The 143,143-nt window shown below is 43.3% G+C and overlaps 3 protein-coding genes across 6 annotated transcripts in view; 2 read left to right on the top strand and 1 right to left on the bottom strand.

The window, feature by feature from the left end:
* The window catches only part of SLC25A17 (solute carrier family 25 member 17), a 16,491-nt gene extending 13,118 nt beyond the window's left edge, over positions 1–3,373 (top strand). For both annotated transcript variants that reach the window (XM_042050941.1, XM_042050942.1), the window contains exons 8-9: positions 2,243–2,325; positions 2,774–3,373. In XM_042050941.1, coding sequence (XP_041906875.1) covers positions 2,243–2,325; positions 2,774–2,921 — 231 coding nt within the window. In that variant the 3' untranslated portion in view covers positions 2,922–3,373. The remainder of the gene's footprint in view (positions 1–2,242; positions 2,326–2,773) is intronic.
* A 21,664-nt stretch (positions 3,374–25,037) lies between these two features.
* On the top strand, positions 25,038–132,183 carry MRTFA (myocardin related transcription factor A). The gene is made up of 19 exons (XM_042051147.1): positions 25,038–25,236; positions 26,435–26,524; positions 34,900–34,992; positions 35,806–36,082; positions 44,567–44,630; positions 54,393–54,654; positions 101,856–101,921; positions 116,788–116,843; positions 118,423–118,498; positions 119,152–119,313; positions 120,751–120,926; positions 121,387–121,542; positions 122,049–122,299; positions 122,635–122,806; positions 123,083–124,198; positions 125,355–125,468; positions 127,255–127,431; positions 127,824–127,884; positions 128,325–132,183. Exons 1-19 carry the CDS (start codon positions 25,038–25,040, stop codon positions 128,822–128,824), a joined length of 4,068 nt encoding a protein of 1,355 aa, XP_041907081.1. The 3' UTR covers positions 128,825–132,183.
* Positions 132,184–133,006: 823 nt separating this feature from the next.
* Positions 133,007–143,143, bottom strand: part of SGSM3 (small G protein signaling modulator 3) — a 29,080-nt gene continuing 18,943 nt past the window's right edge. For all 3 annotated transcript variants that reach the window (XM_042050938.1, XM_042050939.1, XM_042050940.1), the window contains 11 exons: positions 140,281–140,408; positions 139,821–139,976; positions 139,230–139,284; positions 138,759–138,808; positions 137,354–137,506; positions 137,185–137,255; positions 136,818–136,866; positions 136,522–136,607; positions 136,039–136,161; positions 134,600–134,660; positions 133,007–134,181 (listed from right to left, as the gene is read on the bottom strand). In XM_042050938.1, the coding sequence (XP_041906872.1) occupies positions 134,098–134,181; positions 134,600–134,660; positions 136,039–136,161; positions 136,522–136,607; positions 136,818–136,866; positions 137,185–137,255; positions 137,354–137,506; positions 138,759–138,808; positions 139,230–139,284; positions 139,821–139,976; positions 140,281–140,408 (1,016 nt within the window). In that variant the 3' untranslated portion in view covers positions 133,007–134,097. The remainder of the gene's footprint in view (positions 134,182–134,599; positions 134,661–136,038; positions 136,162–136,521; positions 136,608–136,817; positions 136,867–137,184; positions 137,256–137,353; positions 137,507–138,758; positions 138,809–139,229; positions 139,285–139,820; positions 139,977–140,280; positions 140,409–143,143) is intronic.

Below are 143,143 nucleotides of genomic sequence, written 5' to 3'. Positions count from 1 at the left end.
TTTAGCTTTTTGAACAAAATTCTTCTGACTCTGGATGACAGTGTAAAAAAAAGAAAAAAAAAAAAAAATTGCCAGTCCATCCTCTCCCTGTGATGATGGGGAGCACAAGAACCTTGTGTCTAGTTCTGCAGTCACTAGGGGTGACTTCTGTCCCTTTGCTCTATGAAAGAACAGCGAACAGCCAGGACCCCTGATCACATCTGTCGAGGATAGCAGAAATGTGTGTCTGTGACATCTGTGCTGTCCAGTTCAGACTTGCTTTACTTTGTGATGTGTTTTCTAATCTAAAGTTGACATTGTTCTAGTTGATGTTTTTGTCACTCACACTAAGTGATGTTAAAAAAAAGGGTTATGAGTAAAGGCTCAGTATTTTCAGAACTGATATTCTGCATTAAAAAAAAATATATATATATATAGTTGCAGGGGTTTTTTGGAAACAATTTTAGCAGATTTACACAGAGACTAATATAAGCTCAAAATAATTCATATAAACTTACACATCATAACTAAGTTCTGTCATCAAAGTAGTACAGGACTTTTTTTTTTTTGACCTTAAACCTTTAGAAACTTACTCTTTTTTGAAAGTTACTAGGGTTCTTTGTAATAAAGTCTCTACACCTTCACCTCCAACTCTGGCACAGCTCTCTTCTTGCTGTCATATAATGAACAGTTATCCTGTGTAATTGACAGTCTTGTCATTTGGTATGTCTCTCCTTTTCAGTCATTAAAACTGTGTAACACTGGTGTTACTCATTATACAGTGAAACTGTTCTTTAGCCTATGTGTCAGTAAAGTGCAGAAAAATTAAATTTGCCTCTGGAGGTACAGCAATACAATTAATGTTCTCAGTGATCCCAGATGAAAAAGTTCTGTTTAAAACTAAGGTCTCTTTTCTCTGTCACAGTCCCTTTGGGAAATCTTCAGTAAACACTGAAGTGTTAACATCCTAGTGAAAAATTAATGGTTTTTTTCTCTCTTAATGAACCTATGTTTGTAGTACAAATATTGTCAGTGGTGGAGAAGAGAGGAGAATGAAGCACCTAATTGTGGTGTAGTGTGGAAGCCTATGAGTAATCTGGGCAGTGACTGACACTGTAACTTGGAACCTAGTTAGCAATTTTTTGGGGAGTGTGTCTGAGTCTGACAATAATTCTTAACATTGATTTATCAATATCAAATGGTTAGTTGTTGATGAGAAGATTGTGGATTTTGAGTGCATATTTACCTAATGATGGGAGATTTCCACTAGCATTCTGCTGCTGCTGTTTCCATCCAAATTATTAAGATACATAGTAAAGAAACCTGTATCATCCTAGCATTTTCTTAAAATTTTTGAACTGCCTAGATCAGCTGGTATACTTTACCTACTGTCAATGGTAATTTCTTACCCCTAAGAAGTAGCAGTTGCCTGAGCATGTTCTGGGAAAAAACTCACCCAACACGCAGTTGCTCAAGTTCACCTTTCTTAGCACAGAAGCTTAATACAGGCTTCAAAAGCTATTAGGCTGTGCTGTTACAGATAAAAGTGTGCCAACTCTTGTATATTAATAATTCATAGTTACAGCTTGCTGACAGTACTATTGACCTGTATCAGATAAAAGTATCAATGAATGCTAGAAAAGGAGTTGCTGAAATTGCTAGTTTAACTCTTGAGGCATAAAACTACAGCAGCAGCTATCATGCCTACTGAGAACCAGCTTGGGGATAAGCAAGTGCAGTGAGTAAAAGAAATATCATTCAGGCCAGGTAGGTGGATCAAACGATTTTTAGTTCTTCCACAGCAGTTCACACATAAGTGTTTGCTCCAAGACCAAGCAGATAAATTTTGTGTTCAACTATGCAATCTCAATGCAGTAATGATTTGCAGATGTGTGAGGGTCTGAATCTTTGCGAAGTGAAAGCTGAGAAAGCTAGAAAGAACTTGTTTTGAGTGTCATATCCCTATTAAGACTGCAAATTATGCTTTTGAGATCTTGAAAACTGCTTCTTCCAGAGCAAATGAAAGAGAGGTAATGTGGCCTTTGTTAGAATCCATCTTAAAACCAAAACAAATTACAGTAGTATGTACAGTTTTAATGCTTGCAAGCGTGAGCTTTGGCCTCAGTTCTCTGCTGATGGCAATATAACGTGGAAAATGTTTAAAGAGGTTTAGGGTAGGGTCTCCAGATTTCATGCATGTATGGTGTTCTCTGCCAAGCACAGTGGGGAAATAGTACAGCAAAATACTCTTCCTTTTTTTCAGTTTGGACGCCACAGATTGAACCCAGAGAACCGAACACTGGGTAGTCTTAGAAATGTTCTTTACCTTCTTCAACAGAGAGTGAGGTGAGCTTTCTCATTTTATTTCTGCTCCCATGATATAGAAGACTTGAGTATTACTAATATTTGGAAAATGTTGCTGGATCTGGATTTTGTTTCCTTTTGCCTCCCTTAATTTGAGTCAACCTGGTTTTTGTAATATATTGTAGAGTAAGCTCACAAACCCAAATTCCCCTGAATGCCTGTACAGTAAGTGGCATCACGGATACAGATGGATAATAAATAATTCGATTCACCTCTCAACTTGAAAAGTAGCAGGTTTCTTGCACAAAAGACCTTAAATTTCTGCAGAATTTTTTCTTTAAAACATGATTAAACATAGCTGGCTTGAGATCAAGAGTGGGTTTAAGATTCCTACAGTTGTCATTAAATTGTGATATTGATTCTTCTTTGTAGTGATTTACTTACAGAAAGCTATTCATACTTGTTTTCTTGTTTGTTTTTTTCTCCTTAGGCGTTTTGGATTAGTGGGACTTTACAAAGGCCTTGAAGCAAAGCTCTTGCAGACAGTCCTTACTGCTGCTCTTATGTTTCTGGTGTATGAGAAACTGACTGCTGCAACCTTCACAGTCATGGGATTAAAGCACTCACGCAGACATTGAAAAGGAACCTATGCCAAAGAGTCCGGAAAACACATTCCGTTTGTGAGACCTGGCTGCGTAACAAAGGGTCCTCACTTTCTCTGCTTCTCTTTTTAGCCACCTTTATCTCCAGTATTTGGAGAAATCTGGAATATGCTCTATAGGACCTGTTGCCACAAATTCAGGGATAGCCCATTCCCTATTGTTCTGTGGACTCACTGTGTTAAGAAACAAACTAGAGACCTTTTTAAGCACTTGACATGAAATTTAAACTATTACGTGACTTGGTTATTTGGTTGATATTCTTGGCAAGAATGATTATTTCTCACTATGCTTTCTTGTTTGCCCTCAAATTGTCCTCAACTATTCTTGTCTTTACCTTCTGTCAGCAGCTGGTGGGGCTGGTTTTGTGTTATTTTCCTTGACCTGTGTTTGTCACTTTGTATTTGGTTCATTAAAATAATTCATAAAGAATAACATTTTTGGCATGGTTTTTCTTTACCTTCAGGTATGTTTGTGGCACAGGATCTGAACTGCTGGAATGGATATTACAAGTGAGTGGGCAATCTTGTCTTCTTGAATCCAGCTATTTTGAATCTTGAAAATTTTGAATGCAGATACTGACTAGATAGGGGGAACATAACCTCTTGCTTTTTCAAGCTGAGTCCCTCAAGCTGACTCAAGAGAACGGGCTTGTTACACAGAAATACGTGAAGTATTCTGTGTATCACGTATCACATATTCTTCCTTGTGAGAATATGTGAATTCACACCATGTTCTTATGCAGACAGGGAGCACTGCCCCATGCTTCAGAAGTGCTGTGCCCACTCAAAAATGTGATTTGTTTATTTTTCCACTGATATTCCCAGACCGTAAAGCCTAAAAGTCATAACTGTTGTCCCAGTTAATGTACATGTGTGTTCATTCTGCATAGTTCTGGTCAGTATTCCTAGACCCTAAAATCCCAGTTAAATCCTGCTCTGTCCATTGTTAAGTTGGCAGTAGGATTTGTTCTGAAGAACCATCTTCTGTTGGAAGTATTGAAAGATTTCGTGGCAGTTTAACACCAAGAATGTCTGGGAGAAGACTTAAGTGCTGCAGGAAATTCATTACTAAGTTGCAGAATGGCATCTGTTTCTGGAGTCTCAGTTGAGTCAATTTTAAGTATGAAATTGTAAAACAATTCTGCAGATAATGTCTTTTGAGCAAGAATAAAAGCCTTTACACCAATTGCTTCTTTTAAGAGTATTGAGAGTATCTATACAAGAAGAATGCCCTTAATCCAGTGCTGGTTGACTTTCAGTCCAAGTAGGATTTCTATAGACAAGTAAGAATGAAAAAATGCAATGAGCTGTAGTTATACTTTGATAAAGAATGAAAATGTAAGACTGGAGACCTCACCACTGGAAAAGAATGAATCACAATTCTGAAAATTTCAGTGAAAATACTTTTTTTACTGAAATGAGGTGCCCTGTGGAAAGCTATTTTGCTGTCTTTTGGGTGTTTTTAATAAGAAATTTGGAATCGGTAGTATGGCTCTTGATAAACTATCTCACCTGAAAATTCCTGCTGTCAGAATCATTGTGGGTAACTAAAGTGGTTCTCGTGCCAGCCTGGCTGAAATCTGCGTGGCTGCCAGGAGCTGGAGTTCAGCGCCTCGGACTTTTCTGGTCTGTGGTATGAGGGAGCAATTCCTACAGAAATATTTTTCTGGTTGCTCTACCTATAAGAAGAAAGGAAATGCTTGCTAGCATTTACTAGCCAGAAAATGTCTATCTGCCAGTGTGGATTCAAAGGGATAAAGTATTTCCTTTTTGCAAAAAAAGCTGAATACAGAAGCCCCGTGTAAAGGAATGCTGGCCTTGGCTGTGTCTGCGTTACCATTAAACCTGGAACAGATGTTTTTGCCCTAAACTCTCTACTTGGCTCTGCTGACCAATTATAATAAAACAGTTTCATAAAGGAATGAAAGCAAAAGCTACTGAAGCTGGGAGCATCTCCAGTCTCCTTTTAATGGTAGACCTGTGGCATTTAAAATGTTTTTTGCTTCTGCATTCTCCAGTATTGATTTAGACATTAAACTGAAATAACTGAAAAACTACTTAACCTTGTGTGACTGAGCCAAAATGCAGATGGTTGAGGAATTATTTAGTCATTTGTTCGATTGGCAGGCAAATGTTCGTGTTGTAGCTGGTACCCCTACCTGAGTTTTCTCAGATGTAGTTTGAACAGATGATGACATTTCTGTTAAAATTATTTAGGCATTGGTGAGTATTTTTGGGATTAAAAAGTCCATAACTTATCAAAGCAAACTAAGAAAGACTATTTTTAATCTTGGTACTGGAGTTGTAATTCATCCTTGGTGGAAAATACTGTCCAGAAATAAAACCTAAATACAATAATTTTACTCTGTTTTAAAATATATCTACATAAATTGTTATTTCCTGCTGTCCTCGTCACAAGCAAATGGCAGCTTCAGGGGATGGTGTAAAGACATGATCCAGCTAATCAGGCTCTGTAGATTGGTCATTTCACTGGAGAAAAATAGTTGTAGGAGAACTAATGACACAGTTCCTGTCAAACAGCACAAAACATACAAGTGTTCTTTTAGACACAAGTGGCTCCTAATGGACATGGTTATGGCAGTTGAAGCTGGAAATGGAACATGGAGGCAGAGTATGAGGTGGTGTGGCAGAAGCAGCTCTAGGCACAAGTACCTGCAGTGACAGCCTGGGTTGCCAGTGCACTGCACTTCTGCTGTGCAGTCAGTAGTAACTGTGTGTGCCATCCAAAAATTGTGTAAATTCACTTCTAGAGAACTTAACAGAAAATATTTTCATTCTCATGTGAAAAACAGATCTTCTCCCTGTATTTTTAATACTATTTTCAAGAGAAGAGAGAAAGGAAAGATGATTACAAAAGACAGCAACAGAGAGGATCGTCTGTCTTAGCCGAGTTCCATCATGGATAATTCTGTCCTTGGCTCAATTTAGGAGATTTAAATTTAATCCTGTGCTGTTCTTTCTCTTTCCACCCCACACTTTGACTGAAAGTAGGAAGCCCCTGTGGCATCTTAGAGATTGCAAAGCAAGTGGCTTTTCAGGAATCTGTGATGTTTGGGATGAATTCTGCTCCAATTTGTATTCCAAACGATGTTTCTTGCGATTATGGGTTGCTTGCCTGTATAGTAGGGCAGTATTTAACACATTTTAGCTCATTGGTTAATGTTATTCATGTATATATATACATCTCATATATATATATATATCTATATATCTATATATATATATGTATATATCTTGTGGATATATATATCTTACAACAGAAATGCTGTTCAGTAAGCCTCAGTTAGGAGGATGACAAGTGATAGGGTATAACATGTTCTTTTTGTCTTATGTAATGTTGAATTGCTGAGTGCTGCTAAATAACAGTATTTGCTGCCAGAGCTGGCTGTACTTTGCTGGAAGAGTCTCTCCATGAAACGATTTTCTGGCTGCACTGAAAACAGGATTTACCTCCGGTCTGACCAAGAGGAATAGAGTCTGCTGCACTGCAAAGCTTCTTGTCCAGATTAATCCTTCCTTACACGTCTTACTGCTCACCTGCTGAGGAAGGAAAAGGGGGAGTACTGACCCTGCTTCTTGCTGGACTTTTGTAGTAAAGGCAGGTAAACACAGTCCATTTAGAGGAAAAAACAGGTGAGCTTTCACAACTGGGATATTCCTTGCACAGTCATCTGTTGAAAAAGGTATTCACTGCCATCGATGGAATTATTTTTACACCACATATCAAAAACATTTCTCAGCTGATGAGCACGGGGTAGGGAGAGCACAGGGCTGTGGGAGAGAGGGAGCTATATGGGAGGCCCATAGTGTTTATGCCCATTGTTGGAGTTTATGTCTTCTTTTTTTTTTTTTTAATCAATATGATTTAAATTAAAGAAGAATGAGGATGGATGTGATGAGGAAGATGGGTATTAAACCAGTTGTTTTTATGTAATTGTTTAATCACCTAATCTAAAAAGCTGAACTCTGTGTCTGCAAAGGGTATTTTGTGAGCATTATAAACCTCCCTCTGCCTTTTGCAGTCTTTCACAGCAGAAACAGAGAGGTTTTAGGGCATGGTCTGATGGTCCATGTGGGCTAAAGATCCCTCTTCAAAGCAAGTTTTCCTGGTACAGAGAGGGACCGGGTTCATCTCTTGCACAAATAAAGCTGTGTATGACTGCATGGTCTGTACAGGGCTGTTGATGCTGACCTAGTGTAAAACTTCACTAGTGTGTAACATCATATATAATTTACATAATATTCATAGCTCACAGGTTTTGATAGCACTAGATAAAAAAGGATAGCTTTAGGATTCAATGAACAACAGCAAAAGAGCTTTTCTGAGCTAGCGCTGCACCATGCAATACACTGCCTGCTACAGAGTTATGTTAACTTCTTTATTTTTCCTTTGCTTTGTGTTTAAGAGAAATGAACTCCAGAACTTTCTGGAAAATAATAACTAAAAAGAGATCTCTCCACCTTTGTATTTGGCTGACAACAGTTTTCTCTGCTGTTTGTAGCAATGTAGTGAATCTGTCAGAGCAGCCTGGAGCACAGCACAGCCACTTTAAGGTAAGGGGCAGAAGCTTCTGCAAAGATGGATTTGTTTCTGTCCTCTGCAGTCAGAGAAGTGCCAGTGCAGTTACTGCAGCTGGAGGACAGGGAAGAGCAGGAATTTGGTGGTGGTCCAAATTAGAAAGCCCAGCAAGACAAGACTCCCCATAGCTTGCAGCAATGGAAATGTGAAGTTATAACAAGGCCAGAATCTATCTGTGGGAGATTCTCCAGCACATGGACAGATCCTGGCGTAGCACTTGCACAGTGGAGCCCGGCTCACGGGGGTGCTATCGCAGCAGCAATCAACTACACGGTTCACATCTCCATCTCAGCTGTACCAGTGGTGAGAGGCTTCATTTCTACAATCCCTGGCTGAAAACTTGGGTGTATATTCTTTTGGAGATAGAATGGTCTGGATAGTTGGGGGTGGTTCTTGCAGAATACCCCATTACTCAGCACTTTTCATTTGCTGTGTCACTTCCTATGACTTTTCAAACCAGCTGAAGAAAATAATGTGTGTCTAGGTCGCTGGTGTTTTCATTGGGATTTGCTGCCAAAATTTCTTAAGCCATTTAGAAAGTCTCCCAACTGTGGCAATATGCTAGATTGTGAGACAGTCACTGATGACACTGGGAATAGCACCTCAGAGAAGCAGATTTTAACCACAGGAAAATACTCTTCACAATGTTGTATTTGTAGCTTTATCTCTAATTCCAAACACCAGATTGATTCACACGTGCTGGGCTCAGGGATATGTATGCAGAAGGGGCCTGGGATCAGCCCGGGTTTATCCATACATTTTTCTGACTTCAGCCACTGCTCAGTTCACACTGGGGGAGTTGCAATTGTTAGTGCCTGTTATCCAGCTGTCGTCACAGTGCACGTTGGTCTTATTCTTAGTAACAGCTAATCTCTTCTGTACGCTTACATCCACATATGGAGGATGAGGTTGGGGGTTTTTCCCGATAGGATTTATTTCGAATTAGAGACAAATGCTGGCCAGGCTTTGGCTGGCTTCGCTGTGGATTCCTTGCTGAAAATTGTCAGTTTACAATTCTTGGCTTGGCCTTTCTGGCCTTCATCTGTGATGGAGAGAAGATTTCAGCATGTCTGGCTGAATTCAATGATAGGGCCTCCCCTAATTGTTTCATTGTCTCAGCTGAGTGATGTCACATCAAGGCCCAGAGTTGCTGTTTTGAGCAGAAAAAATTTCCTTTGTCCTGTTGTTTTGGGAAGTTCATTGTTCTTTTAATGTCCTTGAGGAGTCATGGTGACTTGTTGATGCAAAGGTTTTATGAAGCGCTGTCTTTCAGGAATGCTTGATGTGAGAAAACTAATTTGATGGATTTTTCTCATTATCTTTCCTCGTGCACATGTCCATGGAGTCCCAAGCCTCAGAGTCACCTGCTGCATACAAAACAAATGTCTTCATTTCTTTTGAATTATTTTTCCTAGGCTTGCTTTGTGGCCATGAATCAAGAATACTTTGGCACCACAGTTTTCTAGTTTTGAAATTCCCAGGATTATAGAAGGCAATGTATGAGGGTTTTGTATTTTTTTCACATGACAAATTTTTATCTTACTCTTTCCATAATATTTTGAAGGATACAAGTTGGAGATTTCATATGATGCTTTCAAAACTCTCAAAGTATTTATCAGGAATAAAGCAGAGTGTTCCAAGAAAGCTGAAATACTGTGTTTAGTGAATACATTTAGTGTTTTGAAGATGAAATAGGAAAAATTTCTCTTTTCCTCATAAGCAGGGAAGAGGACAAAGAAATGGAGAAAGAACTAATAAGATTTATTTCTTTGTTGCTTTTCTCTGGAACAAATACATATAAGTTTTTTCTAAACTTTACTTTAGTTTTTTCTAAAGCTGAAGGAGAAACATTCATGGAAGCCCTTTTGTAACAGAGGGGCAGACTGACCTCACCTTTGAGGAGGTGTGTTTTATTTGACTGGCCTTTTAGAAACGCAGTTTGACTCTGGAAGCCTTGTAGGTCCTGTGTGCAAGATATTAACTGCTCCTGTAGTGTGTCACAAGCTTTCATATTATTTAAACCTATAAACATATGCATATCTGTATACATAAAAGCTGTAATAATTTGTGAAACTCAGCACCCTGAAAGTCAGCAACCTATCTCATTCCCCTTCTCCATGATAAGTCTGTTTGATTCCTGCGGAGTTAGAAGGGGCTCAACCCGAGGAGCCGGAGTGCAGTGCCGGTTATTATTTGTATTTTTGGTGTGTTCTGTTTTCGGTGGGCTTTGGTGTGTGTCCAGCGAAGAAGGCGGCCAGACGCCAGGAGGTGGCAGCCAAGCCCTGCTGCCCTGCCTCGCTCTCCCTCGCCGCCAGGAGCCCAAGCAGGGACTTTCTGTGAGCCAAAAGAAATCAAATTACAATCGGGAGATTTGGAACTTTAGCCTAGAGGGAGGGCACACGAGAAGCTGGGAAGGAGGAGAGGGTCAGTGCCATTCTGTGTAGAAAAGTTGTATTTCCTTGCTGGGTGGTTGTGGGTGCTTGCCTTTGGCCTATGCTGGGTGCATCCAATGCTGCTTGTACACACTGGCAAGGTTAATTTTTTTCCTTGGTGTCATTGTTGCATTACAGTAAATTAAAACCTTAGGTGAACCTCAAGCCTTTGTTTCAATACAGGCAAAATTTTTGTTTGTTGCCATGTTAGAACATTAATGATTTGAATGTGCTGCTTATTGCCTTGAATGCTGCTGGGGAAAAAACCCCTCTAGTTTGAAAAACATGTCGAATCAAAGTGAGGGCCTGTTTGGTGGGAAGAAAAAGAAATAGCCAAGTGGTGTGCTCCAGTGCAAGACATTTCAGAGGGGAGAGTGAAACCCATGGAGTTACATGAAATGGAAAAATTAAGTTGCAAGAAGGAAGAATTTGTAATGTAATTGTGGCAAAAGATTGTCTGAATTCAGGCCGCTCCAGGGATGTGGTGGGATGGTATTCCCATATTGCTGCCACCAACACCAAAACCTGCCATCATCATATTTATTTCATAGATTTGACATGATTCTGTGAGACAAAGTGAATTACTTAGGCTTGCGGAAGTAGATGTTGCTCTGTGTGATTGTTTGCATCTTGCCCGTGTTTCTTACTAGCACTTGGCTTAAATAATTTCACGGTGCCACCAAATTCCATTATTTCAGTCTCTGCTTTCTGGTTTGTGCAACTGAGTCCCTGCCAATGACCTGAGCCTTGAGCATTCCTTCCTCTGCCCAGCTACGACTTCACCACAGGTCTCCTCCTGCCTATATATACTCCTCTTTTTTTCCTGAGGAGTTACTTTCCAGTTGCATTAGAAGGTCAAAGGTGAATGACAGAATGGGGCCCCATCCCTGTGGAAAACATACTTTTTCAGTTGTGAAAGCCTGTGTGATTTGTAGAGGGGCTGGAGTCACTGACTTCCTCAGTTTGATGTGACAAAGACGTCAAAGCACTGTGTTAAGAGAACTGTCTCTTTGCAACAAGAGCTGCCCCAGGCAGCTACCTCTCCAGTTGCTTTCAGAGAGGAATTCAGGTTAGTTTCCACAGGGCAGTGATAAAATATTCTATACTGTTCCGGTTCGGCCAAATTTGGCTCAGTTCAGAGGCATAGAAAGGCCAATAATTAATTTCTGGGCATAGGCAGCGATATGGGATACGCATCATAAGGTCACCCCAAGACATATACACAGGAAAAAATGGGGAGGAAAAGTCAAAAGTCGTCTGTTAAGTGAACAACACAATGACCTTGAACTGCTTTATTCTGTCCTGACAGATTGTAATGCTCTGTCATTTTCTCTTAATGGAAAGAAGTGTGTGGTTCTGGAAGGCAAAGGAAGGGAAAAATGATGTAGCCGATGAAGGACACACTTGTCAAAAGGCTCCTTTGCAGCACTGCTCTACAAACATAATTAATGTTAAAACAGCATTAATGAATCTTGACTGTCCCTTCCTAGCTGCTGGAGCAGCTAATGTGATGTATGATATGACACCTGAGCATGAAGCTCGGCTTTCCAATGCCACACAAAATGACATCCAGCCGCCCTTGGCAGGGGATGGCAGCAGCGATGCCGTGGCAGAGCCTCCCCAGACTCTGCTCAGCCAGCTGTCCTCAAGAGCAGAGGCACTGGCTCCAGAGGGACAGCTGTGGCACACCAGAGAAAGTTCTCCTATGGGGGGGACCTCTTCCTGGTTACCTCTCCTTCCCGACCATCTCTCAGCACAGGTGGGATGAATTGCTCTCTACAGTTTCCTGGCTGCAGCCCTCTGCCGAGGGACCCTGGAGCCCCTTGGCCACTCTCTAAGCAGAAGTGAAGCTGTGGCCTGCGGCCTGAGGATGATGGGTTCCGTTAACTGGGACCATTGACTGGTGGCTGTGTGCAAGCTGGGCCGTGTGATTTAGTGGGTGCAGGCATTGTCCAGCCTCCACCTGTCTCTACAAAAGGTAGCATAGGGCATACAGTGCAGTTTGCTCCATGTGAAGAGACCCTGAGTAGCTCCTCTAGAAGGTCTGGGGGCCACCAACCTCAACAGTGTGGGCTCTGTGATCTTCCAGATGTCTTAGTGTGGTTCAGATCACCTTTCCCAGGTGTCTCATGCTGACTAGAAAAGGCAACATGTGCTCAATTTTACAGCAAATTGTGTTTTTCTGTCTCATGATCTGTAAAATGGGGATAACATCTGACCCCCTTCTCGTGAGGAGAGACCTTTATGAAAGTAATTTCCTTGTTCAATGCTTTAGGGTTAATGCAAATGCCATGTGAATGTGACGTGTTTTTAAGCTGGAAAAGTAAGCGGGCTCAATGCTGACTTCTGAAGTGGTCACTGCTTGACACAGCACCATCATCTTGCAGAGATGTGGCCAAATCAAGTTCAGAGCAGGTTATAAGCCAAGCAAGGTCTGTCTCGGAGAGCTTACAGATCAGGTTTGCTTTCAGCACCCTGTCTACCCTGGTAGTCCCTACTGATAATACAATTACCTGAAAGGAGGTTGTATACAGGTGGGCATCAGTCTCTTCTCCCAGGTAGCAACTGACAAGAGGAAATGGCCTCAAGTTGCACCAGGGCATGTTTAGATTTGATACTGGAAAATTTTCTTCACTGAAAGAGTGTTCAGGTATTGGAACAGACTTCCCAGGGAAATGTTGAAATCACTAACCCTGGAAGAGTTCAAAAACTATGTACATGTGGTGCTTAGGGGCATTGTTTATTGGTGGCCTTGGCAGTGCTGGGTTAATGGTTGGACTTTTCCAACCTAAACAATTCTATGATTCCATAAGATCAAGGAGGGATTACGGCTTGATGCTTACATACAATGCATTGCTCCAATCTAGACACAGCTGCAGAGTATCCCCTCATTCACTAAGCACACCGTGAGAGATGTGAACCCAACACACCTCCTATTTCTTCTAACCACAGGCGAAGGTGCTTAGAAAATCACCAGGAGAGGCTTTGAATAACCCAGGACAGAAGTTTAACATCTTTCTTCTCATGGCTGCAATGCAACTTGTGGCTGGGGAAGTGTGCTGAGACCTCTCAGCTGGTGGGGGATGTTTTTGGAGACCTCCTCAACATCAACACTCTGCCGAGAGATGTCATAAGCACGGGAATTCCCCCTCTGACTTCTGCCTTGATTAGCCAGGCTGAGTTGTTTGATGCAATCAGCTGTTCCTGGATAGGAAGCTACACTGTACCAGCACTGTTGCCACTGATGATTTATTCCTGCCCTGTCTTGCAAAGAGTCTGGTAAGAGAAGCCAAAAAACGTGGGAATATGAAAGCTGCCTTCCTCCTGGTCTCCTTCTGATTGTCCTTTGTGTGGTGCTGCATCTTATGGCGTGTTTGTATTTTCTGTCTGTCATTGCAGTGATCACTACTATGAAATATAGGTAAAACATGTAAGAAATGCAAGTATGGTTTAAACTCACAATTGTTTTCAGTAGAGGAATCCTGGAATGGTGAGTTTGGCACATTAGTCATGCAGAAGATATTAGAGATCTTCCTCCTAGCTCTTCTACTGAGAAAGGATCTGGCAGGAATGAGGACTGTCTCTATCAAGCCATTATGTTATAGTTCTCTCTGATGTTGATCATTTAAAGAGATGCAAGCAGAAAAGGAAAGAAGGGCTTCCTTTCCTTTTTCTATCTTCACTGTACAAGTGCCTTCTTGTCATGGTAATAGGTGGGAACCTTACACTTTAAATACTTTGCAAGGGAAAGCAGTTGTGAAGTTCCTCGTTTACTTTCCCATGTGTCACTTTGCTGGGATTGATACTAGGCAGAAAAAGGGAGAAAACACAGATAGTAGGAAAGCAGGTTCATTCTCAATGGCTGGAGTTACGTGTGCGAAATAGGGGTGTAATTTTTCTCTCTGCTTTGGATGTGAGGTTGGGATGAAGGGGAGTCAACTGGATGAACTAATTCTCTTCAGGAGAGAATTAGTAGTTTGACAGAAAATGAGTAGTCTTTTCCTTTGTCCTTTTTCATAGTAGATTCATAAAAAAACCCCCAAAAACTTGGGAGCTAAAATATTTGGGCATTTTGCCTGTGGTTGTCCTTATCGGGACTGTCACAGCACTCAAGGGAGCTGCATCATTTAGATGGATCTTTTATAAGTCAAGTGGGATGGAACAAGGGGCGGCTTTGGCCCAGGAGAGCTCAGCAACAGCAGTGCTCCCTACTGCTTTTCCCAAGGCGAGAGCATATTCCCAAGGATAGCAAAGGGAAGACCCCACTGTGTGCAGCCAGGGAACAAGTTCAGGCTTCTGAGCACTCACACAAGCAGCTAATGGACAGTTTTCATTTGCCACCACCCTGCACTCGCTATTGATGTTTCATGTCTGATATTGAATGCATTTCCCTTCCTCCCAGGCTAAGCTGGGGCAGGTGACCTGGGCAGTCTGTGGTACAAGGGAGCAAGTTGCCTGCAGGTGGGAGTTGAGTGGCTCCCTGACCTGAAGGGAGTGGGATCATTATCTGTCCTGCCTCCTTCCACTGCTGTCAGGCAAGCCTTGCCCCTAAGGTGGGCCACAGCCAGAAACATCTGAAAACTCTTAGCATGGGTCAGTGGTTGAATTCTAAAACTTCACATGTGCATCAGAAAACAAAAGAAAAATAAATCTGTGGCTTCTTCTGTAAGAACACAAAAGAGCTTGGGGTTCTTGTCTGGAGTGAGAGCTAGTCTTGTGAAATTTGGGCTGTTTGGTGAAATGTACTGGATTGGCTCCAATTTGTGATGCTGATTGAGAAAAGTTGTGGGATCAGGCTTGATTTTTCAAGGCAAGTACCTCTTGTTCTGATTTAATTCTCAGGCAGGTCTCTGAGTTGAAATCAGACAGCAGCTACACATCTCGTATCAGACAGCATATGTAGGTCAGTGATACAAAAAATCCTCGTATTAAAGAGTGGGTGTCCATCACTGATACAAAATCCCTGCTGTGTTGTTTAAGCAGTTTTGAAACACAGAATTACTGTGGTGAGTCACACACATACAATTTCCACGTTCCTTCACAATCCAGACCACTTCACCAAGGCAGAGTGGGAGAAGCTGCCACTGCATCCCTGTGAGCCAAAGCATGTCCAGACAGACCAGTTTCTGGTGTTCCTGGCTGGGATGGGCACGGATCCACTTCTTCCTTATGTGAAGGTTCCTGCACCTCATGGTGGTTTCATAATACACTTTCAGGGCCTCTCAGTATTCCCTTTGAGATTCCCTAGTGATAGAAGAGGAAAGAAATTCAGCCAGGTTTTGTTTGCACAGGAAGGTATTCAGGAGCAGTTATCAAAATTAATTTCCTGAGTGTGTAATTGCAGGAACAGGCGAGCCCACGTGTGCTGTTCAGGTTAAGTCATGTTATTCTTTAATTCTTGTCAGCTCTCTCACAGGCAGATGTGTCCAGGAGGGGCTGAAAACCTCACAGCAGGGAGAGCCAGAGGCTCTTCTGCTGCCGATACATCTGCTTTTTTTAGGGCCTTTCTTTTCACAGCTCATACTTTCTTTACCCAAGTTTAAAAAGAAAGAAGACCAAACAGCCCCCAAAATGAAAAAAAAAAACCCCAAACCAAGCCAGCCTAAATCTTCCTGGAAACATTCAAACATGCAGAAAACTAAAAGAAGTGGAAGGCAACCAAAGCAGCCTTTCTGGAGACCAACATCTAATGCCACCATCAAAAAATTAGCAGTGACACCCTCTCCTGCAGAGGCAGGGATGAGTGTCAGGCTGAGCCACAGCCTTGCATTTCGTTCCAGCTGGGAACCTCCCAGAAGAGAAGGGCTGGGTAGAAGTGGCACACTGTGCTGCCTTGAAGGTGAGCAGGCAGATAATCTGTGGTGAAACTTGCTGCCATTTCTGTCCCCTGCTTGTACCACAGCCTGTCTGCTGCTGCCATGACCTGCCAGGTCCTGCCTCTCACCCCAGAGGCCCTGCAGAGGTCACCATCATCATCATCATTTCCTTCCTGTGCACTGGTCCAGTAGCATCCCAGCCTTCCAGAGCAGCTTTGTGAACAGACCCCAAAAACACTGCACTGGAATCTTGAGTGAGTATCCTTCCCTTCCTTTCCCTTCCTGACCTTGCTCCTGGCGGACTTTCTGTCCACCTCATGCCTGTGTAGCTGTCATCAATTCCCAGTTCCTCTGTGCTCCACAGCCTCGTGCCCCTCGCCTATGGTGTTTCTCACTGGCTGGCTGCTCCCTCAGCTGAGCCCAGCGGCACCGGTTATTTTCAGGTTTGGAATGTGACGCCATGGACATGCACGTCCACCGGTGGCCCAGAGAAGTGCGGATGGGTTACAGGTGCAAATGGATGGGCTCCTTGTTCCGGGCTCTGGTGTTCAGGGAGAGGTGCCCCCCTCTTTTTCAGTTGTGCTTCATAACAAAAGCCCTCTTCACCCATCCTCACCGTCACTCACCGCCTCCAGCATTTCACACCCATATGGCTTTGCTTCCTCCTGCCTCCATCCCAACCCACCTTCCTACTAATTCTGCTTTGTGCTGAAATTTTGATCTCTTGGGCAATTGGCAGCTGCACCCCCTCAGTGTGCCAGCAGCCCTGCAGCCAGCGAGAGGGATGTGCTTAAAGAACAGTCCAGCTCTGTTTCAGCAGGTGTCAGACATCCTTAGAGCACAAAAGCTGTTGGTGAGGAAGGCACCGGGCCGAGAGAGGGTGACAGGAGAGAAGGAAACGAAGTCACGTTTTTGTAGAACGTATCACTTTCCATTGTGAGTACACACCTGAGTACGGGTGGGCGAGAGCCTACAGAGCCCTTCAGAGGAGGTGCTGCAGGGACCTGTGGCAGGGATTGATTCTCTCCTGCTCTTCTCATTCATCTCTCCTTTGTTTTCTACTCCCTCATTTTCTCTCCCTCAGCTAATTTTGTGCTGATTCAGCTGTTTTGCCAGGAACTCAGGCTGCAGTGCCAGCTGTGTCTGCCTCTGTGTTGGGACCTGTTCCTGCTTAGGGGTCCTGCAGGAAGTGAGTACCGCACTGTGATTTCTCTGTGAGTTCCCAAAATCTCTGGGATGCTCAAATCATAGAATCATGGATGGTTTAGGTTGGAAGGGACCTTTAAAAACCATCTAGTTCAACCTGCCTGCAATGAGCAGAGATGTCTTCAACTGCACCAGTTTGCTCAGTCCCATCCAGCCTGACCTTGAAAGCTTCCAGGGATGGGGCTTCTACCACCTCTCTGGGCAACCTGTTCCAGTGTTTCACCACCCTCATTGTAAAAAACTTCTTCCTTATACCTAATCTAAGTTGGTTGTCCTTCAGTTATCCCTTGTTCAATTGCAACAGGCCCTGATAAAGAGTTTGTCCTCATCTTATTCAAGGCTCACTTCAAGTGCTGAAAGGCTGCAATAAGGTTTCCTCAGAACCTTCTTTTCTCCAGGACTGGGGTGGTCGAGGTGCTCCAGGGGCCAAGCTGCTGCTCCTTTGCCTCCTCTCTGCTCCCTCAGCTCCTCTGGGAGCAGCTATGGGCCAGGGTGCTGGAGGGGACCTGCTGGCCAAAACCAGTTTATTTTTTCTGCTGTACTGGGGCAGCTGCCACAGGACCACAAAACCTCCTTGGAGCAGCTAGACAATAGCAGAGAGAGTTTGTCAGGGTGCTTTATTTTATTTATTGGTAATTTTAGCCATTACTTCACTGATGAAGTTGAATATATTTGTTTAAATCATCTTTTTAACAATAAAATTGAAGGTTGTTTCACAGAGAATTTTCCTTTTGTTCTTTGCTCAAATACTCCTGCCCTTTGGCTGTTACTAGTTGCATCCACAGATTTCTAAACAACTTAATCTGTGGAAATTAGAGTTTATGGGGAGGGTCAAGATCTAGTACATCTGAGAGCAATATTCCTGTCCCTTTTAAACATCATTAATTTGTATTGAATACAGGAGTGTGTAAACAAAATGCCAGCTGTACAGCAGAGGATAAAAATTACAGGGCAGTGAAGCCAATTAAATCAATTGCTGCAGGCTTTGCCTTTCCCTTGTCTCGTGGGAAGGGCTGGGTGGGAAGGCTGGCAAACAGAGGTGTGGGCAGAAGGACACAATAATTGTCCTCTGTATTTTAAAGGCACATTGTCACCACTGCATCAGATACTGTCACCAGCCTTCAGAAAGGGGCTAAGTTGCTATTTCAGCTCTCAAGCCACTCTGCTTGACATATTTGCTTTCAATGCATCAGAGAGTTCTTCACATCCAATTTTGAGCAGTCAAATGGTCTGACTAGCTTCCAAAATAGTGACAAACTCATAATTTTATTAAGAAAATCTATTTAAAACTGAAGGGAAAGGTGATTGTTCACCTGTCTGAAAAGACTGCTTTTCTAAAACGTAAGCAAGCACGTAAGCCTCCCCTCAGACAGTGTGTGAGGTCCCTGCAAGAGTGGTACTATTTAAGGTTACTTTTGCAACAGAACTTGCAGTTTTGGCTTCTTCAGAGGTTCTTTGGGATACAGAAATCAGCACTTTGTCCTGCAGAGCTGCCCTTCACTGCAACAGGGGAGTCACCATCTACCTATTCTCTGGGCTACAAAGATAGAACAGTATCATGGAATCATAGAATCATTTATGCTGGAAAACACCTTTAGATTATTGAGTCCAATTTTTAACCCAGCACTGCCAAGTCCACCACTAAACCATGTCCTCAAGTACCATACCTTCACATCTTTTAAGTACATCCAGGGATGGTGACTTCACTACTTCCCTGGACTGCCTGTCCAACTGCTAGACAACCATTTTGGTGAAGAAATTTTTATGAATATCCAGTCAAAACCTCCTCTGGCACAACTTGAAGCCACTGTTGCTTGTCCTGTCTCTTGTTACCTGGGAGAAGAGGCTGACTCTCACCTTGCTGCAACCTCCTGTCAGGTAGTTTAGAGAGCGATAAGGTTTCCCCTGAGCTTCCTTTTCTCCAGGCTAAACAAACCCAGGTCCTTCATCTGGTCCCCATAAGATTTGTGTTCCAGAGCCTTCACCATTGCCCTTCTATGGACATGCTCCAGCCCCTCAGTGCCTTTACTGTAGTGAGGAGTCCAAAACTGAACACAGGATTTGAGGTGCAGCCTCACCAGGGCTGAATATGGGGGGATGATCACTGCACCGGTCCTGCTGGCCACACTATTTCTGGTACAAAATGTCACAGCCAATGTGTTTATGATATCTGTTTTTGAGCAAAGCTGCCCACTGGGATTTTCAGCCCTCTGTCACCGGCAGAGGTGAACGAGGCAGTGCTTCCACCAGGCACGTAGCTGGCTCAGATGTGGTTCAGGGGGTCCATGTGGTTTCTCAGTGGCTTTTCTTCATTTGCGTCAGGTGACAGGAAACTCCCAGTGGGCGCAAGAGCACGCCAAGGGTTTTTGGGACACTCACCTCTTTCAGCTCATTTGCTTTCTTTTTTTTTTTACTCCCTCACTGTATCTCAGACTGAGCTGAACAGGACGTTGGTTTTGCATTGCGTGAAAGGAAGAGGTCACCCTTGAAAGGAAAAGGTTTCCCTTGAAATCTCTTGCTGTCCTCAAGGGCAAACCATGTGGGTGGGTTCGGAGTGCTGGTGGCTCACAGCATCCACCCCACAGCAAACTTGGGTCACTGATAGCTGAGGTTCTCCAAAGCCACCCACATTTGGGTATGGACAAACGGTTCCTCAAGCTTTCATCTCTTCCCATAAAGATTTGTCTGGTGCAGGCCAGCTGGCTTCTACACCAAGCCCAATTCCATTTATCATGCCATGTGGGACTGCCAACAGCAGCTGGTTGACATAACAATTGCATTTCCCAGCAGTGGAAATAGTGTTTCCTGTTGCCCATCTTTCATTCCTGTAATCCCGAGTGGAGGCTTTTGCTCTCATTTTGTTTTATTTTCCTCTTGAGGAAGACATAAACACATTTCTTACTTTCCTGTTTGGAGCAAAGTGGCTGAGTCAGCACCAAAACCAGCTCTGGGCGCCTGCTCATGGTGAAGATGGGAAGTGTATGACTTGGGGTAGCTGCCGAGGGTCACCTAAATTCCTTCTGCTCCTAAACTCACCTTCCTATGAGCTTCAGACTGGGCTTTGAATAGTCACTGCCCATCCCTGCTCTTAGGCTCCCTGACAATTTTCCCTTGACCTCTTAAGCCTGAAATGCTCTGTGTAGCTTCAGCCACTGCTGGCAGCTGGCCAGTCCTGTGAGCACCACTTCCAGCCAGCCCTCCAGAGTCCCTTTCTCCCTCTGAGCCCTTCTGCACCTCAATTTTTCCAGTAAAGTCTCCTTGTCTCCCCAACAGACAATGAGTTTTCCCCAGTCTTGGAGACCCTCCAGCCTCTTGCTGGCTCTAGGGAAGGTACTGCCTGCTGTGGCCAGAGCCTCAGCCAGTGAGGAAATTTGCTGGCTTCACAGGCAATCAAATTTCAGCCTGCTCCTTTCAGAGACACCTTAACCCGGTCAACTCTTCCCCATCCTGGCCATGTGGATCACAGGGCACACCAAGTGCTGGTGTGGGCAATGCCACGAGGGAGCGGCACCGTCTGCGGGACCCCTCCTCCCTGGCAGCCCTTCAGCTGTATGGGGGGACATGGATGGCTACAGGAGGCAGGGCATGGCAGCCAATCCATTGGCATCACATTTGTGTCCTCTCTGGGAAAACCTTCAGGCTGAGATGAACAACTTCAGCCCAAAGAGGAACACAGCAGGCAAGGTGGCTGGAGGGAAGTTGTGGTTTTATACTAATTAACAGTGCTTCAGGAAAAAGGGCAAATGGGCTTTCAGGTCCCTGACCCCAGGGATGGCAGGCAGCACTGTTTGTCCTGCAGTCTGTGAGATATCCCCTAAACATCCCAGGAAATCTATTTGCCAGGTCCTGGGGAGCTGAGCTCAGCATCACCCCCCTTTTCTCAGTTGTTCATTCCCCACTTTGAGCTGTTGCAATCATTTGCATGGTCAAACTGCTGACAGGCATCCTGCCTCCCAGATCTCACCGGGTTTATTTTGCATGTGGCATCCCCTGCCTGAGTGCTTTGTGCCACCTGGCCAGCAGCCAGGCAGAGTCGGAGTAGGGGCAATGCAAGGATGGGAATAAATTGGACCCTCACCCTGGCTTAATCCTCATTGAGGCATTTAATGACGCAGTGCAGGGAGCAGATCTGATGAAAAAGCTTTCCTGTTTTTTTTTAAAGCTCTGCTTAATTTTATATTTTTCTAAACGCTACCTACTCAGATTGGTTCTCCCTGGGAGCAGACAGCAGTGTTGCTACAGGTGGCACAATGAGGGTGGCTTCTCTCATGGCAGAGCCCTCCTGCCAGGAAGGAGAGGCCAGGGGCCCATAATACTGGGTGGAAAATCAGTTTATGAAGGAAACATTTTCAAAATCACCAACCAAACTTCCTACATGCAGGAAGAGACTGATGAACAGCAACATCATCAAGCCTTTGCAGCTTTGTTTTCCACTGCCCCCATCCAAGAGAAACAGAGTACCAAATGCAATCCCTCAAGTATTGCTAATATAGCAAAACGGCAAGGACAGGGGACACAGGACTGGGAGGAGAGGCAAAAATAGCCTGGAGGTGTTTTTCTGTCCACGAGGAAGCAAGCTTAGGCCTGAAGTAGTGCTTCTTCTCTTCCCAAACAAGGAGTAACAAGGACCAGCTCTTCCTCGGCTTTGCTTGATGCAGTCATTCCTAGAGAAGTAAGAAATTGCTGGGTCTAAGGGGAGAGAACTTTACTAGGATCTCTTGAACAGGTTCCCACTCAAACAAGGCGTGTAGGAAAAGGCCAGCTGAGTCACCGCTGTGGGAGAGGCTGCAGCCAGCAGATAAAAGGTCTGCATCACCAGGTGCTGTCAGATGAGTGTTAAATTAAGTGTAAGAGAGATACGTTGTGCCTAAGGCTTAATTAACTGTTCCCTTTCACCATGAAAGCTTGCACTCATGCCTTTACTATGTCTCCTGCTTTTTAACTGAGTTCTGACTATCACCAGCTATTTAGAAACAATATCTGCCTGGGGTTTAGCCACGTCCACATGTAAGCAGCTCTTTCAGGGCTGTGGTTGAAGCGAGTGGTGAACTTCAAAAGGACAACCTCATTTCACCAAGTGAGTAAGCAGAGCTTGGGCCACAGGAGGCTCTGAAGGGTGGGGTAGCTCTCAGCTATGGCAGCACTGGGAAGCCCAGAAGCCAAGAGGAAGCTGAACTGCAAATAGAATTGGGGTCTGTGGCTGTGATATGCTGGAGAGGTTTAATTAGGGTGTAGCACTGTGGATAACACTCACTTCTGGGAGTTTTTGTATTTGTAAAGTGAATTTACCAGAGAAATCCTGTGCAATGACTGTTTCCATGTTTATCTTGAAAACTTGACCTTTCATTGCTGCTTTCTGCCCCACTGGTCCTCTTTGGTGGCACACAGAGGTCCAGGTGGTCTCGATGAATTAATTTCCCCTCCCTCAGATTTTCCCTGACTGTTGCTGCAGCTGGTGGCTCACACAACTGTTTCTGCTTTATCACCAGAAGCTTTCAAGGAAGCCAGCTTGCTGAGACCTGGATTTCTGACAGAGAAGAAAAAATCTGAAGGTAGGAACCGTTTTTTAAAGAAGTCTTTGAGTAGTGAAGTAAGTAGGGTCAGAAAGGCACCCACCTTCTTTTTTTTCCATGTGAAGATTATCTCTGAACACAGGAGCAGATACAATCAGTGGATCCAAGTGGGGCAAAAACACAGACAGGTTTCTCCATGCTCACACATCCATGCCCAGGGAGGGCTGGTCATGCTCATGGTTGCCATCTGAACCCAGGGGCTGCATTTTCCTGAAGGGCTTTTTGTGGCAACACCCATTTAAAGAGATCTAGCTGTCTTTTCCTCCTAACACCTTGGGGTTTTAGCCTGGATCAGTCCTCTGTTGGGGTTCAAAACTCGGGTCTATAACCCATCATGCTCGTGTTGCAGAGGAGGTGGTGGTTGTGCTGAGGTGCAGCTGAAGGAAGGAATGGCTGGAGACGTAAGGGGGAAGCAATGGCTCCATGAGCACAAGCATTACTAGTGAGGAACCTGAATCACGAGATGGTGGCCTCAGACTTCTGTCCAGAGTTAAATTGCACAGGCTGTAGAAATAAAGCCACGGTGCTGGGTCTTTTCCCCCCATGACCCCCAGTGCCATGCCCTTCCTCAACAGGGGGGCTCTGAGGCCAGGGACAACCCCCTGTTTACATGACTGAGTTATGGAGCTCTGCTCACAGCAATCCAAAACACAAATAAGCAGGGCCTGAGATGGTCTGACCTCATTAACACCTGTGTTTTCCCTCTTGATAGCACTAATAAAACAGCTCTTGAGCTGGCAAATATAAGAACACTCCCATTATTTTGGGCAGTGCAGGGTTTTCTTAGGATATGGATGTCTGAATAGCAAGAAAAGGCACACAGTCACATTTGTTCCTGCTGATTCTGGACTAGGCTATGTCCATCTACTTCCATGGTCATATTTTCAGTGACAAGCACGATTACCACCATTGATTCATTGGTGTATCACTAGCAGCAATAAAAGAGGTGGGTGCTCAGAGAGGATGCCAGGTGCTCTTTCTCCACACAAGTCATCATGCTGGATATCCCTTGTCTTTTCACATTGCTTCATCTGCCATAAAACAAAAACAACAGCTAAATTTTGCAGCTTTCTGAAGGTACATGGATATGGCTCCTCCAGTGCCTCACCTAGCTATAAAACTGCTGACCCAGCAAGAGGAGCAAGGCCACATCTGATTATGAGCGGCACAGGGAGGAAAATGCTAATGGCTGAGTTTGCCTAACCCTTCCTCTTAGCAAGTCTGATTTCAAGTTGCTGATAGCATTGACAAGTGGTGTGGGCAGAAATTATCTATGTTGGGTGTCTGTGTGTGACCTGTACTGTCTCAGGAAAACTTCAGCTAAAACAAGACAGTCATTTCCCCGTATCTGAGGGAAACAAGCTTTATTAGCGTAAAAAGAAAACCACATCCTCTTTCATTAAGATTTTCTAACACAGCTGTGCCCTGACTTCAGACATAAAGTTAGTCTTTCTATTACCCTCTGCTCCATGCCTGTTGTGATTACAAGCCATTAAATAAAAAGAGTGATGCTGTCTTGGTTCCTACATTTCCCTCAGCACAGGCAGGCTATGTCCCCAAAGCATGTGCCATCCTTGAATGGAATAGAACATTCCTGGGAATTGTTCCTCCCAGCTGTAGGATACTAGTATGTCACTGGCATTATTTTACCTGTTTTAGATATTATTGTAATTATTACATGCTGTTATATTAGTAATGATAATAATGTTAGGGAGACATTGTCCCTGATATGTTCAGGGGTTCCAGTATTTCTGTTCAAGTGTGGGATTTGGGTGTATGTTAGCAGAGCAGGTTAAAAAAAAGGGTTAAAACAAAAATCAGGACCTATAGGAAAGGAATCAGTGATAGATATCTGGCACAAGAGGTTAACAAACAGGATCTGAAAAGAGAGAAGGATGCAGCTTGGGAGGAACAGCATGGCAGGATTAGGTGGCAAAACAAGAGAGGAGATTTAACCTGCCTCTGTGTGCTTTACCATCTGAGGGGTCAGTGCAGTTCATTCCCCCACCCTACAGCAGTGAGGCAGTCCAGACCCTGTCCAGCACCGCAGCTGTGCTGTCAGCCCGGGGCTGCCGTGCCGAGCAGAGACAGAGCAGAGCGCTGCGGGCACGTCTCCCTCACCGCCCGGGGCCGGATGGGCTGCGGGCCCTGGCCCGGGGCCAGCCGGAGCCTCTCCCGCAAACAACACCCGGGCGCCACTGCGAGCTCTGATTCCTGCTCTCTCGGGGGCCATGGCAAAAATCCGGCCCGCAGGCCTTGTCTGAAGAAAGACTGCAGACGTTTGTACGTGCTGGTAGTTCCTGGGCCTCGTATGTCCATCTCGTAAAACAGACCAAGGATTTTCCCAGATAAAAAAAGACACATCTCTTGGCAGAGAGTCACATCTGCAAGTACCCGAGAATGAAAACATCTGGAGAGTGCTGCCTTTGAAACAAAATGCCCAAAAGCTCAAAAACATGGAGGGGAATGGAGAGTGCCATCATGGCAGCACATTCCTGTCTCCTGCCTCCTTCCTACCAGCAATCATTAACCATCCCGGGCCAGAAGCCAGCAGAGAGGCGACTCCTGAGCTGGATGCCTTCATCCCAGGAACGAGGGCAGCAGGAAGGAGAAGAGCGGTGCCTCTGCACGGCCTGGCCCTGCCGGGGCCAGGCACAGTGGCATGGTGCAGGCACTTGCTGCCCGGCACTGTGCCCATGTCCTTTTAAACTTGTCATCCCACTTTCCAGCGGGAACCCAATGCCGCCTTCTTCACCAAAGCATAAACACAGAACAAGGGAACAACGAGTGCTCATTCACTGCACGTTTGTTTGTTTCAAGACCCAAAGTTTATATAGTTTAAAGCTTCCACATGCCACTTTCACTGGTGCCCCTGCAGCCTGGTAACTGGGATGTGACGGAGAGAAATGGATGTGGAGCACTTTAGCGTGATCTAACAGCAGAGCTATTTGATCTGGGGTTTGGCATGCACTGAAAATGCCAGTGGTTAATGGACTGTGAACATGGTGCAGCAGCTCTTTGCCTCCCTGCTGGTGCAGGAGTCAGTGCTTCGTAAAGCTGAAGAGGATGCTCTCGTTTGCAGCATCTGTCCCACTGATCTAGTGACCAGCCTTGCTTTACTACTCATCTATCAATGCACAGCCAGCAATACACAGATATTTCTAGCCTTCATTTTAAAAAAAACCTTCATTGAAAAATAGAAAAGTCTGTCTGGGAAGATCAACTTTGATCTCTGGTTTTGACCATTTGCCTGACTTTAAATTTCCACGTCTTCAAACGTCTTCAAATTTGGTTTAGCTCCTGCTACAGTCTTCTAACACAGTGCCTAAATGTCTATTTTTGTCTGAAGTTTTAACATTTCCTCTACTTAGACTGAACATGTTTTATTGCATCCTCTAAACCCCAGGGACACTCCAGTGAAGAGAGAGCACTGTCAATGTGAAAAGCAGTGGTATTTTCCCAGTTTCAGACCACTCATCTGTGCCAGACTCTTACCCAGATCAGACACCATTTTTTTCTCTGCACTTAAAGCTCACCAGGGACAGGAGGACACACACAAAAAAAGAAATAAAAAAAAGCATCAATTCTGTAATAAGAAGACAAATCACTCTTGTCAAATGTATTTGTCTCCATAACGGGAAGAAGTACTTTTTATAGGCTTTTTATTTTAGACACGGAAAATTATGATGTATCTGTCCTCTATGTGCAGTGCCCAACAGAAGATTGTACCATTCACTGTATGCGTCATTTACTCTACGTGCCAGGTTTCTGCTGTTTTAATTTACTGCTGAGGGATTTCATCCTCTTCCTTTTGGGGATTGTTCAAATCAAACAGTGATTATTGTTGGCTCCTTCCATTTTAGGCTGCCACCATCACCATAACTTTTTGAGTGGCTTCGATACAAAAACCCACAACAAGAGTGAAGCTCGCAAAGAACTCAATGTAGTATCTGGTACTTTTCCTCTTCCAAAATAACTACTTGGAAGAAAGGGTTTGTTTGGTTTCTTAGGCTTTGTACAGTTACTTATTTTAGGTCGCTTTATTTAGTTTATATTTTTGTTCCTTGTACTGAGCCAAAACTTTCCTTTTCTCAAATTCACTTGGGTCCTCATGGCTATCACACTAGGACCACTGTAACCACTCCTCCTTCTTTGACACTTAGATCCTCCAAAGCTTTGTGAGTTATTATCATCATTCTCTTGTATACATATTCTTGTCATTTGACCAAATTATACATGGGATTTGTTTAAACATTTTAAAGCATGGAATCACCAGGGAAAATCAAACATCCCTTTTGAAAGTCCTTTCTGGACTTCAGGCACCTGTTTAGGTCCCTTTATGCCCCCTTTAGATCAGCCACTTCTACTTTTTGGCTTGCTATCTGCCTCTTGGCAAATGGGAGGTCAATCCCTGCCAGTCTTGGGCTGCTGACCTGACAGAGAGACCCAGTGACAGCTCTCATGACCCACTGAGTACAGAGAGGGATGAACCAGCTCAGTGCACAGCCCAGGATGAAGTGCACATTTCAGGTGCAAGAGCAGATGAGGATCAGAGGGTGTGTGTGCCCATGGCAGCAAGTGACACCGTGCCCAGAGGAGACCAGACTTAGAGCAATTGTGTGGCTCACTTCACCCTCAGATGGGCACTTTGCTGGGGCAGAAGAGATTTAATCTTTCAGAATATCTGCATGCAGGTAGTACCATGTAAAGGTCACTACAGGACACAGCCAGAGCAGGGAGATTGTATGTCACAACCTCTGGCACCATCAGGATAAGCCTGCCATGGAGCCAGACCAGGGTAATGTGCCCATGGAAGGCAAATGATCAAGTCAGCAAGAAGGGACTTGCAACATCTTTGGGAGAAAATTGGTAAACAGTGGCTAAACATCAGCCTATGTATGCAGCAGTGAGAACAGGGGTGCTGGAGAACTGCTGACATCCATAGCAGGGGGAGCAAACCTAGGGTCCCTCAACATGCCAGACCCCACTGCCCACACACTGACAGATTTCAAAGATTAAGATGTCTGGAACATGCTGGCAGCAGAGAAGGTTGGATTTCTTCACTACAGCAGAAACAGCAATAGAGATGCAGACAATATCCAGGAAATAGATGATGCTCAAGATATAAAGTTGGACAATATTAACCTAGGAGATTCTCTGAAGAGTAGATTGCTGTGAAAAAAAGAAGCATAGTCACAAAATACAGATTTAATACCTTTTTTTCTTATGTTTGGGAGAGAATCGAGTGGTTGAAAAAATGTGTCAGTCACTTGACCTCTATTTTCATCTGCCACATCGTGTTTTTCTGCAAAGAAAGTGGCCTGAAAACAGTCTTTGAAAGTCCAGCTCATACCTTTACTAATACACCCCAGCAGTAAAAAACATACTGAAAAAATTACCCCTGCAGGCTACTATCCTATCTGTGACAGAAACCAGGAGAAGATTATTTCCGGAAAAGTTCAAGAGGAGAATTCAAGAGAAGATAATTTGCCTACAGAAGTAATTTCTAATCGTGGACTTTCTGAGGTTGCTCTATGGCCTGAAGCTAGGTGGATTTTATCCCTCAAACATGAAAGAGAGAATAAAAGTAACAACCTCTGATTATCCTCATTTTCCCCCTCTCTAATCCTACTTAAGCTGACTCTTGCTCTCAATGACGGTCAGCAAAAGTCTCACAAACAACGTTATTCTGTAGTAAATAAATTTCCTGTACACACCCAACATTATTCTGTAATAAACACGTCTCCTGTTATCCACTTCAAAATGCATCCCTTTTCGGGTTCATTGAGTCCTCATTCAGTATAGGAGCAATCAGGGTGCAGCAGAGCACCTTGACAGACTTCAGTATTTTCTGCTTTTCCATTATGTTCTCTTTTCTGAATTTCTCCCTGTAAACTAAATAATCACAGGGTGCTTCTGCATAGCAATATCTCCCTCCTTTTAATCATATTTGTCCTTCAATTCCAACCTACACCCTTTCTCCAGTGCAGTTTTTTTGAAATGAGATGCCCCTGATATTTCAGGCAAAGCTGCCTCCTGACATTACATACTGGCATCGCGCACATTTCTGGAGAAATCAGCTCCGTGAGAATGCTTTATCATCAGCCCCTTTAACCAGACGTTTAACCCTGACAAAGGGCTCCCTGGAAGCAGAAGGAGTTGTGGAGTGTCGGTATCCAGGATGCTGAGCAGTCCCCAGTGCTAACAAACCGCCCCCGGGCACTTCCCTGATTTGCGTGGGCTCCATCAGGAGAGCCCTGGCCAGGAGCCCGTCACTCTTGCTACACTGCCAGCAGCTGGAAGAGCTTTTGGTGTCTGACGGGCAGCTCTGCCACACAAGGATATCTTTCTTTGGTAGCAAATTCAGCTGCTCAGTTTCAGCGTTGTGCTGCAGCAGGGGCAGGGGAAAGTGGAAAACAGCTGCACTTGAATTTCATTCCTACTTCCTATGTTTGTGCCTCTTTGTTTATCTGGGACACTCATTCCTGGATTGGTTATTTTGTAGGAACATCAGACTTGTCTGAGAGAGGCTGCTGCTGCGTTCCCCAGGCAGCATTAAGCATTCATTCTTTTTTTTTTTTGCCTTCCATTTAATCCTTCTTTTCTCAAGCATAAATCAGAATACTCTAATTTCTCTCCAGAGCTTTTCCCTCCACTGTTTTTAATAGATATATTTAAATCACATTTTAAAATGTTTCTTATCACAATTGTAAATCTTGTTATTGAGGCTGGAAGGCTGAATGTTATGTTAACAAGCCTTACCCAGACTAGGGAGAGATTTAGAAATACCAGGTGTGTTAGCTGGGTAGAGGTAAACAGAAAAAGGTAAACCGAGGCAGAAGATGAGGCTGCACTCATTTTGGTGAATATTAGCGTATTCTGACATTGTGTTGCACAATTTCCCCGTGGTCCATCTTTTCTGGGCACTGCCAAAATCCTGCTCCAGAGACCATTTAATGCAGCTAAGCTGTGCAAAGGTGATTGGTCAGATCAAAATGCCAAAGGAACTCTTTCCCAGTGGATGGTGATTATTTTCCTCTACTATTTCTGCCTTTGCAGTCTGTTTGCTTTGAAGCCTGTGAGGTCATGGCAGTGTCCAGTTTTATTGAGCCTCTTGGACAGCACACTCTCTGTCCAGCACCTCTCCCAGAGAGTGGGACCCACAGGGCAACTCCCCCCAAGCTCTGAAAATAGCTCTGAACTTTCCCAGCCTCTGCATGTGTTCCTTGGAACCGCAGCCCTGCTGGATGAGTCAGCTCTCGCAGGGTGACATCGCAGCTGAAATCAGACCTGGGCTTTGCAAAGAGAAATCCAAAGATCCTCTTGTTGCTTCATGGGAAACATCTACATGAAGTAAAGATGAGTGTGTCACACACTTCCTCTCCCCATGCTGATTACTCACCACTCTGGGGAACCCCCAGGGTTGTGTGGGGATCAAATCTCCTCTTTCCAAATCCTTCAGCTGCACCTTCTCTGGCAATGAAAGATGGAGAACACAACTCCTTCAAGAGCAGACTGTGGAGTCAGAACAGCAGCTGGGAAGCAATACAGTGTTGATGAGGATGTGCCAAACCAGAGTGGACTCCAGCATCTCTTTTTTCCATCAAGCCGCTGGAAAAGGAGGCTCTATCCGAAAGACTGGTCTGGCACCAGAAAACCTTTCCCAGCTTTCTCAACTGTTTGGTTGTCACAGCCTCTTGCTGCACTCCATATGCCTCTGTAGAAGGGATAAAATGACTTCTGCAAATGTCATGATAGGTATAGAACGACTGGGATATAAAACCAGACACAGATCTTTTCTCCAGTTAGTTGCACAATTGTATCACTGGGATATTACCAATACACAGTCTCCGTGGTTCAATTCATCATGATTTAGTCTGAACGGTGAATGGCAAGACAGACCCTTTAAATGTAATGCTCTTTTGAGAAAATTATCTCTTCTGTGGTCTTGCTTAAAAATAAAAGGCTAGGAAAAGGGTACTCTGTCAAAGTTGCCTCAGACGTTTCCACAGCACTTTCAAATCCAGTGTAATGAAATCTGTTGCCAGGTAAATAAAACCAGTGTGGAAACACTTACTCTTGCCCCTTACTGGGACGTGAGTGGCTTTGCACTCTTCTAAACGCAGATGTGAAGATGCCTTTCTTGGCTCTTGAATTGAGGAAAGAACTTTCAGTTGCTGTCAGGAGAGTAACTATGGTTTCTTACTCCCAAAGATTGGAAATGCTCACTCCTTACCCTGTAATTCTCTTATCCTTGTTTGGTTGATAGCTGTGCCTGTCTTCCTTATGCAGCTTTTTGATCAAATTGCTGTAATTTAGCAATCACTTCACAGGTGGCAGAGACTGTAGACTCCTCTCTGTTCTTTGAAGTTCCTACTTTCTATTACAAGTCATTGCATTGCAACCATATAGATCCCAAACATTTTGCAGTTGGAGGCCAGAGTCACAAGGCCTGGTAGATCAGAATTTTACCCAAGATCGTAGTGCAACATGGAAGGAAGAAGCCTCCAGAAGATTCTTCCTAATGCCTTACCCATTCAGTGTGCAGATGAATAGATCAGTAGCACAAGCTGCGATATAATGTATGTTAGAAAGGTTATATTTGTAACATCTGAAAAAACATTTCCCCTCAAGCTGAAAGGGAAGGTCAGTGTCAGATTAGTGCTTTTGTGTGTCACTGTCTGTCGCTGTGGCACTGTAGGAACAGACCTGGGAGGCAATGAACCGATATTAGGAAGTCAGTCCAGGGGAATGGGCAGGAAATGGAGCTTAGGGACCCATGACAAACTCCCCTGCTGCATAGTTCTCCTCTGATTTTGGGAAAGTTGCGTGCACTGCTGGTGAGTCACAGGCACCCAGACGATGTGAGTTTGGCTCCATCTAAGGGAAGCAGTGAAATACTACAAAGCCCCAGAAACGAGTTGGTGTCTGTTCCAGTCCTTTCGAGCCAAAAGACGATGGCCAACCTTCACCTCTTCTCATAAACCACAATGTAGCTTTATCCCTGCACTTTTGAACTGATGAGTTTGTAAACTCTGCTATTTACTACGGTAATACTTTTCTATCTATGCGGGTCACAACTTGGAAGTCAGCCTCAGGTTAATGATTAATGTATTCTTTGATTAACCCTGGACTCTGATACTAATCCACACACTTTTTTACGAGCACTTACACTTCCCCAAACAATTTCTTTATTGGAAATTCTCGCACTTGATATTTGCCTAAAGGACATACTTTTAAAAAGGAATTCAGTTTCCTTTGCTCTGTTTTTCCTTTATGTTACTCTTTCTTTGAACAGCTGAGCAGGCAAAATCCTCTTTTCTTGTAAAGGGCACATAGGAAGGTAAATTCCTTGCCCAGCAAAGCTTAGATTAATAGAAATACGTTGGCATTTACCAAACTGAAACTGCTGACCCATTTCAAAACAGAAAATCCTTAGTAAGATAGGAAAATGAGTGTCTCTAACATTTTGAACAGTCTATGAACTACCTCTCTAAGATGTTTATGTCCTTGCCCAACTCCTTTCTCAAGAGACACTTATACTGTAGGGATTATAGGACAGAAACCAACCACTGATGTGCAGGTCATGGAAACTAAGAATGAAACCATGTAAAGAGCAGGATTCAGTTTAAAAAGTGAAAGCGACTGGCCTCACTGAAGGCAAGGAGTCTTGTTAGGCACTTTTTCCAGTTGTCTCTTGCTTGTCAGGACTTGATTAAATAAAGCTGAGAACACACCATCTCCTACTAGTTTTACAATGCAACCCTGAAGTCAACTTTAAAGCTCTCCTGACACAGCAGGACTGTGGCACCACCGTTGGGAGGGTTGCAGCAGCTGCCTGCTCAGAGCTGGACCATTCACAGCCCTCTGCTTTCCATTAGGGGCCCAAGCTTCAGTGTCTACAGCCTACTCCTCCTCCTGCATACCCAAACGCATGCCTGAACTCCAGTACTTCTGCATCCTCCTATTCCTTTCCCTGCCCAACCTTGTCCGGTGCACCCTCCTCCTCAACCTCTGCCTTGCAGCCTGTGAGGGAATTGCAGGCTCTGGCTCGAGGCCAGCCAGGGAAGCTGACCTGATCAAGTGATGGACAGTGCTTGGTGTGGTGGAAGGGCTCCTCCAGCCCTGATACAGACAATAATGGCCCACCACAATCCATCCACACAAGTGCTCACCAGAGGTGCTGGGATAGAGGTGCTGCAGGGGTGGCTTCCCTTGAGCCCAGGTCAGTGTCTTGCAGGAGCCTGGCCACAGCAGCTGGTGTACAGGCTCTGCTGAGCCCAGGGATGGCAATCATCCCTGTTTGGCCAGCTGCCTCTGGAAGGAGCTTCCCAGAGCCCTGGGAAGTCCCTGCACGCTCTTGCTTGTGTGTACACACATGCACGCGTGTGAGGACCTGCTGGTGCGGTCTGTGCAAACCACTGGAAAACCTGGGATCTTGCTGAGCTGCTAAGATGCATGTTACCAGTCAGAAGCCAAGATAGCAGAATTCATTACTCCCCCAAAAATGAAGCTGGACCAGTTATCTGTGCCAACAAGGTTCTTTCTCCATCAGGAGACAATTTGTCCATCAGCCTAATGCCAGGGCACTGTTAGGCATGTTCTGAGTTGTTGGGTCATTAAGGTTTCTGTAATAGCTTGTGGTTTTAAGCAGAGTCATCTTTAGATGGCTGAAGGCCATCCAGACTTTAATGTTAAGCACAACATAGAGCCATTTTAAGAACTTTATCTTTAGAAACACTCTTAGGGACACCCTTTACTTTGTTCTCTTTTGATTTTTTTCCCCTCCATTCTGACTTGCTTTTCTTTAAAGAGGAAAAGAAATCCAAATGCAGAAGTGAATGTAATGCTAAGTCAATGATGACTAAGACATCAGGTCAGGAAAATCAAATATTTCTGTGCAAGATTCCAAGCTTAGTTGTTCATGGTAGGTGCCCAGAAGTAACTTAATTTTGTGATTATGAAATGGAGTTCAGAACTGCATTTAGAATCAGTCTCACGGTAATGGTATTGAATTCTATTGAATTCTGTTATACTTCACTGGTGCCTTCTTTGTTCAGTGTAAACTTTCATCTAACATTAAATCAAATGGAAGTAATTTAATAGACTTGATTCGCTGCCTTTACCAATACAACAAATGCAGATGTTCTCATGCATTTGTTAATAAAATGTGAATTTAGTTAATTCATTATGAGTCTTAAGGAAATTGAAAGCTACTGAAAATAACTAGGCCTTCAAAACTAAACCAAAAAATATAGCTTGCATGTAACATGTGTTCTTCATTTGTCCCTGTTCCTGGTGGAAACAGAAATATTTTAGGGAGAAGCAGAATTATTTCTTTATGGTTTCCCCTACTGTATATTTATCAAGGCCTATAAACACCTTTGAGGGCTTAGAAAAGCATAGTAGTACCTACTGAAAGCAATCTGTAACACGCAGGTTTGTAAATCAGTAGAGACCTTAGTGACCAATTGGTGTGACCAGTGAAACCTACAGACAGAAATGAGGAGAAATGCTTCCATCTCTTAAATGTTCATCTGTTTGAAGGCAGATACAGTGAGCAGGACTCCAGCTTGTGAACTGGAAATACGGGCAGAGCTGTGAGCTTTGCCAGTTTGTGGTATGCCCTTGGACACATCATCTGTCCTCCCCTGTTCTGTAAACAGATCTATTAACAAGTCTCCTAAGCAAATGATTTCAAGAATGAGCCACACACCATTGTTGCTAAAATTGGCAATGCAGAACAGGAAGACATCTATGCTCTCTCATTCACTTGGACCATTTGTCTCAGACCCCTAAAGAGCTGTTAGAAAACATGGGAGAAAGGAAGGTGAATATTCGTGATTTGTCATTAAACATGAAACTCCCAGAATTACCATCATGCATGGGAATGTTTTGTGTTTTTGACTCTATTGTTCCACTAAACTACCTCCAGAGGGCTAACCCTGTCAAACAGCAGGGAGAAGAATTATGTTACTTTGAAGATTTATGTGCATAGCCAAAGCTGAACTGGATCCCTGGGAATGAAAAGCAAAAAGCTGTAAATGTCAGGATTGAAAACTAGGGCAAGATAGTGGCTGACTGGCAGTAACTGGCTAAGAATTTGGTTCTTCTTAACATACTTGTAACATCAAGCTTCTTATCATGAAGTTCACAGATTAATTGTACACTGCACAAACATTTTTTCCTAACTACTTCACATACATTGCTTTGCAGTTATATCATGTCCTCCAGTTCTCTGACTATATGAGAGAATAAGGAAAGGCCAATGACGCCTTCTTTATATCACTTGTTATTGTATACCTCGCTCTTTTCTTTGTTTTGAAAGGTGATCCTGACTTTTTCAGCTTCACAGTTCGAGACAGTCCTTCACGGAGCATTGTTACAGTCTCTGTCATGACTCACGTCCTTTTGAGATACAGTAAGCAGGGGTGAGAACATCACTGCAGGTAAAGTGCACTTACTATTTATAACGATACTATAACACTCCAGCTATGGTCCTCTGCCCTGCTCTTCAGGGATGCCATCATTCTTCTATTTTCTGCACAACCTCACCCCAGTTAACCGAAGTTTTCATTATGGACATTTCACCCACTTGCACCATTTATTTTCCTGGCTTTGTACCACATCAAGAACCTTCGTGCCTCTCCAAGAGAAGGACCAGACCACCCTGTGAGGCATCCTCCTGTTCAGTCACAGGTCAGGCAGCGAGAGCACCACAGTTCCCATTGTTGGTTGCTCCGTGATTTTGAGACTCAGGGACCCCTGAAACCGCTTTTCACACATGAAAGTGTGGAAAAGTTGGAGAGGCATTTCACTCAAAGATTTCAGCTGGCCAATCCCTAATTTCCAGTAAACTTGCTTCACTGAATATTATCTTCCAATTTAAGATTGCGACCGTCCGGCGATAAAGCTGAACAATCACCATCCTGCTGCATTTAGCTTCCTGCACTTAAGATCCAGCCTCTAACGGGAACCCCCCACTCCCATCCCAAGGATTAGGGGTGGGCGGTGCTGGGCGAAAGCATGGGACAAAGGAAGGTAAATATTCCCGACTTGTCCTTAAGCCTGAAGCTCCCAGAACTGCCACGGCGCACGGGATGTTCCATGTTTTCCACGCCCCGCGCTCACTAGCGCACCGCCACACCCCACCGCGCCCATAAGGGCGGCGCTGCGCCCCTCCCCGCCCAGCAGCCAGCCCGCCCCCTCCGTCCGTCCCTCCCGCGATGACCTCACCTCTGCCTTCCGATCGGCTGTGCGCCCCGCCAGTCACACCGTGCCCGCCCCTCGCTCCGTGAAGCTTCCCCAGGTGCTCGTGGGCCATTGGCCACTTCCCGTGCCGCTCACCAGCGCCTCTGCGCTCTGACGGGCGGCTCCGGCGGGGGGCGGGCGCTTCCGCGGTTGCGAGGCGCCGGCCGGCGGTGGCGCGGCCGGGCTGCGGGAGCGGGGGCGGCGCCTTCTCCGGCGGGGACGGGCACGGGCGGGCTCGGGCGAGATGGAGCCGTGACCAGGTGAGCGCGGAGCTCTGGCTCGGCCGGGACCTGCGAGGCGGCCTCGGGGATCGCCAGCGGCAGGGAGAGGGAGGGTGGGAGAGGGAGGGTGGGCGCGGGCCCGCCCCGAGGGGCCTCCCCGCGCTGGGGCACGGCCGCTCCCCGCGGGCGCGGGGCGGCTGCGCCCCCTCCGGAGCCCCCGCGCTGTGTCCCCGCTGCCCCGGCGCGCTCTGCGCCTCTCCCCGCCCCTCCGCGCCCTCACGCCTGGGAAGGGTCCCGGGCGCCTCGCGGTCAGCGGGTCGGTGGGGGGTGGTTTTGGGGAGCTCTTTCCGGCGTTCGAGGCCGGGCAGTGCTGACAGGGGTTCTCGAGGGTTTGGGCAGCAGCAGCCGCCTTCTCCTGCCATCTTCACTGGGCTCCCTTGAGCGGGGTTGATTTTCCCCACTGGGAAGATGCTTGTCCGTGCTGTGGCTGGGTGCTTATTTGAGGTTACATCCGTGTGTCCCAGCTGTTTGTCTTCCTCTCTGTCACTGTAAAATCTTGCATCAAAGAGGACTGTAATTTCACATCGTCCCTGATCACGGATGAAAACTGATAATTCTATGTGTGTGTCAGTGGAAATAACCCTCCCGAGAGCTTTGTGATATGGATCTGTGTAGCCTTATGCTGCATCATGCAAACTTTGTGTGCATACGGTTCTGTGTGATTCTGTTTTACCAGATGAGCCTTGAGTGAACTGAATAAAGGGTTGCAGGTTTGCTGCTAGCAGTTCCTTTCTGGTATCGTTTGTCCAGACAGTATCAGGGCCCGTGCTGTGAAACTGCATTTTAATCTCCCATCCATAGAAAATAAATTTTGAAGACATTAAAAATGTTTCTGTTTAAGTCTCTAGTTTCTTTTCTGTGTCTTGGCACCTAAAATGTGCTTTTTGTTTCTTGGTAGGAGCTGAAGACACAGCTCTGAATATTTGAAAAATATAAAATGTAGCTATTCTGGGTTGAATGGGTATATCCCAATATTCTGGTTTTATTTCAAATTTGCATTTGACATCAGGGCTAGTCGTGGCATAGCTGACTTACTGGAAGTGTGTTTTCTATTTGTGTGTTGTTTTTCAGGTAAAAATACAAATGAACTTCCACCACTGATTTCAAAACACATCTTCTGCTTGCACAAAATCCCTCACTGGGTTTCTGTAAAGACGCTGTCAAACTGGTGGAAGTGTAATGCCTTTAGGTCTTCATCAGTATTTCCAAAAATATTTCAATCATTACTGAATATGAAATGGAAGGGACACCCATTTGTTCCCATTTGCTGCAGTGATTTAATGAGTGATCTAATAGTTGTGATTAAATAGAATCTAATAATAGAATTTAAAATAAGTGTATGATCTGAAGCTGACTGTGAACTCCTTTTCTGTTCTTTAGATTTGTGCTTTCTGCTGAAAGGAGAAAAAGAGTTGGGGCTAAAAGCAAATGCCTTAAGCTTTCCACAAGTAGGCAAATTTGCCCTTCTTAATTAGCAGATATTAGCTTACTGAGCCCTTTCCAGTCCTTTCTCAGTTACAATTTAGAAACCAAATGTGATTTCAGGAAAAGAGTGAAATATTGCCAGTTATAGCTTCTTGAGCATCATACTGTTCTGTACAAAATGTAAGCAATTTGCTGGTTCCAACAGTTGTGGAAGCAGCTTTAATTTGTTTAATTAAGGCCATCCACTCCTATGATCATGTGGGAGAAGGCTCCCAAATCTTCAGGCAACAAGCAGATCATGAAATAAAATGCAAAGAAAGGGAGTACAGAAGACATTTTGACATAGAACTAAGAGAATGTGGGATTTTTCCAAAAGCAGTCTTTAATTTTTCCTCCTCTTGAATATGAGATAATGGGAAACTCTTAGGTTTGAGGAGGAGTGCTTGCTTGCTTGCTTGTGGTTTTTTTTTTTAACTATGACTTCTACTGGCATGGCAAAGCAGCAGCAATTTTCACAGACTTTCGTACTTGAACCTCCAGGTGAAATGTACATTCAGGCAATCAAAGTACCCCTTGATGATGATGATGATAATAACAACAGCAATCCCTACTGGATTTCCTTCACTGTTGAGCCATGATTAAATTCCTGTATGGTATTTGATGGAGAAAACGGCAGCTGTACTAGAGAGAGAGAAGTATCAGAACAAAAAAGGTTTGCATGTTGGAGAAGAAAGCAGATAAATTCTTAGGATGTGTCAAAACATTATCACAAGATTAATTGTTGCACTCATTTGGAATGTGCAGGGTGTCTCCTTATATGCTTTTTACCCCAAAAGCACAATTTATAGCAACTCCAACAGTCTTCTGTCTTTAGTCTCTATACTCAGCTGTCCTTCCTGTGTTGTAGATAATAAAATTGGACTATCTCAATGTCTGTTTACTTACTGATAACTCAGTATTGTGATTAAGATTCCTTTTGAAGAGTACAGTTGATTTCTTCCATGTAAAAATGGTAATAATTAACAAATCGTATTACAGTTATATTATAGTTATACAGGACTCTTCCTTTAAAGTTGGTTTTTTTTTTTTTTTTTCCATTCAATTGTGTCCTGAGGGTCAATGTCTTTTCCTGAGAAACTGTTGGAGAGGAAGCAGAAAAAGCAATTGCTCAGCGGTCTCAAACTGTCAGACACCTACTCTGGGAAAGCCAAATCTAATTATTTCCTGTTGGACATATTGCTGAACTGAGACTGCAAAGAGAGGATGTGGTTACACAGACATTTCTTTTAGTGGTGGGGCTGTCTTAAACAGCTCATATTCCCATGAGCCTCTTTTCCCCTCCCCACCAGGTGCTCAGTAGTGAAGTGGAGTGTATGGAGCTACATGCTAGGCCAGGTTAGAGACCTGATTTTTCATCTGGGCGTGTTCTATTCCTCTCCCCCTCGGACCCCCCACATAAAAGATGCGGGAGAGCTGCAGGAATGCATAGCTGGAGTGGAGGAGCAGATCACTAAGAGCTACAGCTAAAAGGAACTGTAGTTAAAAACTGTTCCTGTGGTTCTTCTTTTATGTGTGGGTGTCAGATGAAATGGATGAGTTTGTGTGAATTCAGAAACTCATTTCTTTGTCAAATACTCTGTTCAGTTCTTCAGGGATACTGTGTGTGTGGTTAATGTGTATGTTTTACCTTCCAACCTTTGAATGCTTTCTGGAGTGCAAATGCTGTTAAGTGTCTTCTTCAGGGGAAGTGAATGGCATTGGGGTGAGGACAGTTTTCATTACCAGTCTTAGATGTGCCACATTGGTCATTCAGCACCTTCAAATTTTTAAATGTGGGTTGTCCTTGCAGAGGCCAAACAGTGCATGCAGTATATACAGAATCTGCCCTCAGTTTTATACTGTTTTAAGATGTGAAGAAACAAGGCTACTAACAGTATTTCGCTTCCTTTGATCCTTTCCTATTTCTTATTCAAGATACTTATTTTCCACACAGATAAATTTTTGAATTTGTCACTGAGTGAGGTAATGTAATTGTTTAAATTAGTTTGGTTTATATTTCAGAAATTGATGTAATGAATTTGGTTTGTGCAGCATTCCTTTCCCTTTCACTCCCCCATTTTCTTGTGTGTGTGCAGCATCATTATTCTTGTGCAAAGAAATATTTTGGATTTAGGCACACGGCCATATTGATAACATCTCTGTAAGAAGGTGAAATGTAACACAGAGTCACAAGTATTTTTAAATCTTGAAAGCTAAAGGCTGAGCTTTTAATTGGAGATTTCTTTTGCACCTTAACCTCATGCCATCCATCTGCTTTTGCTCTTCTACTACAAACTACAGTGTCAACTACTTCTGCTTATCCTTCTTAATTTACTTGTGCTCCTATTTCAGCTTGTTTGGGCCCTGCTGATCCAGAAGAGCAGGGTTTGTGTGCAGCACAGCAGAGGAAGCAGGGTAGCTGCTGCTGCATGTGCCAGCGTGTTACTTGTTAACAGCTGATCACTGGGGGCTGCCTTTTTGGCACTGAAAGAAAAACTTTCTCCTGGACATGGTCGGGAGTTGCTGCTGCTCTTGTCTCTGCTTGCCGTGGGTGCATATTGAAATGTGTATGTACCACAGTGCAGGGGCCCTGGCATAAGCAGTGCAGAAATTTCCCTATTTTGCCATCTTCTAGTGAGGCAAATAAATGTGCTGACTACACATCATCTTCAGAGTGTCTTCGTGTTAGGGGAACAGGAGACTGAAATGGTATGTCTAGTTTTGTGAAATTAATTTCGGTCTGGGACAGTCTACATCACAGATTGTTTCAACCTCAAATTAATGTTTCCGGTAATATTTGGCAATTACAACTAGTTATAGACACACTAGGGAGGGGATGTGTGGTTCCTTGAGTCCTACCCTTCCCATGGTTTAGTGGAGCACTGAGGATATGTCTTCATTGCACGACTGGTCCATATGGTTGACACCCTGTTTAGGCTTACTAAGATGAGATCATCCTTTACACACAAAGATACCCATGTTATGATGAACTCATTCTCTCTGCAAATGTTTACATGTGTGATGGTACAGCTCTGAGCAAAGATGAGACAGGATTCACTTTCTGTCAATTACAGGGAAGCTTTTCCTCCTTCAGAAAGAAAGTTTTGGAAAAAAACTTTGAAAGACTCTACTTGAATGATTTCCTTAAAAAAAAAAAAAAAATTACTACTATTTTTGCCCTCCCTAGTGATCTTTATAGCAATACAATTCCCAGCAGAATGTGATTACAGTCCACACTGTAACTTAATTTCTATTCCACTGTGTAAGATGGACCCGCACACAGATGAGAGTTTTCTCTGAGTGACTGGTAGGGCTGTGTTAATGTTAGGCCTAATGTAACTGTCCGAAATTTGCTGTCATATGTCCTGTTGGACATGATTTACAGGAGCAGATAACTTGAGTCTGAATCTTTTCAAAGCCTCCATCTGAGGGACAGTCTGGGTGTTGGAAGGATGGGATATGAATTCTGCCTTGCCATGTTCTGAGCAGACTTACGAGTCATGTCAGTGAGTTTCTGTGTTGTTCAGACGCGCTGAAACTCCAAGTCACCAGTGAAGGCAATAAGCCGTTGTAATCACTGGAATAGCAGCCATTTGGCTTGAACATGTAAACACTGACATATAAACTTTTCCATTGGATGGAGAAGTTTATCAGCAAGATGAGACTTCTGCATTTCTTAGAGATGACACTATTTTTTCTTCAGAAAATCTAGGACAGTAGAGTTCTGCCTGCATTGACTGTAGTGAGAGGAAAAAGGAGTGTTGGAAGAATGTTTTGATTGTGCTGTGAGCAAAGAATAGCAAAAACAGTTTAAACTGTGGAATTTTGCCAGAAAATGTTTCAGTTATCAGATTAATCTTTGCTCACTCACTGCAGCATAGAAGGAGCAGTAAAGAGCTTGTCTTCCATTACAGTTGTAAGGCTGTTCTGCTAAATGTTTGTGAAGCTTGGCTTGTTAATTTTGAAGGCAGGGTGTGTCTGGGTTTTCTGTTGTTTCGTTTTGAAGCTGGATTGAAATTCCACAGAGTGAGTGAATAAGGATAACGATAGGAATATATTATACCTGCAGCATCTCTTAGCTTAATAGCACACACATTAGAAAAAAAATTGACAACTGTTCATGCCTATTGCAAGCCAGTTATCTCCTATTTGGGGTTCAGATCACTAAGCAGTAAATTGCAGGATGCAATACTTTAACCATCTCAGACTGAGCAGGAACTTTGTTGGCAAATGGGACTGAACGTTTTAAAATTGACCTTTTATTGGCCAGAGTATCTGGAATAAAACTTGAGTTCTTAGTAGAGAAAGTAAGAAAAATGTCCGATGTCCAGAAGGATGAGTTCTGCATGGGAGAACAAGGATCTCTAGGCACCTGAGAAGGCTAATGGAAGTTTTGGAAAGTCAGGAGAAGTAAATAAGTTAAGGCAAGAAAGTTGTTGCAATAATTTGTCCTGTTTGCTGAAGTGCGTGTTTGTATGTTCACATATATGCACCTTATTTTCTGAAAGAAAGTGCTAAGTTTTTGAAAAGATGCCAAAAAAATCAGTGTATGTGTGTACCATATTGTGCCAGGTGAGATGTCTGTCCAGGCTGGTGTTTTGTGTTGGCTGGTCGTTGACTATGAATGCCTTGGAAGGGATGTAGAACTGGGGTGTAAAGGGAGATTCCTCCCCTTCTGCTTCACCCTCCCATCTGATTAGGGATAGCTTGATACGTTCTTCAGACCTGGGGTATTCAGCAGTTTGAAGTTTTCTGGAAAAAAAAAGCACTGAAGAAAATACAAAGATTATTTTGACTGGGTGTGGGGTTTCGCTTCTGTAAAAAATTCGCAGATTCCCTCTACCAGGATAGGCAGATCAGGAAAAGACTCAGTGTTGGACCTGTCTTGAGTCAATTGAGATTCTGGAGAACATGGATCTTAAGTGCTGGAAACTAAATGCAGCAGCATGGTGATTGTTCAGCTTTATCAGTGCTGTTGCAATCTTAAATTGGAGGATAATATTCAGTGAACCAAGATTACTGGAAATTAGGGATTGGCCAGCAGAAATCTTCAAATGAAATGCATTGCTAACTTCTCCACGCTTTCATGTGTGAAAAGTGGTTTCAGGGATATCTGAGTCTCCAAAAAAAAAAAAATCCCGAAGGAACAGCAAACTAAAAAATAAAAATCCCACTGAAAACCAAGCTATGCCAAAAACTTGCACTGAAGTCAAGATTTAATATATGGATAAATTTCACTCACTTATAATTTGTGATTTAAAGAATCAACATCATCATGATTAAATTTTGATGTTATGTGCTTAATGCAGTCAGAAGAATGTTTTAGCAAAATTGTTTTGCCAAATTCTCTGGTACCTTGTTCATCGTGTTGGAGTAGCAAACTCTTAACAGTGGTTAATTGTTTACCATCTCTGTGGAAGACTTTCCTTGACTTCTTGAGGCCTTTTTGCCTTGCCTGTTAGAAAATCTAGGATCTGCAATTCTGTAAAAGGTACACTGTAAGTATATACTTCATTGCGTAGTCTTGCATCATTATTATGTTTTAATTACAGTTGTATCAGTTTGACTGCTTTATTAAAGTAATTACTTATTATGGGTTCTCACATTAAATTAATTCAGTAGTTGTAAGTAATTCTAAATATTGACTTGATGACAAATACTGTAAGAGGTGGCAGAATGACTTTGTGATTCTGTGATACAGCCATGATTAATGTGCCCTGGCACATTTTATTCAGAGAAAAATAGAAATATTCTCTGGAAGGGAAGTCTCTGAAGCAGTAGTGTCCTTACTTCTTTTTTTCCATTTGTACCAGTATTGTAAATCCCTTCTCCTTCAAATTAGAGGAGTTAAGTGGAGGAGAGTTGACCAAGTACATATGCAATTCATTACCTGTAGCTCCTTCTGAACAGTGTAAACAGAATAAAATTCTTTTATTTGTTGGGAATCAGAAAACTCACATTTTGTGTTATGCTGACTATCCAAGCATTAAGCCTAATCAGTCTAATTGGTCTTATTCCTTCTGATGTTGAAGTAGTAGATAGCTTATTCTATATATGTATTTTTTTTAAATTTTTTTTTCCTTTTCACTGGAACTATGTTAATACTCATGTCCAAAGTCCATCTGGTCTGAAGTTTGTATTTGGGGAGGTGCCTGTTTCTTTTTTATTTTATCTTATTGACAAAATATCATGGCATCTCGACTGCAGTTCTGTGCTTCTGGTGGGTAGGAAGCTCTAAAGTCTGAAAAGCTCGGAGGAGGAAATGGAATGGAAACTTTGATGATGCGTATTTTTTTTTAAAGGTGGCTAAGAAAGTAGGAGTGGAAGCATGGCAACTTCTGACCCTTTTTATTGCCATTTGAGACAGCAATCTTCCAGAGCCTCCGAAGTAATTATTTTCTAGTTAGGTACTGCTGTGTACACCTGTTAGAACTGTATTGCCAAAGAAAATGATGTGTTACTTCAGTACATTTGTGAGTTTTTAAGGTGCACGGGATGGTTCTTCTCCCCCTCCTCCAAAATGGAATTCCCATTGCTGTCTTGACAGATCTCTGTAATGTACTTTTATCTTTTCCCTGTTTTTGTGTGGATGGGTAACCTGCTGTGATAAGCTAGTTATAACTGCCTTCAAGTTCTACTATCCAGTGTTTAAGAATGATTTCAGTACACGGACCGGAAAATTGAGTGTATGATTTGGTGAATATTCTGCCTTAGTAGATCTCAAACAATGCATTCTTCAGAACTGACAAAGCAGCAGTCCTAAAATAAAAATTCTGCTCTGCATGTAGCATGGGTGTGTGTATACCAGCATGGCAGTCTTGATGGTATGTCAATCCAACTTCTGTAGTGTGTACCAAATGAATTAGAGATTCTGTTTAAAAAGAATCCCAGATAAAGGACTTTGCTCCTTACTCTTAAAGGAGAAAATGGGCTGTGTTTGGTTTGTTTGGTTGTTCGTTTTTAAATCTCTGAGTATTTGTGTCCTGTTTTCTCTTTCAGTGTCTGGGGAGAGAGCTGCTGGCATGGAAGTGAGCTGGGTTTGTCCGTGGGAACTGTGAGTAAGGTATGTATTGTGTTCTTTTTTCTGTCTTTAGTCTGCACCTTTTGTTCTTAGGTTTTGAATTGAAAATTGCTTGTAGTCACTAAAAGTGAGGGATAGTATTGTTTAGAGATAAAATATTTTGAATTTGTTTTAGTGTCAAGTGTGACAGCTGTGCAGCAAGGACTTTATAGTGTTAAAAGAGTATAAACAGCACACATGTCCACTTTTCAGTGCTGCTGAGCAATTAGTAAGACTTGTTTCAAAGAAAGAAGCAGTTGAATTTGGTTGAATTTGGTATCCTATGAATTGGGTGAACACCATGTTCTTTACTCACATTGATTAGATTTCCATGTTAGGGAGCACTTGCTACTTCTTTTCAATAAATTGGTTAGCTTAAACAAGACAGTAATATTGATCTTAGCTTCTCTATGAATCACTGAAGAAAGTTCTTACCTGTTTTCAGTAGTGGGGAAATCCAAGGGTGGAAAGTCAGCTGTTGTAAGGGAAAAAGGGAACAGAATATCTAGTAAATCAATTGCTGGGCATTCCACTTAGTGAATGTCGTGCTGGGTAGCTGCATTAGAAGGTGCCAATAAATGCAAAGAAATTTGAATCCTACACCCAGTGTCCGTTGATGGGAAGCAGAGACAAAACCAGTTGGTTTAATTTCTGTAGACAGTTTCATACTGGCATGACTAAAGAATGTGACTGGGGTCAGTAAACTTCTTGCAGACTGTTTCAGGCTTGGTTTTACACTGTACTTCACATGAGGTGACTGAAAGCTGTCATTTTTCAGTGGGCCCTGCTCTTCTGGTTTTTTTTTCCTCTGTTTGTTGGTTTAGGGTGGGGTTTTTTTGTATTTTTTTGTTTTTCTAATGAGATCTGAGGAATCTATGGTTGCATGGTTCAGGTTGCTATCACGATGGGCAAATAAGCATGTTTCAAGGTGTAGCTTTCCATCAGAACAGCAAGCTGAATTGACTTGCTCTACGGCTGCAGTGTCACTCCTTGAAAGAGAAGGTGAGAATTTCAAACTGTGGTGAGGTGATACAATATGGACATACAATCTCAGTCACAGCCCGTGGTCAGACTGAATTAGATAAAATGTGAAACTACTTCCTCAGACACACAAAAGTAAGTTGCCAAAAAACCTTGCCAAAAAATCCTTAAGATTCTACAGTTTTGCAGTTTTGCCTGCTGCTTTGTGCTGCAATGCGTGTTTGTGCCAGGAACTGAACTCACTGAAATTTAACTACCTTATCTTTGTTTTAATTCTTCTTTTTCTGTGAAAAATTTATAATTAAAAAAAATATTTTCTTTTATTTTAGTCTAGATTTTTCCCTGAGCTGTCTTTCTTGCCTTGCCCAAGTCACCACTTCATTATGTCCTGTCTTCCAGTTCTAGACTCAAATTTCAAGTTTTCTGTCTGAAAGCGTTTCTTCTGAGGTCTTCCTTCCATGCTTGTCTTGTCCAATGACTTTCTCATCTCAGTCTGCTCTAAATCCATATTCAGCAAGAGTTCCTTCATACTTTTTCAGCTGTGATTTTCCAAGTCAAAGCTCACATCTGGCTGCAGATCATCAGCATTCCCTCTTCTAGTTTGCTGTAGCCTCCCTGCTTCCATCGGTTGTAGGCATCCACTGCCACATGCCTTTGCTGCTAGCTGAATCCATTGCTTCCACTACTTGCCCCTATGGGGTGGGGAGGAATGCTTTGCCTTTAACATGAAGGAAATTTTAAAAGGTGCATCAAACAGCAATTGCAAGGAAGCCAGCCAGTCAGAAGGTGGTGGAAAGCAGGCAGTCTGTTCCAAACACACCGCAGTTCATATCATGCATTTCTTTGGGAGCAGCACAGGCTCAGACAGCTTGCTCCCTTTCTCAGCTCCCTCTGTTTTGCTGGCATAGCTGTTACTGTGGCCATGGTGAGCCACTCTGGAGAACACATCCTCCTGGAAAGAAGTGTTTTTCTCTAGATAATTTTTCATCTGGTCCAGTACATGTTGTCTCTCTAAGATTTATGCTGGTTTCACACTGAGGAAGGTATGAGAGTGGGAATGTGTAGCAGGCTGCCTAAGTTGGCACTGCTGCTAGATATTTAAGTGTGCTCTTTGACATTACAGTTAAGTTGATCTTTCAGTGTGCTGCTCTTGCAGAGGCAGGTCAAACCTTTGCACAGCCATGCACTCCTGCTGCTTCCTTTGCATCAGAGCTGATGATTGTGCAGCCACAAGGCACGGCCAGCCAGCTGACTGATCCGGGAAAAAATGGTTTCTGATCTTTCACAGAGTGAATCGTCTGCTGGTTCGGCTGAGCTGAGTCACCCCATGGGTGCACAATCATTAGACAAAAGGAAAGCAGCAGGAACCAACAGCTTGGTAGCAGTAGGCTGAATTCTTCTTTTAATTGTGATGTTGAGCTCTATCGTGGCCAAGGTCTAATATACATTAGCGTACCCACTGACACATGACATCTTTTTTGCTCTCTTTTGTTCTTTGAACTTCAGCAGAAATTGTTATTTCTTCAGTAGCTATGATTTTTAGTCTCACAAGCTAGATCATTCATTCACACACTGAGTGGTATGAGAGAATTAGGTGTCTATAAAGGATTTTACCAGTTTGAGGCTTAATGTCCTCTGAAATTAGAAGGATGTCCTCATTCATGCTCTGAACAAAAGTAAGAACTTCAGAAATTGGTGAAGAGTTCATTTTTTTTTTTTCAGCAAGGATTGTTTGTTCTAAATATCATTGCTAATCTTCAAACTAGCTTTGGTATTATCAGTTCTCTGTGTACCCAAAATTCCATGAGCTTGAAAGCCACAAAGTTCCTCCAAATAAGTATTGAAGAATGAAAAATATTTCTGAAAAAATAGCTGGAATGTCAAACTACATTTCTTAGCTTGCTATTTGTGGGCTTTAAGAAATTAATGTTTAATCATTTTTCAAGACCTCTTAAAAAATTTCTATCACTGCTGGATGGAGTGAAGGAAATGTTAATGTTTTATGAAGGAAATATCTAGGGCTTGAGAAATGTCATTATTGATGAGTGGTTGTTAAAATCATGTGCAAGGCTGTGTTTGTCTACACCACAAATGATGCAGTTGATTGCTTTGGACTAGATGTGCATCTTTTCTCCCTCAAGTCCTCACGTCTCTAGACAGCTGTTCATGCCTTTTGTCTGATAACATTTCTTGCTGGCCCAAGCATATTTTGACTCTTGTGCTGCTAGATTTGTTGGAGGTGGTAGTAGAGAGAGAGAAGAGGTGAAGATTCAAAGATATCCTCTGTTACTGCAGTGTTACCGGCACAGTACACATACAGAGTCCAGTTCTTTAGCTCGGATAAAGTTGTGCTCATCTGTGTTTTACCAGCATCTTCATTCCCATGTGTTGCCATCTTTGCCTTTATAATACAGGCTTTGCAGGGTAGTGGCTTGTGATCATGGTAGAATGGACAGTTTACACCTCCAAATCACTGGTTCTAATCCAGAACAAATTTGGTTACTTTTTGACAGCTTTTGCCCCTCTGCCCATCCCTGCTCCCAAATACTGTGAAAGTGAAGGAAGCTGATGACAGATTCATTTTGCAGAAGTCAAATGCATGTGGAATGTGTGTGTTAAGATAAAACTCCATAATCTAAGGTGGCCTCTTTTTAGTGGTCTGCATAGTTTGGTTTCTTAAGGCGGTTCCTGAAGAAGTCCTCAAAACTGTACCTCTTCCAGGATACAGTCTTTGTGATGTTTGCCTCACTGCTGACTCTACTGTATATTCTTTATGGACAGTGTCATCATGTTAGCTAATTCTGCCAACAGTTGTGTGCCTAAGTTAAGCTGACTGACAGGAACTGAAATAATTTTTTCAATACAACTTTATAGGTCTTCCTTTTGGTGACTCTGATATCTAAAGATATCTCTCACTCTGATTGTTTTAACTTCTCAAGCTAATGTGGTGCCTCTGCTCCCACCTGCTGAAAACTTCACTTCTCCTGGGTTATTCTTTTAATTTGTGATGTCCTGGGGGGTATAGTTGCTTTTGGGCATGTCATGGTATTCTCTTCAAGTCTGCTCGCTCATTTCAAAGATTTGTCCACTTAAAACCACTTTGCCCCAAGATTTGTCTCTTAGCTGGATGATCTCAGCTGGCATAATCATTTAACAGAAGGCTGCACTTAAGTTTAAAATAAAAAAATGCCCTGTCTACTCAAAATAGCCCAGCTGCACACACATGCTGTTGCTGTTAGGTGCTGGAGGTTGCTTAGCAATTCTTAAATCAGTAGGAAATTGCTATTGCCCTGGCAACTTGGTCCTATAATGGAAACAAGGGAGAGCTGTTTAGAGAGGTGTCCTTTCTTGATTTGGGAATTGTATGTGTTCTGGGTTTTTTTCCCGGTGCTTCTTTGATTTTTACTTATTTAAAAATTTCTTTTATGTTTTAATTTGAAATATGTTTACTGTATGTTTTACTCTGGTTATTGAGTTTTCATGTAAGGGAAGGTGACAGTGTTCCTTGGTTTGTTTAAATACTGACTGTCAAGATCTTAATTATGAATATTGCCAAAATCATGCAGAGCCATAGCATGCTCTCAGGAACCAGGAATTTTTAAATTATGTTCATATAAAACACAAAACCACTGTTACAACACTACAAGCATGAACCATGACACCTGGGGGGAAATGGATCTGAGAGATCAAGAGAAACAGTGGACATTACTTGTAAAAATATAAGTAATCTTTATCCATTTCTAACTTCTGAAGGCATTTAAATACTTCAATTTCAGACAGACAAGACAGCATCAATTTTGCACAAGGTATAGGATTAAGAACTGCAGCCATTAAGAATTTTCAGAAAAGTATTCCCTTTATCAAGCCTGCAAACTACAAAGACTAAACTGCTCTGATGCTTGTTTTACACGATAGCTGTTTAAGTGCATCCTCTTGCTATTGCAACACCATATCACAGTAAACACACAGGAAACCTGATTATCTTAGTCATTGGTAAAAACAGTATTCCACTTTGCATTTACCATGTGACAAAATTACTCATAGAAATTCCTCTTAAAGTTGCTCATCCAGAATCACTGAAGGATAGCTCAAAGCCTGGAAGGTGAGAGGGAAACGAAATGGACAGACATGTACAGTATGGAAATCTGTCTGCCCAACAGTAAGCTAGTGAAAAGTAAACTGGGAGGGGGAGAAAGGTTTAGGATTAGTTTCCTGTCATTTTAGCTCCATTAATCATCCCATCATGAGGGCAGACAAGCACCAATGTTGGCACAGGGAAGCAACAAAGGCATGCATCCAAGACCGCCCCTTTTGGCAAGAGCTGGCTTAGATCAACTTAGCTGTATCATACAACCACATCCTCTGGTTAGACACTAAACTGGCACTGCCAACAAAAGGAGCAGTGCAGCCTGCTCATTCCTCACCTCCTGTCAGCCAGCACAGGCTGAACCAGATCAAGAAACTGATCTGTGTTCAGTTTGACCTGATCATACACACACACACACACACTACTAGTTTTAATCTGCATCTGTTGCTGATGTGGCTTGCCAGCCAGCCATGCAAAAACTTGGTTATCATGAGGGAGAATAAGGCACAAGGAAGTAAAAAAGAAATCAGGATGGCTACTTTTGGTAACAGTCATCTTATTAAATAGTTTAATCTATCCAACATTTATGTTGGATATGGACACATGCACTATGGTACACAGCTGTGTGTGTAGCTGGCAATGGCCTGGGGAACTGATTTTATTGAATACCCAGGAAAAAATGTCTGGTTTTCAGCTAAATAAGATTCCCCAGTCGAAGAAGGGACAGTGTAGGGACAGAAATGAGCAGCTGGACAGTGGAGGACTTAAAGGTTGCTTAAGCTGATGTTGCTGCTGTAGAACATCTGTGGTATCACAGCCACTCTTGTCCCAGAAGCAGCTGGCCTGAAAGTAGAAAAATGCCATGATAGAAAGCTTTTGCCTGGTTAGGCAACAGATACGAATCCTTGAGGGTACTTACCCTGAAACCCTTATTAAGGATAAGAAATACTTGGTCTTAGTACTATCCATCAGCTTCTGGATGACTCACTTAAAGATCATGGCATGGCACATTTCTCTATGGGAAAGTTTCTAGTCTGGTTGGAAATGACAGGAAAACAAACACTGTAAAATTTTAATTAGGTTCTAGATATTAATGTGTGTAACTATCTGATTGATCATTCTACAATGACAGTTATAGAGTGGTATAACTGTCTGGGAAGTCTAGAAACAGACTTATGTTGGTTGCAGGAAAGGATTCCATGTCTTTCACAGGACTTCCAAACATTGTAGCATGAATGATTATAAATCCTCAAAGCATCTTTCAAATCCCTCTCTGCCCTCATCAGACTTTTAATTGAAAACATTTAAATCAAACTCGTCCAATGATAGCTTTTATTGTAATCTTGAGGACTGGATGCCTTTTTTCTTTTTTTTCATGTGGGGATGTGTTCCATACTAAGACTTGGCACTGATCTGAAAAAGAGTTCTCTTTCCCTTAGGAAGAGGTTGGATGTTTGGATGTACTAATGGTATAATCTGGTTCTGTCCTTGTGAAGTGCCAGCACAAGTGCTGGTGGTACTGCACATCAAACAGGGACCTGATATAGCAGGAGTGTGAACCAAAAGACTGGCTTTTACACCTGGGTCGGTTTTCTAATTGGTTTAATGTGTGTCATTGCAGAGTCTTGTTCTGGTCTGAAGTGGGAGGTGATACGGAGTAAGGAGAAGACAGGCTTACCAAAGGCAATAGTTTAATGGTTAACCCCAGTTTGGTTTTATTTGAGCTGCAGCCCTTCTTGGACAGAATTGTTGTCCAGATTGTTTGAGATGCACAGAGTCAGACTGATTTTTTTTTTTTTTTTTTTAAATTTTGTGGCGGTGTTCCACTGTACCGTGCTGGTTCAACTGTGCCATGTATGGAGGAATTGATCCAGATGAAAGATTGCATTTCAGCTGGATCAGCTTTCTGATACAGTTCACAGTATGGCTCTACAAGCAGCACTTCTGGCACAATTCAGGACATAGTGGCAGAGCAAGAATGAGTGTCAAGTCAAGTTTTGCTTAAGCTGTGTTCCTTTGATGTGGGACAAGCACTGACTGACATGCCAGCTAGGATTAAGATACCTTCCATCTGTGTCTTTTTCTGCGTGAGTTAGGAAATGTGCAGGTTCAGGTACAATTGTAGATAGTCCAGCTACTGTGATGAAGTTTCATTGGACAATTTACTGGAGGAGCTCTGGTTTGTAATCCCAGTACTAATTAACATGGTTTGGTATGGTGTTGCTCAAGGTCACATAGCAAACTGGTGTGTGAGCATGGGTCTCTTGCTCCTTGTTGTGCTGTAGCTGGCTCTGCTGGACTGCTTTTACTGTGGCTTGGTACCCTGCTTTTTCATAAATGATGGAGTTTCAGTAGTCTGGCTAATGTCAATATACTGATTAGGGAAATAGATTCTGTTTTACAACACTGTTGTTAAAGTGGTGTTTGAAATGTGATTTTCCTAGTTCATCATGCAGGTTACAAATTCCTCTTGAAAAGAAAATCCAATATGTTTGAAGTTCCTGAAGACATTTTCTGTTTACCTAGTTGAAGCAGATCTTACATATTTGAGACATGTCAAGGTTTTTTTTCACCTTTTGAGAAGAGGAAGGAAATCTTTTTTTTTCTAGAGTAGATTGAGGAGGGAAGGTTGAGAATTCTGCCATTCTGTATCCTTGTGGAGTGAGTGTTAGATATGTCTGTCACCTGTTTGTGATTTCAGGCCTGGCTGCACTTGTGCTTCTGCATGATCTGACCACCATGTGGAACTAGGCAAAGTGTAATGTCTCCAGTACGTCTCCTTCCATAAAGCAGATTGGCTTTGGCTCCTCTAATGTGGTGACAGCAGCCCTTACCAGCCAGCCTCCTAACTGGGCAATTACTCTTCCTTTTAGCCCCGTTCCACAAGTCTCCCATCCTACAGGGACAGGGCCTGAGGCCAACTATATTGGTTGTGTTTTAACTCTTTCCAGCCTTTGCAAAGGTTGTTGTGGTGTACCAAACTCTGTTCTTTTAAGTCTGTGGTTTAAGGGTGTGTGTTTTGAGGTCTTCTCTATCCATTGTTAAGAGAAGGGCATGATACCAATTTTTTCTCTTTTCAGATTACCGCTACAATTTGCTGTCAAATGGATATGATTCTATGTTTGCTTTGGACAGCAAAAATATCAGGGAAGGGGTAGGCACTTTCTAGCCAAATTTTAACTGAAGTAAAAGCAAATACTTCATATGGCAGTAAGGTTTGGCTCAGTCTCATTTGTTTTAACAAGCACCAGCTTCGGTTGGTGGTTTTTGTTGTTTTCTGCTTTTTTTCTCCACCCTTCTTTTCTTTGCTTCTGTTCAGATCATGACATAGGGTTCTGGGAATGAATATATGACAACATGAATGAAATAATGTTTGCATTACCAGTAAATTCTTATTGTTGTCTTAAATATACACTGAACACATTTTTGAAACAAATTTTTGTACTACTTATAACTTTATTCTGGATATTACAGAACAAATGTTGCTAATCAACTGAAATACGCAAATGGGGGAAGTGACTATTTGAGCTCCTTTGTCAGCTATGGATGTGTTGATGTTGTCACACTTATCCAGGTTAATTATGAGTGTTAAGTGGGGAATACTTAATAAAAAACTATATTGTTAAAATAGTTGTTTCAAGTTTGTTTTTTGATTGAATTCTGGAGGATTATCCTAATGGTTTTTATTTAGGTTGTTTTACCCACATCTTTTTGAAGTTTGAGGTTAGCCTCTGCAAATACCTTTTGCTTGCTAAATTACAACAATGCAGCAGAGTCTTCCAAGATTAGACTGGTTGAAACAGCAGCATGCTAAGAAGCAGGAGACTTCCATCCTCATTAATCAAAACCAAATATGATTGCCCTTGTATAATGTCCGTTACTGTTTAAATGTTGACACAGTAACCATTTCACTGGAGACTTACAGCTGGTTTGTTTCTGTTTAAACTACTGAACAGAAAAGAATTTTAATTTGAACATAGTAGTGGCTTTTGAATACTTATTTAAAGAATTATGGAAATATAATAAAACTTTTAAAAATCACTTATTTCATTAAAGCCCTTTATGTATTGCACATTTTGGTTACTGTAGCTGAGGTTTGAGGCAGAAAAGCTTTTTTGTTTATGTGGAATATTTTTCTTTTATTGATTTTCACTGACTGTAAATGGGGAGGAGAGAATGGAACAAGAGAATTAGTTTTTGAAATGCAGTTGATTTTTATCTGAAAATCCTCATTTGTCATACTCAGCTGTCTTTCCAAGTTTATTATGAAGGATTACTTTACCTGACTGGATTTCAGGTAGACTGTTGTTAAAACACTGTTGCTGATATAAAAGGACAGTAGTCAAGAGTTCAGCAAGGTTCCAAATAGGCTGACTTCACTGCACTGACTCAGTCTGTCTTCTCAAGACTGGGTTCCTAAAACACCAAAAATGGAGAATGTTCTCATACTTTCTAAGAAAATTATAATGATCTGTAGCTTCATCAGTAGTTTCTGTGGTGATGCTGTTGGAGGTCTATACAAGTTTTTAAACTGCTGAGTTGAGCAAGGTTCAGTGATTCGTTGGATTTCAATTGATAATGATCACACGAACTCAACGTGTTTCTCTATAGCATGGAAGACACCACGTCGAACTGGGCGTATGGCTAAGACTGTCATGTGAGATTTACGGTCTATATTTTTCTGCTTTGTCTTGCAGGTTGCCATCACGAAAGCCAAAGTGGATTTCTCCGGCGTGGTGTGCCTGCCCCCTTCCGTCATTGCTGGAAATGGGCTGGACGGAGGAGGGGCTGGCGAAAATGAAGATGAGCCGGTGCTGGTGTCGCTGTCAGCGGCCCCCAGCCCGCAGAGCGAAGCTGTTGCCAATGAGCTGCAGGAGCTCTCCTTGCAGCCCGAGCTGACCCTCAACCTCCATCATGGCCGGAACCCCAACCTCCCTCCACTCAGTGAAAGGAAGAATGGTAAGGGGTGCAGTGTGCTCATGTCTCATGTAGTGTGTCCTCACCAAGTGGTGGTGTCACGGTACACGTTCTGATGACAGATCTGCGTTTTATTGCTTCTTACTATGTTTTTCTGGTAGGAAAAACTAATGATTTAGAGTTGACAAAACCTATTTACACTGTTTGATTGGAAGAATTGATGTTAGTGGCTGTGGAAGTTCCACAGAGTTCCAGTGATAAATGCTTTATATTATTATGTTAGGTGAATACCAGAAACAGCTTCCCTGTACTTTGTGGTGACTGAGTTGTGCAATGCTGAGACAGTCAGTGAAGGGAAGTGATAGCTCACCTTCAGTCTGTAGCCATCTGTAGATTCTTCTTTGCCACCTTGGTCTACACTTACCAAGAATGAGTAACCTTCTCACTGCAAATGTCTGATAGGTTCTTTCAGACTTCCTGGAAGGAGAAGCAAGACCTAGAGTTAAAAATTAAATGTCCCAGTAGGCCTTCTGATCCTAGAGTGAGAATGGCCTGTGTATGTTTCAAGTTGCAGGTACCTTATGGGCAACTATATAGTGGCAAAATACAGGGTCACTCAGTGACCAGAATTCCTGGCTTTTAAAGACTGTTAACTGCCTGAAGCTCAGGATCACCAGGCTGCCATGAAAGCCTTTGCATGTTCAGACTCATCCTCTGAGAGAGTGATGAAACCATTTGATACGTGGTGGCTTCTGTTTGTGAATTCCTTTTGGTGATCTCCCTTCACCCCATCTTCTGGGGTATATGTTGGTAACTCTTGGCAATATGAGGGTCTTGCTACAGTCTGAATTCATGCTATCACCTGCAAGGTACTGTGGATTTGAGCATAGTCGAGTCCTGTGCACCTTACAGTGTTGGACATTATGGAGTTGCATGGCACAGCATATTAGAAATGCTGGGGAGCTTCAGAGTGGCTTTATAGCCAAAACAATGCTTATGGTAAAGTGATTTAGAATATGTGCACTGAGGACAGTAATTTGGATTGAAGGGGTACCTCACTTAACATGGCTGGATCTTTATCTCCAGAAAATGACCATGCCTTTCTCTGAATAGTGTATCAGTATTTTGCAATTTGGAAGAATTGATTAACTTAAATTGATTAAGTGTTGGGTTTTTAAGAGGTTAAAAAGAGTTTCCTCATTCATATACATTATACCATCATTATGTGATCACAGTTATGTTTACAAAAAATGGAGAAGATAGAAATGGCAATAACAGAACAAAAAACTTCTAATCTTTAATGTTTGCAGTCTTCTAAGATAAAATACAACAGATGGAGATAAAGGTGGTGATGGTGAATAGAAGAAAATTGGAATTTTAGTCAGCAAGGTAGACTGTGATCTCAGTACATCTCAGCTAATGGTAGACTTGGGCATTTTATAGTTACGAAGGCAAGGAAGGATTTCAAATGGAATTTAATTGAGATAGCATTGAAAGTGATAGTGAGCTGGAACATGGGAAAAGCATATGAGCCTTTGTTTCCAGCACCTGACAGCTGGCCACCTGAAGGTGACATTTTGATTTTTACATCTTAAAAAATGAAACTTTGAATGGTATTGTTATGCTCAGAAGAAAGGATATTCTGGTACGGGAGCAAAAGTCTTCACTGGATTCAGTTGTTGGGATAAGTTTAAAAATTGGTATTTCGGGAATCTTTTACAGAAGTAGATAGTTTTCCTCTATCAGAATAATGTTATTTTTATGGACTCAGCTTTGAAGCTGTGTCATTTTGGGCTGCAAATCTGCTTGACTGGAACAGGTAAAATAGAGTTGTGCTTTAAAAGTATTTGAAAAGGAGCACCTCTGCCCAAAGCATTTGCCAAAGAAAACTAGGATATTCCCGGAAATGACTCATTAGGTGGGTCTTTTCAGAGCTGATTCTTTATCAGGGCTTAGCACAATAGTGGGAATTTTACTGCCGGAGGGGCAGCTTTTCAGGCGAGGCATAAAGTCCAAAGTCCCTGAGCTAGATTATCTGAATATTCCTTATCTTTGGAGGTACACAGGAGATACACAATGCTCTTTTCTCCTAGGCTGCAGTATTTTGTTGTGTGCTGTTTGTGTGTACATTCATTAAAGTACTATGAGAGTTAAAAGTTCCGTTGAAATATGGTTATTTGCAAACTGTCACAGCATAAAAGAACACTTGGTTTAGTGAGCTGTTAAGAAATTTAGCTGATGCATTTTGAATGAATAAATGTCTTCCTTCAAATGGGAACTTCTTCGTTATCTTGGGGTGGAGGTTGCACCGCTGTTGAAAGCTGTTGAGCTTGTTAAAACTCCTTTTTAAAATATGGTATATCTTTGTTGTTGTTGTGTCCTTGGCTTTAAGCATGTTAAAAAACGTTCAGAGATGATCTGCCAGTTGAGATGGCAATCTGCTTAAATATTTGAGCAATCCAAAGTGGTTGTAGAATATATCTTGTGCAGTCAAACTGCTTCTGTGACAACTTGCCAAATTCAAGGTATGAGGAAGATGCAAGCTGAGTGGCAGTGGGAGGGGAGGAGGTGGTAAGAAAGAGACTTGCTGGAAGCTGCCTATCTGTGTCAAAGGGTCTCCTGTTTGCAGTTCTAGACAGGCACTGCTGACTCACAGCTGAACTAACTACTTAGCTAAGAGTTTCTAACAGATTAACTCTTTCTGTAGCTTTTGGTAAACAGACTTGGCTTATCTGTAGGTATCTGTAGAAAAGCATTGCATGGGTTTGTACAGTATCTGTTGTGACTGACTGTGGTTCTGGAACATAAACTATTAGCTGAGTTAAAATAGCAGTTTCTTTGGCTTGTGAAGCATCATGGAATTATGTATCCCATGGGAAAGCTGGGAGTGCAGTCCTGTATACGCATGCTGCCATGTGCCCTAGGACTGCAGATGGCTTTTAAAACTTTTTTTCCTTCTCTTAGAACTGAAGAGCAGCCAGACAGTTTCTGGGGCTTTTTAAATTGCTTTTGGTTTGTTTCAGATCCAGACTTCTCTTCATATTCTCCCTTATCACAGCTATGCATTCTCCTTGTAGGCGTGAGTACCTGGAAGGATAGGTACAGCTGGACACGAGTGTAAAGACCTTGAACAACCTGACTGAACAGCTGCTGCTAAGTTACACAGTTAAAATGCAATAGAAGATATTAAGGGTATAGAAATCCAGTATGAAGCATTTGAACACAGGTAGCTAGGAAACAATTTTTTGTCACTTCAGTGGAAGGACACCTTATGTGATAAGGTGTTAGTAAATTATTTTGACAAAATTATTAGGTTCTATTCAAACATCAAGCTTAATGGGACATTTAAGGTGTAGTTATTTAATTTGTGTTTCAAAGTGAGTTTTCTAGTCCAGATTTACATTCCTTCTCTTTTTCTACCCATGTTCATCAAGGCCTGTGACCAACTCATTTGTTGCCACACAAGCCAGAAAAAGACCATACTGAGTCATCTGAAGCTCTTCAGTATATCTTGATTTTTCTCAAGTCACCTGTACTAAGATGCCAAGATAACTTTTCCCAGCCCTTAGGGCAGGATTAGAACAAGTCCCTGAGGAGTGCATTTACCAAAAAAAAGAGAAAACCCCCAGCTGATGAGTATACAAATCCTAGGTAGTTTGATAATTTCTTAAAAAAAAAAAAAAAAAAAAAGTCCTTCTCCTTCACCTTCATTTCAAATTATGGTAATTGCTCCACTAGCTTATTGACTCTCTCTGTTGACCTGTTCCCCCCCGATGAGTTCATAGTTATCTTTGACCAGGGGTCATGAAAAACATTGTCTAAGAACCCACGGGCAGTCCTGGTTTCTTCTCACTGCAGGCTTGTTGAAGATGAGGTAACATTCTTTCCAGTGAACTGTTGCATTTTATGATTACCGGTTTGGACGGAACTTGCACCAGCTTGCCAGTGTTTGGGGTTTACTTGATCTGGGATAGTTGCCTTCTACAAAGGCAACCATATGTGTTGGGGGAAGAGTCTAGCTGGAATGTGTGGAATTTCAGTATGACTCAACTCACATAAAAGGCATGTGCTTTAGGTATGGGAAGGTACTCGTGTTAGTGCTGTACAAAGCATAGGATAAATAGTTGCTACTTAAGCTGTTGATTATACTCAGAAATTGCAGAGCTGAACTTTTAAAATGGTTCTAAAGAGCTAATTTAATGCCTGTGTTCTTATGCCCATTTACGACTAAAATACACGAGTATTAGGGGACCTTATTTTGTTTTAAATAATTGTGTAGGTGATTTGCTCCTATAATTCTTTTATTAGGCTATACATTTCTACCTTCCTCCTCTGCTATCCCTTTCCCATTTTGAATTGTCATTACACTGAATACAGTTAGATTCAAATACTTCAAATACAACTTATTGTAGGGGTTTGGAAATTTTATTATTGTCTTCTTGTTACTCTGACTTTAAAAACATTAATAACGTTTTCTTAAAATCATACCATAAACTGTCCTTTTAAGAAGTGAATTATGTGACTCATGAACTCATTTGAGAAGCTAGGCATGTTTACTTATAAACAAGGATGGTATTTTATTTCTGAGAAAGGACTTTAAAGAGATAAGAGTATTCTGAAATTGTTTTCTCAGTTTTTGTGGTTTGGCGTAGGTTTGGGGTTTTTTTTTGTTTTTTTTTTTTCTTCTTCTAGTATATGTCTGCCTTCTGGAATAGTGTGACTCAAAGTTACATGTAATTACCAAGGGGTGGTTACTGCCTCATCCAGAACTTAGATGTGAAGAAGATTAAGTTTGTATTGTAGCAAAAGGACCAAGACAGAAAATATATAGTTTTCTCTGATCTGTCCTTCACACACATTCCAGTGAGACTTGCTGTTTTCTCTTGTGTGAGAGTACGGGGAATGGTTGTTAGAACAAAAACAACCAGTCTGTCTTGGATAGATTTGTGTTAAGAGACTTTATGTCCCACGAGACTATAAATTTAGCATGCTGTCTGATAGAGCTATGAGATCCAGAGCATGACAGAAATGACTGGCCTGTTACTGATGGGAGCTACCAAACAACTGAGAAGTGGTAATCTCCATGAAATATTTTAAACAAACTTTTAAATACTGATGGGGGGGGAATAGTTGAGCTGGAAAGAATAATGCCAAAGGCATCTTTAATGTCGTGGCTTTAACAAGTTAGCTCTCAACAAAGTTTTTGTTCCTTATCAAGTTAACAAGACTAACACCCTTCTACAATCACTGGCTTGTACTATTCCTCTCCTTTCTGTTTTTCCTTTCCAGTTTCTCTCTTCAGTTTGCCTTGAGGTTTCAAGGTTCAGGGCTGATGGATGAACATTAGACACATAATTTGATAGCTGTTTAAAAACCATTTCTTTTTCATTAATTTAAACTGCTTGCTAAACAAGTCAAGCTGTTTTGTCTGTGTAAGGACTTCTGTTGCTGGTTTTGCTGTTTTAAGTGTTAAGGGTAGTAATGGGGAAAAGAAGCCTGGCTGTTTAAAGGGAGAATGCCATTCAGCAGGATTCTCAATCTGTTCTACTTAAACAGAGAGCGGCTGCTTCACGCAAGAAAGATTGCGCTATTTCACAATAGTCAATTGCTGTTAGTACTTAGCCAAGTGAATCCTAGCTTTGGGACCTTTGCTGCTTCTGTAATGTGTGGCTTTCTATAATTAATTTTTATTGGAATACTATCAGCCACTTCTGCAGCTCTCCCCCTACCACAGTCGATACATTGCCACGAAGTATAACGAAGAATCTCTGTTGGAAGACATCTGGTAGTGCAGTCTTCATCTTCCTTGCTGGTCAAATAAGCAACATCCTGGTTAATGCATTAAATTTCATTTGCCCCTTCATGGTCACCGACAGTGCACACGTGCGTACTTCAGGGTGTTAAGTGATGTTCCTGGACACTGTGAAGGATTTCCTTTCCACTTGGGTCATACTGCTTCCTCTTGTATTTCCATGTATCTTAACAAAAATAAGCATACCTTCTGCTAAAAATGGATGTTTTCCTTTATTTATGATGCATATGAATATTCAGGGTAGGTGGTAAAATGACTTATTTCTGTCACTAGTGTCTCTGAATTCTCAGGTTACAGTGCGCTGCTGCAGTTCCTTTTCATTGAGATTGCACAGCAAGAAGAAGCATTTTAGGCCTGCAATTTTTGCCTATTCTAGCTGCAAATGTAGGACTGCAAAAAAAAAAAAATTTGAGTTTGGGAGAAACCCAGATGAGCTGATTCTTGTCCTTTTACAACATACTGCTGATGTAAGGGGTGTGAAAATCAGATAAATACTACAATATCACTACTCTAAGGGATTTTCCTGCATTTTTTGAAGCTGCTAAATGAGGTTTTGCTGCCTCCTTTAAAGTTCCAGATGTGTTTGTGTGTGGGAAGGAAGATATGTTGCTAAAACCTGTCATGCTCTTCCCTCAGCAGTTGAGCAGCTGTCAGGGAGTTCTTGTATCTGAGTGCTAGAGAAGTCCTGAAGTTATTTCACATTAGAGGGGTCAGCAAATAGGGCTTCAGCAGTTTTGCACACAGAAGTACTCATTTTTATGCATACCGGTGTGGCTGGAGAGGGATTCTGACTTGCTACAAAGGGATTTAAAACCTAAAAATTGGTCTGTATCTTAGATGCACAGCTCAATATATTTTAGGGCTTAGTACAAATATATGCAGTTACTTACTTAGATGACCTAAAGAGAAACGATGATGAGCCTTGTGGAAAGATGGGGAATAAGGGAAAGATGCTCTGGGGACAGAAGTGTTGGAATTAGTTTGTTAAGATAATTAAATTATCTGTTGGGCAAATTACTTGAGACTCTTTAGAGACCGAGACTGAATTTCCTTTCAGTTGGGAGCTGGAATTATCTAGTGAGGAAAGACTTAATTCTATTTTTATCTTTTACTCAATAAATACTTGACTATAAAAGTTTTGTCCACTATCCCAAATAATTTGCAATTGATAGTTTGGATGTGGGAAACAAGACTGAATTTTTTTAACCCCTAGTCTGGTTGGATGGAGGGTGTGATCCATGGTGGGAAAAGTCTGAGTGACAAAGGCCAGTTTTTTGTTTTTAAGAAACAGACACGACCATCTCTTAGAGTAGCTCAGGTTTAGAGATCAGCAAGGGAAATTGATTAGGGGAGTAGTTTAATTATTGAGGAAAAAGGATAGGCAAAGGCTGAAGAAAAGTGACTGATCTATCAGCAGGATGTATATGACTTTGGCCATGTTTCAAAGCTGAGGATGTCTGCGTGTTTATGTTAACATTGTGTCTCCTTGTCCTTGGAATGAAATTGCCTCATCAGCAGAGCCCCTTAGGGGACTGAAAGTCTACCCAAGACGTCATCGTCCTCTTATAAAAGGGGAAAAACTGCCAGTTCTGGTGTGTCTGACCCCTTCCGACCCCTCCCTTCGACTTACAGAGCATCAAGGGGCGGACTTTACTTCTGCAAACTGCACATCTTGCTCTCCCTTTGAGTATTCATTTTTCTCCTAGCAGTAATTTGATCTTGGGCTGTTCCAGCTTGCCTGTGGTGAATAAGCAGAGAACTGCATATTGAATGACTTGAGTTTTCTCACTAGGCACAGTTTTCATCATATAAGGATGAGCATTTCATGCAAGTTTTGAATGAGATTAAAGCTGAGAAGTCCTCTTGGATTATTTTTTTTTCTTTAACATATCTGTGTCTATATAAAGAGAGGTCTTTGAGGGCTTGTAAGTGTTGAGAAAAGGATCAACATGACACTGCTGGAACCAGAAATGCAGATGACAACACTCCAATCAGGTATCACTCCAAACATATCCTGTGGTTAAATTTTGCTAGTGAATCATGGTTGCTGAACTATATAGGAAGTGCCAGGAGGCTGTGTGACTTTGGATAAAGACAAATTAGAGAACTACAGTGATTTCATGTTCAGGTTGCAGATGGGTACTTTTTGGATGTTAAATACTTTTCAATTTAGAGCTTCATCAGAGATAAAATGATCTCTTTTTTCTTCCCTTGTTGGTCTCCAGAGTTAAATTTATGTAGCTTATGAAGATTAGAAAACTCCAGTCAAAGCTAAGACTTGTTCTAAAGAGTTGTTCCTCTGTTTAGCTTTTGACTGATTTATGTGGTTTTGCTGTTAATTATTTTCTGATTAAACATATTCTTGATACTTTGGAGAGACTTTAAATTGCGTAGTTTGGGAAAAACTCTTACTTGAAACTTTCCAATACTTGTTTCATATCTTGAAAGTCTGTTTCCTTGAGAATGACAATGGTATTTTGTTTACATGATTGCGTTGTAAGCACTGTGGCCTTTTCGTGATGCTGTGCTTACCCTTTAGATAAAGACAGGATTGCATTTCTCACATGTAAGACATGCTAGAGTGAGAATTATCTGTTAATGGGAGCATGATATACTTCTGTAGGGCAGTTTTATCTGAGGCTCTAGGACATTATGTAGTTGTGAAACTTAATAAATATATGTAGAGATATGAATGACCTTTGCTCTATGGATGGCAGCTGTAGAGACTGTAACCTTGGTAAGATTTCACCACAAACTTGTAGTAACCTAGGAGTTTGGGTTTCCATTTGTGTACTCTTAATCTCTTGGGCAGCACTGTCTGAAAAGCAGTACATAGGTAATGCCAAAAGTGTGAAGACAAACTTGTTCCTGAAAGTAAAATGCTTTTTCTTTTTCTCAAGTAATGAGTGGGAAAGAGACAAGTAAACCAGCAATTTCTTAGTTTAATATAGGGTTTTTTAATGTTCTTTTTAAGTATCTGTGAAGATTATATATATATGACCTTTTTTTTTATAGTCCTGACATATTCTTTGTTGTTTAGAGAGCCAAAGTGTGGTTATTTTCTCTCTCCCATTGTAGATAGGAAAGACAGGCCTACATCTTATGTAGTGTTTGTCTCAATTCAGAAGGGTGTTTGTACATAATACATCATTCCTCTAGTTGTACTCTTGCAGTCTGTGAATTTTGGAGGTAGGGTTTAGACACTAAGAAGGCGTTTGGTATTGAACAGGATGCAAATGGCAGAATAGTATCTAATCTGGCTTTGCTGTAAAGAAAGCTCTTATGTGAAAGCCTGAAAAAAGATGTTGACTTTAATGTGCTTTGTTTCTAATAAGTTTTTTAATTTTCTTTTTCCCCCAAACAAGGAATAGCCATGGAATTTACATTTCAGGGTAATTATAACTAAATTTGTGCAGTATATTCTCAGGAAACTCACATAATAAAATAACACTTGTTAAAATGAAGAAAACGGCCTTCGTATTAGTATTGCTTTTTCTCAAAGCTTTATTTGTGGTTGTGTTTCTTGTCACTTCCAAATTAATGGGAACTCCTGAGGCTTTCATTTAATTCTGAGGGTGAGAGTTTCTCCCACTAAGGAGTACTTGTATGGAGCTTTTGCTTAAATCAGCTAACCCTAGTCCTAGATTATGCAGTGGTATACTGTAACGTTGAGGCAATTTCCTGGGAAGCTTACCTTACCTAATGAGGAATACAGATTTATTGCACCTCTTCCATCAGTGGTCACTCTCTTCTCTCCTGGATCAACTACTGCTGGAAAAATCTTAAGCAAGAAGCAGGCGAATGTTTACGTAAATGGATTCTCAAGATGGGTGGGGAAATGGAGTGTGACAATAGGAACATGTGCATAATAAGTTTTAAAGATCTGTCTTGAATAATGGAAGTGTATTACAAGCTTCTAGATAAGGAAAATAGCTACTTGATGGCGAGACCAATTCGTTCAATTGTCATATTTAGGGACTTCAGATGCTCTTGGTGGCTGCTCTTGTTTGGCTTAGTGAGGTAGTTGTATGTTGGGTAAACTGAGACTTTAGAGGCTGAAATTGGATCTCCTGTCTGTTGAGAGCTAGACTGAGGAAATGAGGACGATGACTTATCTGAGGAAAGACTTAATTTCTCAAATCTTCTTGGTCCTGATGTTCATCTCCAGAGGCCCTACTGGAAAGATGGAAGCTGGAAACAGTGTCCCAGTCAAGTCATCAGAGTTTCTGAACTGCCACTGAAGAAATAGGAGAATCATGGCCTAAGCTGGGTGAATAAATTATCCTGGTAGAGCTTGCACTCTGTAGACCAGAAGTTCTTCAAGACTGCAGGTCAGGGGGCTGTGCTTATTTACTGCTTGGGTATTAATTGGAGTTGACTCACAAAGTAGCAGTATCTGAAGCCATTGCTGACCTAGGACATAGTGTTTGTATTCTGTGTTGGTGGGCACATAAAAAGCAACTCCTTTGATACTAAAGATGAGAAAGCATTCTTAGTGTTTTGGAGAAAGAACGGAGGAGGACATTACAACTTTACTCTTCTGGGAGCAGAATAGTTTAAGCAGGGAGGGACTGTTTCTTCAGAACAAAAATAACGGAAGCAAGAACAATATGAACAATGAGGTGCACAATGTATTAACCAGAAAAAAATTAAACATGCCTGTCAAACTGAAAAAAAAGGAGGAGTAAAAATACCAATGTGAGTGGTGACAGCTGAGGAAGGAAAAAGTAAAAGTGAAAATCAAGCTGAAAAGACATTCCAAAAAGGCAGTAGACCTAGAAAAAAATGCAAAAATAAGACCAAAAAACCTGCTCTATTTGACATCTCATTGGACTACCGAACTTATTTAAAGAACTGGTGTTACTGATCCATCATTCAACAAGCACACGAACACAGTGGTGCGAAATTCTACATTCATTTTCAAGTGTGTAGTTTTGGAACCAGCCCTGGGCCAGTTTGTGTGTTGTCATTCTGTTGACGATGAAGCCGATGTGCAGATCTGTACCAAGCTCTTAGCAGTGGGACATCCCTCATTAGTGTTTTTTCTCAAAGAGTCACTTGGTCTTTTTTGCTGCCCTGACTCTCTCAGCATCAAAATAATTTGTTTTCTTTATATTTATTTGCTGATTCCAAAAGCTTGCTGTTTCCTTCCCTTTATCTACTTCAACCTAATCTCCCTATGTAGCCTCTTTTTTTTGTTCCCCTGAAGCCTTTTTGTTATTCGTGTCACTATCTCATTATCCCATGTAGAGACCTTGCAAATTCTTTTGCTGTTGGTCACTGTTCAGTCAGGATATGGACTAAACAGTTTTTAATGTGCTCTGGCTTTGTAACAGACTGGCTACTGAAGGAATGAGTCATGAATATTATTTTTCCTTTTTCTTTTTTTTAATGGAGAGGCAAGAGTGCTAGAAGCATACGTTTTTTTGGACACAATCTACAATTCACTAACACTTCAATGTTTTTGAACTGCCATATGAGGGACTCATGCAACTGGGGAAAATCTCAGGAGTCTTGGTGTGCTGCTGGCCTTTATATGCAGATTTTGTGTTTAAGTAACAAACACAAACTTTCAAATAGAATTTCACTTTCTTTTTAATTTTAGTTGTTTCTGTCACAAGTCTCTTTTTGTGGCTTCTAGCAGGTGGCTGGGCAGAAGTGTGCCTGCAGTACTCATACAGAAGTGCAATGAGCCAGAGAGAAACCCTAAATTTCAGATCGTTTTTTCCTGACGTTTTGCATGGATGGATAAGAGTTATGACCACTTAGGGTCATGTAGAGTCTAACAGTGCATTGCCAGAATTAATGGATGTTAGCACTTGGCCAAATGGCTACTTCTGTTAATGAATTCTATTTCCTTATGGTTTTGCTCTACTTAAAACCTTTGTTTACTGTTCTGGGTAGCATTGGTTTGTTTTGGTGTACAACACTGTTGTTTGCAGTGTCTTGGTATAATTGTCCCATTTTAATCTGAACTTCTTTCTGTGAGCGTACTGAAAAAAATTAAGAATTGTTCAGGATAGAATAGCCTATTGGATAGCATCTTTGGGTTTTGATATGTTTGTTCTGCTGACCTGCTGAAAAAAATCTTAAAGTCTATTAGAGATCAAGGCAGGTATGCAAACCCAGAAGCAGGTGGTTCTAAACTGCCAGAAGTTTGGTTTAGATGAACAAGAGGTTTTTTTCCATGCATATTTAGAGAACAAAAGAAGAGCTGTTTTGAAGTCAGCACTGTAAATGAGCACAGAAGTAATTTAGTTCTCTATAGTGGATAAAACTTGACTTCTGTGGTCTAATTTGCTTTTCATCCAACTGATTCTGAAAAAGGATCAATTCTTTCAGCTGAAAATTTGTCATTTTGAATCAAATGCAAAAGTTCCCTTATTTTCTGGGGAGAAGTTGGATTTTTGAGCTACTTTAATGATTAGGGATATATTTAATTTAGGAAAAAGCAGTGCTGATCCCTTCATTCTTTCTTTCAAAACACAACTTCCAGGCTCTTTTCTTCCCTCTTTACAGGATTTAAGTTGAAGTGCTTTAGGGATGTCAGCTGCTAAACTTCTTTTTATGGGAAGAAAATGGACAGACAGCCTATCTGTGTATTCTTAGAAGGGAGATGTCCCCTTCCTCAGCTCTTTCAGGAGTGACAAATGTTGGAGCTGCAGTTTGTGGTTGATGTTCTCTTTCCTGTTTTAAAGAAATTTAAAATTCAGTATTAGCTTTTAGTACACGAGGAATGACCTTTCATTGAGGCAGTAAAGTGCCTTCTAATGTCATCTTGTCTTTTTCAAGCACCTGTTACAAGGATTTTTTTTTTCCCTTGCTGTTGTTTTCATTTCCTAATGAGAGGTTTTTCTAGTTATGAGGTTTTTTTTCATTTCATTTTGTTTGAATAGTAGAACTTTTATTTTTCTTCTCTTTTCTTCCCCCCTCCCTCCAACTTGGAATTTCAAGATTGCAATGAGTTCTTGAATCAACACAGTTGGGATTTTGGTTTTGGATGGAGGGTGGAGCTGAGGAGAAGACATTCCTGGCTCTATAGTTTGCATCATCACTACTTTAAAAATAGAACTTTGATTTCTGGTTGGAATCTATGGCATTTGGAAATGTAGCCTTTTGTATCTAGGTAGCAAGGTCCTGGGGAGCGTAAAGAGTTCCCTGGTTACTGGTACAGCTCCCAGAGTGTGTATATTCTGAGTAGTGATAAAATGACTCTTCACTGGCTTTTAGCCAGAATCCTGCATGTGATTCAAAGACTGAACAAAGTTATGTGAGCCTCATCGTCATCATGCAGTGGGAATTCTTTCCGAAGCAGCAAATGGGATGTTCCTGAAGTCAGCTTTAAATATGGAAATTTTTGTGCCAGAGCTACAAACTGCAGAAAGTTCTGGGTTGGCTGTTATAAGATGTGGAGAGAGGAGTGCACAGCTGTAGGCTACACGTTAGTGAGTTATTCCATTCATGAAAGCTTTGAACATAACCTTTTGCTACATTTTATCCCTGTGATTAACTACAAGCAGATCACAGTGTGGTTGTGTTAGCCAAGCTAGAGTTAAAGGATTGTACTGAAACTAAGTATATAAGGGATGCTTTTTTTTTTTTTTTTTGCTTTTGGTGTCAAGAATGACAGTGTACAATGAAGAGTACTCATTAGAACCACTTAGCTGAGCAGTACCTATTTCTACTGACAACCTTAAATTTAAACAAGAAACTCCCGGAAATCTCTTTAAACCTGGAGTAAGTATTTGTTGAAGCATTAAATCATCTTTTGAAAATAATACTTTTTTTCTCCATCTACTTTGAGAATACTCTGTTTATTCTTTTTATACAGCAAGTGTTACCCTATAGGTTGAGAAAGAGAGAGCAGGAAAAAACACTCAGGCAGCTTTTTGCCCTTGTCCATTCTGTGAACTAAGATGAACTTGCAGGGGGGCACGCACAGGCTGCACTTCTTCTAAACCAGTAAAAATGTGGTAGACACAAAACAATTATTCACTTGACTGCTTTGTCTCCTAACCCCTCTTATGGCTTCAGCTTACTTTAAAATAGAGCTACTGAGAAATAACTTCAGGGGAGTGTGTGTGTGCGTTTGAACCAGTTTCCAGTGTACACAGTAAGACTGTTATCATCATACTGCAATTTTTTGTATCATTCACCAATTGTTATTAAAAACAAGATGAAAGTTTAAAATGCATGTAAAGTCATGTCAGGTTTTGTATGTTGTAACTGTAATCAAAACAGAGTCTTCCTTGCTGTGAAATTAATGCATTATGTATAATAGGCCCTGTTTAGTTGTTGTCATCATTCTCTGTGAGTTACCCACTCAATTACATGATGAATATGAATCAACTTTTTTTTAGGAACATAGTTCAAGTGCTTTGGAAAAATGAAGTGAAAAAGAATTACTTTAATCAGGTTTTTTTTTGGGGTCTTTAGGCACAATTGTATAGAAATTATTATTGATTATCTATGTAGGCTCAGACTGATAATTTTTCCCTGTGACTCAGGCAGATCACAGACATCTTCGTGGCCTGCCACTCATTTAGGTTCTGGATTAATATCTGAACGTGTGCTATGCTGAATCTCTCTAAACTGGTATGATGATTATACCACACCTTCTTTGCCTAAAGGGATACACTGCAGACACACATCCGTTCTGTCTCCCAGTTACCTGGTGACTCCTTGCTATCCAGTGTTTGCCAGATTTAAGAGATGACTAATATTTAACAAAGTGCTCAAGTTTCCATGCCTGTGTGATAGCAGAAATTTGCATTAGTGTTTATAATCAGGATTTTTTTTTTAATAATGGGATCCATGTTCAGTCTACATTTTGATCGTAGGCATTAAAGTACAATTTTTTTATGTCTAAGCATCAATGTGAATCAATCTCTAATGTTCTAATGTGTGCCCAGAGCTGTATAGATCAGTGGTAGGGATTATAGGTAACTGCTGAGGTTTTGGGAATGTCTCTGATGTTACTGTTTGATGTTATGTGGAAGCTACTATAAATAAATTTTATTATTAACCTGTTTGCTGTCTGCTTTTACCAGTCTCAAATGACTCCTGCTGCACCAAAAAACCCTCCAAAACCAAACAACAAAAGCCCACAAAAAACCCACCCCAAAATCTGAAGTAACCTACAGCTTCATGTTGCATCTGGATTCTCCTTGCTGCTGAGCTGCTGCACCTCACTTCAGACTTACAGCACCCTCTGCTGTTCTGACCTTAGGGTTCTTCCAAGGAGAGACTGGCACTTATTCCAAATTGTCTTTTCAAATGGAGAAACCTCAGCTGGTCAGCTTGAGGCAGTCTGGTTTTTCGTTTGTGTCTAAGGAAACATGAGCCCTACTTTATGGAGGTGAAACTAGAATCTTAATCTTAATGGAAGAAATACTGCTCCCCTTTCCCCTCAATTTCTTGTCAGGAGAATTTTACTATCAGAATCAATATAGAAAACTAGTTTAATTACATTGGCACAGCTCCCTTTTGTGATTAACCTTAGTGTGGTTTAAGAATGCTGTATAATTTAGCAATAGTTTGAGTAGATAAGAAGTCATAAAACAAATGAACTGGAATTGCTCTTCAGGGTTGCAGAGCCCCCTCCCCTGCTGCTGCAAGTAATCAGGTCATATACTCCCCTACATAATTTTATCAAGCACCACTTTAAAAAGTGCTAGATTTCTCACTCATACTGGAAAGCTGTCCTAGAATTTCTCTCTTTGGTTAAAAATCTTCTATTTTTCAATATTAAATGTGCATGCATGGCAGTGGCTTTCAGTGCAAATAACTCCTCCTAGTTAAACTGATGCAAACCTTAATGTAGGCAAAATATTTTCCCTAGAAGAAGCTTTATCTACTTAAAATATTCTTAAAGTAGGCAAGTGCTAAAATAGTATCTGCTAATGTGACCTGCTCAATGTTTTTTTTATATCTTTCTATAGTGATACTTGTTTTAAATCAGATCCTCTAAGTAATGTTAATGATGCTTCCCAGGCATTATGCACAGCATTGGATTCCCAACAGGATATGAACCTGTTTAATTATCCCATGTGAAAAGTAGGTTGCAAAATGTATTTGTAGTTTTTTGTAGTCTTCCATTTTCTTTGCCCTGTTTGTTTTTCCTCAAAAATGAGCATATCGTAAATAAAGAACTTGCAGCTTCCAGTGAAGCACAAGCAGCCTTGATCAACCTGTAATGATAAGTGACCTTAATGAGACTTTTTTTTCTTTTTTTTTTTTAATTCTGCTGGAAAAACTCTGGTTGAAGCTGTTGTTCCTTGACTATGTTTTTCAATATTTGAGATTTGGACTTTGTGTTCACTGATGTCAACTCAAAAACATGCCTTTTAAAAATAAATTGAGTGGTTTTGATTTATTAAAGTTACTATGTGACACTGAGGTACCACAGATTAAAAATTGCAACTCCCAAAACATTTGGTTCAGAAAGTACCTTGAGCTTGACTTACTGCAAAACACTCCCAAAACTTACAGCCTTCAATGTTCTTTCACTAAAAACTGTAATAAACAGAAAACACTTTTCAGTATAGCTTTGCTGATTTCATGTTACCTCTAAATAAATAAGAACAAGATCCAGATTAGTAGACTCCTTATGGAAAAGCCTCTATTGCTAATCTTATCTTGAAAACCCAGAGATTAATGAGTTTCTGGAATACGTAGTGTATGAAAAGTGGTATCTCAGGCAAGAAAATTTCAGCCCATTTAAAAGTCAAAGCATCTTTTAAGTTTAAGCTAGAAAATTACTGGCAACTTTAAATGGGCCAAAAGAAAACAGCAATTTTAAGCAGACGTGCAGTGCTCTACAGAATTTTGTTTTGTTTGTTTGCTTTTTAATTTATTATGGTTTGTATATAGTGCAAAATATGTAATCTCAATTCTGGGATTTTAAAAAAAAATTCTGTTCTTATGCTTATTTTTCTTCTCTTTGTCCTGGGCTTTTGCATTATGGTGGCAGACAAAGTGGCTGCTTTTACTAAGAGACTGCTCCACTCCTCCCAGTTTTCCTTGGAGAGAGGCAGTCACTGTTTGCTGTGGTTGTTGATCTAGTGCCTGGGAAGAAGGAGGTTTTTTTGGACCCCTTCCTCATCTCTCTCTTGCTAAGGGAGCCTGCGTCATTGAGAAATGTTTAACCTTCTGGCCCTGAAGCAGGGCTGGAAACTTTGCTGCAAAATCTAGAAGCTAAAACTGGATCTTGAAAACATTATTTATGTGAACTACTTTTTCCTTTGATTTAATTGGGACAGGAGATTGCAGAGCTTGATTTAGAATTTTGAGTAGCAACTAATTTGGAGAGTTAGCAGGGGGGAAAATAATTTCTTTAGTAAAAAATGGTGAGTAACTGATTTAAGGGAAGAGGAGAGAAGAGCTGGGGGCAGAAAACGGAAAAGTGTGGGAGGACTGAGTGGAGGAAAAATGTCCTAAGATCATAATTCTAGCATTGTCGAGTACTTGAGTAGTTCTTTCTAACTTGTATGAGGAGGCTGGCTGTGCATAATTTTATTCCTATAACATAAGCTGGTTGTGGAGAGCCAGGGGCCTAAATTGTGGTGGGAACCTTATTTCCGGGGGGTTGATTTAATAGCAGATACAGCTTCTTGTATAAGTCTTATTTTCCCAGACTGTCCACTTTTTTCCTTCTGCCTCCTCCCCCATCCTGGACCATGGGGGTTCTTCTATCACTTCTGCAGAATTTCCAGATGTCTGGCTGCCCTGCTGGAACTACGCTCCATTAACTGAGAGGGAAGAAGACATTCAGAAATCCCAAACATTTCTGCAGCATAACCATAATAAATCTGACATATCATGAAACTGTTGTGCTTGTGCTAATTAAGTATCTAGTGTGCTTGTAGTACAAAGAGTAATCCTGATGTGCCCGCAGAGTGTTGATTTTATTTCACATGCTGTGGCTATCTATACACAGCACAAGCCTGTATGTTTATCTTCCAGATACTCCAAACAGAAATGTGGCAGTTCTGTCTCTTGGGGCCTAATCTCTTTATGGTAAAGAGATTGAAACTAAAATGAAGAAGCTTGACTCAAGGGTGAAATAATGAAATAACAGGAAACAGTTTAAACGGACCCAATGATTTGTCATGACCAGTGGGAGGGAGGGGAAGGGGTTGTACTTTCCTTCACTCTTGTTTTGCAGCAGCTCAGTGCATCTGCTGCTTAGCCCCAGCTAGCTTGGACAATTGGACTTTCTTGTGAGAAGTCTAATTCACTTTTGTAAAACAAACCCATTAAAACCCCCTCACTTTTCTGATGGATCAGTGAGCCTAATTAACTCTCTGAACTTTCTTATGAAACCTCTAGAGCCCTCAAAAAGAAGGAATGATGAGAGGATAAGGCTAGGTTATTTCATCTGGCTTGAGTAACACCACTTAAACTCTGTACTGAACAGTGAAGCTGAGGAAACTTTTGACAGTTTCAGCTCTGAAATCCTAAGTAGAGTGAGAAAATTACTGAGCTCTAGCTCATGGAACCTATAAATGGTGTCAGTGGCTGGGTAGTAAGTCCAGGAGACAGAGAAGATTGGACAGCAATATTAAGAAATTGAATATTAAGAAATACATTAAATTAGAAGTGAGTGATTTTTAGGAGAATATTAAAAATATGTGCATTTGCCCAGTATGAGGTTTGTCATGTTAGAATGTGCTTTGTTTTTACTCTGAGGTTGCTACATATCTATGAATGGACAAACAAGTCCCTGCAAGAAGGGTGGTTACGTATCTCTCACAGAATGGTTGAAGTTGGAATAAAAAAAAGAAGTCATCTTCCCCAACCCCCCTGCTCAAGCAGATTCACCTAGAGCCAGTTGCCTAGGACTGTGTTCAGATGGCTTTTGAATATCTCCACGGATGGAGAATTCACAGCCTCTCTGGGCCAACCTGGGACAGTGTTCAGTTGCACTACACAGTAAAAAAAATCTTTCCTGGTGCTCATAGGGAACCTCCTGTGTTTTGGTTTGTGCCCATTGACTCTGGTCCTGTCACTGGGCATCATTTGAGAGAAGTCTGGTTCTGTGTTCTTTGTACCATTCCTTCAGGTTTTCAGATGGATAAGATCTCCAGTATGACCGTGTCTCTCCTGTCCTGGGGTACAGAGCTTGAGCCAGCGCTCCAGGTGTGGCCTCATCAGGGCTGAGCAGAGAAGGAGGATCACCTCTCTTGATCTGCTGGGAGCATTCCTCCTAGTGCAGCCAAGGATACCTTCCTTAGCTTTTTTGTCCAAGGGCACGTTGCTGTCTCATGTTCAACTTGGTGTCCAGTGAGATCCCCAGGCCCTTTTCTGCCAAACTGCTTTGTGACCACTTAGCCCCCAGCATGTGCTGATGCACCCTCTGGGCCCAGCCAGTCAGCCAGTTTTCAGTCCAGCTCACAGTCTCCCCACCTGACTCATACTTCCATCAGCTTCTCTGTGAGGGTCTTGCAGGGGACAGTGCCAAAGCTTCACTAGGTCAGGGTAGACAATATCCACTGTTCTCCTCTCTTTCACCAGGTCTGTCTCTCCACACTGTAGCTGAAACCTAGAGACAGTTTTGCTGTTGTGCCCAGGGAAAATATTTTCTGATAGGAGAGAATTGTGGGTTCATGGTAAATTCTGCCTTACTATAGCATAGTTGCTAAAAGTAAGCATATGGCAATGTCTGTACTGTTAAAATTGGCTTTGTTCTAAAGAGTTTGTTCTTAAGTGACTCCTGTTAAGCCGGCTGTTAGGTGTACTGGCAGTGAGCAGCCAAGTCCTGTCAGATCATAACGACTGGCAGCTATATAAAAACCATCTTTTTTTCTTTGCATATTTGTCTATTCAATTAGATCATCCACCTGTTTGCTTTTATGCAGTCCCGCTTTCATGGTCCCTCTCGTGTCTGGATTCGTAAAATAGATTCAGTAGCCAAGGAGGGAAGGATACAAGTGTTTCTAATTCCAGTTGTGACACACAGACTCTGTGTTATGTGTAAATATCTCTGCGTGTTTTAAGCCAGTTTGTCCAACCAAAGGGTTTTTTAATAGATTTGAATTGATTAGAATCCATGAATATGAGGTTCTGACTGATAAGTGCTGGCAGCTTATACCAAAGCAAGAAATGAACATCTTAAAGGGATGTGAGGCAGCTAATAGAAAATAGTGACTGAAGAGACTTTTCTGCATATTGTTTCAGGTGAGCTTATAAATTTAGGAGGCAAGCAGAATAGAAAGCTTATGTCTGAACCAGAGCATCATGTTCCAAGCACGCTTCCCCTTAGAGTTATAAGCACTTAGGCTACATGCCTTCCAATGCTTTTAGGCCAATTGGTGATTAAAACTCCTGAGATTTGGCAGGTTTTACTGGGAAGAGGATACACCCTCACAGTTACTTGTCTTTTTTCTTTGCTTTCAGGGCTGAATTACCAGAAATCTTGAATGTGAGATAAAAGTAATTGAAAGTAATCATGTTCCTTGCAAAGGAGGCCTGTATCTTTGCCCACCCAGATCAAACCAAATGCAATATGTTATTGTGCTTTCCCTACTTCTCTAAAATATTTTCTGCCTTCAAATTTTGTTAGTGATTTTAGTATCGTGGGCACTTAAAAAAATAGTAGTCTCACATATGTGGAAGGGTCTTTGAGGCAGAGGTTTGGAACATGGATATGTGCTGGCTAAGTTTAGGATATAAAACTACAGCATTAATTTTTGTGGCAATTCCCAGTACGCTTGAATTTACGTTCTGATACCAAGCAGTAAAAGCAGGGTAGCTCACCCTGGTTTTCACTGCAGGGAGCTCTTGTCTGTGCAAGATTGCTATTTCTTGCTTGAACTTGGATTTTGCTGAGCATTTGTTTCCATCCAGACATGATTCTTCTCAAATGCCTGAAAAAGATGTATTGTGAATGTTTTAGGTCACTTGAGGTTGTTTAGGGAAAATGCTGTGTTTTGGTTCTGTACCTGTCAGTATTGTGACCAAACCACAGGGGAGAGGCACAAATGATGTATGAACTGGGTGAAGTTACAAATTTCATATCAAGAATCTGTCTTCTTTTATAGCCTTGAAGAGCTTTAGGTAAAGAAAAGTAAACCTGTGGTTTGGTTGATGCAGAATAGGATTCACTTAGAAATGTAGTCTATGAAGAAGGAATGGTAATACTGTCAAAACTATATCTTCCTAAAGTGATAGGCAAGTGAGTCCCATGAAGACATTAAAGGACTTCTTCCACAATAGCATGACCAGAATATTTTTCCTGCCGATCAAAAGGAGTAATTTAGCAGTATCCAGGTAAAAACTATCCCAAATCTAGTCTAAAATTCTCTCCTTCTTGAGACTCATGCTGTATGTTGTACTTAAGGTCTGAAAGGTCTGCATGTGTGGAGGGGGCATGAATCCATACAAGACTCTGGAAGTTTTTTCCAGGATCAGTTTGTCCATATCATGAGTTTAACTGTATGATGGTTGTGTGCCTTGACATTGTCTCAGTCTTATTTCATGTTGTAGCTATAGATTAAAACTCAAACACACTGTACATTTTTATATTGGAAACAGAAAATCAGTTGTTGAAACCACCATGAGAACTTGAGATTGGCATTGTTAAATCCAGGGAATAGCTGAATTTCAGCACTAAAGGAGGATTTTGAGCATTTGACATTGGAGGTGATTTATAGATTTTTGGCAACGCAAGAACTGAATTTTACATTCTAAAGAGAAATTTATTTTCTTTCTCAAATAACCCTGACAATAGCATTTTTTTTACTGTGGAGTGAGGTGAGCATCCATGATGATGGAAAAGGAGGCCACTACTTTTAGTGGCAGCTGACCACTGAATTGGTTTAGAGGTCTTTGTCTCCTTCACCTCAACCAAGCCTCCACTACTACCTGATTGTGACAAAGGACTTGAACCACTTTTTCTCTAAAAGTTAAGAGTTGAAAAAACCCCACATCTAAAATTATTAGGATTGGCTACTAACTTATTAAATGAATGGGATGGTTTATAGTCTCTTTAGAATTATGTCTCTATCAGTGTGTAGTTTTTTCAAGTTGTGAGGAAATCCTCTGCAACCATGAGGGGAAGATAGCCTTAAATGAAAATCTAGATTCTGAGATTGCAATTCTGTATCAGATTGACCAAGAGTAATGGTCACATTAAGCGTCAACGATGTTGTTACTGCCCATGTAAACAATGTGTTTGGAGAAGGAAGTAGCTTTCTGGGCAAAAGTCACAATCCTGTAATGAAGGTTTACCTAGTAGCAATTCTGCTAGTATAAACTGAGAAGTAAATGAAGGGTTTGCTAATCCTTTCACAAGCAGTGCGTGAGCACAGAGTACAGCCTCTCTTGTTTAGGTACTTTAAAAATAGACTGCATTTTCCAAGTGTTTGCAGGTAACCCTCTTGTGCTGTAAGTAGGAGGGTTTGATAGAGAAGAAGCCTTTTATTGCCAGACATTTAAAGGATGTGGGAGAGAGAAGTGCAGGATAGCTTTTGCTCAACAGCCACAGGAAGCAGTGACATAACTTTTCAAACTCTTAGACATGCCTTAACATGAGGGGAAGGGTATCTTCCTCCTGTCCTTTCTCAGTTACTCCTTCCTAAAGACAATTTGCTGTTTTAAGACAAACTCAGATTGCTTCCTTTTCCACTCTATCCTGATCACTAACTCCCTTGGTCTGGCAGCCAGAACTTCCTCTGTTTTTCTGCTCTTGAGAGCAAAACCAAATGTTTTGGACTTTGCTGTTTTCGCTTGTTCACAGTGGTTTAAATTAAAGTCTGGAATATCTGTAAGAGGAAATGTTTTGAAATGTTTTGAAAAGTCTTGTGCTCAGTGTTCTCCACTGGTCACAGTGTATACTCACATGTCAGTGCTGTTCATTTAAGAGTTGGACTTGATGCTCCTTGTGAGTCCCTTCCAACTCAGTATTCTCTGTGACTTTGTGTGTGTGATTCTTGCAACCTCTGGGTGTTCCTGCCTGTCTGCAGTGGTGGGGGTGGGGAAATGCACATCTGCACGTGTGTGAGCACATCTGCTTACCCCTGGAGAAGTTGAAGTTTTCTGGGGAGCATGTGGGCGAATTAGCAGATTAACTGTAGGCAGGAAGGCTGATAAGAACAATTTTGACTTGAACCTTGAGTAACTGTCTCTGGCTTGAAACCTCTGACTCTTTTATAACAAGTAAACTATTGCTCTTAGGTAAGAGCAAGGAACTGTTACTTCCTTTGGTCTAAGTAATTATTTTAGATCAAGATGGGTAATAGCTGAACTAAAGGAATATATGGAATTCTGTTGTGATTCCAGCTGGAGCAGCTCTCAGTTAAGCCTCCCTACTGGAGATACGCACCCCACATTCGAGATGTGGTACTTGATGTGTGAGTTCTCACTGTGAAGCTTGTTGGCTTAGCCAAGGTAATTTGAGCTAATCTTTCTAACTTTGCACTGGAACACAGTGAGAGCATTCATACAACCAGTTCTGGGGGCTCGCAACAGGGTGGTAACTTGAAGAAGGGCTAGTAACTTTGAACTATAAAGAGGTATGCAACAGTGTTTGCATCTAACCAGAATTTATCAACCAAAATGGTAGAAATAACAAATAAGATGTGCTTGGATATGTGTTTTTAATTTACTTGCTTGTTTTTTTTGGGCTTATATGCACAGTGGGCTGTAGTTGTTCGGGAACTAGTTATAAAACTTCTTTCTCTTAATCCCTCTGCTTTTCTTCTATCCTCTACTGTGAAGTTTTCTGTCATGGACAGAATCCTTCCAGTGCTTTGGTCAGAGAAATCCACCATTTTTTCTTCTCCGGGCTAGAAATCTCTACTTGAGCAACACCTTTTTGTAGTCAAGGAGTGTATATGCAGCTTTTTAGAGCACAGCATTGACAGAACTTCTGTCAATGGTTTTCTGAATAAAATTCAACTGAATTAACCAACTTGTCTTTAAAAGTTGCACCATTTTCTTTGGCTGCACAGATTACACCTGAGCAGATGTAACACTAACATGTAGTAGTATCAGGAGCATGTGCTACCTAATGCTTTTGTTTGGACATGATCTAGAGTCGTACAGACTTCTGGACCATTTCCTTCTCTTTATCCCACCCAGCTTGCTCAGTGAAGTGGGTCCTGCAAGGAGGAAGGAGGAGAGGCATGGTCCATAAGTGAATCAACGTCTCTGCTTCCCTTCCTCTCCCTCCTTTCCCTCTTTTCAGCTCTTGTAGCAGTATTTCCAGAGTCTCTTTGCAACACTGACATCTGAGTTCCCAGTCTGGGGAGGGGAGAGGTGGGAAAATCAAAAGTTTTAGCTTTGTTGTGCCACACTTTGCTCCTCAGGTCTGCAGAGCCTGGGAGAGAGGCAGGGCTGAGTTACTCAGAGTTACTCAGCTAGCAGAGGGGGATGGGATTGCTGCTGCTGTCTTTCCACACCTCACTTACCATGTTGACTTGCCTTGCTGGTTGGAAACTGCTTATCTATGGAGTTAATCAAATGCAGATCAGAGTTGCATTCCTTGGACTGAACTGATTCTTCTTGGTCCAGTGTTTTGCAGATAGGGATCGAGGATTTCATGTGCTGCGTGTTTTCAGGGAAAGGCAAACTGACATCTTGGCCGAATCCCAAGGAATGGAGTGGGTGGCAGAGTTTATATATGGGCTGGGGGTTGATTTGGCTCTAGCTGCTGTGTAAAGTTCACTTTGACAGCTGAAAGATGCAGAGAGAAGCACTTTCAGAATTAGAGACAGTGAGGTAATGAGAAAGTGACATAGGAAAGGAAGTGGAGGGGGGGAGGTGGGGGGAAGGGAGGGCTCAAAACTCGCCTTGACATCATCTGATAGGTTTTCCACCCTGTGCAGCAGCTATTTTTATGCTTTCAACTCACAGTAATCACAGCTCAATGACAGCCAACTTGCCAAAAGCAGGGGTGGTGGTATATCCCAGAGTGGGTTGGAGGACTGAAGAGCAGCTCAAAAGCTACAACAAAAGTCCAGGTTCCCAGGCATGGTTCCTGCTGCTGTGACCTATTTTTACATGTGCATGGTGGTTTACCTTTGGCTACCTGTCATGTCTAGGAGTTTTCTGAATGCTGACTGGCAGCACTAGCTGTCACCAGCTGGTTGAAAAGATAAGAGTAGGTAAATTTCAGGCTCTTCCTGAGAACTGGAGAAGCAAAAATGGACGGTGCTCCCAGCCTCGCTTTTCTTCCTCTTCCTAAAGGTCACTGTTGGTGGGAGGCACTGTTGGTGGATCCTGGGAATATCCACTCAGCGAACTCATGTTACATAGATGTGATCCCTAGCTGAGAAATAAGCAACACATGTGGCAGTGTGAACTCTGTATTTATTTTGAAGTATAAAATGAATTGAGTTGTAAGACTTCAAAGCTTTACAGTGATGTAGTGCAGCATTCTATTATTTTTCCAGCTTTTGTCTGCTTGCTAGAAATCTCAGACAGATCTTCAAATGTAGTGGGCTCATACTTCTTTCTTGGGATTCATCTGGCTTAGACCTTGACTGAGATCTCTCTCATGTTGCCTGAGTGAGCATATTTTACAGCTGTTTGCAAGTTTTTAGTAGTACATTGTTTATATTTCATCACTAAATTATGTGCATGCAGATGATTGCAGGCATTGTGTCCTGTGAGAACATTATTACTGGGGGAAAGAGGAGAACCTGCATTGAGCTGCAGAGAGGACTGGAGGTGAAATGAGGAAAAAAATACACATTTGAAGGTGGTGGTGGTGGAGATTATAAGCACATTTTCTATCTGCTTATTAATTTGAATTTAAAAATGCAGTATTTTTTGGGGGAAAAAACTAATGATGCGGATTTGTGCTACAGCTGAGCTCATCCAAGGTCTACCCTATGTCAAGATTGGTGTGTCCCCTCTCTCCTTTTCCTTGGCTTTTCAAGATAGAAAGATACAAGAAGAGAAAGTTAATGAATTAATTAAAATTGTGTGTATTTGAGGTACCACTACCTACTCACTACTCACAGTAATGAGTAGGTAGTGGTACCTCAAATACAAGTGTTGTGTTCCATGCCCACCAGACCTCAGAAGGAGCAGCATGAGTATCTGTGCAAGCTGTGTGTGCACCTGATGCAGCATCTTGAGGGAGAATACATCCCCACAGTCTGCATCTCATTTCACACTTGAAAGTCAAAGGATATATGGCTCAATTGATGTCTCATGGATAGATTATGAAAAATGGACCTGATGTTTTTCAGATGAGAAATCTGTGGCAAATATTCAGGTCCCCTTGGTAAAGGTGATTGTTTTGCCAACAGCACTTCTGCCAATTCCAGGGTAAACGTTGTGCAAGACACTGTATATTGGGCGTGCATTAGTGGGGTTGATCCTACTTTCCTGGAGTGGTTAAGCAACTGAAACTGTTGTTGGAATCCTACCTCTGCTGTGAAATGGGTTTTCCAATCTCCCCTGCTGATTTCCAGAGTAACTGTCAAAGTTATTTGTTCTTACAGTGCATTGATATTTCTGTCCATGTGATTGTTGATCAGACTTTCAGATCTCTTACCAGTATATCAGGATCCAGTAAAACAAATTAAACTTTTTAGAGCTTTTTTGATGCTTATAAACAAGTGAAAATGGTATCAGTGTTTCATACACGACAAGTTGCTCTTGGCCCTTACTTACCTATTAAGAGTCCATGTTTTGCAAGGGGGTACCCCACAAGCGCTTGCTCGTGTTGAAGGTATCCTCCAATCTAGGCCCTTTGGAGTTTATCTTCTTACAGCATGGAGGACATTATCCAAGTCCTTTTCAGAGTGCTGTGGCCCAGATAATCTGGATAATTACTCCTTCTTTTAGAACACTAAATAATGCTGTGGGACAAATTTGATATTGTAAGACAAAATTTTAGATTATCTTCCTCAGCACATAAAAGATTTATCTACCTACCATTGAGCCAGTCAAGTGTTTTTCTATCCAAGCTGTTTTCTGCATAGGAAAAAAGAAAGGTATGTCTGTGTACATATATACAGCTCTGCAGTAGTACATTGAAAAGACCAGATCTTCATCAGTTCTCTAAGTTTTCTTCATCAGAACTTGAACAACGTCTTAGGGCTGTTTTGGCAGTACCTGGGTATTGGCAGGTTTGCTGGATAGAGCAGATAGCTAGCGTTTCCCAGGTTTTGTATGCTGTAGTGACCTACTCAGAGGCCCTGGCTGGCAAAATAATAGCAGGTTCTGACCTCTGTAGCTGGATCTTGTCATTTTTACCATCCAGATGGTATACTGCTTGCCAGGAGAAGTAGAACTGGGTCTGACACTGGATAGTTGTTCTTCAGTTATTGCCATAATTATGGGACCTCTCTGCTCAGAGTGTCAGGCCTGACTCAATGTGCAGTTTTGTGTTGCTGCTGAAAGGGGGGATCTGGACAATGTGTTTCTTTATCTTCTCCTTCATCCTGTCTTTAGCACTCTTGTGGTGTGCTGGGTCTGTTTCCCAAGGCAGCTCTCCACAGTGCCGTGACTGCTAATGCTCACACAAAACCAGGCTCATCTATTTATGCAGTAATTTGACCTTACTGGCTAAAGTTCACTGTGAGACTGAACCTTCACCTGACTCTTACAAATCCTAAATTTAAGATGAAAATTTGAGTATATGGTGGTAATTCAGGAGTAGTGCAATTACAGAGCTTTATATTATCACCAAAGGTGTTTTTTCACTCATGGGAACATTGGAGTTTGGATTCTTTCCTGGGTAAAGGTTGAACATTTTGAAGTAAGAAGAGTACTGTTGAAAGTACTCAGAAATGTCACTGATGCCATCTAGCATTTGGTTGAACACTACTTTTTTTAGATATTAGTTTCATTATTAGAGACAATTTTTCCCTGTGATTTTAATTCCAGCCTAGCTTTATAAAATGGCTTGAACGCCTCTCAAACTGTTTGAAAATGAGAAATTTTTGTCTTGATTGGGATGGGAACAGAATATGAATTGGAAACTGTTCCTGTAGTGTTTAGAGTATTCATCTTTTTATTTTGGTAATGTCCATGTGGTTATTGTTGCTTCAGGTGTGCAGGATAATGCCCATTGCCATTCATCATTTTTTTTTTTTTTGAAAGACACAAGAATACCTGTTTTAGTGTAATCCTTGGATGACTCTCTTTTCTCTTCTTTTTTTTTACCTCACCCCAGACTTCATTGCATCTCTTATGATTCATGCTTAGCAAAATTAAAAACCAGCAAAGCTACTGGCTGTACTGGTGAGAGTACCCCCTGGTTGTCGCTCAGATGGAATGTGTCTTTCCCTGGCCACTTCCAATTCCAGTACCATGCTGGGCAGTGTGTACAATCAAAGTTTGTCAGCCATATGGCATCTGTTCATGATGCACATGAAATAAGCTTGAGATGAGGTGGCTGCCTCCATACAAGCACAGATTCTGAAGTTCTAGTGCTTGCAGTAGAGGGTTATTGATTTGGGGCTGCAGATTACCTTCAGGTAGGTGTTTCTGCTAGGCTGGGAGAAAGGATTTAAGGGAAGAAGGGATGACAGTATGTGCTTGTACAGAAGTAGCCTGCTGTTACCTATGCGTGGTCTCAGAGCAAATGCATATGAAGATTATGCATTATTATCAGTATTATCAGTGTTATCAGTTTGGCTTTCTCCACAGCTAAAACTCTTGTTTCTAATGGTTTAAGCAAGAAGGCAGAAAAAGCATGTGGCTTCTGCACTCAGAGCAGGGGTATTCTCCTGGCTGTGTGCACAGCGTGCTTACAGTCGGGAGATGCAGGGGCAGAGAGGGTACTGCTCAATCACATGATATTGCCTGTCTGGCAGGTGTCTGCAGTGTGAGTAGAGAAACCAACTGTTCACTATTTTGGGTGAATGAGGTTGGCTGTTACTGCAAGTGGCCCCACAAAGAAGTCCACGCATCTGTTGATAAGCAGTGCTCTACATACTGGGTTCCTGAATGCTTATAGCTGCTTGCTGAAACAGTGAAGTTTCTGTCTGAGCTTTGAGATCGTAGGAAGAAAAATTTTGCCAAGAGCCTTGCTAGTTTTAATCTTTAGATGTTGGCTGTCAGGGTTTGTCTGTGCCTACAGAACCTCTCTGTTCTGATGCAAGCACAGCCTTGGAATCTAGCAGTAAACTGATTTTTTTTTCTGCTCTACCGCTTGGTGCAGTGACCGAAACCTGGTAGAGAGGGATTGCAGTTGGGTCTCTTGTGAGGTTTAAGAGCCCCTTCCACTTGCTTGGGACGCCTCCCGTGTTACAGAATCCGCCTTCAGGTCCAGGGATTTCCTCTAATATGTTGGATAAAGCCAAGACACTCCAGCCTGCCTATGTTGGGATTGTGCCGCTTGCAGAGACTGTGTCAAAGCAAGGGAAGAGCTGTTCAAGCACGTATCAGGATTCATACCACAGCTTACGAGAAGGTTAGCAGGCTCTGCTTTCTTTGTTGTAGGCACTGTATAATTCATTTTTGGGGGTTTTATTTTGGGTTTTTTTGGTGGTGTTGTGGGGTTTTTTTCCCTCTCGCATATTGAATCTGCCTGTTTTTTTGTTTTCTGGGCAATAGTCCAGATTTTGGGTTTCCCACTGACTCCTGTGACCTCTTGTCCCTGAGGGTGCCCAAGCACGTCACTCGACAAGCCTGGAGCTCTGTATGTAGTGACTTGCAGTGCTGGGACCTTGAGACAATTTCACTTGCATTTGGAAGTTTTGATTTCAAAGTTAAGATTTCTTCCTCTCCCCTACATCTGTAGGCCACTTGGGAGCAATGTTTTAAGGCTGTTTCATTAAAGGTGTAAAGGCTTGTTCTGAAGTGGCAACTGCCTTGAAGAAGATAAGAGTATCACGTTTTAAGTTTCTGTGTGTTCTTGTTTTGAAAGCATGCAAGGAGTGTGGTGTATATATCCAAATGTGATTTTGTTTTAATTGATGGTATTCTCCTGCAAATATGTGTGACTTTTTAATGAGGATTTAACAATTCTGAAAGATTATGTAGACAGAGAGAGGTCAGATTTCAGGGAGTGATATCTAGAAGGAAAGAAGAGGATCTGGAGGGATTGAAGAAGAGTGAGAAGATGAAAACAGGCAATGATCCATTCATAGTGCGTAGCATAATAAATATCAACAAACAGGAACTGGGAAAAGATTACAGGGAAGAATGGCAGAACATCACAAAAAGCCAATGGCAAGTAGCAAGGTTTATGTTTTATCAGAAATACTGGATCTGTCTAGCTACAATTTTAGTAGGAACTTGCAGAAGGGAACAGTGATCTGAAGTACAGTGGCCTCAGAATAAGGTGATGACTGATTTTAAGAGCGAGTAATGTCATCTGAAAGGAGCGGAAAATAACCTTCTGACATTTTGGACAGCAAAGTAAGATTAAGATGGGGTAGGTGTTGAGGACAAGAATCCAGCTAGAATAAGGCCATGTTTGTTGCATAAAAGATGGCCAGTGTGTGGAAGAGGATTTTAGCAGTTGCATTTAGAGGATTTTTTTCTCTGGTATGTAGTCTCGGCCTGCTGAAGCTGCCAAACAAAAATGTTAGGTTTCTGCCCCCAATTGTCACTCCCCCTACCAAGCCTATTTAACATCTATCAAGAGCTAGCTTGTTGCTAACTTTTAAAAATATTACTATTTTTGTTGCATGTTTTCATTGGAATATTCTTTGTTGAGAAAATATGGAAAAGGAAAAGAAAACTGAAGTCACCGTCCTCAAATTCAAGTTCAGGAGTTATAAATCCATTAGTATAGGCAGTGTTCCCAGATTTCTTTATCTGCTTTGGAGACATAGAGCTGCAGCATATCAATCTTCAGAGGAAAAAAACAACCCAAAATTTAAAAAAGCCAGAACTTGCATCTGTCCTGTATTTGCAAGCATTGATTTTCACAGAAGGTGAGCACTTTGCATTTGAATGTGCCAGGATGCATCTTCCATCCAGTCACTAAATATCACAAGCTGTACAGCGGGATAACATGCACAACAAGGAAAAAGCAATTCTGTCTTACTTTAACCAATATAAAAAGGTTTGTTGCTGTCTCAAGTTGAAGTGAATTAAGACCATTGAAATCTTGTATAATTCTGGTTATTGGAAAAGCTGTGTTGACTCTGCAAAGTCCAGCAATACCATCAGCCTGCGCCATGGCTAATTCATGATACTCTAATATCATATGTGATGAGGAAAGCTGCTTTCCACCAGCTACCAGATGAAGGTTAGGGAAGAAAAATAGATGCTGCCAGCTTCTTTCCTGTCAGATGAAGAAAATAATAACCCTTTAGCTTTGCTGCTGCTCCATTCAAGTCTCCTGCAGTCTCGGGATGCCTGTTGTATTTATGCTGTAGCATGCCCTGTGTTTTGCGGAGCCAAATCTTACAGGCAGTGGAGGAAGAGATGCACCCACGTGTAAACCCTTCCAGAATTAGCATTGAGCTGAAACTAATGACTGTTGTCTTAGATTTTGGTCCCCCTAAAAATGGGACAGCTTAATTTTGTTGTCATCAAGACAGAGAATTCATGCATTTGTCTTCCTCACTCTTTACCACCTCTTAATAAAACTGGGCAAATAAGGGCTGTCTGTATTAATGCTGACAATGCTCATATCTATTCTCTTAATGATTCTCATGGGAAGCAGCTATGTGGAATAGACTACGTCTTGCTTCCTGGTTTCTGGAAGACAGATGTGTCCTAAATCTGATTTATTTCTTCTTTTGAATTAGGACTTGACACTGAAGTTTGGGAACTGGTGATCCTTTCTGCACAGAAATGGTTTGACATGCAGAAGTCAAAGAACTTAAGCTTGTATTTTTCAAAGTGTGTGTTAGGGCAGTTATTTGCAAAATTCCTAGAATTCAGGAATCCATAAACATGTTTTCTATTCAAGAATGCCTTGGAATGATTTAGTTTTCAAATACTAGAGCCCGGTTTGCAGTTCCTAGATCAGTTTGCACAACAGTATGGTAGCCCCTCATGAGAGATATGAAGAGGGAATTGCAGAAGAGTACTCAAAACCCAGTTAGCATTCACGTGAGTTTAGCTTAGAATTAAGTACTTCCAAAACTAAATTCCAACTTTTCCACTTCTGTGCTGCATCTTTAATTTGTTGCTCTTACACTAAACACTTTTTTTTTGGCAAGTCCTCCCTTCAGAAACATTCAGTGAGACTCGGGGCCTGACAGTGAAACTCACCTGTCTTTTTCCAAGATTTGTATCTTCGGGCCCAGACACAGGAACAAGTTCCTGCATGCCATCTGATCTGCACGAACTGTGTGCACATTCTTGGTCCACAGCAAATGGGAGGTAATTTGAGTTAGCTTAGCCTTTGATTAAACTATTAATATCTGTTCAGTACTTTGAAGAGATCAGGAGTCGTGCAAGTGCTGGTTAACATTTGGATTTCTTCAGGAGTAATCTAGACCTTACCGTCATTACACCTGTGGGCACCTGAAGGTCCAGCTGGCCCATGGCCATACCTCATCGAGGAGGGGTCAGGAAACCTGCACATGTAGACTCGGAAGCTCTCAGTCCCGAGGAGATCCCCAGCAAGAGGGCAGCCCCTGTGCCCAAGGCATCTCACAGGAATGCAGAGTGACATTTTTCCGTAAAGGGTGATCTGTGTCTTCCTGCTTCAGAGTGGACCTGAAGTTGCCGTGGGAGATGCATGAGCAATGGAAATGCATGGATAAACAGTGTCAGAAACCAGTCACAAAACACACAGATGCCTTTCTGAATTATGGCCTAATGCATCCCACTGTTTGGAATTATTTATGCAAGTAGTGCTCTGACACATTAAAACACAGAAAATGTGTTGAATGCACGAGGAGCTGATGTGCTGGCATTTCTTATGGCAGATCCAGAGGCACACCAGACTCCCTGTAGCCTCTTGCTGCAACCACAGCCTGTGACTATGCTTAAAAGTAAGAGGTGCATTGAAGGTAAGATAATGATAATTTATGTGAAGTGGCTTGAAGTTGTCAATTTAAGGGTCAATTTAACTGTCAATTTAAATTTATTTTTACTTAATAGCCAGTGTGCCTTGTTTGACTGTGAGGACTAGAGGTATTTCAGGGTATTTGTTAACTCTGTGACATGAGTGGGAAGCTTGGGGAAAGGGTTAACACTGAATGATCTGGGTTTTTGTAAGTCAGTTGTTATCAGTGGAAGAAAAGTCATAGCATTATCCCTGGAGCTGAATTCACATGTTTTTTCAGTCTTGATGCGCTAATGTGTTTTTGGTTTTTTTGGATATGACATCTTTTCCCCTCTTGCAGTTTACTGAACTATTCCTGTCAGTGTAATGATCCCCAGCTGTTGCTTTAGCCCTAGCTATTTTCATGCTGGGAATGGGAAGAGGAGGAGGAGTGGGACAGAGGCTAACTTGTTTACCACACTATGATCTACTTAATTTGTCAAAAATGGCTGTTACAGTGCTTTCTGTAGTGCAAAGTAATACTAAAAGGAAAGAGTTGCAGACTCTTACATCCTGCAAGAGCAAGGAGATGTAAGGACTCAACACATGCAGAAAACGAAAAAGAATAGAAACTGGGTGTGGTGTGATGAGTACAGCTGTCAGTAGCATTTATGCAGACAATGCTTTGAACTAGTAATGATACCAAGTAAAATTTCCAGTAAGTGCTTTCCTGCCCTGTCAACTGAATTTTCCTCACAGTTGAACTGAGCTTCATATTCAGTGGCAGTGGTGCTGAGGTACTGATAATCCCAGCAACTTGGAAACATACTAATAAAGCTTGAAAACACTTGTGTGGCTTTCAGATTGTTGATTTTTTCATAATTATCTGTTGTTTCTTTTTTCAAGAAAACATCTGTATTTGTACTTTTAAACAGCAAATGACTGATGCTTAGACTTCCCAGGAGCTGTTGAAAAGCAGATGCTTTTTTTGAAAATGGAACTATGGTATTTAAACTCAAACTACTTTCTTTGCATCCAGAAACAACTTCTGGAGTCCTTGTCCAAGGATGAGGGTCAGTGACAGGAGTGGGTTTTCCTTCTGTTTTCGGATCCACCTCAGGCTGCCTGTGTAAATTTTTCTCGGTGGTTTTATCATCCACAAGATCTGTCAGTAGTCACCTCCGATTTTTCATCGTGCTGTCACACCTGCAAGTCATTGATCAACAACTTAGTGAATATCTATACCAAAATTAAGTGCCTGCTTAGATCTTTCATTTCGTGCCCCAACTCCCATATGTCCAGTCTTTTCTGAGCATTGAATTACTGATTTTGTCACCTGCTGCATCAATAAATTTCAGTCCAAAATGCAAAACCAGCACATTTTTTGGTAAGAACCTCTGCAACCTATGGTAGAAAATGGGATGTGACTCCTGATGTGGCTTAGGTTTATCAAGTTAAGATGTGTAGTGGGCCTGTGGGGCAAATTGTGCTGCTTTTTCTTGCAGGAGGCTCTGCAGGATATGTAATCTGCCCAAGGGCATTAACATGGAGCAGAATTCATAGTTTCTTTCTTTTACTTGGGCTAATGAAAGTAGATACAATGTTTTTCCCTGGCATTATGTAATATTTACTAACCCGGTATCTCTCCAAACTACGAGCAGACCTGCAGTAGCTGAAATACGTTGCAATATGGTGATTGCTAAGAAGAACTACAAAATGTTTTTTGCTCATTGGTGTATTCAGGAGAGATGAGATGGGTAGTAAAACTGTGCAGGTGATCTTCTGTCAGAGTTTATTGTGCATATAATATAATCAACATTCTTTCAAGTGAACAAAGATTTTAACTTTCCAGCCTGCAGTTCTGCCATCTAAAGTTATATTGGCCTGATGCAGCTAATAAGAGATGTGAAAGAAGTTGATGATAAGGAAGAGGATATATTGCTTTGGGACTTAAATTCTTTTCAAAATCAACAGTGAAAATCCAGACTTTCTAGACTATCTTATTTTAAAACCGGCTTTCGGAAATAAACTGTAGAAATAAGCTGTAGAGAAAACCTTTTGTAAAAAGATAGCTTTCAGTGTTTTCAGTGGAAGTGCCTGTGATGGACTTTTCTCCATCATAGGGACAGGAATCATGTGTTGCAGTCATGCTTATAAGGACCTCATTCTGTGGTCTCCATCCCCAAAGGCAGCTCAAAGGCCTGTCACCATTCTGAGGGTATTTCCCATAACAACTCTGCTCTACCAGCTGACACATTTAGCATCTTTTTGGTAACCTTCCTCACTCAAAAACGCTTGTCAGGCACAAACATTGTGCTGCCCAGCTGGGTTGCTGGGGGCCGAGCTGAGTAGTGCTCTCTGGGTGACAGAAGGAAGAGATCCACTTTTGACTTTCTCAAATGGAGTTTCTGTAGCTTCCCGCTGCTCCATGTTTCTCCAGTAGTAAGTGTATGGAGACTATAGCTGTGTTTTTTGTAGGAATGGAATGTGGCAGGAGGTGTGTTCTTTGGTTACACACCTCTGCAAATTTCACAGCAGTGCTGGAAGCCAGAATACAAGCCAGAAACTCCCTTTGCATAATTTGATCAGTATTACGAGCAACATGTAACCTGTCCCTGGAAATAGTTGTGTGTTTTGTTTCTTATTTTGGTGGATGTTCTTTTTAATCACTTTCACTTTCCTAAGTATTCATGCCTCTGTCTGTGTTACACTTAGGTGTGAAGGTCCTTCTAAGCCTGCCTGCAGCCCTTTTCCGCGCTCTGATGTCAAATTCTCCCTCTTCAGAAGCAGAAGATGAGATTTTAGAAGTAGATGCTAAACTACCTTTGTGTCTCCCTGAGAGACTCTTTTACTGCTGCTAATAATACCTGTCACACTGACTGCAGGCAGTGTAGAACGAGGATTGTATCTTCAGGACTGACATGTGATGGTGAATCTTAACTACGGCTGCAAACGCTGTCCCCCGCAGCCAGCTCCCTGCCTCATTGCTGCAGGCAGCGACAGAAGGGAAGCGTGTCTGCCCTTCACTTGCTTTTGTTCAGGATATGAGTGAAAGCCCACCTCCATTACCAGTTGGAGAGAATCTTGAAGTGTGTGTGGTCTGCTGCTGCTGGCAGTCCCCTCTGTGCCCTTCAGCAGAGGACTGAGCCAGCAGTAACATTCTAAACGTCTGCAGAATTTATCCACCAGTCTGAAGTCAGTGGTCATGCAGGCCATTCTGGACTGCTGGGTTTTTTTGGTTTGCTGATTGACCTGTTATACAGAATTATATTAGTTAAATATTTATAGCTATGATAGTACATTGAGCCTCATAGCTCGAATTGTTCAATGCTGTGGATCTTCCCTCATGGAAAAAACCACAGTAGTCAGTCCTGGAGAGGTGTAGTCCAGAGTTTTTTTGAAAGAAAGTAAATGTCTATCGAGAAAGGAGGTAACAAACAGTAGATAGATGTTGTATCATCATGGTGCAAAGATTCTGAGGGACTTTGATGTGCTTTTTATGTGTAATGCAAATTCTGGGGATCAGCTTCCACACTGGGCTGCTGTGGAGGAACTGATTTCTAATGCAGAGTAATATGATGACCACAGCTGAATCTTGCAAGGTTTTTACAAGTAGCAACAGAATAGAATAGAATAAGTACAAATAGAATTTGTACTTAAACCATAAGAAGGTGTCAGACTGTTGGAATACGGAGGCCAGGATCTTTATTTGAGCCTCAGATGCCATGACTGTGGCCTGTGTTCTTTGCAGAGAAAACAGCAAAGATGTTTTTAACTACCATGCATTAAAGAAATATGGTAATTCCTTGTAGTATCCACCTGAAATTCTTGCTAAGAGAGAATGCTGGGGCTTGGAGAGAAGCTGGTAAGAGGAATGCTAACTAGATAGGGAATGCTCTGAGTCTTCGTTTTGCATGTAATATGCACCTTGGACAAAACCACTGTTGTTTCATGTCCCATGAAATAACTGTCAGCACAATGAACTGGCTGAAACTGGGAGATACTCAAGCTAGCTAATTTAAAATTATAAGGCCCAGCTTTCTGAGTTCCCTATATAACTAGTTAATTATTTCTTCTAAAGAACTGCTGGTTTTGTATTTAAATTTGCATACTTCTAAGTAATTTTTTTTACTACTTGTGGAAAAACACATTTGCTCTCATTTGCATTTGGTTTCAGTAAACCAAAGATCTTTAGGTGGTTTTAAATCCGAAATGGTCTTGGAAATACAGAATTATTCCATGTTTTAGTGGAAAACCCCAAAACACAGCTCATATGTCGAGGTGTCCCAGCTGTTGCCACAGAAGTTCTGTGGTGTTTTGACCATTAGATGATTCCTGTGAGGGGGACTTTTAACCTCTATCTGTAGAGGGTGCCCTATGGCAGAAGGAAGGCTGAGTCACTGGGCCAAAACCAGTCTCTCAGAAATGTTTGAGGAAGTTTGTGACCTTGATCTATGAAGCTGTTTGTGCACTGGAGCACTCTGCTGTAGCAGAAATTGAAGTATGGGAGGTGACCTATGAAGGAAAAATATTCAACCATGTCTCACTTGCTGCAAGAAGCATAGAAAGATTTCCTCATCAATTTTAGTGTTATAAACATATCTAATCAATCATGTGTGTTTATGGATGTGTCTCGGCATTGTCTCAGTGCTTGATTTTCTTTCTGCTTGTTAGAAACCCACAAAAATGCATCCCTCGAACTCAGAATTTTAAATACAATAAAAAATTGTTCAGATTCTGACATACCTCAAAATGTTTGGTTTTTTCTTTCTGTATAGTTTTTCAGAAAAACTCCCATGTATCATCTTTATGGAAAATGAGCTGGTTGAAACTCTTTCTTCTTATAGGCAGAGATACCTCTATCTTTGCAAGAAAAAAAATGAAGAGTTTGAACTTGTGTTTCCCTTGTGTAGCTTGCCTTTTGTACTGTCACCTTAGTAGACAGCTGTAGATCTAATTGCCAGGATATATCTACCTATTCCTTCTTCTTTCTTCATTTGTCCCCATCTGCCATGTCATATTAAATTATGGGCGAGAATTTCTTTCTAGGGTCTTCTTTGCAAGCTGGTTAAGGGCAATGTTAGTTCCTCCTTATTCATTTTTTCATGGAAAAATACAAATCACTATAGACTGTGACTCAAGTTTACACAGGGAGTTGGGAAATTCTCTCTGTTTTTCCCTCCTCAAGACTTCTCTTCCAGCTATAAATAGTAACAATGGATATATAGATGGCATCAACAAGTACTGATTACAGTTAATATTTACTGTACTATGATACCAGTGGGGTCAATTTTAGGTAGACCTTTCTGCCTAGGTATTTTGTTACAGGTCATCTTGTTGGATCATGCATGGTAGCCAGATTCCATAGATATGGATATGTGCCTAGTTACTCACATGCTTAGTTTTCACCTAACCAGCACTACTGAGACAAAATGATTTTATAGGAATCAGTACCCTGCACAGAAAGCAAACCAACTTTTCCTACTGACTAGCTTGTTGTGCCTTTTTACATGTTGCATATCTTACTAAATATACCATGTTATGTGTATTTCAGGTTAATTCCTTAAAGTTGTAACAGTTTCAGCAAGTGCTGAGATGGATTATAGGTGTACCAAAACTTTATGGTTAAGACTGAGCTTTTATGTGTTCGGTAGAAACACTTATGTACTAATAGTAACAAACATATCTGATTTGAAAATTTTAGTATCCAATAAGACAAGATTGGCTTTGCATTAAAAAGTAGCAGTGAATAAAATGGCATTAAGTCCCCCTAAATCTTACATGTTTAATGGAAATGGCAGAAGTTAAGTTATGAAGGAAGAAGGTAAAGGTAAATGCTGTAAAATGCACAGCAACTGCTAGTCTTAATTATAAATATATATGAAAAGAACCCTCCAAAGTTCAGCATAACTTTCATGGTAATAATCAAGTTTGCATTTATTTGGAGTCATGTACATGAGTAGCTCCTGTGAAATAAGCATGTTCAATGTGTGCAGTATTGAGACTGAATCTCAGAAGTAAAGAAGTAAACTTCTAAGGCTGTGAACTGGCTCTTTCTCTGGGATCTGCACATTTTACCACCAAAGCCAATGCTGACTTGAGCCTTGGAGAACCACTAACAGGAGTAACTGTTCTGTCCTGTCTGGAGCTTAGATCATATTATGTCTTGGTACTTGGAAGGAGCTACTGGTTTTGTTTGTTTTATAGCACCGTGTCCTAACAAAACTAAAATTGCTGTAAATGCTGGTTTTATCTTCTAAATATGGTTTTTAATTAACATTAATGCGATTTCTGCATTTATCAAATTTGATATTAAGCCTCAAAAATGACCTGCTGAGGTAGCTTGTTGTTCTGTGCTCTGTGTGAGCTAGCTACCTTGTGGTAATATGAGGATGGAAATAGATCCTTTTACTTTTGACTGTGTACTTCTGTTTTCATATTCTTTGGGGAATTCTGTAGGTTGGGACTTATGATTCTGCTAAATTAACTGTATCAAAGAATCTATATTTGTCTGTCTCCACTAAGAGAACTACTTAATGCCTCATGACATTGACTCATTAAAAGATAATACAATATTCCATCATCCTTTGAAAACATCTTTTTAAATTTTTCCTATTTCATATTTCTCTCCCTGTGGCATCTCCCAACAGTAAAGGGCTATTGCCCTGAACCTGTTGTTTTTTTTTTTTTTTTTGTTTCTAGCCAAAACTAGTCTTCTGGAACACATTCATATAGGCAATCAACAGGCATGTGTAAGCTGCATGCCATGTCAATGATTTTATATGACCCAAGAATATTTTGAGCATTAGAACCTTTGAAGAGTGTGATTTTATCAAGAAACAAGCCCTTCTTCTTCTGAGAGTGAGAGTCAGTTAATTTTCTCATTTCCTTGTCTTTTTGTGTTCTTAATTGACCAGTCACTCCTTTTTCTGTACTTTTCAGCTGCTTTTAAAAGCTTCTGGGCATTTGAGAGCCTGAAGGCTTTTAGAAGTGCTGGATGGAAAAAACCAATTCCAGTGTGATATGACCCACACTGCATCCTTGGATTATTGCTAGCACATACACTGTGAAATGTTTTGAAAGTTATTGCTTTGGAGGTGAAGCGCCTGTTCTGTTTTTTAAGAATCACTTGATAGAAGGTTTAGGTCTACATCAGGTAGAATCATACTCCTGTTCACATCTGTACAAATGTTTAATGCTTTCATAAGCTTCCTAAGAGGATAAGAAATAAGAGGTGGTTATGAAAGAAGTTTCAAGTCCTCTATACAAGAAGTGCCTTTGATGCAGCTGTGTGGCTTTTTTGATTAAACCTCCTCTTTGGCTTTGTTCCCAGAATCATCTCTTTTGGACAAGCACAGCTGGGTAAGGAGTTGTCAGTATTCCCTGGACTGGTACGAGACACCTTTCCATCTCAGCATGTTGCAGCAGGACGTGCTGATTTCTGCAGGGCTGCAAAGAAAACCGCTTTTATCACTCTCAGAACCTGCAACAGGGAGCTGCTCCTGATCCCAGTTTTGTTTCCTGTTCAGGATATGCTTCACAGAATTCCTCTTCGGGTGTATGGAGAGTGGTCCCAATCCTACTTCCCACAGGGGGAAAACCACAGCATGAATATAAATAAGTGGCTTTTGCCTCTAGTGTGAAAGGTTCTTGCAACAGTTGAACAGACCAAACCAAATTTTCCTTCTATGCTTTACCCTCCCAAACTCCATTTTCTCCACAGCATGGTTGCTAAGGAAGGGCAGAGGAAGCTGCCTGCACTTTAATAGCAGCCGTTGTTGTTGCTTCAGTAGAGAAAAGAGGTAGTGGAATGTGAGATAGTCTCAAATAGTAAAGAAATAAACTTCTGCTTAACTCTCCCTTTGTGCAGGCTTGCTTCAAGCTATTCTTTAAAATGCATTGAAATGAACAGAACCGTATGGCTGCTGCTCCTAACAACAGTGGATGCTTGCAAATTGTGAGGATCAACAGTGTATCTGCTGCTTCTCCTTCACGCCACAGAGGGACACGAATTTTTGGCATCCGCTTCCCAGGGTAGCAAACTGTCATATAATCCCTGCAGTTTGGGTGTCATTTACAGTCTGCTTCACTTAAATGCTTCTCTGTTAACTGCACAGTCTGCTTAAATGCAAAGCCAGCATGTATTCTCCATCAGCAGTTAGTGGATTAAAATGCTGTTAGGCTCAGAAAATTGCCTTTAAAAAAGGCCCAAAAAGTTAGCTTTTCTTTGTTGGTAACGCCCATTCTAGCACATTCTGTGTAGTGCTGGGTGTGTTGTCAACAGCACCAGAAAAATGCAGCTCTAAAACAGAAAAAGCAATCCTCCTCAGCAATTTAAGTTATTGGGAATTAATTTTGACCATTGTATACTCACTCACTGATCATAAACTATCACAGCTGATTTTTTCTTTTAGTTTCTTGTGGACGCTACAAGTACTTTGGTACACTAACAGCCCTTTGCTGCTTTTGTACAGAAAGGTGTTGCAACTGGAGTTTTACAGATGCTGCCCTTGCTGGTGAATCTAATCTGGCTTCCTGTTGAGGCATGAAAAATCTAATGCAAGTCAACATTTGTTTTGTAAGCTGGCACAGCTGAAAAATTCTCAGAGACCATTTTTTGGTGTGAGACCATTTTTTGTGTTCTTACCACCTCTCCAAGGGACTGAATTCAGTAGGCTGTAGCTTCCACAGAAAACAACAGCTGGTGTGCTGCATATTCAAAAGCTGAATTTGGCATTTGCTTCTGGTCAAATGTGACTATTTAATCAGAAAGTAGGAAAAATATTCTCTTCTTAGTGTAATTAGAAGGGCTGCTGGCCGAGTGGTAAGTGGAAAGGTGGCTTCATCCTTCAAAGCAGTAGTTACATGGCACTGTGATATTTGAGTTAGAGGCCCCAGTTCTGCACAACCAGCTGTGCCAGTTTTGTTCAGCAAATACCCCATGTCATCAAAGTTGTCTTTTATTGTTGCATATTATAATTAAGTTGGTTGCATGCAGGCCATTACATACGGTGTTAAACACACTGGACTGAAAAATTGGAAAGTATGTGTGGGCTGCAAATGGTGGCCATGTGCCACATCTCCTTAGTCCATGGTCTCTGACCCTCACAAAGTAAACCTAGTCAGACCTGCTCAGTGCTAGGCCAGTGAAAATTCTCCTGAAATACCTTTGTCACTACAGAAAGGCAGAGGTGTTCAACTAACTGGCAAGTTCCCATCCCAGCTTGTGCTGTATTAGTGCTTTCTTGTGAATTAACAGGGTGCTGTAGCTGCTCAGTGCTTTCAAAATGGGCTCTGCAGAGGTGCTGAACAATTTACAAATAAATGACTGTGAGCCCTTATGAGCATTAAATTGCTTTTTACTGCTTTTACTTACGCTTGCACTTTCCTCAGCTTAGATAATGAAGTTAGGCTAATTTCACTTGTTCTTCAGTAGTTTCTCGTTCTGATCACATGGTTTATTGATTGGGCTGCAAGGATAAATTCTTCTATCAGGCAGACTGCTTTCACTGAATTTACAAAATTGATAAATCACGTCTGTGAGCATACAGCCTTTCTTATTAATATGCAGTTTATGTCTTGCACTCTCCCATTTTGCATGGGTATCCCAGCCCGAATTCCACAGAGTTCTGCCTCCCTCAGTCCCTCTATAGAGTTTCATTTGGCTTTAGCAGCCTTCCTTCCTTCCTGCTCTGCACTGCTGCTCATGCTGTCCCAGTTGTAATCCACCATATGGCTGTGCTTAATCGTTACCTTGGTTGGGTGACCTTAAGTATCGCCTGGGATTCCTCAGCAGGAAAGGTTTTGTAGAAATGTGAGCACAGACTCCCTTTGGCAGTAAGTCTCTATTGAGTATAACATGCACAAGGTCTCACCACAAGCTTGCAGTTCACAGCCCTGTGCTTCTTCTTTCTAGTTTTCAAAAAACAGGAAATGCAGAATATTTTTTAAGTTTATTGTCTCAAACCTATCCTGCTATGTGAGACAGTTTCTGAAAAGAGATCTTAATTTTATTTTTCTCTGTTGAAATGCTGAGATGCAGAATCTGCAGTCTAGTTTCTGCAGTAGTTCTAGTCACATTACTAAATGCAGTGTGGTTTAGAAATAGAAGGACTTTCAGATATCTATGTCTAAGGGCAGGCATGCTGCTGCAGATTTAGGTGATGATCTGCAAAAAACAACTTAGCTCATCATAGATATTTGTTCTTGCTTCTGCTTACTACTAATGCACCCCTGCACTACCACCAGAGTTGTAGCTGTCCTGAAAGTGCTTATGGGTGCAGGCTCTGTATATTATTTATGTGCTGTTGAATCTGAGCTGCCACCAGCTGTGAGTAGCTGGTCCTGGAATATGCCTGTGACTGTTGAGAAAGTTTTATGTTAAGATGAACAAAAAATAATCATGACATGCTGTATTTTACTAACTCTGGTGACAGTAGCTGTATCACAATATTATTTGTCATTTAATACATCTCCCAGCACCGCAGTTCTTCTCTACTCCTCTTAAACTTAAACTGTGGTCCTCTCTCCTAGCTCCCAGATTTCTCTGGAATGTTTTACTGATCCTTGGAACAGTCCATTTGGGATATAAAAACATTGTTCAAAATTTAATTGGGAACGTTTCATACTTGTGAAGTAAATAAATTATGTCCAGTTTTGAGTGGGAAAATCTGACAAGCATACAAATCCCACAGAATATTGCAGATAGTAGAAGGGTACCAGTTTGGAACTTATTTTCTAGCCAGTAGTTCTGCACTGCCTTTTATATGACCTGATTTATTCTTAACTTGAAAATTAATTTACAGGTTAAGTACAGGGCTAAAGGAAACAGAAGATTGTCCATTAGTGATTGAAAGACTTACACTTCAGTTTGTCTTAGAGTAGCTTTGAATTTCTCTGGTCATTCTAGACCTTTGGCTGAGCTCCATGTGCAACAGCCTTGGATTGGTGCTTGGGACATCTGTTAATCTATATATAGGATTCACACACTTGCACATGTAAACAGGTGATCTCCTAAATATATGAAATGGCATTGGGAACTCCAAGTACTTAGTTAAGCCAAAATGTATTCAGGAGTGAACTGAAATAATCCTTTTTGCCTTCTTCCCTGCCACAAAAATAAGCTGTATTGGGAAAAAAAAAGTACTTTATGGCAATTATAACTCGTGCTTAATACGTATTTATATACATTCATAAATCCCGGGAACTACTTAGTCTTATAAAAAGGGTCTTGAAAATGACTTTTTTTCTATTCTCCAGTTTAAGTCCTCTTGACAGTTTCTTTCTGTCAAGGGACATAGGGTTTAAAAATAAAAGGTGCATATAATGGGGAGAGAAAACGGGTAGTAGATTGTAACTAATAAAGAAATAAGATATATTTAGAAAATTCATAAGGGAGGCTGCAGTTAGCAGGAGAATTTAAAGTCATTTGATGAAGTCTCTAGCAGTCTGAGATTCATTTCTAATAATTCTGGGAACAGCAGGGAGACTTCAGAAGAGCGAAAGACCAATAACATTTTGCATCACGGGTGATGTAAAGTGAGTAAAAAATGGCTCATCTGCTATCACTTCCAGGAAAAAAAACTATGGAAAATTTGATCAAGAATTTAGGTGGTGTAAGAATAGCAGTATAATCACGCTGATCAGCTTTTTGGTTTGTGAAAACAGGTCCAATCAAATGTGATTTTGTCATTTGGATTAGTGAAATTTGGTTGCTAGGAGTTTTGTCTGGGTGCAACAGATTTTCATAACATCTCTAACTTAGTAGTGTGGTGTATTTTGGTTTCAAGAGGTATATTTGAATTTAATGAAGTAGTGCTTAATTGGATTAAGAACTGGTTGTAATCATAGAAAGCAGAAAAGCATTTCTGGTTGAGATCAGCCTGGTAGAGTCTGGAAACACATGCAAGAGATTGTAACAGTGTGGACAGAACAAATACTAGTGGAGGAATAAATAATGACATTAAAAAAAGGTTTAGATCATTTAAGCCAACTGAGACAGTGGAGCAAAATGCGCAGTAATACAGATGACAATACAGGTGTGCACCCAGGAGCAAAAAATGCCAGCCACACCTGTGTGGGGGAGTTTTTTGCTGAAAATCCCTGACTGGGAGGTGAAAGGTAAAAAGTAGGCGTAGTTAGAAATGTGAGGGAAGGTAGATGGTCGTAGCAAGTAAGTGGCAGAAAGGGCTAACACACGTTACTAGATGTGTAAATAGGAAAACGTGAGTAATAGTAAGATTATGTACACTTAAAGCTGGGGAGGTGGACCTGATGCTGTAGGTCTGTGCCTTGTCTGTATACATTTAGTAACATGTGCTAATTTAGGGTATGGCTATGAGTCCCTAAACAGCTCAGTAGTAGAAGTAATGCCATGCAGTGGGAGTTAAATGGGCAGAAATCACGTAGTGGCAGTGTGCTGTTGGAAGGATGAAGTCTAACTCCCGCCTTCAGTGCTGGCGAATACCTGGTGTCCTACTTGTTCCACTACAACTCCTGGCTATGTGGTCATCCTCTTCAACTTACCAACACAAAAACTGGTGCCTGTTTTGACTGGGCTGCGGTCACTGTCGTGTCAGTGAGTCCAGCCACCAGTCAGGGGGACATGAGAGGGGATGGGGGGAGTGAGAAATTTGACACTGTCTCAGCAAGGTGTTAGTTAGATCAAGTGCTTCTGTAGATTTGGGGTTTGATAACCTCAGAAGCAATCCAGCAAATGAGAAGCTCTGTGAGCAGGCTGGCTGTGAGCTGTGTTGGCCCTCACGCTAGCACAGAAGTAGGAGTGCGATCTCATGCTGGGTGGGAGGAAGAGTCTGGACCTACCACTTCTGTTTGCAGTTTCACAGCCAAACGAAGGGCCTGTTCCTTCCCCTCTGTGTTCACTCCTCCTTCTTCTGGCTCTTGGCTGATCCCACACAGAATTACCATGGTGCTCTGTACATCCTCCTCCCCTCTCTCACTTCCATATACTAAAAGAAAGTAGTTTCCTGCCCAGGATCCATATAGTAAGAAGTCATAATTTGTCTTAAGAAACAGAAGAGAGGTGAGATGTTTGCACACTGTGCACAGAGGTACGTCCATAGGTAGAAGGTACTTTTCTCGGTGTCATAAACAGTTTCAAAGAAAGGGACATCAAGAGTCAATGGAAGTGGAAGCCAGACAAATCCAAGAAGAAAATTAAGTGTGCGTTAGGGTGATTAGGTGCTATGGAAACAACCATAGGAAGGAAGAGATGGATCTCTTTTTTTATACATATGAAGACCAGAACCCTTATTGGAAGATGTATCTTAGTCAAATGCAAACTGCATAGGTTGAAAGAAACAGGTAAAATGTGATGATGTCTGTAAGTAGACAAAGTGGCATCTTCTTAAATTTTTTGATCTCTGCTTTAGGGATTGTGCAGTACAAATTTGGATATAATGTATGGAGTTAATGTACTGGACAAGCAAAGTATTTAAGAAAGGTGGCGTAAGGGTTATAATAGGATTGCATTATTAGACTGTAGAGCAGTTTTGCTCTGTAGTGGTTCCACTGCATTTGTGTGGACTTTCATTATGTGGACTATACAAAAGGCATTAGCTTGACAGAGAAATTCAAATTAAGACCGGGGAGATGAGATGCCTTGCCATTCATTTTATAATATGTGGAGTATACTTAGGAGTTTGGGCTTGATTGCAAATGGGATTCAGTGATACTCAGGTTATCCTAATTTGAGTCATGTGTGTGTCTACACATTCATGTGAATTTTTTCCTCAATTTCGAAAGGTCACTTTCATATGGAAGCTGTCTTTGACTGTAAGAAAAATCTAGAATTTGAAAAAATCTAGAATTTGCTTCGATTGTATAGATTAAAGGGAAACTGCTGTTATAATCTAAATGTTGAAATTATGACTATTCCAGGGATTTGCACTAGAAAAAAAGCCAGCTAATTGCATTTCACACAGGTCATGAATATGTTGAATATGCTAAAATAAATAGGAAAAATTCTAGTGATAAGGGGATTCCTTTTGCAGTGGAAGGACACCTCTAGACGTATCCGTGGTATTTCACTTTCACAAGATGTTTCTGAAGGTGAATTTCTGAGCTGAGGAAGGAAATCAGCCTGGTAATTTAGAGTAACGACCAACAATTTTGACGTATCGTTTAATCTGCACATAGTAATTAGAGTTTTCAGGAGTCATTAGCAGCTGGGGTGTCACTCTGTGTTTATTGGAGGACTGTCAGCTGGTGTTTCTCTTTGTTTGTTTTTTAATATTAATGGTTTGGAAAGCAGTTGGTGCTCTAGAAAGAACTGAGAAACAGGCCTGGCTTTGTGGATTTTTATCACCCTGCCAAGACCCTGCGCAACTTCCTCTCCCCCTGGCTGCAGAAGCCTACGGAAACCTGACTGCTGGGGGCCACTTCTGCAATTGCTGCAGGGCAGGGCAGCAGGGTGGGAGGGGGGGTCTTTTCCTTCTGCTGCTCACCAGTGCCTTGGCATCCAAAGAAGAAAACAAGATGCATTTGAAAATGTCTCTTCAGTTGTTTCTTGCACTGATGGATTTCCTTCTCTCCCCTCTCTCTGCTGTCGTGCAGTGCTGCAGTTGAAGCTCCAGCAGCGACGCACGCGGGAGGAGCTGGTGAGCCAAGGGATCATGCCGCGTAAGTACCACTTCAGTTCTTTGCCCTGGTGTTTTTATGCATGTTTTTTGGTAGAGAGTGGTTTCCCATATGATTCGAAAGATCGGGTTCTCTGCTTCTGCATGGAAAACATCCTATGTAAGAGCCCCACCCTGGGGACCAGCCTGGTCCTTCTGAAGTGTTGGTGCCACCTCCAATACTGAGGAAGAGGGTAATGGCTGCAAGTGCAACTGTACTGCAAAACTTGGCTTGCATTTCTTCACGGTGCACAGTCTTCTGGAGACCATGCTATGTTAGAATTGCCTTGACTCCTGCTGGTAATCACTCTTCTAACAGGCTTCCTGCCTCTGCATTTTCTGTTCTTACAGTGTGTCAGCTCCCCAGACCTCTGAGGCACTTTTAACTTTGTGTGTACATATTCCATAAACCGACCAAAACCAGGCAGTGTGTATAAGATGTTAGCCAACAAGGGGCTCTCTTTTATGTTTGTAGCTAGAAACCAGCTAGGAAGAGCCCTGTGGGCATCAGCCATTGCCCTTCTTGCAGGGGAAGGCAAAATCTGTGGAGGTAGAGAACGTTTACTTTTCTGGGTAAACAGAGAGGATCTACCCTAAAGCCAAGCTTTCACTGTCAGATTAGCGTTGGAGAAGGTATTTTTCTGTTTTGTTCTCCTCCTTCCCCCAAAAATGCAAAAAAGGTATCTGACAAATAGTTTTGTCATGCTTTGGTACCTCTGAACTAGATGACCTATAGGTAACAATTTGAAGCAAGACCACACAGCAAATGTTTTATTTTTGAGGTCCTCTCAGTTTCACACAACAGCTGTAATAAAAGGCAGTGGATCAGGTATGTGTTTCTTCTTCTGTCAAAAGATTTCCTGCTTCCCTGTTTCAGAAGCTTTAATTGGAAGATGGTGTAGTAATGAGGATTTTCTCACTTCTTCTGTTTCTGGGGTGCATGCTGTAATATGACACAGTGGTGTGACTTAGACTTTGCTGAGGGCTGAAGGTTAGACTGTCAGCTCCTGCTCTGAGTGAAGAAAAGCTGTCAGCAGCACTCTGTCAGCTGAAGTGGCTTGCTGGATGTCAGTAATGTTCTCAAGAGGTTTCTGGGACCCCTGCTTAAAATTATGTTACCATAGCAAAAAGAAAAGATTATCCTGTCTGGATATATCCTGTCTGTTGTCTATTTTTTAACCTGGGGAGCTTGTATACAAGCTTCTACAGAATACACTTACCTGCTTTTGGATGAAAGACTAGTGTCCCAGTGACTGGGCCTTTTTACTAATGCTTCTCAGAAGAAAATGTTCCTGACTTCTTTGTGGTCTCCTGCTTTAGGTGGATATGTATGCAAATACTTTATTAACTCATGTTCAGTACTGGCTTTCTTCAAAGTGTGGCTGGCCAAACTTGTGATTCCTGAGAGGGGTCTGTTTTACAGGCCTTTTGAAAATGAGGCCCTTGCAAGTAATTCAAGTAAGGCATCCAGAATAATTCGTGAGTCTTAAATTTGTTTAAAACATAGCCTAAATTACTAGTCTTTGCAGATTTGTGCCCTTCATTGCTTCGTTTATATCTCCTACATGTGAGTTTTGTGACAGACCAAAGAAAAACACTCAGTGAAATATCGTGAAAATACTGGCAACACATGAAAAGGTCCTTTCTGCAATGGAGAAAACCCACTTTAACACATCTGTTCTAAACAGGATTTGAAATTAGTTCCTCACAGATAATGGTGTCATTTACCCATACCTGCCAACTGGAAATAACTGAACGTAGGGAAATGTTTAAAACATAATTTGCCTGGGCCATTTTTGAGGAGAAGATCAGATGTGAGATAAATTGTGATACTTAAAACAAAAGTCCCATTTTTGACCTGAGAAGTACAGAGGATGACTAGGGACCGTGTTCCTCCAGAAGGCATCTCAGAGCCACAACAGCTTTACTTCTACTTTCAGGAGTTCCTGGATACACATTTTTACTACTGCTAGGAATGTGCAAGTATCCTGTATTCTTTCTTCTCTCTGGCCTATACCTCTTGTCTGTGAAAATGTTTAAGTACTTAATCTTGTCCTGCTGTCATCTGCTACTGAACATGGCTATGCTGGACTCATGTGTCCCTCTTGGGTTTGTTAGCCAGGAACCAAGCCCCACACAGTCCTTTATGATGATTCAGCAAAAGTATAAAAGTTGGAATCCAGAGGATGGTTTGGTGCTGAACTAAAAGAGCTGGATTGCTCTTTCCATGTCAAATGCTAGTTGGCTTCTTTTCTTTCCTTTATTTTCCATCTGGAAAGTCTTAACACTCTTGAGAGAGCCGTGATGGCTGCAGTTCTATCTGCATTACAGGAATGTGCTTTTGAAATGAAGTTCCTGATTGCAACTGCCTACTGTACCTTGCTTTGCACCATAAAATGAAGTTTGAGAGCTGGATTAAATTGGAATGAAGGTAAAGTGGAAAATATTCTGCCTAGAGCTAATATGCATCCAGCCCATGGCACCAGACTACAGCTTATCTGGCACCACACCTCCAATTCACCTTCATATCCAGAGTGTGGATGTCACTTCCTCAGCATCGACTTTGTTTCTGTTTTGGTCTTACTGTGCTTTCCTACATGTTCGTTTAGATTAGCCTGTGATACAGATCAGTTCCTGTATATCTTGAGGCAAACAGCCATGGAAAAATCCATGAGCCAAGTGTGGGAGAAGTGAAAGGTTTTGTTTTACATTACAAGCTATGTAGTGTGCAAACTCCCATTGGTACCTTTGGTTCTCCTGACTGAATCTAAACCCCACATAAGATTTATTCTGCAAACTGGTGCCCTGAAAGAGAAATTTCATTTCAGGCTTTCATCAACACGAGGTTTTTTGACACTGGAAATATGAGGAGTGGGAGATGACACATTTGTGTCACCTTTAAGTGAGAGTGAGAGTCATGGTACTCCTGCTGTGCTTGTTCATAACAGAACTGGGAATTGCTTACTTTGTCCCATGTGGAATTTTGTTTATATGATAGAGTGGAAAGGCAAATGTTTCAACATTTTTTTACCAAGTACACTTAATCTCACTTAAATAACCTTCCCTACCCACCAGCCACCTACAGTAGGACTTTGCTCCACTGAAGGATTAGTGTATTGTAGTAAGAAATAAAGCATTTATAGGCAGTGAAAGAGGATTCAAAGTAATTGGGTTTTATGCTTCATTAATTCTTCTTGCTTTCTGTTACCACTTTGTGTAACCTTTTACTAGTAGCAGGATTCATTAGTTGAAGATTAAAATTCTCAATTGCCCTTAGAAAAAAATGTGGCAAGCAAGTCTTCACCTGCAGCTGACATACCTGTGATCTGAGGTAGAATGACTGTATCTTGAAAAAAGGAGAGCTGAGTTTTTCTATTTATTCAGGTTTTGGCCTATTTTCTAACAGTGCAAATAGAAAAGCCATTTTGCTATTTGCATTTTTTTGTAGCTATGCAGAGATGATTTTCATCTTCTTGTCCTCACAAAATGCAAGTTAAACAAAATCTGCTGTCTGTGTTCAACTCTTTGAACTCTTGTGCTGTAGAAGAACAGTCAGATGCTGTCATTTTTTAGTGTCAAATTTAAAGGTTACAGCTATTGTAAGGTTTTTTTGGCGACTATTAAACACCCCATTTTTCACCCTTGAAGAGAATATTTAAAACAGTAGCTAGTGCACATCTGAGTAGAAAGTTATGTGGAAAGTATCTTCAACTAAAACAGCAAATCTTTTTAGGGGAAAGACATTTTGCAAATGTAGCAATACTCTGTTATGCAAAACATATGGCTCTTTTTCTCTTTTGCAAGATTTAAAGCTTCACATGCCCTTTGTTTTATCCATCAGGATTGTAATCTTTGGCTTCTGGCTGCAAACACAAAACACAGGCAAGAATGCAAGGTTGTCATGTGGCACAATCCTGCAGGAAAGCTGTTTTGACCATCACTTCTATCTAAGCAGGCGAAGCAGAAGTAGATAATTTCTGGGAATGTGCCTTGTGTTGCTCTGTAGTCGTGCTTTGTGAGTCTCTGAAAAATGTCACAGGCATCCTTTGAAAAGGGCATTGTGAGCACTGAAAGCTAGAAGGAGGGTGGCTGCTGTACAGGCTGAGAATTTCCAGGAGCTTCTTTTTCACTTCAGTGTATCTGATGCTTGCCAGTTTTTGTGCCCACATCCAACTCCTCTGTATGTTTGTGTTCCGGGATGCAGAACACATGACTCTATGTAGATCCAAAGAGGATGGAATTTGTGCATGGAGATTCCAATAGCATTGCTTTTGCAGGTGCTGAGGTGTTTCTGTGCTCTAGCTGTGTGCTACCCCACTCTGATGCAGTTTTTGCTTGGATGTGCAGCCTGCCGGATGCTCGAGCTTATTTCAGAGTACGAGTGTATTTTATCCTCAGACTCCATGAGGGGAATGTGCCGTGGTTCAATTGCAACATGTCACACAATTAGAAATTATTGTGATACAGCAGGCAGTCTCATGATTATCATCTCATTAGGCCTCTCATATCACTAGCTGCAATTTTTCTAGCCTAAGGTTAGTGGATAAAACGTAGTATTTGTTATTAAACTAAAACGCAGTATTTACTTTCTTGGGAGTCTGTGAGACATTACTTAAAATGAATTCTAAAGGAATTGCTGTTTACTGGGGACAGTTAGTGACTTAAGGGTGCAGAACACAGGTTATGCTTTGGCATACCAGTGGTGATCATCATCTAGACAAAGCTTGTAGTAGCTGGTCTTCTGCATCCAGCACAGCCACCATCACAAAAACCCAAGGATCTTTGAGGTACTGAATTCAGGAAGCGAAGTGCTTGCCACCTGTGAGTTTCTAAGGTTAAGTCATGTCTCTAGACTTCAACATCTCAACCCCAAGATTTGGCCATACATCCACCCTTGTGTTTGTGTAGGGTAGCTAAAAATGCTATTTCTGTGTTAGCCTTTACCTGATAGTCTAATCACTTCTCAGTTTAAAAAAAAAAAGTTTTATAATACTTGAAAATTATGCACTTCTAGCTTTATTGCATGGCTCTATAATTAATATTTATGTTCATGTTTTCGTAGTTATTTCTTATTATGAATCTTGTCAATTTAGTATATGTGTGCTAGTTGAAGGAGACCTGTCAGTTGAGGATATAATCTACCTTTGGTTCCTGTTACATACAATAGCTACAGTAGAACATATTAAATGTCAGAAACAAAAGAAAAAACCAGTTGTATAAATTGTTTAACTGTTAATTGGGAGGTAGGAGCATCTTTCTATGTTTGTCAGAGAAAGGAGAGGCAGCAAGCTGTTGGAACGTGACGGTTACCTACAGGTGCAGTATTGTTCATGACACGAGCTGCTCTGCCATCATGCTGGTGACTTCAGGGGCAGTTCTTCAAGCCTCAGCCATATTTTGTCTTCCACCTAAGGGCCGGGATAGATGAACTGCTGTGCCTGCACGGAGTTTTACTGACTCAGAACCGTTGCAATGTGGCTAGAGAGCCGACATTTCAAGGTTGTAGCGTGTTCTGTTTGAGCTGCAGCTAAACCCATTGCTTTAGCACCCTGAAATAGCTCTTCCTGCTACGTAATGTGTCCCCGTCATTCTCACACCACTGTACATACCAGATCTTTGTAGTGACATTCCTATAGTTTTATGGAATCTATTTAGAGTAACGAAGAAAAAATTCAAATTTACACTTCCCTGACATCTTACGTCTGCTGTTCTGCACATTGGCAACTGCTTCACTTTCAGGCTTTTAAGCTGGAACTGTAATTTCATTTAGGACAAGGAGTTAAAAACATATATGTGGACTGTAACAACTGTTACTCCCAGACTTGTTTAATAAAATGTACAAACCTGTAAAGTCTTTTGAGATCTAAAAATGATAACTTATTTTAATACTCCATAAACCTCTGAATCCTTGCTATTTTCTGGTTCGTAGCGTATAGCACAGCACCTCAAGTACAGAAGCTGCAGCTAGACTTTTAATATACTTAGTGTCATGCTCTGAGAGTAAGACTGGAACACTAAGCAAGTATTGTAAAATAAAAAAAAAAATGTAGAGGACACTTGCAGCTGTCCTCTACATTTTTTCTGTTTCTGGCGTGTTGCACAGAAGTCTGTAACTGGTTTTATTTTAATTTGATCATATACCTATAACTTGTGTCCCAGGAATTATTTGCTGGTTATTTGAATTTGATCTTTTTTCTCGAAGCAAAATTTCAAAGCCTTCAGGCTTTATGTGTTGAAGGAATCTGTACATTTAAGTGGAGAGTCTCATTGTCAGAGGCCTAATAACTGCATCTGCTTTGTTTGTATTTTTAGATATCTGACTGTGTGTGTTTTCCATATGTTTATATGATCTGTGATTAATAAGACATGACTGAGCAATAAAGTTCATTGTGTTAAGGTGGAAATGTGCTGTTTGCCCTTTCTGAAGCTGTAGAAGGAAGAACCATGCTCAGGTGTTTGATAGGCTGTGTTTGGTCCTTGATCCCTGCCATGATAAAAGAATTGCAAGAGAAAAAGTTGGAAGAGAAACATAATAATTCAGGGGAGTAAAGTCTGATATGCAATATGAGTTTCTTCCCTTCGTGTTCCCACAGTTGTCTTAGCTTCATTCTTACTTGTTGTCTGGGAATGGTCTCTCCTTTTTGTGACTCCATACCTTTCCCACCCATGGCACTCTGGAAAGTTATCAGAGGAGTTTGCAAAGGCCGATTTTCCATGCAAGAAACAGGCATGAAATCTGGTCCACGAATGCATGGATCAAAGGGTTCCTGGTAGAAGTTCCTTGTCTCCCTTTTCTTCTTCAGTTTGGAGGTGGTATAATCCTGATTGTAATGAAGCTTTGCCTTTTTTTATTTTTCATTTCAAGATTTAGGTAATGTCTTTTGAATGCCAAGAGTTAATGGTGGTGGATGGAGCAGATTATACCTTAGTTGTATTTGCTGTAAATGTTTTTTGACACAAAGCCGTAGCCACAGTCACCCACAGATCTGATAACTGTTACCATGGGTGACAATTTCCATTTTGCTCCTACAGAGGATGAACCTTGTGAGAAATTTCACATATGTAAGATTTTAAATTAACTCAATGTTGGGCCTTGAAAATATCTTAGTCCTTTCTGCCAATAATTTCATGTTTACTGTGACAAACCTACACCTCAGGCTTTTCACACAGTTAATGAAAATCTTAAACTTCAGCTGCATCATCAGAGAGATACTGCTGTACTAGAGTTACTGACAGTCGTGCTGAAAGTGGGCTCTGGTGAGCTGAAAGCAGCTCAGCTGGTGAGTGTCTCCATGGCGAGCCGAGGCAGGGTACCACAGTTCCCCCTGCCTGTGTGCTTCAGCAGCCAGGGCAAGCCCAGTGCAGGTAGCTGGGAAGTGGCTCTTTTTGGGAAAAACAGCTGCATGAGCCAGTAGGCTGTGCAGGTTCAGAATGTTGACCCAAGAGAAGGGCTGGCTCTCTGAGGCAGGGTGTCAGGGAGGCAGGACCTCAGCTCTGGCTTCCACAGCAGCCTGGGACTCACCAAACAATCCAGCTAACGGGAACTTCATTTGGCTGTGTTCTGTGCCATGTTTCTGTTGATTGGAATAGCTGGGCAGTGGGGAAGACTCTGAAAAGCTGCAGCACCGTGTCTGTAATGCCGTGCTTTGGCAGTGCTGGCAACAGTAGCAACGTGGAAAGGAGCCTTTCTTCTGTTTGGGTCTAGGAACACTCGTAATTCTTCAGTCACAGTGACATTCTCATTGAAGGGTGTCACTGAAGAGCAAGCTTCATTTGTTTGAGTGCCAGAGATGTGTTTCTTACCTTCATAAATATATTTGGATTGACTTTTTTAGGTCCATCTTAATTTTTAATTTTCTGAGTTTGTGTATTTTTGGATTTGAATAATCAAAATTTAGCAGTTGTGGCTTCTTTTCCTGTCCTTAACTTGATACTCATATTTTAGGCTTAATCCAAGGTCATTTACCAATGTTGGGCTATGGTATCTGCAAGAATTCTCAAGTATGATCAGGTCTGTGTACTGGATGAGAAGCTCCTCAGAGCTGCAAATGGAGAAAAGGATGCTGATGGAGATCTCTCTTCTCTCAGCTGTGTATTCTCCAGCCCCTTTTCATATTTCTGCAGCATGCAGCAGCTCTTAGACACTGCCCCACTGGCAAGATGACAACCCCTTCTGTGCATGTGACCCAGTTTTTTAATACCTTTTTCCTCCATGCTGTGAGAAATGCTTTTTGAAAGTGGGGTGAAGATGATGGGAGGAAGAGAGTGCTAACTGCCTTGCTCTGTGGTTCAGGTTCTGTCTCTTACCAAATCCTACGGGTGGGAGCCCCACCCTGAACCGACAGCGGAAGTCATCGAGCCTATTTGCAGCACTTTATCTCATCTTTTACGAAAGCATAGTAAACAAGAGAGAGAAACCAGAATTTGGTTGAGAGCAGGGGTGAATAGCTGCAGCAGAAGGTCTTCTGCCATTCTGGATTAAATCAGCATGTCTGAGGTTGGGTTTGGACATGACACAAGCTTCGCTGTCATAGCAAAGGAAGGTTTTTCCTTTCCCTTAGGAACAGGTCTAACTGAAGAGCAAAGTATTTTACTCAGTATTCTGAATTTAGCTGTAGCCTTTCTACAAACATTGTGTGTTGTCTTACCAACTGATTTGCAGTTCAAATATCACCTTGTTGTCTGTGATGAGGTAGATACTATGGCCAAGGAAAGCTCACATGCTGCCTCTGCTCTGTCAGTCTACAAGTCTGATAGCCTCGAGTAGTGATTTACTGATTATAGAAGGCTTTGCAGCCTCTGCTTCCCACAAGACACTTGAGCTATGAGGATCTGTGCAGATCCTTTCACCTTTCTTTCTTCCCTGTGTTTGGTTCCGTGCAAACCTCAGTGTTTCTCTCAGCTGCATAAGCAAATGCAGGGTATACGGGTATTTTGACCTCTTTTTGTCAGCAGCTGGGTCAGTCCCCTTCCCCTGCTGTGTTTCATTCTTAGAGTGTCTCAGCCTAGTTCTGATTTCACTTATTTCTCGTGCTAGATAACAGGAACTTGGACATCTTCATATGAATGTCTTTGAAAGCTTTGCACAGCTAAAATCTGCTTTTGTACACTGCAGGGTGTACCCTGAACAGAAATGTTTGGGCCATTTTGCCCAGCTTTTTGTCTCTGCTGTTAGATTGAAGATTTGGGTTTGATTCCTGAGTCTTGATCCAGTCTGTTGTATATAGCAGCACCAGACTGATGCTTTGCTTTGCTTTTTGTGTCTCAAGGCCAGGCTGGATGGGACTTTGAGCATCCTGGTCTAGTGGAAGGTGACCCTGCAGCCATAGCAAGGAGGTTGGAACTACATGATCTTTAAGGTCTCTTCCAACCCAAACCATTCTGTGGTTCTGTGATTCAGTCACACTTCCATTCACATCTGCAAAATGTGACTTGGACCAGGGGAACACTCAACTCAGGCACTGCAGTTCTGGACCCCGTTTCATATGAGTTAATACATTGCTTTGATGTGAAGATTAGCAACTTTCATCTCTGGGCTTTGTATGGAAAGGTGTGGGTCGATGTAGATGGGGTTTGGGGGGTCAGATGGAAGGACACAGTGGCAATGTACAGCTGCAACATTTTTGAAGCAGGGTGGAGGCAACAGAACAGTTGCATCAGAACAGTTGATCTGCAGGGAAATTTGTTGTGGTAGCTGAGGGTGTGACCACAAAGATGTTCATTCTTCAGGAATTCTGGAGATGAAGCATCAAAATGTTCCACAACAGGCAACAGAGAGACTAAAGAAATAGGATGTATGTGGTAGGAATTTCATGAGATCCTTGCTAGCCAGCCTGTCTGTGGCAGCAAAATCAAGTCCTGCTGTCAGTCATCTAAAGGTGAGGGGTAAAACTCATCCTGCTAGCAGCAGATGTTACAAACTGCCACAGTTGTCCAAGTGGGACAAAAATGTGTACAGCTCAGTGGAGGGCACCTGCTGGGCTGTGCTGTCCCAAGCCCTATTGATGATGCTATTGTCCCATCTGTCACTGAGCCTTTTTTAGTGCTTGTTGGGCCATTTGTAACACCAGGCTGTTTTCCTGTGGTGGATGGGGCAGTCTGAAGACATGGGGGGCCATGGTTCAGCAGAGTGGGGGCTCCTGCTGCAGTGCTGGCCTTAAACTCAGCCTCTCATTTCTGACTTTGTCTGGCAGGGCAGTTGTGCTCAGCTTTGCTGATACTATTATTTGTGGAGCCGTGCTGTAAACCAGCATACCAATCCAGGTTAAAAGAACTCTTTCAAAACAACTGTGATCGGAGTCCACAGACCATTTTGTCAGCATAACCAAGGGCTGACATGCTTTGTCCCAGACCTAGGTACAGGAACAAGGGCAGAAAGTGTAACTGCAGGTTGCTGAGGCTGAAAATACCATGTACATGTCATGTAGAAATAAAATCAAAAGGCAGGCAGGAGGTAACCTAACTGAAATTGGGCATTGCAGAAGTTACTTTTGCATTCTCAACTATTTCTTTTTGCATACAGTGAAAACAGAAACTCAACAGCTCATACAACTGTAGTTTGGCAAGTTTGGTGGTTTTTTTTCCTCTGGCAGCACTCTGTTCTCATCTGTTCTCTCAGCTCACTCAAAGTTAGCTGGATAGTTAGATCAAGGATTCCAGTTAAGTTTGGAGAGGGGCAAGTGCCGTGGGGAGGTGCTGGAGATATTTTGTGGCAACAGTTCCACAGTAGAGCTCCCTGTGCAGTACAATTGGAGCATCAATGGCAAGGCAGAAACAAGCGGGAGATGGAAAAGAGATCATTACATAAGCTGGATCTTCCAGCAGACTAAATATTTGTTGAAATGCTTCCCAGGGAATTTGGGGTGTTAAATGTGTTTTTGCACTTCTTAGGTTTAGTAAGGCACTTGAAACAGCCTTACCTGATGTTTTTGGAAGCAAGCTGGGACTACTTGAAGCTGCCTATGCAACTTGTGAGGGAACAGTATTGGAATAAAGGCTTGGTGTCAGACTGGGAGGTTGTGTTGAGCAGGGTTGTTGAGTGGGATGGGAAGGGAGAAAATCAGTGTTTGACATGATTCAATATTTTCAGTGATTTGATGTAAACAAAGGAACAGTCTGCATGTTTATTAAGCTCCAGGTTAGTAGGCTGGGGGGAGGACGGGACTGGGACTCACAATGTTTGGAGAAGCCAAGAACTATGGAATAAAATGAAAGAAAAAGGCAGAATATCTACTTTTTGTAATGCCTAGTTCGTGGCATGAACTGAGAAGAGTGGCTGGCTTGGTACCGGCGTGGTTTGGTTGAGGCAAGCATAAGTGAACGCTGTGCATTTCATGTACACAAGAAGGCAAACTGGCTGGGACATGTGACTGAGAAGTGTTACTGAAGAATCATTTAACTCTGTAACAGCCAATAAAGCCTAGGCTGCAGTATGTACCCAGTTCTGGACACTAGGCTTCAGCAAAAATGCAGCTCAAATGGAAGGAGTCCAAAAGAGACTAAACAAGCAAAGGTCTGGATAATGTTCTGTGCAAGGGAACATTGAAGCAACTGGCTTTGTTCATTTTATATAACAGAAGATTGTAGGAGGATCAAAGTTTTCAAAAGGGATAGATGCAAAGAGGAAGAAAATAAATTGTTCTTTGTAATGTTTGCAGGTAAGGTGGGGAACAAAGAGTATAAATTGTAGAAAGGGAAATATAAGTTAGACATTCAGAAGGGTTTTTAAATAGTAAAAACATCTATGCACTGGGATAATTTCTCTGCAATAATATTGCATTTTTCATGAGAGGCCTCCAAGAACAGGTTAGACAAACTACTGTAAGGAATAGTTTAGTGTATTTTATGCATGTTGAGCAGTCAGAAAGCATCAGGTGACTGGAGTTGCCTCACCCCATACCCTCTGTGGTTATATCTGATGCTTCAGGTACTAAGGGCTGTGGATGGAGTGGGAATGCTGCCCCACGCCCACCTGGTTCGCACAGGTTCTGCTCCACCAGCTCAGCCACTCATTCACATACACGGCCAGAACGAGCCACCAGAGCTGATATGGCTGAGCACGGTAGAGCTTTATCAATATGGGTAGTTTTGAGTGGAATGGATAAAGCAGCACTCTGGTGAGTGAGCCAGATGGGTTATGAGGCACAGGAATAGTTTTGCAGGGATCAGTGCTAAGTGGCTGGGAAGGGTAGTGGTAGGAGCTGGAAAAAGGGCATTTCTGCACTGTGGGTCTCCTTTAGAGCTCACCCAGAGCCTTATTGCTTCCGAGTTCTTCACAGGATTATATTTTTCCTTTTTTTTTTTTAAATTTGCTATAGTAGAGTTAACAGAGTTGTTCTACAGCTCTGGGCTAAGTAGTCATTTCAAAGCCAAAAAATGTGCAAGGCTTAGTTAACTACAAATGGAGTATGATTTTACAATAGACAGCCTATTCTGACATGTCAGCCTCATCCTAGATTGCTGAGGGAAGCAGCGAAGGATTTGTGCCCTCTTGACATTTTCAGAGGTCGAATATGAAGTCCTCTGTCATGTTGCCAGCCCAGAGAGCTACATCCCAGTGCACGTTTCCAGAGGACTAGTCATGAGAGACTGAAATTGTTCTTTACGAGATTATCCCCGTAGCAGCTCTGCATTACTTACTGTTAAATGTATATGTGTTTTTCTTTTTTCCTACTCAGAGATTCTTTTCTTGCTTTGTTCTTCTGTATGCAAGAGTTTTCCTGGACTACCTGTGACACCAGCTGAACTCCTGCATTTTTCTGACCATTAGCTGTGGTCAGGGAAATGTCACTTAAAGTTCATCTGCTGCCTCATACTGACAGCAGAGGTAGGCAGGAAGGAGAGAGTAAAGAATTACTGCCGTGTCTGCACATTCTGGTAGAGAGCTTTTGAAGACTCAAGATGAATCCTGCTTTGCTTGTCTCCAGGGTAGATGTTTATGCAGATTTAAATGTTGCTTGCTATCTTTGCCCAAGTGGACCTGAGCTTTTATTTCACTTTTCCATGATACGCACACAATGAAAGGAAAGCATGTTCAGGTTCAAGCACATGTGTATTCACAAGCAGCTCATGCGACTTGAAAAGAGTATTGTTTGTTCCTTGCTCTTCAACGAAGTGCCATGGTCAGACTGCCCAGGACGCCTCCTTGCAGGCATCAGCTGAGGCCTTCTTGGTGCCTCAGCTAGATGGGAAAGTTTTTTTCATTACTTTGTAGTTGCTGCAAAACAAATCCCTACCATATGTCTTCGGTTTATCTCAAAGTGCATTTCACAGCTTGTGTAACTTTCTCTGGTGATTTCTCTCCATAACCAGATTTATGAAACTCATCTGAACAGGACCTATTTGGCCCATGTTGTAGGGTCTGTGTACTCACTCACTGTAGTTTTCAGTTATTGTTAATTTATTCTACAAATTATTCTTCATTCACTTCTGTAGTCCAATTCCCGTCTATGATGCCTGGCGTGTTCAGAATTCCTGCCATGTGGACTGAATTCTACTTCTTACCCCATTGATGTGAACCTAGAGGGACTCTCTGTATCTCACAGGATGTGTCTTAACGCTCTCTGTGGCTACTTCATTCCATTCTGTAGGAAAGGGCTTGGAAGGCTCCACATACATTAGAAGTAGTTTCTTACATAGCATTTATGCAAGGGCTTTTATTTTTCAATAGTCTTTTGAGACTTCATTATGAACTTACCTTTGAGAACTACTTAATCACTGGTCTTAGGTGAAAAATAATATGAGCAGACTATATTTCCCAGGACCTAGATGCAATACTTTGGGGTTACTAACTATGAGCTTAGTTTTCTGTCTTCAAAAGACTTGCAACTTATCTTTAAAGCTGAGATTCTTTAACTTTTCTGTTTAGCTTGATGGTAATTCAGACAGTTTAAAATATGAGTATTTCAGAAATATGAAAAGAAATTATTATGCTCCCTTCAGCTAGTTCTTAATACAAATCACAGTGTGGTTGTTTTTAAAAAAACAAGCTACTTGCAGCTTCAGGGAAACTGTGAGGAGCTGCTACACCCTCTCTCTCTGGTTTTACTGTGACATGAGCTTTGTGTGCTCCAGAGGAGCCAGGCAGAGTGAGAGATTCCTCCAGGGTTAGTGTGGTCCTGGACAGCAGAGGATCAGTTTCTTAAAACCTGATCCATTTTGGCTCTGGTTTTAAACAGGGCCCGAGGGGGCAAGGAGGTCTGTTCTATGGAGAGGTGAAGCTAATTCCTCAGGTTGTGGTTTTCTGTCAATAGACAGATGTACTTTTCTCTCCAAGTGTTCCTGTTCTCGTGGTAATTTCTCTTACAGGGAGCAATATATGTGTCCTGTGGACCTGCAGGATTTGCAGCCAGTCCTTGCATGTGTACAAAACACCGGTGCAGATTAAGGAAAGACTTGCAGCTTCCTTTGACATTAAAAGATAGTAAAGGGGATTTACAGTTCATTTGCATTGTCCCCCATCCTTCCAACCATTTGATGTAACTTCAGAGTTTCAGAGTGTTTTCTTCCCGTAAGGGTCCTGTGTATCATACTATGTGTTGAACCTTGTAAAAGGCATTATTTGAGGGGCTGGTTTTGAATCATGTTCCTGGACCCAACTTTGGGAGCAATGGTTAGTTTGACCAGAGGTGTACCTGTGTTAGACTCTCCAGTGGCCCACAAAAATTTCAGATCAGTTCCTGTGTCCCGGTGCTGTCAGAGTGTGGCAATTCCCATTGCTTTGTACCAGCTGGAGATCTGCCTCAGTGTGTTGGAAGATGCAGGAGGCAGTTGCTGCGGTGCGTTTGTTGACTTAGTTGGCCTGAAGGGTTGTGCAGTGAGAGAACTTCCATCATTCTAATTCATTCACTAAATGTTTTTCCTCTCCACAGCTCTGAAAAGTCCAGCTGCATTTCATGAACAAAGAAGGAGTTTGGAGCGGGCCAGGGTAAGATGCAATATAATCTTTAGTGTTTTGGGAAAGTCAGGAATAGTATGTCTTGTGTTTTGGGTATCCTGTAGCTGCTAATGAGATGCAGAAGGGAATTGTTCATATTCTGGATGTAATACAGCTTTCTGTAGTCAGAGATGTATTGGGTGGGGTGTTCTGCAGCTTGCATGTGGTGCTGGTTAACCCTCAGTGAACGAGTTGTGCCTAAAAGCCATTGACTATGGTGGCTGGATCTTCCCTAGAGTCATCTTTCTGGAAGTGACTGATACTCTTCCTCACTGTCCATGCACTTGGCATTTTTATTTTTATGGTGTCTGTTTCGCTCTTAATTGCTATTAAATGCTCTTATCATGTGGAGCTCAGTTCCAACCTTGAGGAAAGTTTCTCTGTTACCTGCACATGCAATTGTTTATCTAGGAGACTAGAACTTCAAAATTGAATAGAGAGGATCCCCCCCAAAATCTCGTGACACTGAAATCCCAGACTTCTGGCTCTATAGAAAGAGGAAGCCAGGCATCACACTTCATGTGCCACCTTTTCTAACCAGGGAGTTTCTTGGTAATTTCTGTTCCTCAGAAGGCATCTGGGGCTGTTTTTTTCTGATTAGCCTACAGTGGAATGAAACTTGTTATGACTAAGTTTTGTTTTAAAAGTGAAAGCAACATAAGCAAAAAAAACCCAGCTGTGATTAAGACCTGTAAGGGAGGCCCTTTAAACTGTGGAAGGATTTGAACAGGGGATTTTGCATTAAGACCAGTGACCAAAGGGCTTTTGCTTATTTCTCCTCTTTTTTTCCTAAAACTTTATTAAGTTAATATTTTTATGTGGGCAATTGAGCAACTATGGTGCAGTTTTCTGACTGACTTTAATACTTGCTTTCTCTGAAGGCCCATCCTGATGGCCAGTCCTTACCAGTCTATTACCCACTGCTTCCAGATTCCCATTCCTCAGCTGTGTAAAGAGTAATGTGTTCAGCCTGTTGGGATCATCTCCGTACATTGCTCTGTAGCACATTCTCCAAAGACAGAGCTAAAAGCAGCTCTGGAAGTGAAATAAGCTTTGTCACAGCATTTAGATTCTGCCCCCCAAGGGACTGCATGGGGTCTTCAACTTAACAAATAACATATCTTTAATCAAATTAAAGAGTATGCCCCAAACCGTAAGTCAGCCCTGAATGTCAGTAGTACATGAAAGTATTTTCCGTGAACAGTGGAACCCCAGTGCATTTATCTTTAATGTAAAAAGAAATCTCATGGATGTTACCCTGGCACAAGTTAGTTGGTGGTGCATACAACGGGAAAAGAGGACTTCTCCTGAGGAAGTCCTTCCCAGTTTCCGTTCTGTGGGGCAGCATTGCACAGTTGACTGAGGTAATTACACTGGAAGGTCATCTTCAGAGTAAGCTCATTTTCTGGGTGCTCTGGGACAGGAAATAGGCCCCTTCTCCATTCTGTGCTTATTTAGATCTCAGTAGCAGCTAAAGATGGTTGTTTCTTTTCATTGTGCTGTTCAAGATTACCTCGCTCCTGTGTCTGATCAGCTGAAAGTGGTTCTTGCTTGTCTGTTTTTGCTACAGACAGAGGACTATCTGAAACGCAAAATCCGGTCTCGGCCAGAGAGATCAGAGCTGGTTAGGATGCACATTCTGGAAGGTATGGCACGTGCTGAACGCGGAAACACTGAAAATAAACTTTATCGTAACTACTTTTCTAGCAGCTTTCTGTTTTGCCACTGACCTCCAAAGCTTCCTTTCACTTGGGAGCAGGCAGAAGATCATGCCTGTTTGCATGATTCCTTGGGAGGGATTCAACTCTGCTTGCCTGGAGATTATTGTCATAAGGACCTGTTGTGTGAATTCAAGTTGTGCAGTTTTATGTGGCTGAGCAACAATGAAATAGAATGACCATGGACTGCTCTTCTACTAAGGGAAGACACTGTAAAATGTCCAAGAGGGAGTGAGGCAGATTTGATCTGATTAGTAATGAACCTCAGCTTCAGAGAGGGAGTGCTGTGCTGCTGCTGAGCACCAAGCTTGGGGCACAACCAGAGGGAAAAGATGAACGAGAATTGGGTGACATCAGTTTAAGAACAGTGAATTTGTCACAAGGGCCACTGTAGTTATCTTTATAACCTAAATATATATAGTATGTGTCATATGTCTTTATAGTGCATATCTATTGTTCTCCATCACCTATTTTTCTGCACAGTTATCTACTGTTACCTTTCTGAATAGAATTAAACTGCTGAAGGGTATGGGTTGACCATTGTTGGATTGATGCTATTTTATTTACTTTCCCCCAAACAGAGACCTCAGCTGAACCCTCCTTGCAGGCTAAGCAGCTGAAGCTGAAGAGAGCCAGACTGGCAGATGACCTCAATGAGAAGATAGCACAGAGGCCAGGGCCCATGGAGCTGGTGGAGAAGAACATCTTGCCTGTGGAATCAAGCCTGAAGGAAGCTATTATTGGTAAGGTCAGATGAGGATCCTTGTGGAGAGCATTTCCCACATGTGGCTGTGATTACCTATCAATCCACCTGCATGTCTAAGGGAGTGCAATCCCATGGCTGGTCTTGTTTTCCTGGCCCAGAATCACAGGCTTTCAGCCCAAGGATCTGGAAAAGCAGATCTCCCTCTGGCCCAGATAATGCTATGGAGACGTTAAATCATAGGGAATGTGGACATTCCAGAAAAATGTGAAAGTAACTGTATGCCCTAAAGACTTGAAAGACTGTTGAAGATTGTATTCCCTAGATTGTCTCCTTAAAATCTCTCTCTCAGTATAACATGTCAACAACATGGTCAGGCAGAACTCACTGACTTAGATCAGGAGGGGAGACAGAATATAAACAGGTGTGATGAAACAAAAGATGTCTGTGAACTCGAAAACTTCAGAGGATTCAACCCCTTTAAAAATAAACCAGAACAGATGTAAATCATGCCAGTGCCATTCCGAGGGTTGAAAGGAATGCTGAGGAATAGCCTTCCCACTGCCTCAGCAGTGCTCTTTCCCGTCTCCCCAGACTGAGCAGTCTATGTGTCTGTGGTTATTCATCCCCTCAAACACGCACACCTACTGTAAAGACAAATGGGACACAACTGTGAGCGGGATGGAATACTTTCCATAAAAAAGGAAAAAGACGGTGTTGTGGGAGAGCCTGGCTTCACTATTGAGCAAGAAGTAGTTGAGGAAGGGTGAACTTGTCAACTGAAGCATAAGAGATGTGGCTTCCTTCTGACTGGGCAAAGTACATCTCTGGATTCCTCTTGATTTTAGGTGAGGTGCAAATGACAGTATTTCCCTGCTTAGCAGGATTAATTTGAGAAAATGTAGTCTCAAAAAACATTGTTACATTACAAATGTACACTCATGTGAATTTATCTACTGGGCGTGTAGATGGACAGAAATGCTAATAGCAGCCAGGGCCACCACTTAATCCATAGCCCTTGTTGCTTGTAAGACTAGAGGACAATTTGGGATTCTGTCTTCCAAGACAGAAGAATCCAGGAGAGATTCTACCTTCCACCATACAGGAGGAACACCAAAGAAACTGTGGCTCAACCTTATACTGTCCAGTCTTTTTCTTTGGTGCCAGATGATAGTGAAATAAGCCATGCCACAGAGCTGGGTTTGGGCAGACTTAAGTACTTCTTCTTACACTCACTGATCTTGCCTGGCTAAGAAGCAAGAGAAGTGGTTCACCCCAGTCTGCATCATTTTATTCTACTGATAGATAGTGAATGTAAACACTTAAACCTGATCCAGGTGGGACTCTGTTCTCTCATTTTAGCTGGTGCTTTAAGCACAGCTCTCTCCATGTCATCATTGTCTTTGTGAAACATCTAGTGTCAAGCGAAATCATTTCTTATTCCACTTTACAGACCAGTTGATGTTTGTGTTTTTAGTTGGACAGGTGAACTACCCAAAGGTTGCAGACAATTCCTCCTTTGACGAGGACAGCAGTGATGCCCTCTCCCCAGAACAGCCAGCCAGCCATGAGTCCCAAGGGTCTGTCCCATCGCCGATGGACTCCCGGATTTGTGAGCCTCTCCCTAGCACCACTGGCACATCACTAGCTCAGGTGAGACTGTGGAGGCCTCCTGCAGTGCCCTGGAGCTTCATGCTGATTTGTGGCAGAGGATCCTAAAAAGTGAGACTAAGGCTTTCCTAAGAGGTGTAGTCTGTGAGATTTCACTAGGGATCTGAGCTCTGTGTGGTCTCAGTCACGTCCTCCTCTGGTTATTCAGAAACCCTCATGGTGGTGCCATGTGGGGAAGGAGGCAGCCATTGCTTGGTGATACAGCCTGTGTGCAGCTGATCCCAGCAGGCAATGCTGGGAGATACAGGTGTGAGATTTTGATTCCTTTTCTGCCCTAAGAAGTTGTGCTGCTTCTCAGGGACAACTGAAGCAGTGGGTTAAAGGAGTCTGATTAAAGATTTGAAACCTGTGCTCCTTCCTTCTAAGTGGACAGTTCCTACACTCTATTAAACTATTTCCCTCCTCTTGTGTGTATTCATGATGCCTTTTTCTGTCCCTGCAGGGTTCATCCCAGTTGCAGATTAGCGCAGACTCCAGTGAAACTCTTTTCCTACCTGAGCAGCCACCTCCGCCACTGCCACCTCCACCTCTTCTGCCCCCTAGTCTTACCAATGGAGTGGCTCTTACTGCTGCCAAGCCCCCACCAACACTCATTAAGGTACTGTTTTGGGTGATGTCTTCATTGTTGTAGACTGAAAGAAGATAAGGTGGTTACTTTTAAGCAGGTTTGGAGCTGGAAGTACTAGATTAACAGTTGCAAAGGAAGGAAACGTTTCTCATTAGTGTATTCCTCTGACACTAATTGTAACATATTTAATGGGATTTTCTGCTCCGTGGAAAGCAGAATTCACCTTCTATAAAATGAGTGCTGAATGCAAAACGTTTTGAAACAATCAGTGTTATCTATAATTAGAGTCAGTAAGTCTGCACTGGATGAGCAGATGATCTGATGTGCTGGGAAAGGTGACCTGCATTATGGTGCAGTGTAAGCTGCTGCCGGTGCTGTGTCCGTAATGTTATCTCAGAGAAGCATGGAAAGACCCTGAGGTGAACAAACTAGAGAATTTCAAAATTAAAGTCCCAGTCTGTGTTCTGGTTTACATGGGATGTTATGTTATATCAATGTTTCTATTCTTACTTGCTTCCTCCTTTTCTTCTGAATAGCAAAGCCAGCCCAAGTCTGCTAGTGAGAAGTCTCAGCGCAGTAAAAAAGCCAAGGATTTAAAGCCTAAAGTCAAGAAGCTTAAATATCATCAGTATATTCCCCCGGACCAAAAGCAGGACAAGGGAGCTCCTCCCATGGATTCATCCTATGCCAAAATACTGCAGCAGCAGCAACTCTTTCTCCAGCTTCAGATCCTCAACCAGCAGCAGCAGCACTACAACTATCAGACCATCCTGCCAGCCCCACCAAAGTACGGGTCCACAGTGGCAGCTCTCTTAGGAAGCGCTTGCTTCCCCAGCACTGTTACCAAAGACGTGGTGTCCTGGGTGTGAGGGGTGGCCACTGGGTGTGACAGGTGTGACACACTTGGTCTTGGTTCAAGAGGGCCTCAAAAAGAGGCGGTGCAAGATGAATCAGACAAAAGCAGCTGAAGTGAGTCGGTTGGCACAGTAAGGGGCATGGATATAGCCGAGAACACTGGTGTGCTTCAGTGTGACCCGGCTGTTTCTGAACGTGTTTGACACTGAGGGCCTCTGGTGTCTTCCCACTGTGATTTTGATGTCTGTGTTCTTTTTTTTCCTGCAGGCCTCCAGGAGAGCAGCAGAGTGGTACCAGTGCCCCTACCGTACGCAATCACTCTGCCACAGTCAGCAGCACATCTTCAGTATCCTCTGGTTCTAGTGGGCTGATGAGACAAAACAGTAACTCTGCGGTGGGCAAGCCTGGCCCTCTCCCTGCCAACCTGGATGAGATGAAGGTAAATGTCCTGTGAAGCCGCAGAGACCCTTTTTGCCATTGTCAGTGGGCAGTACCAAACGATGTTGCTGCCCCAGAGTAGGGCTGAGGTGGACTGACAAGAGTAGTGATAGCAGCTGGGACTGCTACCCCCCAGTCTGTACCTGAGGTGCAAGTTTGTTGGCCTGCAGGAAGATCAGTTTAGTCCTTTGTATCATAGCTCTGGTAGCTGTTGATAGTTGTTTAGTTAGAAGTGTATGTTCTCTTAATGTTGCCCTCTTTTTTCGCCGTCTGTCAGGTAGCAGAGCTGAAGCAAGAGCTGAAGTTGAGGGCCTTGCCTGTCTCGGGCACAAAGACGGACCTAATTGAGCGTCTCCGAGCTTACCAAGAGCAGAACGGTGCAGCCGGCCAAACAACCCCCACTCCCAAGCCCAGCACAGCAGCTGTCCTCCCTAAAGCTGCCGAAGTGGTGGTGGCCTTCCCAACTGCCAGGCTGAGCACAGGGCCAGCCCTGGTCACCACTGGCATTGCACCAGCAGAAGTAGTTGTGGCCACAGTTACTGGTGGCGGCGTGATGAAGTTTGGGAGCACAGGCTCAACTCCTCCTGTTTCTCCAACTCCTTCTGAGCGCTCGCAAATGAGCACAGGGGACGAGAACTCGGCCACTGGAGATACCTTTGGAGAGATGGTGACTTCACCTCTGACCCAGCTCACCTTGCAGACATCTCCAGTGCAGTTCTTGGTGAAAGAAGAAAGCTCCAAGTCTGCCTCCTGCAGCATAAATGTGGCAGCCAGGTCAGAGCGGTGTAGCGCTGGTAACAGCAGAGATGCAGAAGTTAGGGACAAAGACCAGATGCTGCAGGAGAAGGACAAGCAGATCGAGGAACTCACCCGCATGCTGAAACAGAAGCAGCAGCTGGTGGAGATGCTTAGGCTACAGCTGGAGCAGGAGAAGCGCTCTCAGCAATCACAGCCAGCCCCAACAGCCGCGGGAGAAGGAACAGCCCTCGCCTCCAAACCAGGAGCATTTGGCACCCAGGTCAAGAGTGAAAACGGTTTCCTGAGTTGCCAGTCTGCGAAGCAATCCAGTGGCCAAACAGACCAATTCAGCCCTGCACCAACCGCTAGCCAAATGGACACTTCGAATCCAAGCCCAGTGCCAAAGAAAGCCGTGATAGTGAAGCAGGAGGTGCCAGCCGCGGAAGTAGAGCCACCGTGCCAGTCCCACAGCCCGCGGCTTTTCCTTGGCCAGCAAGGGAGCGCCCTGAGTGACCTCATCAAGGGCACCCCTCCCCCCACCCTCATCACTGACTCCACAGGGACCCACATCGTCCTCACCGTGACCAAGCAGAGCGCTGAGAGGCAGGGCCTCTCTACCCACGGAAAGGCAGGGAGCAGCTGCCCACCCTTGCAGGTAGGCAAGGGTTGGATCCCATCACTGCTGCGGGCATTTGGGTTCCTCTCTCCTCTTCCCACTGCAGTTACCATAGGATGACTTAATGGGGTGGAAATTCAGTGCAGTAAATACTGAAAGGGCTGAGTTGCTCGCTACGGTGGCTGCTAGATTGTGGCTTTGTAAAACAGCAGTGTAAGCAGATCTTCAGCAAAATGACTGGAATTTGACAATGGTGACCTGTGTACAGCAGTGCACGATTGGCTCTGTGCATCGCAGGCTGTTCAGCATTCTTCCAAACACATGGTTCTGCCTTTTGTCAGGCAGGACCTCAGGCTTGGATGACAAGAGTTTGCTGCCACAGTTCACTAGTTTTTGAAAGAACAACTATGCCCGTGGTAGTAAAATGAGCAGAGTGTATTTCACCTCTTGTCCTTTACTGTAGAGATTGTAGTTGGAGTGATAGATGGGTCATCTTATCTACCAAGAGCTGAAATCAGACCCTGGGAGCAGACTGTTTGCTTTTTGGCTGCTCTTTGTTTTAATGCGTGTCAGTATTTCAGTGTTAACAGAGTCTTTCATCAGAAATGATTTACTGTTCCCCTGCTGGCATGAGCTCAGCACTTAACAGAAGTGTTCCGAGTGTTCCTTCCAGGAAGGGATAAATATGCCCAGGTTTTATGGCATATGTCAAACCCCAGCACCTTCCATGACATCAATGATAATTTTCATTCTCTGCTGATACATTTCTTGCACTTTCTGCAGAGCAAGTGGCAGTGTCTGCCATCAGGGACAGGCACTGAGCAGGCTATGTTTGCTGTATAGCAGGTGAGATGTTGGCAGCTGTCTAAACATCAGCATCCAGTGTCATCCTTGATACCCCAGAGTATCTCACCTGAACACCACTGCTCCACAAGAGCACAGCTCCTTGTGTCAGGTCTGGCAGCCCTCGAGGCATGTCATGGGTAGCCCAGGGATTTAGGCTGGTACTACCTCCTCTCATAGGACTCTGAATTGCACCCAATCTGATTTCTCTGCTCAGTGAAAGAGAAGGATTGAATTTCATAAAGAATAAAGAGTGGCGAAAAACAAACTTATAAATCCTGTAAGAAACCTAAGGTCTGTGTCCACGTCATGTCTGGGGAATAACCTGCTATGGATACCCTTTCCTTTCCAGAGCGTACAATCATCACCCGCTAAACCTTCCAGCCAACCGCCGTGTCAGGTACCTACAAATACCCCTCAGCAGCCCACGCAGCAGCAGCAGCCCAGAGGACCAGACCAATCTAAGGTAGCTCACTGCCTGCTCACTTTTCTCCCTTGGTTTCGTTTGCCTGCTGCCAGGGTTTGTACCCATAGGCAGATACCAGTGGGTGTTGTCTGTGGATTAAAAATGACGAGGGGCCGGAGTGGGCAGCCTTGATTCACAGGGATGTCCCAGATTCTTGAAGGAGTGCTGCTGAACAGAAAAGGTGGCTGCTGCATGGAGAGAGGGTGATGTGGGCAGAGTGCCTGGTGCTGAAGGGGCATGCGAGCTCAGAGGGGTAAACAGGCTGTGACCTTTTAGTCTCTAGTAGTGCTGAGCATGCTGTAATTTCCATTCCCCTGCCTTGAGCATGCCAGTTAATCACCTCTTTGTGAAGTGCTATACTGCTTCAGGAAAGAGAGCACCTCTGCCTTTACCCCTCTCCAGGTGCTGGCTGTAAAGAGGCTCTGCTGTGCATCTCTCCCTTTCTAGCCCGCTTAGCTGTAGCTCTAACCTGTAATTAAGATAAGATACAGAAAGATTATGAAGAGTTTTTAGAGCTTGGAGGATCATTTCTGAGTCAGTTCCTGGAAAGGCTATGAAGACAGAAGTAATTTCTAGTATATTTAGAGTGAGATACCTGCTTTGCAAAGGGTCACTGCCTTGGTTTTACTTTGAGACCTTGGATAAAGTGCAGAAGGTAAATGAAGGGACCTTTTTCCTCAGAGTCCCTTAGCCTGTGTGCTGCAGAGGCATCTGTACTGACTCTCCCAATCCTTTTGCCTCCCTGTGGGGTCAGAAGCTAGGTCTGCAGGTGGTCACAGGGCAGCTGGCTCACACCATATTGTCTTTCTCAATACCTGCAAACCTGCAGCCTTTCTTCCCCAGTGGTTTCCATAAGCAGTCCCTGAAAACTGGTGCTTCTGGCAAAACCAGCCCACCCAGTGTATCAAAAAAGGTACCCTCCCAGCATGTCTCAGTGGCCTGTGTCATAGCGATGGTTTCCAGCTGTTCTCAGGAAGAGTGAACCCTGGCTAGCACAGCTGGTCTAGGGTCGCTCCTCTGCCTGTGGGTCACAGAACAGATGAGCAGCTTTCCAGGGAAAACGGGATGGGCAAGGGCATCAGCATGTACATGTGTTGGAAGTAGCATTCAGCTGCTGCCCAGGGTTTGCTGCTCCAGGGGCACAAGTCTCCATGTGGGTCATGCATAGCTGCTGTAGAGGCAGAGGCCTGATCCTCGTTTCAGCTGTTCTTACGAGCAGTTGTGTGCTGATTCATCTGGTAAAGCTGAGTCATGAACACCGCTTCCTGCAGCACTTGGGGTTTCCTTTGGATCTCTGGTGCTGCTGAGTGCTCTGGTGCTCTCTGCCCACTATCAGGCTGTGAAACTTGCTGCTAAATGAAGCTGGCTTGTGACCCCAAAGCAGGCACTGCAGAGGGAGGCAGGTAGAAGACAGGCCCTGGATGTACTGCACAGAGTAAGCTGAACACACAAGGGAAGTGCCCTTTTTCTCCGAAGTGCTGGAGGAATCCCCCACTTGGACAGATGAGGCTCTCCCTGTCCAGGAGAAGTGAGGAGGTGGTTTGTGGTGTGGCTGCTTTAGCATTGGAAAAATCAGCTAAAGATTTCCACCTGTGAGTTGGAGGGGAAATTTGTCTTCTTCCCCTGCAGCCCGGGCATAGGGCATAAAGTCCAGGGAAGAAGGCAGACCGCTGTGCAGTGCTTACAGGGAGAGGTGATGGTCTCTCAAAGCAGCCATGAGACAGGAGTTGATGTGGACTTTTCCCTGATTTGCATTCATTCCCTCTTCTGCCTTCATTCTAAACAGTCCTCATCGCAGCCTGGCTCTCCTGCTGCCCCTTCCCCCTCCCAGATGGACCTGGAGCAGCAACAGCACACGCCGCTTTTTGGAACTCCTCCACCACCTCTTTCTGTTCCCTCGGTCCCAATGAAAGAGCCACCACCAGGCTATGAAGAGGCCATGAAGCAACAGCCAAAGGCCCAGGTGAGAGCAGTTACTCTCCCTGGTTTCCTTGGAGAGCAGATGAAAAGTTGCCATTGTGAAACTAGTTAGTTTCTTGATATGGGGGCCAGTGATAGGAAATGGAGGCACAACTGCACCTTCCTTGTTGAATTTCCTCTGGAGGGTTTGGGGCAGACCGTAAATCACAGGTAAAAATCCCAAGCCATTCATTGCCATTGCTGACCATGCTTTCCCAGCCAGTAACAGCCTGGGTCACAGAGGACTCTGGTGCCATGCTCGTGGTGTGCTCGTTCTTGCTAGACAACAGCCCTGTTCCTGGGGCAAGGGAGGAGAGCCAGCAGCCAAGGGTGCTGCTGGAGGTGGAAGCTCTGCTGGTGAAGAGGAAGCTAATCCTGCACACTTGCTCTCCCCAGGAGAACGGCTGTTCCAGCCAGCAGATGGACGACCTGTTTGATATCCTCATCGAAAGCGGAGGTAAGGAGACAAAGCCAGCATTTCCCATAGTCCCTGGGTCCGAATCTGGGGGTTGCAGAGCACCGAGAGGAGAGTCTGTCATGGCCCCACTCTTCTCTCTGGTGTCCCTTCCAGTGCCTTTAGCACTGGCAGTAGTCATTAAGGCACTGAGGGAGATGTCAGTCAGGCCTTAGTATGGTTCTGTGGTTCTTGATGGCACTGCTGCATCAGATCCGGGCACATTGCTTCTGAGATAGTGGACAGAGATGGAATTCCATGGAGGTGGGCTCAAAACTCTCCATAGTGCAGCAAACACAGGCACAGGATGAGTTTCCTTATCCCAGCTGGTGGTGAGTGATGGCTTAGTCTGGCGGGGGTCCCTGTGGCCCTGGTGGGCGGGAGGGATCCTTCTGGTCTTCAGCCAGACTTTTCCTTACCTGGCTTGTTTGTTCCCTGTACAGAGATTTCTGCTGACTTCAAGGATCAGTCGTCCCCAGCTGGGAAAGAACCACCTGTGGCCCCAGCCTGTTCCCCACCGGCCAGCAGCCACCCCTCCTCTGAGCTGGCAGTGCCGGTGTCCTTGGGGCAGCCGGTGCCCGTGGGCCGGCTGGAGGACTTCCTGGAGAGCAGCACCGGCCTCCCGCTGCTGACTGCAGGCCACGATGGGCCGGAGCCCCTGTCCCTCATTGATGACCTCCACAGTGAGATGCTGAGCAGCTCGGCCATCCTGGACCACCCACCTTCACCTATGGACACCTCGGAATTGCACTTTGCTCACGAGCCATCTGGGGGCATAACCCTGGATCTGGCTGAGGCTAACTTGGACAGCATGGACTGGCTGGAGCTGCCAGGGGGGTCTGTCATGAGCCTGGCTCCCCTGAGCACTGCGGCTCCCAGCCTCTTTTCCACAGACTTTCTTGATGGACATGATCTGCAGCTGCACTGGGATTCTTGCTTGTAATTCTGTGAGCAGAGACTGAAGGGAATGGGAGTGGGAGGGCACAGGCATGCAGGGGAAAGAGGCCAGTCAACCAAAAAAAAGAAAAAAGAGCGAGCTCCTAAGTATTTGTACTCCTCCCCTAACAGTGTCCTTCCTGCATGAAGCTGGCAGTGGGCCAGGGCAGGGAGAACGGCTGCTGGGGGGGGATGAGGCAGGAGGAGCTGTGGGGCTGGTGGCCTCCTGCCCGCTCCACACAGCCTGGCCCAGCCAGGGTGAGAGCAGAGCCAGCAGCCCCTCTTCCTCCAGGCAGGAGCAGCGATGGCAGCGCATTGTTCCCTCACGTGGGACGGAGCATGACTGGGCCTGAGCCGTTTCCAGAAGCAGCACTCTGTGCCTTCCTGGGATTGGCGGATAAAGGGGGTTGTGCTGCCCCAGCATGGTCGGTCTTAACAGTTGTGGAAGGGGATTCTACCTCTGGAGCAGGACACACAGGCAGGACGGCTGCCCGGGGCCCAGAGCAGCTGCCCTCTGCAGCACCTGCCGTCTGTCGGGGGGAGGGTCTGATCTGCCGCAGGGCTGGGAGGAGCTGGGCAGAACAGGCACCTTCTCCAAATGTAGCCAAAGGGAACCAGGGCTCCCCACCAACCTGGTAACGTCTAAGCTGGTTTCCCAAATATTGCTGAGCTTGGCAGAGGCCTGCCGGCCTGCCTGCTTGCTTCACTCGCTTTGGGCTGCAAAACCATTTTTTAAGGTGCTAAAATCAGGTCCATATATGTTAAATTGCTGTCAGGCACAGCCCATTGCCCCCAGCTCCCAGGCACTTGCGACGTCCCCAAATGAGCAGGGCAGTCAGCCTGGGGCAGAGACATGGACGTGCCAGTGTGTCCTGGGTAGCAGGTGAGGGGCACAGCTGGTAATCAGTAACATATCATTGGGGGCCATGTGCAATCTGTCTCCTGCCTTCACTGTGTTGGTGCCTCACTGCAGCACATGCCCCAGTGGAAAGCAGCAGCTGGGGGTGGATGTTGGACCCAGTAGGCGAGGAGGGGGAAGTGGGACTGCAAGAGGGGGGTTGTGTGGCACAGCACAGGTCCCGGCTCAGTGACTGTGAGGGCCCCTTGCTGGGGAGGAGCCTGAAAGCAAGTATTGGGCAGCTCTTCCCTCCCTCCAGTCCCACAGGGTAAGAGGCAAAAGTAAATGGCTGCTTACTTTGAGCTGGTTCCCTGTGTCCCTGTAGGACCCCAGGCTGGTGCCTCAGGGGAACTACAGACTGAGGAGTGGGTGGACAAGCCCCCCAGGACCTCAGAGCCATGACAGTGCTATCCTTGGGCAGGGCTCTGTGGTAGAACACCAGGCCTGTGGCTCACTCCTGTGCTCTTACTCCGTTACTTTAAAATTCTTGTGTCAGTAGTAACTCACGGCCATACTGAGCAGGTGGGACATGGCTTAGGTGGATGTGGCCACCTCGCCATGAGGCTGTCCCTGCTTTGGCCCTGAGCTGGGTCCAGGCTGCTTGGGCTGAGTGAGGTGGGGGAAGCTGTGGCTTCTGAAGTCATGCAGACTGAGGTACTGACCTGCTCAGGCAATGAAAGGATCAACTGCCATCCTCAGTATCTCCATGAAGATGCTGTCCCACCTTTCCCCCACGCTGGGCTGCAGAGCTTCCTGCTGGGGAGGGGTAGCTGTGAGCCACATGCTGCTTCCCTGCAACTTTGGTACCTGGTCCTCTTCTCAGGGGGAGGCTGTGCCACAGGGGTGCTGGTACCTGTATTCCGTGGTGAGGCAGGTGAATGCCAACCCTGCACAATGTGCTCTCCCTCAGCCACTGAACTGGCAGCTGGGTGGGGTCATGCCTGTTTGCACCTGGGAGATACTCCTGCTTTCCTGAGCCCTGTTTGCTTGTTAACTGCATGGGGAGCCACTTTCTTAATCATTTGCAGGGGGAGCCTGCTGGCAGCTTCCTTCTTTTCTGTCCCCTCCTCTGGCCCTGAGCTGTAAGCAAGTTGGAGCCTCTTACCTGCCTCCCTCAGTGTCCAGGTTGGGGAGGACACCCTCCCTTCCCCCTTCCCCACAGTCTTTCTATTGCTGAAGCTACAGTGTCACAAACTAAAATCAGAATAAAAGAGACTGCTGGGCATCCCCTTTATCTTCATGAGCCCTCTCTGAATTCTCTCCTGGTGCAACCCAGATGCTTACTGGGAGCAGTGAGTATATAGCAATCACCTTACAGAGGTCTCACCAGCTCCCCTAGGGCAGCTGCCCATCTGTAGGGGCAGGAGGCAAGGACTTTCTAAGGAGGAAAGTATGGGGGGAGTGCGAGGATCTCCAAAATGCTAAGGGGAAAAGTGAGGCTGCCTGTTTGTCAGACTCAAGCAAAATCAGGTTCTTCTAGCCCATAGTTGCAGTAGCCCCCAGAAAAACCAGCTGTGTTCTTTTGTACAAATAATTACAAATCTGCAGCCATTAAATAAAGAAGGAAATTATCAATAAAGTGCAATGAGCTCCTAGAGGAAGGTGGGAGCACTCCAGCTGCAGTCCTGGCCTGACCCAGCCCTGGTTCCTTGCCCTGGGCCAGGTACTCCAATCATTGGCAGAGAGATGCCAATGCCTGTTATCAGTGTAGCCCTTCCAGAGGTTGCTGGTGAAAGGCTGAGCTCACAGCTGCTCCCTTTCACCTTCACCCATCCACCATCAGGTGTGAAACTGTAAGAATTTAGTGACCCTGACCTTGCCTAACATACTTGCATTGGCTGAAGGGCTGAAGAGCTTCAAGGAGCCCAGAGGATACAGAACCATGAGCCTCATGTCCCGAGGAGCCCAGCTGACCTGTGAGAGTCCCTCCGTACAAGGGCCTTCTGCCAGGAGAGCGAGCGATAACCCTGTGCCTGCGGGCAGAGGGGAAGGTGGTGCCTCAGCCCCAGAAATGTTAGAAAGTCTTTTCCCCAAGCAGTGCCCAGAGCAGGCTTGCCCAGTTCTCTGCTTTCTTACTATTATTTGTTTGAATAATAGTTCAATAGTTCTTTGTCGGAAGAGGTATTCCCCTGGACATACATTTTTGCACCCCTTGGGAAAAACGAAGTCTGATGTTCTGCCTCTACCTTGAATGTAATCCTGAATCTTTCTGCTGTAACCACTACTTGTTTGTAATGTGTATTTGACTAGCACGCACTCTCCCTTCCAGTATGCAGCCAATGGCGAGGGGTGATCAGCACCATCACATCTGGATGGTGTTGGGGCATCAGATCCAGAGTGAGTATTCAACTGGAAAAGGATAAAAGTGACAAGTTAATGGGGGAGAGAACTGATCTTTAAATTGAATTATTTTTTCAGTTACAAATATTTGAAGAAAAAAGTCCATTTTATTAAAAAAATTCCAAACAGCCACGTTCTCAAAAACTTCTCTGCTATGCTGGTGGGAGGGCTTGGGGCCATTCTGCCTTTTTCAGCTAAGGGTGGGTGATCCCTTTGTGTCTTTCTCAAACCTGAAAAAAGCAGCTTAAGTGGTGGTGGCACATCCTTCTCAGCTGCAGGGAGATTCCCTCAGTGTATGGAAATTACCTACCCTGCAACCAGCAGGTTTTACCAGGGGCAGCTATTACAGTCTCCCCCAGCCCAGCAGGCTGGTCTGGACTGCAGGTGGTGATGAGGTGACACTGCCCCTTCCACAGCCACATTCCAAAGGAATTACCTTCACTGAAAACACTCGCTTTCAAATCAGTACATATGCTGCAACTTCCACCCTTCCACGAGCTTGGACTTCTGAACACAGTTCTCCCAAGGGCCTGTGCCCTGTTACTGTCCCACTTTGCAGCTCAGCCTACACCTACATTTTCCAGAGACATTTCTTGTACAGACAACACTCCTGTCCCCACCACCCAGCCCTGCTTTCTGCCAGCCTCTCTCCCTTCCTAAGGGCCCTCCCCCTGCAGTGTCCCTACAACCCGTAGTTTCCAGTATTTCTGGCTTTTCTGGGGCTCTGCTGCGGACCTGCTCTTAGGGCTGGTGGTGCAGAGGCGAGGCAGGGCTGCCACTGCTGGCAGCAGAACTGGCTGTGCCCCAGCTGCTGCCTGACCTCGTGGGCTGCTCTGATGCAAGGAGCTCCCTCGGTGCCAGCACAGAAATGGGATCACCATTGTCAAATGGAAGAAAGGAAAAATGAAACCGAGTCCTGGCCCTGTCAAAAAATAAGACAAAGCCCAGCACTCTCCCAAGACGCAGTTTTTATTTACAAACCCACCAAATAAAGGAAAGTAAGAATCTAGTGTCATCCCATCAGTAGTTTGTGCTCACAGACAAGCGCTTTCAGTAGAAAGTCACAGACCCCGTATCCAGAGCCACCACCACAAAGCAGCAATTCTCCACTCCTGACCCGCGTCCCCGTTGCCGTCGCAGGGCAAGGAGGACGAGTTAGTCTCCCTGAGCCAGCTCCAACCTAAACCTTGTCCTGAGCTACAACAGTGCCAAAATATACATGTTCCTGGAGTAAATTTACAGCTTTTTGGTTAACAGTAAAAATCATCTACAGACTAAAATGACAGCATGAAACACTCTTGCTAAGGAGAGAGATGGTTTTTGTCTGCTCCCAGAGGAGACAAGGACCATCCCCTAAGGCTGTTACAGTGGTAACAGGCTGGTAAATTTGGGCAACTCTTGTCAACACCCCACACCAGTGCCAGGGAGGTGGGATGAAACTGATGCCAGCTCCCCTTTCTCAGCTCCATGTCAAAGGAACTTGTCCAAGTGTCCCCCAGCAGAGGGGAGCCCTTGGCCAGCACGGGGAGGGGATGTGCCCTCCCTGCTCCCGTACTCTCACCCGCCCAATTCCACCTGCAGCTGCAGTACCCACTATGGCAGCAGCTCTCATGGATCAAAGCCACCCCACAAGGGCTGTCTCTTCCCCACAGCTCCAGCCACAGACACACTCACACCCCTACGTGACTGCCGGTCCATGGGGCCAGGCTGCTCCACCAGGCACAGGTGGGGAGGCAGGGCTGAGGAAAGCAGAAGATGGGGGTGGCAGAGATGTGGAAAGCTGGGAAGGGGCACTTGGTTTTTGTAGCCAGAACACACTTGCCATTCTGCAGCATCACCCTCGACCATCACCACCCTCGGGTCTGCAGCTCGGCCTCTCAGCCCTGCTGCCATCTGTCCCAGGTGGTCTGGCAGCCCCCGGGGGGGATTTTGTCACAGATACAAGTGGGTGGGGCGGGGAAGGACAGGGGGTGAGACATGAGGGGGTGGGGCAGAGGAGTGTGCGCCATCGAGAAGGTCCCCAGGATGGGGCGGGGTGGGGGTCACCCATCTATGTCCCAGCTGAAGAGGTGGTGCTTCACAAGCATGTCCTGCACCCCTTCCTTCAGTGGCTTCTTCTCCTTCTCCTGCAGGACAACACAGAGACCCGGGTCAGTACACCACACCCAGAAAAGGGGGAGGTCGTGTCTGTGGGCAGAGCCCAAGCACACCGAGGCCTCTGGCACCCAGACAGAGCAGCTTCCTGTACTTCCCACCTTTGTACAGCTGGCACAGGGAGAGGCCCTGTGGTTTGGAGAGCACTGGGGAAAGGGAGCCTGCCATTTCCCTCTGCCCCAGCTGGGCAGGGGAGACAGCCCCCTCTGCCAGCACTGCCACACAGCTCCTGCTGCACAGCCTACTCTGGCAGGGAAAGAAGCCCCATCCACAGGCTCTGGAGCTGGCTCCAGAGGAGGCAGAGGATGGGCTGAAGCAGAAAGCTGGGAGAAGGAGGCAGTAAGCAAAGCCCCTGGCTGAGTGAGAGAATAAGAGATGCCACCTACTCACCTCCCTCTTTATTGGCAGCTCCCAGTCCTGAGAGAGGCTGAAGGCAAATTTGCAGAGAACTCTGCAATGCAAACAGAAGAGAGTGATGTTAAAACAGATACCCCAGACCACACTCCTGGCCTCTGCCCACAACTGCTGCCCCAGGCACACAAATACACTGTGTCTCCCCAGCTTGTGCCGGCATGCCACTAAGCTTACAAGGATGAAATTCCTTGTTTGATGGTGTTGAAAAGACAGCAGCAAGTCACTCATTCCCTGTTTCCCCTTCCTTGCTGGGCTTCACATCCTGCCAGGCCCAGGCTGGAAGGAGAAGCTTGAAGATGTGACTCAAGTGCAGCCCCTACAGAGCCTGGTGCAGTAGCACAGGGAGGCACAGGCAGCCCCGGGCTCTGGGGGACCACAGACACGCCTGGCCGAGGGCTGCACGCAGCTGGCAATGGCAGATTGCAGGTTCCCCTCCAGGAAGCAGACCCCTGCCAGTAGCACCTCAGAGTTCTGCAGCCTCCTCTCTCTCTCTGGAGCAAGAGAAGTGTCCTGCAGCAGAAGTGCTGTAAGGGATTGGCATGAGAAGCTCCCTTGCTGGCTGGGAGAATGACATAAGACATGAACCAGTCCCCCTCGGTTCTTTGGCTGTGCCCTACTGGCACTGCCCCCACGCTGTGAGAAAGCAGCCGTGGGACACGGCAGCCTAGAGGTGGAGGAAACCCCCTCCCATTCAGCAGCAGACTGAGAACACGACACCCTGAGGAGGCAGCCCAGTGATGCAGACAAAAGCCAGCTCCCACTGAACAGCAGCAGCAACCAGGCTGGAGCAGTGGTGATGGCAGGGGATTTTCCCTCCAGCTCCCCGGGACTTCACCTGGCTTTGCAGAGTGCAGGACAGCCAGGAACATGGATGCCAGGAGTCGCGGGGATGTGCGCCCTGGGCTCCAAGCGACTGCCTTGTGTGAGCTCAGGCACTAAAGCTGCTTTCAGCCCGACATCACTCCGTCACCTAACCAGGGAGTCAGCGGGTGACTGACTCCTTCCCAGCCAGTGACAGTCCAACTGTCTCCCTCACACATTCCCTGTTCCCTGTGTGGACTTAGAGTGGCTGGCAAAGAACATGGAGAACAGTGGGGTTGAAAAGGCAGTCTCTCCATCAGAGTAGGTGTACAGCAGGAGGTTGCTGGCAGGCAAACGCTGCCTGCTTGTCACAACAGGTCCCCAGGAGCCAAGCTCTACTCTTGGATCAGGCAGGCACAGTGCCTCACAATTAACTGTCCAGGCATTTGTTGCTGCCTTAGCCGACAGCAGGAAATCTCTGCAGCTGGGATATCTGGGCAGCCCATGCTGCAACTCACTGGAGAGGGCCCAAACCCAGCTGTAGTCAGGGCCACCTCTCTTAGAGGAGGAAAAAATCTGTTCCAGACACTGGCAAGGTCCATGAGGACACTCACCTCAGCTCACATTTGATCTGCACCCAGCCAGGACTGCGCAGGAATGACCAGGGATGGAACCATTTCTCCACGGTCTGCAGGCTTGAGCACAGCACCTCCAGCCACAAATGCAGCACCTGCTCGCTGCAATAGTGGGGTAGAGGCACATTACTCAGCTGCAGCCAGGCAAAGAAACCCCAACCCTCTGGGATAGCCTATTTTCAGCCCAAGCCTTGACCCCCACTCACAGTCCTGTCCCCCGTGGGAACAGGGTAACCCAGTAAACTTGTGTGAGCCACTCCACACAATAGAAGCTCCTTCTTCCAGCTAGGAATCAGGCAAGCACAATACACAAGGAGCAAGTCTCACCCAGTGGCTGCAGTGAAAGGGGGAAAAACGATGCTGTGGCCTAAGATTGAAACCACTGCTGCCTTTAAGTCCACTCTGTCCCTTCCCAAGCTCTTGCACCCACAATGCTGAGGGTATCAGGGCCAGATGACTCACTTGAGTCCAACACAGATGAGAGAACGAAGCTTCACATCCATCTGTGCATGTGCAGCATCGTGTGTCATGTTCACAGCCTGAACCGCCTGCAGGGAGGGAACGTGTGGTTATGGCTGGGCAGCCATTTCAGCAACACAGCGAAATGCTGCCCTCCCTGGAGCTCCCACCCTCACCAGCGCACCAGAGGGGCTAAGGGAAGGTCTGGGAGACTTTCAAGCATCTCCCTCCAACAGTCTCCACAGGAAACATCCCCCAAGTAGGAGCTGGGCTCTGGCTGGGCTTGGGGCAGCACTCACCCGGTAAAGCAGCTCCTCTGGAGTGAGGACTTTGCCATCTTCATCAAGCCTGTAAAGATCACAGCAAAGACCCAGCTAGCTCCAGAGACACCCTAGACACACACAGGCCTTTCCTGCTTCATACCCCCACAGCTCTCATGCTACTGCTGAGCCCACAGGTGCCCCCACAGGCACGAGAAAACCAGATACAGACCCAGAAGCAAACAGATGAGCCCAGGGGAGGGGACAAGAGCCACTGCCAGCCCAGGTCAGCACAGGCACAGCAGCCTACTGACACCCCACCCACAGGAGGATGGGACAGACCATGACCCTTGCCAAGGTGCAGAGCAGCATCAGTTTGAGGAGCACGGAGGAGGAGGGCACAGACCTGTAAGTCTTGCAGAGCACGAGGCGAGAATACACAGAGTCAAAGTCCCGTTCCACTTCCCGGCTTGCAGCCTAGAGGAGCACAAGAACAGTCAGCACACTCTGCCCTACAACCCCTCACCTCAGCCCTCTGGTAATACTGCCCCATGAAAGGAACTGGGACACCTCACCTCTTCAATGAACAGCCAAGGGTGGCAGGCTCCCCCCAGCAGAGATGGCTTCTTCAATCCATGTTCAAATATGGACTTCAAGGCAGGACAGAGTGTCCCTCGCACCAAGTCCGTCACCCCCTCGGTGACAGAGTCATCTCCTGCGATGGAGTACTGAGGAACAGCAAGAGCCAGCTCTCAGCATACTGGCAGGCAGCAGAGCATGGAGGTGGTTCACTCTCCTACACCTCTGCACAGACCAACTCCATTCCCAGGTGCCTACCAGAACCCCCTCCCCCCTCTTTAACTGTCATGCTCTTGCATAAGGCCCCATGTTCTGTGCTACTGCAGGGGATCTCCTGGGACCTTTGTGCTTACGTGGTACCCAGCAGACCACACAGGTGACCCCAGCACCATCCTGCAGCATTCACCACATAGGAATGTGATGGTGTGATGCTGACTGAGCTAAGGTATGGAGAGGGACTTGCACTGAGGGTCTCTAGGACTCCGTAAGCTGCTAGAAGTCAAGACAAACAGAACTAGATAGGAATTTCCAGGTCAAGGGGTACACCACTTTGAGGTATCACGCTGACACTCTGCTAACACTCCCGTAAGTGGGATCCTCTGTTTCCACAATTAGGAGGAGAAATGCTCAGCAGTTTGCACAGAGAGGTGATCTCCATCTAAGGAGCCAGCCCTGAGAGATGGGGAAGGAAGCAAGTGAGATGTCAATAGTAACATATCTCTGGGAGCTTCTCTTGGGCCTCTAGGGTAAGACTTTGAGCTCTTCCTCACTCCCCAAATGCTGAGAAGAGGGAGAACTGGGCCTTCTCCACTTCCCCTGAAAATTGCTTAGGTCAACAGCTGCTGCTGTTTGTCTCATACACACTACCCCAACCTTGAGGGCATATTGAAGTATCTGCTATAGGTAAGTGCCGTCTCATCACTGCCAGCTGTAAGAGGAACTAAGACAGCAATTGTCCCCTTGGGCACAGCTGTTTGGGGAGACTTTACTGTCATGGTCGCAAAGCATGAGCAGGATCCATAGGTACAGCCTCAAAGGAGGAAAAGAACACAGGCAGCTGGGAGCAGACAGAAACACTGCCCAATAGGATCCTCCTGCTTCTCTCCCTGCTGCTTTCTCAGCTTTCATCTCTACGGTCCTTGCAACCCCAGGCATTCCACACAGGTGCCCCTGGCAGCCCTCTGGGGCCCTCATTCACTGCTTGGTCAGCATGAGGAAGTTGAGCAAACAGGCTTAGGAAGATAAGCTGCCTGATCACATCACAAAGCACTCAATGGCCAGAGAAAGCAAACAGACTGAAGGAGGGAAATCTGTGGCTCTTTTCAACTGTGTTTTTTTCAGTTATGACACAACCCTTTTTTTAATGTGGGGTTTTTTGTCGTTGTGGGGTTTTTTAAGTACCTCTTTACTCCGCTCATCCAAGATCTCCACAAATTTTGCAGGAAACCAACCTACAAAGAGTGAACAAAGAGATAAGCCTGACAAAGATACTGAGAAATCCTTACACAAAGCCCAGTGGGAGCTGAGAATAAATCAGAGTTCATAGGGCCCAACCCCAAAGAAGGAAGCAAGCAGCCTCAAAATCACAATAATTAAGGCAGCTGCACGAGAAAGTCAACTGCAGGGCACTGCCCACATGCAGCAGTGGTGACATGCACCCAACCACGCCGTGCCAGGAGGATGAGGCCTAAACTTGCCGTTTGCAAGAAGTAACCAGGTCACTGCTGCATGACTGCTCTCATACATTTCCTTTGTCCCTGGCAGATACTCTGGGTGCCTGGCACACCCTTTGCTGCCAGAGCAGTTGTTTTAGATGAATGGATGCTCTGCATCTGGCCCCACACTCCCCAGTGCAACACATCCTGTTCTCACCTCTCAGTCCATTCAGCTCTCCCACCCAACAGTGCTCATCCTTCTGGGAAATGATCTGAAAAAGAGGAAAATGCCAGCTGAAGAGGTTGCAGTGGCAGGTGGGGTACAGCTGCCTGGCTTTATGTCCACAATGAGGAACTGCTTTCTTCTCAACTGCTTTGTCACAGTTCTCTTCTCACATGGCCCAGGGCCTTCAAGGGGACAAAGCTAATGCAAACATCCTGTTCTCCCCAATTCCAGATGGGATGCTCACAGTTAAATGTAAATGGATGCTTTTACAGTCTTACCACAATTCAGTGTGCAGTGTTAAACAGGGACTTGGGTTGGACCAAATCCATGTTTTGCACATCTGTACAGCAGCCAGGAAAGGGACTTTGTGGTGGCAGCGAGAACAACCCACAAGACAACACTCACAGAAACACACTGCCTCATCCCCAGGCAGCCCCCAGGAGCACCAGCTGTTTCTCCTGGGCTCCCAACTGGGCTCTGAGCTTATCTTCTCCCTTCTTTCCCTGCAGGAGAGGTAGTGCAACCCCCCAAACAAGCTGGGTCTGCATTTCCCGCCGGTGCCTGTCCCCTCGGCTGACACACCGTGATGATGTCGTTCTTGCGGAAGCCCAGCTCATCGTCATCGTGGCGCTCAAAATCCAGCAGTGCCTTGGCTCGGCGGCGCCGGTTACGGGAACAGGCCACGTAGTTCTCGTGGTCCCGCTGGTGGCTCTCCATGCTGTAGTCCGGGGTCAGATCCTAGCAGGCATGCACATAAGAGCAGAGAGGAATGAAAAGCCACAGGTGACTCCCAGCTATCTGCCACAGCTTGCCTGCCCCTGTTCCCAACTTTTTTCCTGCTCCTAGCCAGCAGACAACTTCCCAGCACAGCCCTCCTCCACCAGGAATGGGTTAAGCAAGCCTCACCCTCAAGCCATTACACCTGGCATGTTCTTTCTCAAGCCCACACTTCAGGAGCATTTGAACAGCCCTGTTCTGTGGTGGACACTCAAAACCAATGCCTGGAGCACACAGCAGTGCAGATCCAGCTGTTTCCACTCACAATGCTGCAGTTCTTGGGATCCACACACTGGAAGTGCCGTGCCACCTGGAGAATGGCCTCACGCAGGTCAGCCACCAGCTCTGTCTGCTTGATGTTCTTGGCTTTCAGTGCCTCCAGATCATCATCCCCTGGTGGAACCCACGCAGCCAGAGGGAAGGCCAAGGAAGGAAAACAAGTACGTGGTATTTACTTTTTGTTACCATTAGAAATTACTGGTTCTGAAGAAACCAAAAAAGCCTAACCGGAAGTACCTAGACTAAGGCAAGTACTTACTGCCAATCTATTCAATAACATAAATAGCAAATACCAATTTGGCTGCATCGAATTTTAAGGAGATGGTACTTCAAACCACACATGGAACTGGGATATGTCATCTTTGATCTGTCTGGGAAACTCAGTATATCAAGCTACTACTTTAGAGAAGTGTCTACAATATATAGTCAGCTGAAGTGTGGCACACAAGGCTGGAGAACTTGCAGTAATCCTGTTCAACTGAAATTATCTTGAAATTGAATCAGCTTTTGGTGGAACTACTTCTGATATTTGTATAACTCACAGGCTGAGAACACATTCTTCACTGAGTCTTGGAAAAGATTTGAAAAACCAAGTCAGCCCTCTTTCCTGTCCCAGTTGTGAAGTCAGAGCCACAAGAGCAAAGCCACCACCTGCTTTAGACCAACCTCCTTAGGAACCACGCTTCAAAGGTTTGGGGTGTATAAAAATGGTCATGAGCCAAAGTAAAAGTTACCAAAGCATCTTTCAACTATCACTAATCCCCCCAGGGTTTTGACAGCCTACGTCTATTACTTTATGCAGAAGGATACCTGATGGGATGGATTCTTTAGACAGTTAATGTATCTGAATGCCTTACACACTGGGTACATGATGTTTGGGAACAATGAACCATTTGCTTCTTTTTCTAAAAAAATCCTTTTGTATTAAATTCAAAGTGTACTTTCATATATCTATTTTTGCTCTCACTACAATATACTGAAGATGTGGTAGCTGGATTAACAAAATGAACATTTAAATAAACGTATTTTTCACTGAACTCCAATGTTTATACAAACACAGCTTTTATTCAGGAGCCAAGAAAATCACTGGCTAGCAAATTAGTACCCTGCTTATCTTCTAGCAGCATTATAGAAAACAATATGAATAGAGCGTGGCCTGAGCTACAGCTGCTGCAACAGCTATATACACATTAAGCTTCTGCTAATTGAAAAGTTATTAACAGTATCTTTTAATCATGTGATCCTAATTAAAAAGACCCAAACTTTAGGAGTGTATATAGAAGCACAAAATTAGATTTAAAATTATTTTTACAATTGTTTTCTTTGCTACATTAAATTATTTGAGATACATCGGATACACAGAGCTTAACAGAAAACTGAACTTTGCTTCTGGACTAGAAAAATTGTGGGGCACAGTTGCTCCCAAGCAACTTGTCCAAGCAATAAAAAAATAAGAAAATCTCCCCCTCTGTGTCCAGGGGTAGGATACAGAGCATGCAAGAACTCTTACTATTCAGAGATGCAAAGATTGCAGGTAGGTGAGCACATAGATGTCGGGGATTCCCAGAAATTTCACGCTGCTAAAATAGAATGCAACTAGAGAAGAAACTAAACCACAGCCACAGCCACACTAGCTCTGTGGGCTCCTCTCATTTACATAGATCATTGATTCTTTCTGTCATCTCTCAGTCCCATCTGGCCAAAATACCATGCTCTTCCCTCTGTTCTCAGATCAATCCTACCCAAACACAAGCAGGAGACATGGGAAGCAAGTTCCACACTCTCCCACGTTAGAGTGGACATGGTACAGCGGAAGGCAGCTGGCATGTCCCCCAGCCTCACCTCACTGCACTCAACACGTACACTTTCAAACTTCAACACGTACATTTCCAAACAGGAAACCAGTGCATGATCAGCCACACGTGAGGAGGCTCTACTTTGAGCCTTCAAAGGCTGACGAGCTGCACAGCTCTGCACAGGATGAGCTCTACTGCATTCCCTTGGTGCAATGCCCACACAACAGGAAAACACATCTGGCACACTCTGCTCTCCACCAAATTACCTTTTGTTATTTCTTTCTATTCCTGCATTGGAAATCTGGTTCAACTCCTTGAATCTCAGCTGGAGAAAGCCCTGACCAACCTGATCTAGCATGAGCAAGAGTCTGGCTTCGAGCAGGAGCTGTTGGAATACAGACGCTGAGAGGTCTCTTCTAAACAGTGCTCCTGTGATTCTATGACTCCTGTCCAAGTTACTACCACGTCTGAATTCAATCGAAGAAGAATTAAGCTCTGGGTAAATTCTCATTCCCTCCCAGATGAGGGCTAAGTACCAGTTCTAAGCAGTAACTATCACAGGCAGCAGACTTTACATTTAGGATGGATGGATTGTCAGTTCACAGTAGAGGGTGAATTTATCACACCCAAGCTTTCCTTCCTCTCACTTGGGCTGAATTTTTCCATTGTGGTCAACTGCTGCAGGATGACAACTTCTCAGTTTTAACCAACATTTTAAATATAAAGAATAATGTAGGTAAAAAACATGATGGTCATTGTACAGAAGCGCCACTAAAATGAGAAAACCCTATCAATTATCTTGGTTCTGCCACTGATATATTTTGAAGCTTGAACTTAAAGTTTATCTTTGTGCATGTGTATAACTCATTATCACCTCCATAAAAATACTCAAACACAGTCAAGGAGACTGAGACACAAGAAGGGTGCATGTGGCAGCCAAGTTCCTGCCAGTTCAGTCTGTACCGACTGTATGATAACATTACATACAAAAGCTCTGAGTTTAGGTTGCACAAGCAACTTTCCTGTGTTTCTTCACTTCTGCATGCTTGACTT

This window comes from Corvus kubaryi, unplaced genomic scaffold, assembly GCF_017639235.1.
Source record: "Corvus kubaryi isolate FWS band 111438036 unplaced genomic scaffold, C.kubaryi_AGA036_p1.0 74, whole genome shotgun sequence".
Classification (NCBI taxonomy): Eukaryota; Metazoa; Chordata; class Aves; order Passeriformes; family Corvidae; genus Corvus; species Corvus kubaryi.
This window is presented reverse-complemented; position numbering and strand designations above follow the sequence as displayed.

Coding starts and splice junctions, on each gene's coding strand:
- MRTFA (XM_042051147.1), top strand. CDS start 25,038: ATGGAGAGTGCCATCATGGCAGCACATTCCTGTCTCCTGCCTCCTTCC. Junction 36,083..44,566: donor CGAGATGGAGCCGTGACCAG/GTGAGCGCGGAG, acceptor TTTCTCTTTCAG/TGTCTGGGGAGAGAGCTGCT. Junction 120,927..121,386: donor CTGGCACATCACTAGCTCAG/GTGAGACTGTGG, acceptor CTGTCCCTGCAG/GGTTCATCCCAGTTGCAGAT.